The sequence below is a fragment of the Cyrtonyx montezumae genome, unplaced genomic scaffold, assembly GCF_038088225.1.
Source record: "Cyrtonyx montezumae isolate F1298 unplaced genomic scaffold, pur_monq_1.0 scaffold_4, whole genome shotgun sequence".
Classification (NCBI taxonomy): domain Eukaryota; kingdom Metazoa; phylum Chordata; class Aves; order Galliformes; family Odontophoridae; genus Cyrtonyx; species Cyrtonyx montezumae.
The window spans coordinates 9,271,847-9,416,025 of record NW_027072045.1 but is presented as its reverse complement, the minus strand read 5'-3'; the positions used below and the strand labels follow the sequence as shown (position 1 = coordinate 9,416,025).

Below are 144,179 nucleotides of genomic sequence, written 5' to 3'. Positions count from 1 at the left end.
ATTAGTCACACCACTGCACCTCAGACGCAGGGCTGGCTTTGGAGGAAAGTCTGTCAGACCAAAAATGGATGCAGATGGCCAAAGCTGCCAAGACAGGAGCTTGTTCTCCTGCTTCAGCTTGGGAAAAAGCTCCTTATTGGAGGTCTGTTTGTCTGTATTTGGCATCTCCTGGATGCTCCTGCAGCTCTGCGTGTAGCAATCGTGAAAGAAAGGAAATCCTTTGCAAAAAGAAAGGAGAGAATAACACAAAGCATCTTGTTTCCCTATGAAATCTTGATCAGTACCATAAAAAGTCCTCCCCCTCCATCTGGCAGTTTGTGAAGGGCAGCAGAAAGGCAAGAACTTCCTGCAGCATTTTCAATTGCAAAATCTGTATGGGAGCCTCAGGAGGTTTTCGCACAGCCCAAGAACATATCCCTTGGTGCAAAGTGCCCTGTGCAGGGCCATGCCTTCCCAGTGAGCTGAGGAATTCATGCTCCTTTCACATCCAGGAGATGTCTTGCTTTGGAAAAGCTCTGTGCAATCCCAAGTTTAGCCCTGGTAAAGGTGGAAAGCACACAGCAGGTGACTTCATCAAGGTTCCTAATCAACTCGGCTATCCTATTAATATTGCAGCTTTTAGCATAGTGAAATCCAGCAGTTTGCTGGGTTGTAACTACTGTCCTTGAGTTGCTCTCCTTTTTACCAGTTTCTGGTTTGTAACTATTCTCAGAAGACTCGTTTTTTTGTTGTGGTTGGTTGGTTGTTGGTTTTTTTTTTTTTTTTGGAGGAGCAGACATAGCACAGACATCCTTTAACACTGAGCAACCATCACACACAGGTACACATGGTCCCCTGAGAAAAGGTCTCTTTTCTCCAGCCCAAACGCAAAAAAATAATAATGTCTTGATGAACAGGAAGCCACGATTTGTCTTTTCTTTCTTTCTTTTTTTTTTTTCTTTTCTGTTCTCCCTTTTCCACACACACTTGGAAGCAGCTAGCCATCCCCACGCCAAGCCTGCTGTGCCCCCTTTGTGCTGCACTCCCCCCAGGCCGTACTCGGCCGCTCCACGGGGTCCCTCTGGCGGCACTCACTGAGCGAGGTGTGCTGCTGCCAATAGCATCACCTGTCAACGCAGTACTCTAATACAGGTGTCATTTAGCACAGGGTCACGGCTGCTTTTTTACCCTAAAGACACCTTTACAGAAAAGCAATCCGTCAGACGTTCCTATTCAGAACGTTCCCATGTTCTGCTATACGGTCACAGAGAAAAAATGTAGGGCTTTCACTTTAAAGCGTGATGATAAAAGAATACCTGGTAGCCAGTGTGAATCTTCCAGGGGTGAGAGCAGCCCTTCCAACTCCTCCGGGGGTCTGACATTACAGCTCCTCAGGCAGGTAAGCTATTAACTGGCTTCGTTCACTGCTTTGAGTGGGAAGCAAAAGTAAGTGCAAATCCAAGTCCTAACGACTGCATACCTACCTTGGGTCTCAATTTTTCCAGCTCCAGTAAGTATCCATTCCTCATCTTGCAGTTTTCACGTTGCTCTTTTCAGTGGTGCCCAGTGCCAGGATAAGAGGCAAAGGGCACAAACTGGAAAATCAGAGGTTCCCTCTGACCATCACAAGCATTTCTGTGCTGTACAAATAATGCAGTCCTGGCCCAGGGACCTTAAGTGACGCATTTGATCCATATCCCTTTCAGATTTTTCCACACAAATTGAGTGGGAGAATATGCCCAAAAATGAAATTAGGATATAGAAATATGATATGTGGAGCTGAAAGGTTATGACACCCCATGATGTTCCAAAGTCAATATAGCTGGTTTTCCAGGCAGATTCAAAGTAGATGTTGCACTCAGTGATGTGTATTAGCAAGCATGGTGGTGATGGTCAGACTACATGCTATTAGTGGTCTTTCCAACCTCAATGATTCTGTGACCCTACAACTCAATTCTGTTTCATGCCCAGAGGGGTGTTCATACCACTTACCATCAGACATCACTGAGAAACTTCTTTTTCCCCACTGGAAGCGAAGGCAGCCAAAATCTCCCACCTCTCCAGCAGACAGATGAAATGGTGTCCAGCTTTACGCCAGAGCCATCCACACACCGTTTGGATCTGAGAAGTGTGAAAACTGACTCTGCCTAATTTTGGTGGAGCAGTGGTGAGGACACTCATCCTGTCCAGAAAAACAAATAGAGCTATGAGCACACCATGACATCCAAAGCTAAGCACACCCATGGCAGGCAAAATTAGTGGGTGGTGCACAGTATTAATTTTGCTCCTTATCCCTGTGTGCCAGGATGCTGCCTTTAATTAAATTAACATAAGCTCTCTCTTTGACTCTGTGATTTAATGTTATAGGCTTTGAATTTTATCCCAGTAAACGTATAAAACATGAATGCATCTCAGAGTCATTTTTCCATTTGTTGCTCTGTACTCACATTGTTCCTATTGTCCTAATGATCTAGTTTGTCTCTGCCAGCTGAGACACACACATTACAGGGTAAGCCAATGTTCAGTTCTCAAAAGGGGAGAACAAGTCCCCACAATGGTTCCTCTATTGTGGGACTGAGGTGAGATGGAGAGACTGATGGCTATCAGCTTCCCAAAGCTCACCCTGAGCCTGAGGTACTGCGCTAACTGAAGAGCAATTTGTGTTGGGTGTGAGTGCAGGCCCTGCCCCATGCAGCAGGACAGACCTGGTGCAGGTCCCTTCGTCATTCTCTAGCAAGCTGGGAGGGCTGGAAAGGAGAGCTATTCTCCCTGGAATGTTATTTTTTTTACTTTGTGAAACTGTCATGGATAGCTGAGCCTTAGTCAACACACAGTGTGCAGAGGAAGGATAGACTGTGCTGTGTGGCTTGCACAGGAGTTCCCCAAATTTCCTTTGGGTAGGATTTGTCTTACCTAAAGATTTGTCTTACCAAAAAGAAATTTGTCTTGGGTAGGATGTGCCTCTTGCAGTGAAGTCTCCAGATGATATTAAGGTTGGAAAAGACTGCTAAGATCACCAACCCACCCCCACTATGCTCACTAACCACGTCCCTCAGTGCCACTTCCACCCTTTTCTTGAACACCTCTGGGGACAGTGGTTCCCCCCATGGTTCTGCAGCACGTGGTCCATGTGCTTTCATCCAACCATCACATTTGCATGTTTCTGCCTGAATTAATCATTTAAATTAATGCTTGCTGATTTTCTCACATCAATAAATGCACCAAATGTAAAACAATACCATCCTTACAGCGACTATTTCTATCTCTTCAGCTACAGAACAAAACCAGATTTGCTGACGTTTCAAAGCTAGTAAAATCAGGCATCTGCTGTGCAATTTTTAATGCTAAGCAGATAAGTGGTATCTTGTATTAAAAGTACTTTTAAATGCTTGACCATAGCAGCATAAAGCTCACTTGCTTTGCACACTGAAGGTAATGGGAACTTCCTCCACTCCAGGTCCTTATCAGGTTGGTTGCGTTACTGGTGCTTCCCTGGGGCCATCGCCTTCTCTTTGTTCAGCATCTCAATCTTTTTGGGGTTTTTACCTCTCTTCTACCTCACCCTGGGAACCTACCTCAGCAGGGCGAGCCCTGTCCTGGAGCCCACCTTGATCGGCACCACAGGTCCCCCCTGAGTCAGCCACAGAGCACTGTGCTCTGGCAGTATTTTTCCACATCCAATCAGCACAGGGAACAACAGCCAAGTTTCATTAATTTTATACTCCAAAATATTTTAAAACATTTCCAAAAAAAATGTCAGAACGCCTCAATTCAGCAATTTCTAAAGGGAAAAATCTATAATTTTTTTTTCCCTTTAAAAAAATTAATCCAATTGGTTGTTTAACTAGAATTGTCAGTATTTACATATCCTCTGCAAATGAAATGTTTGGTGGATGTTATTTTCTCAGTCCAATAATTTTCCAGGCTTTTGGCTAGCAAAACTTTTCATGGTTTTATCCTAGAAAATAATTACCCTACGAAATACCTCCAAGAGGCAGAAAACAACAAACAATATTTTCTACTTCTCCCTTGTTCTGGCCAACTCTGAGATCACAGTGATTGTGGCAGCATGGTGCTCGCTGCCTCTCGCAGGAGCTCAGGCTCCTGAAGGGAGAAAGGCATTACTAATTCCACGGTTAACTTTGCTTAATTAAATAAAAAGAATATTTGAGTAAATGAAAGGGGGTTCTTCCCAGCCCCTGCCCTGATCATGCTGTGCTCCAAAACATGTGGTTTGATTATCGTTATTTAAGCAAGATGACTGCCAGGCTTTGCGACCCAGCAGGAAGACAGCTATTAACAAGTCAGATATTTATAGTGCAGATGTCAATAATTCGGGTACTTAATCACCACTTCCTTCGATCTGCCCACAATTCAGACAAATGATCCAACTGTGCCAAAAGCAATGGAGGGGCATGGAGCTGGTCCGGGGTCTGGCTCTGGGTTGCTGAAGCAAGCATCTGGGACAAGTTTCCCATATTCATATGTGCCACAACCTCTGTGTTAGCTGATTGAGTCATGTACCTGATATTCCTTCTCATTAGCTAATTACCCAACAGTGAGTTTCAGATGGACGATCCATCCCACAACAGATGTTGGTCTGAAAGTACTTGGAGGAGTACCTTTTCCAGCTAGGAACGACAAAATACCCCCCCAGATGTTTCTGCAGGACCTTCCAGCTGTGGCCTGCTGCTGCAGGAGAGGAGACAACATGCTCAGGCCACAGCTGGATCCTGCACATCTGCCAGTGTTCAGCAGTGTGTGGTCCGAAAGGAGCTGTGGGTGGGGATGGAGAAGGTCTGCTTTCTTTGACTAATGGCATGGCATATATTTTGCCTGCAAAAGGCCTCTCAAATATGAAATTTCACAAATCTTAGAGAAAGGTCTATTCTGAGTGCCCAGAGGCAGCTCACAAGCTAATCCTATAGCACTGGGATGATAAAAGCACACCCCGAAGGAATGAATAATTGATGGTCAGCCTTAAATATTAATGGTATACAAGGGGGAGAGGACACTCTCCTCAACTTTGCACTTACCAAGCTGCCTGTTCAGATTTGAGAGGAGATATTCTCTCAACTGCTCAGAGCTCCTTAAATCCCTCTTGGAAGGCTCTGGCACTCCAAAATGTCACCTTTGCCTGAAATCCCACAGCTCATTCTCCATTCAAAGCTCAAGAGGAACACAGTGGTGTTTATCAGAGGACATGACCCAAATGCAAAGGGACATGGAGAACGCTCACTGAGTTCCATGTCACACACGGAGCAGCATCTGCAGAGGAAAGAGGATGCACAGGGAGCTGGATGGAGTGCAGCAATGGGGGATGTCTGCCCAGGGCTTCCTGACTTGGGGTGATGGAGGGATACTGAAAACTTTGCTGGACCCTTATGACAAGTAACAAAGGGTGGGATTGGATTTCTTTCATTAAATGCCATCTGAGCCATAAAAGTGGCTCCACAGACAGTGGAGACAGCCCCAAGGAACAGAACTCCCATGCATTATTTCACAACCCCAAGCCAGTAAAAAAAAAATAAGCAATGTATTAATTTAAAAAATAAATAAAAAAAATAGAAAGTAAATAAAAAAAATAGAAAGACTGTTTCTCTATGCTTTCATATGACTTAGACTGCTCTCTGCTGGTTCTGTGTGCTCTGCGTGCATTTAAAAGCAGAATTACAGACAGCACTTACTTTCACCCTCAGACCACACCATGGGAGTGGAGACACCTGGGGTCCCACCACTGGCTTGGTAAAGAAATTCAGATCTATGACTGTACAATTTCCTAACCCTGGTTTCGATATCCTCTTCCACATCTCATGCTTTGCTGAGACAAACAGCTGACGGTGAAGTTCCAAATGATTTCCAGGTTATCTCAATAAAATCTAGAAAAAAAAAACGTTCCCAATGTTAAGGAGACAAAATACCCAAATAAAACAAGTTTCCATAATGCTGATTTAAATTAAAGAATGCCTTGGTTGGAGGTCTCCCCCTTTCTGAGGCACTCCTTTGATGTCAAGACTTGCCCCACTGACAGCAGTGAGGAATCTGCAGCATCTCTGCAGAGGAAGCACCAACCTGCAACAAAGCAGATTTGGACAACAGCTGCTGTGGTTTGGTCAGCCCTAGGAAGCTGAAAAACTGTCATTTGCAGCCAAGTCCATATATTGAGGATGATTTTGAACTTTTATTGATGGCAGCGTGCCGGGTGCTGAGAAGCAAAGCTCCAAGGGAGCCTCGTGGGCACTGCAGCCAGTCCAACCCCAGCCAGGTGCAATGAATTCCACTGAACTGTGCCAAAGTGCCCCTCCTCTGCTAATGCTTTGCAGGTGTTTGTTTTCACCAGAGCAGCTTCAATTGTGGAGAGCTCAGCAGGGTTTGTTCAGCCTGTGCTTTCTTGCACAAGTAGACAAAAAGGGCCTCAGCTCCAGAGTAACAATTCAACCCCTGTCCTCAAACCCCTCCACCAGACTCCCATCCCCATGGCTGAGCCCACCCCAAAGGGCTGTGAGTGGAAAGCTGTCACTTCCCCAGCTGAGGTCCCAAGGACATGCCCTCACCACAGCCCCTCTAGCCTCGTGGAAGGCTGCAGGGACTTATCTGCCTTTCTCTCCCCCAAAAATCACCTCAGAAGGGGACCAGATCATGTGGTTTTTGGACAAGGAGAGTCCCATGGCTCCCATCTTCCCTGGGCCCTGTCTCCCCAGGTATTGTGTACCCTTTCTGCTCAGTCTTCTCCTGGGGCATTCAGGAGTTTGATTAGAAGATGAGCCTGGCTTGACTGAATACAAGATATGGTGCATGCGAATGAGAACTAATCGTGACATTGTCAACTCTGGGGTTAAATTTCTATTTCTTCCAAAAGAAAGAAACATGAATGTTAAGAAACATGATGAGTAAAGCCCTTCTGTAAGTGTGGTTTTGCTGATAACTCATCTCACAAGTTCCTCCCATAGGAAGGGTAAGGAGGAGCCTGCATGCAGTGATCAGGGCACAACTGCTCTTCAGCAGCACCTTTGGGATCAAAACCAGGGAGAAGGAGCAATCTGAGCAAGTGAACAAATCAGTCTAAAATAGCCTTAAGTACCTTTTGGCTGTAAATTTGAAGATTCCCAGCTGTCAGAGCAGCAGCTTTCTCAAATCATCTTTCACAAGGCACGTTCAGAGTGGGGAGCCTCCATTCCTGCTGCTTACAACGGAGCTGGGCAAGCTGCTGCAGCACTGCCCCAAACCTCTTCCTCCTCATGAAGCAATGCAGAGAAGTCATAAGGAACTAGTTGTTGTTTTGTTTTGTTTTTTTTTTAAACAGAGTCAGACAGCATTACGTTCCTGTTTCTTCTCTATGTTAATCCTTATCAGGCAGCTGATGCTTCACTGCATCACAGAAGTAACCATGTCCATGGGCATCCGCCACAGCCCAAATTTAGAACGCTTTTTAACAAGCTGGAAGGAACAAAATAAACAGCACTTGATCTGTGAAGCTTCCCATTCTTGACAGTGTCCCCAGAGGTGGTGGGAAGCTGAGGAGATAGCTCCTTGCTTTAATTGGTACATTAAAATTCTTCCAAGCTGCTACACAACTGTTAATAGGCAACTTAATTAAGTACTAACCCAGTTCATATTTCCACCCTCTAGAGGCCCTTGTTTCATTTTTTTTTTCCTCATTACAGCCAAAACCATGGGGACTTTAGTCCTTATCATGTAAAACAAGCTGAGGGCACTGACACCAAGCAGTTTAACTCCTGATCACAAGACACCTCCTCCAGATGTTGGGCCCACAATTTGTTTCCTAAAAAAGAAGACTTAGGGAAAGGATCTGTCCCACTCTGCCACCCTACAGCAAGGAGTCCTGCTGTCCCTGGCCAAACAGTGAAGCTTCAAAGCATTTTAATTACTTCAGGAGGCATAAAAAGGGAGCAGACCTAGGAGACTCTGGGAGCAAGGTGTGAATTGCTGCATGTTAGCAGAAATAAACAGCGAAAATCCTCAGCATCAGCAGTCACTTCACCCCCACTGAGTGCCAAAAGGAGCGACAGATCCTCTCCAGGCAACACATGTGAACACACTGGCATGTTTTAGGCAGACCTGGGGAGCCTCATTCAGCCTCTCACGTTGGTGCACCCCACACACTGCCCAGAAGACACCCCCAAAGCACCACATGACAGAAAAGGAAATATGTCACCTCCTGGTCCCCAGGACAGCTGAGTTTCATAGGTTTGACAGTGAGGTCCTCAACAACTGTGTTCTCAGTTTCACTTTCCCTCCCAAGGCCAGGCTGCAGTAAACCAAATCTTGCATCAAAACTGCTGCATAAAGTGATAGGTTTAACAGCCATGTGAACTAACAGTGGAGTTTCTATTACAGGTGAGTTATAAGCCACCTAAGTTAAAAACAGCAGGGTTCTGCTGCTGCCTGGCACACTTTTGGTAACAACTCCAGTCTGAGAAAGGAGGGGTTATGAGGGATGGAGCAAGAAAAGTAGGAACAAAATAGGTCAAATAGGTGTTTTTTCCCCAGTCTGTTTTAGTTGATGGCATATACTCACTGTGGACTGCTTGATTTGTGAGCAGGGAATCCCACAGACAGCTAATACTTGCAGGTGGTGGTGGGAAACCACTTGGATATTTAAAGGCACGCATGTATCTGTAGAAAGTATAGTGTCAAAACAAACTTTTAAGAGCTTATTGCACTTCTGCTTTTACACTTTCTTGGACAACATAGGCAGGAGGCCAGACAACATTATTTCCTGGAATTCTCTGCCCTAGTTTCCCTTCCAAGTTCTTTTCAGTTTGAATACATGATACTGCTTCCAATTTCCAGAACCCTTGCAGTAAATACCTATTTCATGCCTCTTAACAGAGATTAACATTTCCCTCTCAGAATTTCTTGCAGGAAAAAAAAAAAGAAAGCTACATGAACATTTCCATTTGCAAAGACTGTTCCTTTAAAATCTAAAGAATCTGAAGTTAACCCAATTGTTCCTTTTATATCTAATTTTACCTAATTGTTCCTTTTATATCTATTACTGAGCTTTCTGTTTCATATATTACAAGTTTTACTTTTAGTAAGCATATTCTCACACCACCATTTAGCATTATGGACAATGCTCTGATGAGGCTGCACACAGGGACTTTTCAGAAGACAGACAGATCAGAAGATTGCAGAACAGAACATCCTCCCTCCCTGCTGAAGAAGGGCAGTATGAGTTCGTATCAGGGCTTACCTTGCATTATCTCGCTTAGCCACTAGATGTCTGCATGCACTGCCTATAGCAATCCAGAGTACTGTTGATGGGGCCCGAGGTCAGGGTGGTTTTGAACCAAAGTTGCACAGAAGCCTTCTTTTGTCCACTGTATTTTTTTTTTTAACTTAATAATTGCCCTGTGTCCAGGAAGAGCTATAATTCCATGATACTGCCAACTCATCCTGCACTGCCAAGGGTTATACAAGTACTCAGTACAACATAACAATAGACAGAAGCACTGGCCTGAGTGCTCCACAGGCATAACCCTCTGTGTCACCAAACCCCTTCCACGATCTGTCACAAAGCAGGGACTGAACTGACTGCTCCTGTCAGGCCTTTTCATAACATCTGCCCTGTTCCTAGCACAAGGAAGCTCTATACATATTTCTTCACTGTCTGAGCTGGATACACACGTAAAGGTGGAATTATCTGGCTCTCACCCTTCTTCGGGATGTCAAACCCAATGTATCACTGACTGCAAGAGAAGGCAAAGTGAATAACAGGTTGGAAACTTTTATTCAGTAATCAGTCCCGCTGTGTGGGTAGAATATTAGCAACTGGAACCCAAGTACGTAAAAATACTGAGTTTTCACAGTGGAAAAAAAACAGATCATATAAAATATTCCAGTATTGTCTCTTACAACCAGTATTTCAAGATCCTTCGTTTCAAAGACAACATGCTTGTGTATTTTATTTGCTTTCTATTCTCAGCCTTCCCCTCCCCCTCAAAAAATGTTGAGACAGTAACCCTTCTTTCCCTCCCATTACCCGCACGTGATGGGAAAAACACTGAACAAAATCCCCCTTCTGATTTCCAGAGGTTTACTGCAGAACTTTCTCCCAGTGGTGTCAAGGGCCAAGAAGATGTAGATTACTGTGGCATCAAGCAGTCCTGATGTTCCACGTACCAAAGACAACTGTGGTGCTACTGAACTCTGATCAGAGGCTCTGTCTCCCGGATGAGCCATTGAAGAGCTTCGTGTCGACCTTGCCTCTCCAGCTCTGCTCCAATTACTTCCCGGCACTTTTGATGATAGTCATTCACCCAGTTACACTAGAGAAAAGGAGGCATATGACATTCAGTACGAACACAGAATAGCTGGTGGCTGTACATGACTATAAAGGCAAAGACATTAGTAGGACACTGCTCTTTGGGATTGGGCTATTAGGCTGGAATGGCATCCCATCCCAGAGACAGACCCTTAATACGTTCAAGCAACTTGTAGATTTGACGAGGGTAGGAACTGAAGCAATTAGTCCTGGGTTTTCAGAGGTGCTAAAGTTCAGTTCAAACGACCAGTATTTCAAATCTCTGCAAATCACTGCCTCCAACAACTCAGAATAGCTACCTCAGCACAGACTAATAAAAAGAACAACGCACTGCTGAGATACAAGTCGCCCTATTGATCCCAACAGGTAACCTTAAGGTAAATTTCAGCACTGTTCACAGTCCTCTTCAGATAAAGGAAACGCAAATGGAATCATCATTCAGAATAGCAGTAAGCTGAAGAAAAATGAACAGTATGATAAAAAACAGCATGAAACACACCAAGGTGAAGGTAATGGGAAACCTAAAGAGAAAGCTACAGTATTAAGCTACTTAGGAAATAAATGCTGCTGAGCAAGTATGACTAAAGTCTGCTCAGAGGCCATATGCACTGCAAACGTGGCACTGCTGAATGGGATTGATCATGGGCAGATACAGACAGCAACGTGGGACAGTAATTAGTGTAGTCTCTGGAGAGGCAGCATCATAGTCTGACAGAAGCAAATGAAGGCAGAAGCAAAAAAGACAACACAAGAACAGCAAATATCATATCAAAGGAAATACCAAAACAGCATCACTGGAGGGCCCTTGCTGCCTTCATCACAGAATAATTTAGATGAGAAGAATTCTAGAGAAGTCATCTATCCCACCCACCCACCCACCACCAGATCAAGTTGAAAATTAAGTCAGGTCCTTCAAGATCACTCCCTGAATCTTCCAACTAAAACAGAGGACAACAATTATGTAAATAGAACAAGAAGGTTCTGGTGTACAGAAGACACTGGAAGCCTGCTCTTCTCACTTACCTCTTTTTGTGTCAGCAAACTAACATCAATCATTTTCGTTTGAATTGGAACCATCGTTAAGGGTTCAAAAGTCAGGCTTCCTCTGTTTTTGAAATTGTACTGCAAAGGACAAATGAAGTTGCAAATTCTTTGAAATTGCTCTAGCAATATCATACTCTTCAGTCTGTGTTCATCACTGGCCACTAGGAAAATACGCTCATAACACTCAGATGGGATATCATTTACAAAAAAAATTCACATGTATCAAGCAGAGAATCTCCATATAAATCTCAATCACTTATTTCAGTAGTCACTTTCTGAAGGCCATGTCCCAAGTCACAACTGCACAGGACTTGATGACCATCCAGTAATTTACAGTTTAGCATTTCTAAAAGCACATCTCAAGCAGACCTAAAATTATTATGCCAAAATCTATCTGTAGTTTTGTTTCTACTGTCATGGGGGACTGACCTGCGATCAACTAGCTCTACAGCAACAAATCCAAGGGGCTGCATTAAAAAAGTTCTGGTCTTTGATACCCAGACAGAAAACATTAGAACAACAACATGTTAACCTATGGAAACTCTGCTGAAACAGGGCTGTCTTCTGTGTCTCCATTAATAAAGGAGACTTAGAATCAGTCTTCACCACAGTAGGGTTTTGGTGAGCAGCAGTCTTGAGTAGGATTAACTGTCTGGAGCACAGTCCTGCCTCAGGTTTTATAATACGAAGTCACAATGAAAGGTATATCTTGAGCAGGTCACTCACCTTGGTTTCAGCAGGGATCACAAGGACAACGTTTTCTATTCGGATCCCAAAGGACCCATCCTCATAGTACCCAGGCTCTGCAGAAACAGACAATAATTAAGACACACAGCTACACTGTGGAAGTGCTTATTTCCTATGGCAAAACTTCCCCTTCATAGCTTTAGTTCACTGAGGTTGCTAAACAATCTTGACATCAGGCACCCAGGGAGGCAAACAAATTTCTGACTCTACTTAATCTGCACAGAAGCCCCGAGCAAGGTGACAGCAGAAGTTCTCAAAGAGAGAAGAAACCAGTCAGACAGCCCCCTTCCAAGTCAAGAGAGAGCACCAAGTACTTGTTCCAAGTACCAGAAACTCTGAAAACCTTCATCTCTTTACCAAAAGCCAGTAGGAAACCCCCTGCCCTGAAGTTACTTTAGGGGGTGCTCCCTGACTCCCTACATGGACTTAGCAGTCCTGAAGGAATGCAAGACTTTTAGTAAAACCCAGAAGGTTGTAGATTTATTAATGGAAAAATAAGGCATCTATTAACTATCTCAAATAGCTCACAGCATAGCTCCTGAAGATCTGGTGCCCACCATGTTCTGTAGCCAGCTCTTCCACTGCAGAATGGGAGGCAGCAAGCCAGAACTATTGTGGTCAGCAGCACAGATCTGCTGAAATTTGCACTTTACAAAGAAGGAAGCCGGCCTGCAGAACTCAACTGAAAAGATGCTGTATGGTGACAGAAAGCTTAAGTGACAATGTAACAAACTGAAGAGGCAGGACCAGAGCTTATGATCACATCTCCCTTTCCACCACTCCCCCTGAATCTTAAGAACTTGGTCCTCCCCTCAGTAGCCAGAAAGAACTGTGTTAAATACCATCAGAGACGATCATGCCAGCCTCCAAGGGCTCATCTGCAAAGGTTTTGTAGCTAATGCCACAAGGACCCTCGTGTACATTTAGGAAAGAGCCAACTCCGTGTCCTGTCCCATGCAGGTAGTCCAAACCACAGTCCCACAAGGCAGAACGGGCAAAGGAATCTAGAAGGTGACCTGCAGGCCAAGGGGAAGAGACACATGGAAAGAAAACTGGATCAAGTCAGGCTTCCTCACAGACTGATAATCACACTGGGGGTTCAAACCTGAAAAATGTGCAAAGAAAGCAAAAAAAATTAAAAAGAGAGGGAAAATAAAACAAGGCACTGGTTTGTCAGAAATTACACAACAGATTTGAAAAATCTGTCATTCAAACTCATTCTCACTGAAAGAACCTCTCTCTCACTCGTGTTGCACAGCTCTTCAGAATATGCTCTGCAAAATGTTGCACTGCAGCTTGTTTCACTTGGGTTTTCAGGAAAGAATCTAGTGGTTAAAAGGCCCACAGAGAATTCAGTACCTCCTTTAAAGGTAGCCACACTAAGAGAACTTCATGCAGAAGGCCTGGCAATTCTATTTGGTGAACCTACCAGCCAGACCTCTTGCCTGGATGCCATCACTCCAGGCTGTTTCAATCAGAATGTAGAGGATTTCTTTTGCTTGCATGTGAACACCAATCACATGCAAGTGCTGACACCCTCTAGACTGCTCATTTCAGTTGGGATTTCTCATACCACGAGCCAGATGCTTTTTCCTCACACCCATAAGAATGTGAACTGGAAGCCACCCTACAAAGAGGCATGCTTATGTTAAGTTTCTGACTAGAGAGAAACGAGCTTGCAGCAGTCACCAACAGTGAGTGTATATCACATATTCTCCGTACAAAATCAAACCAGCTCCTCTATGTGTTATTCTCCCACACTGCTCATTGATGAAAAATATACCACATAAATTGGAAGAGAATTTGCCAGTATTTTTGAAACTGGAAAGCAACCTATTGCTTTGGGAGGCCTCAGAATAAAAGCATGAAGACTATCTCAGAGCACAAAAAGGCCACAGATGTGCTAGATGTGCTAGTCACTGAGGAACATTACCATCACCCTGAAACAAAACACTCTGAACACCCTCCAGACTTCTCTCTAAATTTTCAGCACTGATGGCTGTTCAAACAGCAGGAATCAATAATCCAGTATCCAATGTGCTGTGATGGAAACAGACACAGACTATTACACCAAATAGCTAACAACATCAGGGCCTATCAATCATAATGCTGCTTTCACATCAATTAATGGTAGTGCTGAAGTCACCATCATGGTCAAACACTCCAACTCATCAACTTACCTTTGGTTCCATTTGGGAAGATGGCTGCACTCACAGCTATGTGTCCTTTCAGGACATAGGTGAAGCATTCCTGCCAAATAAATGCATACCATAAATAAACAGGGAGAAACAAAACACTGCCCTTTCCCAGAACAGAAAGGAAAACTGCATCAGGTAGCAAACTGCAAAGGATGTGGAAAGACCTGCTCATTTCCTCCTATGGCAATGCAATACTAAAGCAAAGCACGAGCAGAAAAGAGTTTAAATTACTCTGAAGATCTTTCTCAGTAAATACAGACAGTGTAACAAACTCAGACTGCAAGTTTAGCGACAGGATTCACCTGATCTACATGACTGATTTTCTTTGTGGCTACACTTCCTAAGTATATCCCATTTTCATCACTGAGCTAACTACAATAATTGAGTGTTAATTTAAAACAAAATTACACCTCTGAATTTCCAACATGGACCTCCTCAGAGCAGTCTGAGGCTATTTTTTGACACATTATACGAGGCACAAACCACTAACGCAGCTCTACATCAGGCACTGAGCTTTAAGCTAAATTAAACTCCTATAACACCCTATGTTGGGCAAACCAGTAATGCGTATCCTCAGCCCACTGATTTTATTACTTCATAAAGATGTGTCATTTAGTAAATGAGAGGTGTGTATTTTGAGGTAGAAAACAGTGTCACTGTCTAAACAGTTTATATTTGAAAATTTGAAATCTGACAGCCTACTTTTCAGACTTGATCAAAATGCCGCCACTTTCATTAGTTAAGAAATTATACTTGATAGGTCCCTTAGACAGTATAGCAATAAGGCACATCACTGAATTTAAGCCATCATCATGATTAAGTATCTCTAATAACAAGGGTCAAAACACACTGAGATGCCAACCTACCTTCTCATAGGCTGATGGTGTGCCAAAATGCATTGTTCGGGTCACATCTGTTGTACCATCTCTTCCAGAGGCAAAGAAAGATTCAGGAAACAAAGGAATAGGAGGAAAAAGAAAGATCAAAGTGAAAATGCATTAAAAAAAGTCATACTGCAGAAAAACCACCAGTCTAACCACTGTGTAAGGTTATCTGCTCTATGCTACAAAATACTGAACATATAAAAGAGCCTAATCTCAAAAATTCCTGAACACTCACGTTCTCTTTCAAACATAAGGATCCCAAAGTTCTTCTCAAATTAGAATCTAGACTGCTCATAAAAATGAAGTGAATTTGATGTTTAGCAGCTGGTACCTGCCCACTGGGAATAAGACAGAGAAGGCCAAATTTACTCTACTGTAGGAAAAATGATTCATTAGCAGCTTAAAAATGTTTACGTACAAATTACAGCCAACAGCTCAGAAGAAGGGATCTGTAAGCAGGTTTAGTGTCCTTTTCATCCTCAGGATGCTTTGTGCTAAGACTAAAAATTATCCATCATTTGGATAGGATTTAGTCTAAACGTTAAAAAATGGCTCTAAGTTCCTTATGCGAATATTATTTTGAGCTTGCAGTCAAACACAGAGGCTCTTGAAATAATGAGTTCCCTTTGAAACACTCATTCCTGTATCACCACCCATCCCCAGCACATACAGGCCACGGACACGAAGAACTCAGAGTTTAACTTCTCAGCAGTGACAAGCTGAGCATCCCACAATGCTCTGCTGAGCGTCACTGAAGTCAAGCTTACATTCTATTCAAAGACTTGCCTTCCACAGTGGCACCAAGGAAATTGCTAATTAGGCCATCAGAGTGGTGGGGAAAAGATCTCATTGTAAAAACCTTATCAAAGGATGTCTGCATGGTTCATTTTCAAAGCTCTTCCTGACTGACAAAACAAAAAGCCACAGCCCTCAAAGGAGCAGCCAGGTCTATCCCGCTCTGCTCTCTCTGAACAAACCATTTCTCATATATTTACACTGGTTGAAAACACTACTTCCTTCATTTTCCATGGAGTTAGACCTCTACAATACACAGCTGCAGAGAAATGAGGCCACTGTACTTAGCTGTCCAGGCTGCTGCGTAGGCAGCCTAAGGCTAAACCTGGGTTGCCAGACCTCCTCCCAACTCCCCACAGCTCTATCATGACCAAGTAAGTGGAGCTGCAACAAACAGAAACATGTCACGCCAGTTAAAGCACAGCTACCATTACACTGACAACAGGACTCAGGAAAATGCTCATATAAATCTCATCCCCAGGCAAGGCTGGTCAGCAGCCCCAGCCAGCTACCCAGTGCCTTCTGGTAGGGATCAGTCACCCAGTGACTGATGTTCTTGGCTACATCCAGAACCCCAGTCTTCCTTCACAGGGGGATACAATAAGCAGGCTCCTTGTGAAATGGCACTGCAGTCAGAATAACACATTGCCATGCTTGCCAGAGCAACTTTGAGCTGACTCTGCAGGGCAGACACTAGGAGCAGAAAACAGAGTGGTTCAGTCCCATTCACCCCACTCACTTGTACTGTGCTCCTGAGTCCAGGAGGTAGATCTCATTGACAGACAGTGTTCTGTTGGTCTCAGGAACTGGCCTGTTCAGTTGAACACAAAGTTGTTTAGTGTACAGTTTTAAGGTCTCCAGCCCACACCTACAATCTAGAAGCCTTATCAAGTGCATCCTTGGATGCATCAGTTCTGATTTTTTGTGGCAGCGATGGAAATCCAACTCATGGTAAATGAGATCATACTGAGGAATTTATTTTCTACAGTAAATATCACTGAAGTACAGAGAATAGTTTTCTTGCATCCAGCAAAACCCTCAACATCTGTTCCTGGACATACTGCAGAAAAGTTTGCACTTCATATTTGTCCTTCTCAGACTCCTATCCACAAAACAGCCTTTTTATATGGCCCCTGAGCAGATCAGCATCATAATACATGCAAGCTGCCAGCATGGAGAGATCTTTACTTAGTATGCATGGAAGCTCTGGTGGAATAAAATAAGATGGCAAACAGTGACTACATCTCCCTGGAGTACCCTGCTGTGACTCCACAAAGAAGCTAGACAACTCACTCCAACTACGTTTGCTGATGGATAAAAGAAGAAGCAGTGTTTTCTCTTACTTGTAGTGAATGATGGCTCCATTTGGACCTGTGCTTGATATAGTAGCAAAACTCAACTCAACAAAGTCTTTCTGTTGGCTGAAAGAAAAGATGGTGATCACTACAGCACAGGCAAGAAGAATACAAAAGAACTGAAGAGGACAGGGCACTCCATCTCAGTCTTCCTCTTAGACTTGTTAGCTGCCTTGGCAAGAAACAGTTCAGTAGGAAAGCCATAAAGATCAAAATCCTATCCTTCCAACAATGTGGAAACATGTTTTCCATCTCTATCCTCTCACAGATAAAGTTACCACCCATACCACCCAGGGAAGAGATATCCTGAACAATTTCCTCTTTATTATTTACTTACTCATAGGCATCTCTAGAGACCCTGTTAGATATACACTGGAGCATCTCTCAATACAAATCCTCCATCAAGAGAGAATGAAATCGAATGCTTACATGAGCTTTTCTGTGGTAGGAAGCAACAGTCTTATATTCAAGTGTCCTAACCTGCAGCACCCCACATTACTACCTCAGAAAGAAAGCAGGCAGGACCCACTGGGCTGGGACTTGTACCTCCCAAGAAACCCAGTTCATCCCAAACTCTTTCAAGTGTTCAAAAAAAATGCTGGAGTTACAGTTTATCCTCAAGTAAAACAAATCTGCAAGCAAGCTGGATTTTGACTGAATAAAACAGAAACAAAGGATAAAACTGCCAAGAAAATATCACAGCGAATTTACTTTTTACCTGCGAAACTCCTCTGCTTTGTCTGCAGCAATTATTTCTGTCACTGTCCCCTTTGGAACCTAGTGGACAAAGATGCCAGTTGAATTAGTACACTGACAAGAAAAGAAAATACTATATGCTTAAGCAGTCCGCCCCCCCGAGCATTATGAAACCCAATCTTGAAGTGGCTTGTTCCCAGGTTTTCTGTCCTGAGTAATGACAAACACAAACCCAGCAGTACTGTGCATGGCACGTGAGAAGCGGGGAGCTGCTCAGGGCATGACTGCTGAACCCTGCCCAGGAACCACTTAGTGCAGCATTGATTTCACTGAGATACACTCAAACTCAAAACTCACAATGCAATATCTCTTCAAATACAGGTTACAGTAAGTTCGAACAGTTTTATCCATTTCAACAGAACATAGTATTAGCAGAAATTTTATGCCTCTAATCTAGAGATGGAAGCAGTTGCACGGAAAACAAAGGATGTTAACTTCTATACTAAGCATTTGATAAATCAAAACATGCGTCCAATTGTTTCAACTTCCCCTGGACTGAACAGGCAAAGAAGGATAGAAGATAGCTCTCACAGCCCAAGATAGCTCTCACAGCCCTTGAAGCAGATTTCATGAAGTATTTCTGACTCCACCTTGAGACAAACAAGTAATTTCTCTTTATTCCACTTTTACTGTGTATGGGATGGCTGCACCTCTCCATTCATAAACACCAAATCTGTCCATGCTGCCAGCCAATGCTGACAAACATGGGAATACCTGCATAGTGTTGCACCAAAATAGACATTTTATGTTTTGCACTACCAAACCAACACACGATAGTGATCAACACTATATTAAGCATATTCATATCATTCCTCACCTGCTCTGGCTTTGGCCTTTGTAAAAGAAATGGGAATAAGTTTTTTTTAAAAAATCCATTCAGCCTTGGGTAGAAGCATAAATGAAGTACCCCAAACCAAACAGAAGAAATCCCAATTGTATCAAAGGCATTACAAAGAATATTAAAAATATTCTATGCTAATAAAGAATTTTACTTAGCAATAATGTTTCCAACCAAGAAAACAGACGAACAAGACCTAATACACACCTCTTTCTCCAGCCAGTTAAAGAGCTCACACAGAGCAACAGCATCTTTAATCTATTTAAAATAAGCACAAGAAAATGGAATTGAGAAGATTATCAAGCCTCAGTACAAATACTGTTCTTAAAGCAGTTCAACCTGCAAACTTTCGAAGTACAAAGTAAGAGGTAATGTGGTCTTCCCAGCTTCTGCATCCTGTAAGTACTGCAAGCACTGGAAACATATGAGAACTAAATATTAAATGTTAATACAGGTTTTCAGCTGGGATATATCTTACTCTGAAAAATTACCAAATACTCTGCAAACAGTAACTATCTCACGTATGACTTCCAAGTGTCTTTTACACATTTCAGCTCATCGGAGATAACCATGCTACACATCTGGCCATGCAATATGGGAACGTGCCCTTCTCTGCTCAGTAATATTTTTTATCCTTACTAAAACAAACATTGAAATAAGAACTAGCAGATCCCCAAAAAATAACAGCAAGCATGGGAAAAGCCCAGAATTGTCAACTCTGCTTTCACTGGCACGTTTTTCCTGTTGTGAAACCTCCTGCTTTAAAACTATCATAAACATGAGAAAACTTCATCTCCACCGTGAACTTCTTTCACAGGCAGCTTCTTTGCTTGAAAACATGAAACGTCCTGGGAAATCAGACTCACTTCCAGAGTGTCACAATGGTGATGCAAAAACAGAGTGCTCTGAGGACACAAGCTGCTTTTGCAAATCTTGGCCTGTGTTCTGCACTGTGTGTCAGAGAACTGCTCTATGTTTGTTAAGCCATGTTTATTCAAGTGATAATAATTTCAAGATTCCATTGATAGTTCTGTTGCTTGTCTCACTGGAGAGAGAACATCCCTTTGAGGGCTCAGATTCTAAATAACACTTCAAGTCCGCATGGTCTTCCAACCAGGCAGTGTTGGCTCCTCATGCAATTATAATCTTGCTCTTTGCTACAAAGGAATACTAACCAACCCCGCCCCCTCCAAAAAAAAGTTTCCAAGAGCAGTAGGCAACCTTTTTTAACCTGCCATCCAAGTTAGTATTTACTTTTTAATCCAAAATGCTAACATTGAAAGGAAAATGCCATTTTTTTCCCCTGAAGATACAGCAAACCTCCTGGCATGTGCAAGGAGGCCCTCAAGCCTTCACTTACATGTGCTCTTCTCATGCCTTCTGTTTCCAAAGCATTCTTCACAGCTTTTGCAATGCAGATGGGGGTATATGGGGTGAGGTACCGGTAAGCCTGCAGCAGAAGGACAGGATTACTCGTGGATTAGTCAGACTATGTAATCCTACAGGTTTAATAACTCAGCCTGGCCACAATTCATACTTTGGCAGTCTCTCAACCTTCAGCACTGAGAAACTGATTGCATACTGGGGAATAAAGAGCAGGAACATCCCCTGACTAAAGGACAATCAACTACCGGGGTAATCCAGGGAACTGAAGGGTTAACAGCACATCATGAAGCAAGATCAAGACTGGATATGATAAAAATCATATCAGTATCTGAGCTATGGCTTTCCTATTCATGCTGTACCCTAAATAATCAGAGACAGACAGGGAGAAAGATCAATCCCAGGGACTCAAGTGGAATTTAAGCTGTGAAAACAGATCTCAAAAGCCACCTTGACTTGCTACCTTTCTGCTAGCAACAGGGAGCAAAGGGTATCCACCCCAGGTACTGAGTGCTGGAGCTGAACATGGAGAGCCCCTTAAGGATCTGCTGCCTCCAGCAGAGAGCACCACTACTACTAATGATCAGCAGCTCTGACGAATACATCAATAGCCCAAGAAACATGAAAAGACTTTGCAAAGCTGAGCTTTACATGCTGTCCTCTTCTGAAAGAAGTTTACGTCAGTGGTTTGAGAAAGCTTTCCTGTGTATCAAGAACTAGTAACTGATCCCTTTCCACTGTGCACTTCCCGACATCAGCTGTCTGTACGTTTGAATGCTTGACTGGTTCTCTGCGTATCTTCAGAAATTCACTGAAGTTTCTTGTAAAAGCTTTACCACAGTCAGTATCAGAAGATGAAACAAAAGTGAAGTCGTTTGCCCCACAGTCCTACTTTCTGTCCCTACGGGGGGGGGCAAAATGGGATGAGCACCTACACAGGCAAAGCCCAAGCAACACATTGTCTTCAAGTTCTCAGTACACCAGCACACAAATAAACATCACTTGCATTCACAGGAAGGGCCTGGCAGACCCTCAAGCAAAGACCAAATTTCCAATTTCCAAATTCTTAAAATTCCTTCAGCAGGAGAATTATCCCACTTGAGGCAGAAACTGAAATACCAAAGAAGCCATGGCAAATTTCTCTCAGAGTCAGGACAAAACTTTACAACACCTATATTTTCTATTAAATTAGCTTGTGTTTTACAGATATGATCATAAGTTTCTATTAATCTTCTGTGAAAAAGCATATTTACATGTAGTTGTAGGCAAACCTATAAAGGGTTTGCAGATCTGTGTTTAATAACAAACTGGATTGTTGCCAATGTCAATATTTAGCTTTGGTGGAAACAGGCAGCAAAGGGACTTCCAGCACTGAGGTTCTTCAAAGCACCTCATCAGCTGCACAGCTGTTGTGAAGTGGTATCAAGATAGTAAAAAATACCCAGCATGTAGAACTGAGAAATTTCTGCTTCTGCTAGTGCTTTCTGGAGTGTTTTTAAATCAAGATACTTCAGTTCTTCCCCTGCTCAGTTCTGTGGCATAGAGCTCCTCGGGGCAGAGCCTCTCCCCATGTACACAGAGGGCATCCAGCACTGCAATGACTTCCACTGCCAAAGGGATTCATTAAATTCCTTAATCTAGGCCAGACCTACTGTACTTGTCCATAGGGATACCCCATATAAATCCACTACAGGAATCTACCCAAAGCGGGGCTATTCTACAGACACCGACTATAATACAATAAGGAGTTTTCTAATCTGAAGACAAGAGCTTAACAATGTATCCTGGATGCTCCACTGAATCTATGTTTTCTACTACCCTTAACAAAAGGCAGTGGGCAAAACGTCAGTGTCCTGTGTTCAGATGCTACTTGCACCTAGAAATAGATTGATAGTGTCAGAAAATTTAACCCTAAACAGAGGTAAAACACTGCCTGTCTAGCTCACATACATGTCTTAAAGTTTGGGGACATATTTTATTGGTTTTTTTAATAAATTTACAGTTCTCAGGTAGTAAAGTTTGGACCATTTAGTAACTCAACACAAGCACAGATTCTGTTCTGCGGGTCTGGTCTTCCAAGGTAACACCTGGAAAATACCCACTGGTCCCTGACTCCTACCCATATGGCTATATAGTGTGTTTACTCACAGTATTTTCTGGGTACTAAATGCCAATGTAAACTGGATGATGTTCCAGAGAGAACGTGATCTACAGCAAACAAGAGATGAATACAAGACACATGCAATCTGGCTCAACAATCTGTAGTTGCTGCTCTGTCCTAACCTCAGCATCTGCTTTCATGGCTATCAGGTTGAAATGCAGGACTCCCAGACAGTCAGGTTTAACTACGAGGGTGAGATACAGCACACAGAGCTGTACTAAAGTTATTTAGATGGTACAGCTGTCCCTCAACAGGTGTGTTCACTTCATGGACAACCAGCACCTGCAAGTTATCCATGTCTTCACAAGGGTCCTTGGTGCAACAGCTCTTCTCACTCAGCTCCTGCCTCATTTATTTCAGTGTCTTGAGGATATAAGGGGAACCATCTTCAGACACTCAGACCAAACACAGTGCTCCCTTCTCAGAAGATCAGCCCAATTTTTCTGCTTCAAAATCTGTTTCCACCTCATACTGCTGGTCCACATAATGCTGATTTGATGCCAAAACTCCAGCCACGGGCACACTGACCCTAGTTCACCCTGCTCTCTCCCTCTCCCTCCCCTCTCCCACTGTACTTGACTTATCTTAAGCTGACAATTCTTTGGATAAATCGGCTTAGTGAGTTGGAAGGGCAGCTCCATCAAGAGCAACCCCAGGATTAAACAACCCCTCAATACCTCAGTGTGGCTGAATGCCTTCTGCTCCAGCCTGCAGCACTCTTTGCAGAGGGGAAGCTGGGGCCAGATGCCCTCATTAACACCATTTCTGACCACACTGAAAAGAAAGTAGAAAAGCCTTTTCCCTTCGGAGGAGCCACACACCTTAGGAATAGCTTCAGTTAGAGCATAGCTGGCTTTGTCACTGAGCCACACTTTCTCCTTGGGTGAGAGGCCTGCACCAACAGACTGCAGTTCCACCAAGATAGATCCATAGGGCATAACCTGAATTTTAAATTCTGGTTCCAGGGTACTATCAAGCTGTAAATGCTCCCTCACAGCTGGGTCCATCATCCGGTCACCATCGATGAAGAGCCTGAGAAAAGAATCAGAGCAGAGAGATAGGACCACATCTGACAGCAGCTAGATTAAGGTAGGGAAGGAAACCACACTGTTTTGGTGACATTTCAGGAGAAAGGAGTTTGTCAGTTATGCCTTATATTCTGCTCTCTACTATTTTATCCAATGGCCTTCACACAGCTGAAATTCTGCTTTGAAATTACGATGTATCATCCCGCTGAGAAGGAGCTGACACCATTTCTGTTTGTATGACATTCAGAATGGCTGAATGCCATCTCAAGAGACAGAAACAAAGTACAAAGAGGCCATTCCCTCATTTCTAAGGGTAGCATCTCAAAATGGAAAGTCTACTGTTGCTTTAAGTATTGTTTTTTGGGTTTTTTTTGCTTTCACTGAACTGGAAAGTTCAGCTTACCCTTCACACACAGCCTGTACTCAGTCAACAAAGGTTTTACTCCAAATGCATCTATCTAGCAGCTTGGACATGATTCTAAAACACCTGTGCTAGTGGAAGCTCGTTTTATGAAGCAGTCACAGGAAAGAAGCCTTCTGTCATAACCCAGCCCTGAAAGTTTACTATGTGGTCTCAGAAGCACTGAAGCAACTCATCTATGGCATTAGAGAGAAGTTTTCCAATACCCAGGCTAGCATTCACTCTTACTCACTTTTCACCCAGGGCCCCAGGGTGACACAGAGGGATCAGTTGTCCCACCCTAAGACAGCCAAAGTGATAAGGAGCACAGCAGAGCACCTGGCTAACTCTAGCTCTAATCAGTGGAAGAATAATTAATACAGAAGACAAAAGGGCTCAGAAGCAACATTAAAGCATCTGAGCATAGGTGTTTTAAAAAGACAAAAGCTTTGTTGGATCAGATTGCTCAGAGAAAACTACAACTTGGGGAACAGAAGAGGGGAATACAAGCACCTGATTGTGTTCATTCCTATGACGGCGTATGCAAAAAACACAGGATTGTACTCAACATCAGAGCCTCGGAGGTTGAAAAGCCCTGGAAAATAAGAATGCCAAGAATCACAGTCCTGGTTCATCTCTTGCAGCATTAAGAATACCAAAAATAATCTCACCAAAATACAATCAAGTAATGAGTCATCACGAGTGCAGGCCGTGGGTCCAGCTCACACACCCAGCTGTCCCCACATCCTACTGTTTTTCTGGCAATCCTACGGTTTTGCCAGGAGATGGCACCAGAACTGCAGTTTAAACACTAATCCGGCAAGGAAACTAGGTTTTAACTTCTAAAGGAGGACCGGCTTGGAAGAAAACAGGTCCAGGCAAAAAAAAAAAAGTTACAGAAGTGGGAAAAAGAAAACACATTATTCATTCTTTCTTGTCCATGCAGTGTGGAAAGAGTTCACTTCTCAACAGCCAGAAAAGTTCAAAGTCAAAATAAGATGCATTATTTCATTCCAATCCTCCTCTTGATACTAGAGGGAGGAGGGAAAGAACAAACAATATCAAAATATGCCTTTTGGGCCTCTTTCTTGGGCTGTCAATTTCTCAGATTCAGACTGCAGTCTTCATTTCTTTTTCCATAAAGAAAAAATTCCCCACAACTCCGGGGTAAAGTTGGGAGGGGAAGGAGATGTTCAGCATCTCCAAGCTTCTGATTTTAGGCTCAAATAAAAAAGCCAGGATATCCAATTAGCTGAAATAGTTACTCAAGGCAATAAGGCCAGCCAGCAGGACAGCTTGGAAAAAAAATCCCAGCATGTCCTAAATCACAACCCGGACTGTATTCATTGAATTGTGCAAATTCTGCCATGAAAGTAAAAATAGAGTTAGATTCTCCCCAGGGAAGGAGTAGGTCACTTGAAAGCAGGAAAGAGCCACAAAGAACTCTTTACTGCAAGGGTACAAACTTCCTTGCTCAGTCAATTCCCAATGCAGTAAGGAGGCAATAGACTCCTTTGTAGCACTCTCCCTCTGTCCCCAGAAACTTGTCTGCAGTTTAATACAGGAAATTGAATTAAATAAAATTAAAGGGACCTTTCCATTCCTTCCCCAGCTTAGGACAAGAAATCAACCAGGCACGTGGTAGTAAGTTTCTCTCCTGACCTCTTCTGGTCCGTCTTAAAAATCCTTGATTCATAACCAAGCTTGGCTTTACCGAAGTTATTTAATCTGAAACTACCTCAGGGCACCAATTTATCATTAATTTAATTGGAGATGCTCCTGAAAAGGTGAGAAAGACAATTGCTGCTCACATCGGCCTCCCCAGAGAGGAGTCATATTCACCACTCCCATTAAGTACTTCTTTCATGAAACAAGCCCTGTGCTCAGCGTCCCAGATCCCGGACAGCCCGCAGACTCCACAAGCTAGTTCCTCCCAGTGCCAGTGACTTTATGCTTGCAGTACTGGAGCTAGGAACATGCCATTTTCATTTTCACTTTGTCAGATTAGACATAAAGCACACTCATTAGCAGCACACATCCTGCCAGTACTATGTTCCCACTGTATTACTCTGTACACCGGGATGCACAAAGCTAGTAACAAGCATCACAGGGGAATCACTGTTGTTTCTGGACATGCACCCTTCCCTACATATTGGGCTGGGAGAGCCAGGATGCTGAGACTTAGTAAACCTGGGGTCTCAAATACAGAGGGGACCTTCTAACAGGACCCCTGGACCCAGAGTTGAAGTGATATGGAGACAAAGTTTGAGCTCTGATGTATTTGTTTTAACCAAAGCATTCGCTAAACACTGGAGAGATAAGAATTTGATTTAAAAACTTGGGAGAATTAGGAAGATGACTGTGAATGCTGCATATCCTACTCCTGCTTTATGTAAACAAAGCCACATGTTGCACTGCTTTGTCTGTAGCGCAGCCCCCAGAGCAGAAATCAGCCTCCATTTTCCCATAGGATGAGGCAGCATGAACATATTTTACAGCCAGAAAATCTCACAGGTCTTTTTTTTTTTTTTCCTGCAAGCTGCCTCAGGCTTATATTACAACCTTCCCTTTGCTCAGGCTGTTTTTCAAAGTTGGTGATTTGCTGAATTTCCTAGGCCAAAAAAGTACTCAGGAGTCATACTGGTGTAAAAAGGCAATGTGCAGAAGTACAGATTCATCACTTGTGACCTCATTTCTTAGCTACGCTTGATACAAGTTAATTGACCTCTTCCAAACACACTGGCTGTCATGAGTTCCTCTCGCTCTGTCAGGGGTCTTCCTTTCCAAGGCAAGGAGGGAATTTATTTAAAAGGAAGAACCATGAGGGAAATGCAAAGACTTACATGCTACTTCATCCAGAGCCGTTACCACAAACCACAGGACTTTCCTCTCAGCCATTTTTGAACGGAGGGCTACAATTTTCTCTCTCCAGCTGACCCCTGCAAGACATAACATGAAAGGTCACCAACTTTACTGGAGATAAGGATGGAAAAACACAAATGCACTGGATTTTGGAGATATTCAAAGCACGCTGTTCTGCTTGTGCTCTTCAGTCCTGCCTTGTAACCTGATACAAACTATCTCAAACAAGTTACCCTCTCCAGATATCCACAGATTTGTTTAGAAGTTATCCAGCTTACAGCAAATGGTCATGTGAACTTACAAGGACAAAAGGGTCATCAGCCTGACCACTTTCTCAATCTAGCCACAGTGGATCACATTAGATTCCAGCAGAGTTTTTCTCATTATTTTGTAAGACAAAATCAAAGGCAGCAAAAACAGTCCATCCACTGGGAGTAAAGTTTCTCACCTGTGTAACTCAGGTCTAGCACGATGAGAGGCTTGCAGGGCCGCTGAGGACGGTCTGTCCAGATCGTATCTATCAGGTTTTCTTTGATAGGTATAAGATCGTGGCCAGCACTTCTCAAGACTTTGGACATCCTCTTCCACTGGTCTACCAAAGGGAAAAGACTTCAGAGTGGTAGTTTCAAAGAACACAGACCAGTTGAACAACAGCCTCATTCACTGGGGGTGAGCTTGGGAATCTGAGTCTCTTACTTTCTAGGCTCCCCCTTTGTCCCTCTCCCACAGAGCACAAAGGAAAAAAAGAAAAGCTACTGTAATTACAGTTTCACAAACACAACCAGAATCAGACACGGAACCTTGCAGCTCAGGAGTCTCTGCTGAAGAACTGCTAAGCTGGGAGGCAGAAGTCACTGCAAGAAGCCACCTCAGAGAACACCATAACGATCTCATCTACTTCTGTGCAGATCATGTTAGAGGTAAGCTAGATGAGAGGCACTGCCATGAGTTTGATTCTTTTCTCATCCAAACAAAGGAAAGGTCTCTCCAGTGACCTTTCAACTGGGCTGCACGTTCTGAAGCATAAATACACAAATACTTGTTCATCTGATAGAACTGGCACCTCTCCACAAATGTATTTCCTGCAGAAAACTGCTGAGATCACCAAGCACAAGGAGCAGAGTGAGTTCTGCTTTGGTGTTCTGGCTTATATGTTGGCCAAGGCGAGACTCTTTTGCTGAAGTGCTTGTGACAAGCACAGACAAAAGGAAGTGGTCTGGGATGCTGCTTTGCAGAGAAGGTCACTGTAAGTCCATAGTAAATCCAGAGAGTTACCCAGTCAGTGCACTGCTGCAAAGCTCTCAGTACATGCCTAAAACCAAAATCCAACCTATTTTGCATAATTGTTTAACTCACCACCACCCCATTTAGGCTAAAACACAGTAACATTAAACTGTATATCAGCACACAACAGCTTAGCCAGAGAAGCAAGGAAGCAAAACTTAGCTGCCCAGCCCAGTTACGAAATGAAGTAAAACCAACCAGCTGGAATTATGAAAGGGTCCACTCCCACCTTCGAGCCTTCTGGGAGGACACTCACCAGCCAGTCTTCCTGAGTTGGTGTATCTTTCAGACCTCCATGGATTAAAAAAAAAAAAAAAAAAGGAAAAAAAAAGGTTTAAATAAGCTGACACACTACCAAAAAAGTCAAGTCCATCACACATCTCCTAATGCATTTCTAGACCCATGTGTAAGAAGCATCAGGGACAACAGGACCTAAAGCAGGAGCAGGATCTGAGAGTATATCTGAAATGTCTCTAAATCTCATGTGATGGGGTATCCCTACAGCCCATGTTGTACCATGGGCAAAGCATTCAAGCAGCCTGCACTTGTTCTCTGCTCCCCTCCTCCTGCATACCCATTTTCATGAGTGTCCAGTTGTTGTCCATTTGATTTGCCGCCTGCAGGAAGTAGCGCCCATCTGTCCACATGGCTGCATGCTGTTCAGTTACAATGGCAGTACCTAGGCAAAAAGGCAGAAACACGAGAGTATTTAGAGGTCAGAACCACAGTGCAAAGACACAGACAGCAGTGAACTTGCTTGAAAAGCACCTAAATTCCCCCTAAAAGCAACAAGGCTCACTGTTCAGTAGTCCTGTTTCGGAGGAGATATTCACCATTTCCCCTACACTATGACCTTCAAAATTCTACCACGGACATTATGTACAGCTATGCAGCCCAATGAATTCCCTCAGATACATTCAACTCAGGCATACCTCATCCATTGCAACTGGGTAAATGAGGCTTTCCAAACCTTCTGTAACACAGAACATGATCACCTGTCTGTTGTCACACTAACATACACCATGCATCCCAACTCCATCCTATCTTCTTATAGGGAGGAAGCTGTGCTCTGGTAACTCACAAAAAAAAGGTGTTACTAGGCTAACAGAAGTAGGTATCACTTCCAGATGTCAGCTGTTCTGTTACAGCTTTAGCAGAGATGGTCAAACAGGAACAATGAACAGAAATTTCTGCTGGTTTTGGTATTTGTCCTGTTCTACTAACTCCAGATGGAGGGATGCAGACAGACAGACAGGAGCTAAAGCTGAGATTAGCTTCAAGTGCTAATTTTTGTCTTCTTCCAAACCTCTGCCCTCCAAGCCCCATTTTAAGATACTTCAGCCTGAAGATATATGAAACAGAAGCATTTTCCATCAGGTGAGTTTAAAAGGTGAGCTCCTGGGTGACACTTCACTGATTTGCTGCATGCTAGGCTGGGAACACAGACATTCCAAATACATAATAAGGGCCCAAAATAGAGAGAAAGGTTAAGAAGAGGCCATGGGGAAGACATGAAATTAACATAGGATTATTCATTAGCATCAGCCAGCAGCCCTAAATTTACAACCTTCCACACGAGGTCCCTAAGTAGTACACAGAAACTGATAAATGGACCCTCCAAACACAAACACAGCAGTACTAATTAAACTGATTTACAACTGGGGGGAAAAAACGACCTAAATAGATTAAAGTGACTTTTCAACAATCACACTGCAAAAAAAAAGTTGCATAGCTGAGGGTACAGCTAGGGTAAAATCTAGGTCTCTTGACATAGACTTATCTTAGAGCCAAGAAAACATCCTGTCTCAGCAAGATAAGTAAACTTTTCCACAGTGCTCAGTTTCCAAATGCAATGTTTTGGCCCTGTCCTTGTTTAACAGAAGGGATAGCTAAAATTCATCTACTACTCACCAGACCCAAATGGGCAATGCAAAAATCTGTTTGTGCTGATGATGAGAATCTCCAGAAGTACTGAACATAGCTTGCGAGCACCACATTAAAGAGTTAACAGGATTTTACTTTATGAGAGGTTCATTCAGGGGTCAAACATTTTCTGAAAACTTGTTATTGCACTGATATTACATAATTTCAGTGGACAGCCAAGACATAACTCTGCAGATGATGAAATGAGAAGAATCTGTGCAAACAAACTGGATACATTTCCTTTTCCATTGTGCCTCTATACTATGAATGAGACTATTTCTTCTATTTCTTTACAGGGGAATTCTGTAGGTTAGCAAGAACCCAAGTTCTGGAAAACTACCTGCAGAGCCATCAAAACCAGAGATGAATGCCCGTCTGCAGTCACAGGGTGCAATGTACTCACTCTGGAAAACAAAAGAGGCAAAAATTATTTATAGCAGCATGGAAAAAAATAAATCAGCTGATGACAAAATACTCTGATAAGCTTTTTTTTTTCCCCTCCCCTAAAGGGTGCCACAAAAATAAATTAGTTAAAAAAGCCTGGGCTCTATTCCACTGGAACATTTAATCATCTGTGACTATACTGTATTTACACCCAACTGGTTTGGGGGTTTTTGTGTGTTTTTTTGCTTGTTGTTTTTAAGCTGCAGCACTTTTCTCCCATAAATGTCTGTAAACACTAAAGTGCTTCAGAGTTTGCAGATGCTTACTTCACATCAGTCTCCCCTTTAGGCAACAAACAAATGCTGCCTTTGAAGCTGCAGTGTGAAAGGAAGAGAAACCAGAAGCATCCCTTGATCTTGAGGCCATAGCAATCAGCACATAAAATCTGCAGAATTCACCATGTTCAATGAAGTCCCCCTCACTGGAATTCAACAGAATTCCTTTAAGACTTTGTTTTCCGCAACAATGATATTGGAGAAAAAAACACTAAGGTGATAAAACTGTAAAACTTTACGCCTTAGGACCTTCCACAATTAAGATGCTGAACCTCTCGCTTCCTCTCTACCTATTAAACCCCAATTACACCAGAAATTAAGGCTTGCTGGGCGAGCAGGAACCGAAGACAACTAGTCCATCCTCATCCCAAGCCCATCACAAACACTCTTTTGCAGACACTTCTGTTGGCAGCATTACAAAGAGTCTGAGAACACGCAGATACCTGCCAGTCACAGAGGCGTACCTTAAAACGACCCATATCATTTATATGGGATCCCATTTGGGCAAGTTCAGAGGTCAGAACTGCTGAGTAGGCCTGTTCATTAACTAACACAACTCAGCAAATCAGCTTAATCCAGGCTGACAGCACTCATGTTCAAACCGCAAAAACCCCGGATTTGTAACTTACAAATGGACTGAAACGCAAAGTGGGTTCCTGAGCCTGGAAAGCTGCTCTCCCCTGAGCTGTGGGGAAAGAAACTCTTTGAAATGAGCTGAGAAACCACAGCCCAATTCTCAGGAGGTTTTAGTTCCTGCTGTGACAGATACTGCACTTCTTTGTCTCTGGATATGACTATTTTGAAATCATCTACTCATTAGATAATATTCCCTTCAAACCTGCTCCCCTTCACTGTTCTCCTAAAGAAGGGAGAGGGTTCAAAAGCACAGAAGTGAGAGAGAAGCACAAATTGCAGAAGTTCTCAATCACTTGAGATCAGTACTTCACTTCTGTCTCCAATCACCCCAAAAATCAAAACCCCTGCAGAACAGCCCCATCTGGCCTCTTCTAGGAGTTATCACCAGTCTCTAACCCGCTGAAATTAAGTCTCAGAAAAGCAAAACCCACGACCCAAAGAGGGTGTTGCTGAGCAAGTTTTTGTTCTTAACTGCCCAGCAAGAACCCAGGGATTACACCCAATAAATCCCCTAATTTATCTAAACACTAACATCAAGAAACAGGGGCATCAAACCATAGGCACCTGTAGCTCCAAAGCAGTTCTACTCCCTGTGCCTCTTCTTGTCCAGCCCCACAGCCCCTGAGAGGCCACCATAAACCACAGCAGCTGCAGGGGCGAGAGGGACCATGACAACCCTCAGGACAGGATGATGCCCTCCATGCACCTATAGGTGATGAGGTGACCCCTACCTCTGTACCACTAACCATCCTCAAAAGAACAACAGAGACATCAATAGGCAGAGGACAAAGCCATCTGAGGAAGACAATCAAATGCCAGTTCCCACAGGCATCTATCTCCCAGCAGCAGAATGAGGGGTGATGCTGGACTGAAGAATAACCCTTCATTTCAAAATTTCCTAACAACTATTTACCCTGTGGATTGCTACACATCCTCCTCTTCTTAACTTTTCAGCTCACAGTTGGGGTACCATCTCCACAGGGGTCCAACACCTGCAGGAAATGCTGGAAATTTCCCACCGTGGATCATATCACTAAGAACTTCTGAAATCAGACCAGGGAGTTATCTTCCTTTTCTCTTAATCAACACAGCAGAGAGAGATTACAGGCTGGTTTGCTTGTCCATCAGTTTTAGAACTGATAAAAGTGTATAAAACTAAAAAAAAAAAAGACTTCTACTTAACAGGAAATACCGCACACGTTCTCATTCACACACAAACTCCAGAGAGTTTTAAGAGTTTACAACGAAGCTGATGGGGTTTAAAAGGGCTTATGAGGGATCTCGAGGGGAAGAGGGTTCATTCATCTGTCAATCTGAATTCCTGCACACCCACCTGTTCTGTTCCATGCAGCAACCCCCACTGTGCAAAGATGAGCCCATACTTTGCATAAGCTAAAATTACAAGGGGAACACCTGCGTATGCCACACAAAGTACAGGCCACAGCAAGGTATTTCCCTGGGGCTTATCTTGCAGCTCCCATGGCCTTCAACCTGGCACTTCTCAGGCTTTTTGTGGCTGCTCTCCCCCATGCCTGTCAGTCCCAAACATGCAGACAAAATGGGGGCTGCATCAAAGAGGCCCTCAATCAAGCCAGGAAGAACCCAAAGAAATGAGTGCTTCTTATCACCAATCCGCGTGGCTGTTATTAACATCTTAAAACTTAGTCTGCTAAGGGCATTCTAATGTCAACCAAGAACAGCAATGAAAACTGCAGTTCACTGCCCTTAGTGCTACCACACCAGTGCCACTGAAGAATACATGCTGCTGTGCACTTGGAGAGAGCTCAGGATTTACTGCCAAAAACCTAACTGCATTGGTAAGATCTGGAACAGGTCAGTGCAGCCTGTGCAGAAGCTATATCCCTCTTTTGCTCTACAGCTCTGCCGATTCCAGCTAAGAACATGTGTTTTAGAGGAGCCAGACCCAAGCAGAAGACTGCACCACTGCTAAACCAACACAGCGACCTGAGCTGGGCAGGTACTTCTTTGATGTGGAAGATCAGCCAGATGTGACCAAATTTGTTTTCACTGAGTCAAGACCTGAGGTGTGGAAGCCAGACCCAGATTAGCTGTGACTGGCTCCAAACCCAAGCTTCAATACAAACAACATTCTCTCCCATTAAGGACAAAGTTCCTTCAATCTCTGAATATCTTCTCATAGTAGACTCCAGATTCAATGTCTACTGGATAGTGCAACATAAAAATGGATACTGCATTTATGACTGGAACATCCCAAAAGCTTAGACAAACATTCTTAGCAGAGCCACAAAGAAAACAGGTTTCATCCTTTCACATTCCTTTGATAATTCAACCTACAAGATCTACCTAATACTCACAAAAGCAAGCAGGATTCTTTGTATGGACTTCAGCTCACTTCTGGCCCTTCTTTCTCAACAGCCTTTGGACCATCCAAGCTTCCAAGGAAACACTTTCTTCTCACTTAATACCAGCACAAAAATGTCAAAAATCAAAGGAGCCAAGATTAAGTGCTGGCTACAAAAGTCACAAACCAAAGGTATTAGAAGCCTTGGGTAATCCAGAATCAGAGCCAGTTGTGTGCGAGAAGCTCTGCAGGTCCCTCATCTCCTCACACAACTAACCATGGAAATTTGAGGACAGAGCTGGTGGCAAGCCTCCAGGCAGCATTTCCAGCCTAAGCCTTTTGGCATTGTCTGGAAAACCAATATGAAAAGCATCACAAAAGCCCAAAGCTCAAACATTCCCAGTGACATCAGTTACAAAGAAAAGTTAGCCAGTGAGTTGAAGCTTCAGTCCAATTCAGGGGAACGTTTCCCTGGCCTAAAACCACAGGAGGGAAATCCCTCTCTGTTGATGCGTTTGTTGACATGTAGCATCAACAACAGCCGAGAGAGGCAAAGGCACAAATAAGTAACTTGGGCTACAAGAAGGAAACAGCTCGAGCTCAGGTATCATTAAACCACAGCCTTCTGAGTCATGAAGGGAGCTGGCTAAGAACACACTCCTCAGGCCTGTAAAGTTCCTATTTGCATACAGGAAACAAGTCTTGCTTGGAACGCAAGAAAGCTGCAAATCTCAGCTCATCACAAGTTATCTGGAATCAGTAAGGCTGTTCTGGGATTACCAGGTTTCCACCTATGCCTAAGATTACAGTAATTCCCAAACTTCCCAGGCAGACAAAATCCTGCACTAGCCTGTCAAGAGGCACCAAAATCAGCAGCTTTTAGCAATCGTTTCCATTCAGATAGATTCATTCTGCAAAGAAACCTGATCAACTTGCCCAGCAGGAAATAGCAACATGGGGTTCTCTACTTAACTGCATTCTGTCAAGGAAAAAGAGAGCAACAGAAAAACCCAGAAGTCCTGAGGGTCACATTCTTCAACTCACATGACAGCACTTAACATCTAGTGAAATGAAACCAGAGTTATATATGGACAGAGGCAGCTTGAGGCAGGAATGTAGCAGACAATAGCAGCTGCAGAAAGCGCCTTCCCTCTACCTGCCCAAGTTTGGTCTCTGTAATAGGAAACATGATGCTGCACACATGCTCCCAGGGCACAGGCAAGTCTGGACCCAGCACACCTCAGTGCCAAGCCAAGGGCAAAGGTTCTGACTGAGTTGCATTTTGCTCTAGTGCACACTAGGGTAAGAGAGAGCTTTGGATGTGAGCCAGAAAAGCTTCATGTCTTTTGTTTCCTGAAAATGGCTGAGTTGGAAAAAAAGCCTTAGCTGTTCTTAGGCCTCCCAACAGAGCAGACGTGAATAAAACTAGCAAACAAACAGGCTGGAGAGGTAAAAGGCAGGTCAGTAATTTAAAATTAATGTCACGGACTACATGAATCGAGAAAAACAGTGAAAACAGCACACGAAACAGCTACCACCGTGGGTCACCACCTTGAGCTTCTCCTCCTGTCTTTGGCACTCAGAACTGTCGGATGCAGACCAGCCTTCAAGGGAAATGTCACTGTGGCATCCTCCTTTCCTGCCTCTCCAAAGGTCTCTCTGCATAGGATCTGAAGAGCTTTATTGTAAAGCACCAAACTCTAGGAAAAACTGGATCTAGCAGAGGGAAAGCTCTGAAACCACCACACATAAGAGGATGTCTTGGTCAGGAGGTGCTAATGGGGAAACTAAAGCCCAGATAATGCTTTTTCCTTGCCACGTAAATCCATGCTTTCCAACAGTCAGGATGGGGACAGTAAGTGCTCTGGCAAGCTCTCTTTTCTCCCTGGAGACAATATGATGAGAAATTGCTAGTGGAACATCCACCCTGATTTGTTACAAGAACATAAAAGCTTCAGTCTTTTGAACAGATTCCAGAAACTTCTTCCAACACAACGGTTCTCAGGTTACTCAGGTTAGAACCATGGAAGTTAGTGAATGAAGGATTATTTTAGTTACTGGGGACTGCCTTTTTTATTTTTGTTTTTGTTTGTTTGTTAAGTGAAGAAAAAGTATAATCATTCCCATAATTCACATCCATCCATACCTGGTGGGCATCTCCGGAGGGCACTATGTAGGCTTGTACAGGCTCCTGGACATACCTGGGACTCTTCATCACCTGCCGCAATTGCTTCAGCAGTTCTGTTGTAACTTTTGGACTCATCTTCCCACCTGCAACTAAAACAAAGCACAGAATTCAGAGCTTCTTCAGCCATCTCAGGCCACTCACACACATAGGCTGGAAGCAATAACCACTAAAAACACCAGAAACTCCCCTTGAGGACAACTGTGCCAACATCAACCTTCTCAGCCAGAATTTCTGTTGTGTTGTCAACTTCACTCAAAGCCCTTGAAAATGAGATCAGGCAGAGCCCAGTGAGTCAAAACCTGATGTGTGCTGTTAAGACTCTTTACAACCTGATGAAGGACAGGCTGGACAAGCTTAACACATGTGCCACCCCTTCATGACACCAGGAACTCTAGCAGCTCAGATATGCCCAACAGCTTGAGAAGCCCTGTGACAGTCAAGAAATGACCTAGCATATGACGTTGAAGGTCCCAAATCCCCATATATTACAAGTAGCCCCCCCACACAGGACGAAATTTTCAGTCTTTTCACTCTGGGGGCAGAAATATTGTGGCTTATATGCCACAGGAGCATATGCTGCTGGGAGAGTAGGCCATGCAATCAGAAAGGGACCAGTTAAGAATGCCATTGTTAAAATTTTCACTATAGCCCAGGATTTCACACCGGACTGGAGACCAGATGAACACAGGTAGAAGACATCTGTTCCCAAGGACTTACACAAGAATTTCACTGGGTGCATTTACCTCTGGGCTGCAGGCCAGCTTGCACAGCAGAAACACAACTATAATAGGAGGAACAGCACACTGAGCTTCTACAGGTGACTGCAAGAAGACTTAAGGCAGCTTGAAGGAACCTTCTCTAAATACCTTTGATAAAAGCTCCACAGAACTCAGCTGGGATTCAGCAGGCAGGAGTGGGGCACAGGTGGATGGAAGGCAAAACAAGGGCACGGGTCAATCACAATCCCTTGCTGTGGTTCTCAAATAAATGTATCTTTGCTGATGCAAGGAATGTAAACCTCCCAGTTTGCTACCCAAAAACTAACAGCAGCTGAAGCCTGCAGCAAGCACTGTGCAGAGATGCAGGAGGCCATGCTGCTGTGCTGACATGCACAGAGGCTGCAGTGGCAGGCACCTGTTCACTGCAGGGGATCTGCAAGCTGTACAGGGGGCCTGGCCTGAAAGTCTATGAAAATTAAGTAACTTGAACATCTTCAGAGATTTTCTCTATTTTCTTCACTCATGTCCCCTAGCAGTGCCTAAAAACACAGAAATCCCCTTCCCAGTCCTCTACCCATTTCATTCTCATTTTTAAGTACAGACTGGGATCTTGCTACGTTAATGTTACCACATTCCAGGGCAAGGTGGATAAGCTTGGTGTTCCCTGAATGTCATGCTAGGCAGTATTTTATTCTGAACAATTTGTTTAACAACTCATTTCACAGCCACAACCACAAACAGAATATACAAGGCATAAGCAAAGAGTATGCAAGTCTCAAATTCTTTTTACTTCTCCATGCTCTTACTCTATTTACACCTCAGTAGCTACAAAAAGCCGTAAGAAACATTTCAGTCTTGTGCCAAAACACAATAAGGTACAGTCTCTGCCCTGCTTTGTTTTGTCATCTAAACAGGGAGGCTGCCTCCATTCCACAGAACCACAGAAAGGCAGCAACGTGATTTGACAAAGGCCACACAGCAACACTGCAACCAAGCCAAGAACTGAATCAAACTCTGCTGCTTTCAGGTGTAAAGGTCTCAACCTGAGTCTACCATTGACACTTCTCAGCACAACAGCTTTATAGCACACCAGATATGTGTGACTACCCAGCTGCCCACAGGTACTGTGTTTTAAAATCCAGAGCATGAGAAGCAAATAAAGATCATAAGTCACCATTCTCTACACCATCAAATTGGCAACTTGATCACAGTGCTTTCACTGGGATGAGATTACACCTCAGATTTATTTCCAAAACAAATTTTGTATTTTTTTTCCACAGTTTGCAAGCTACACTGAACTTTATTATACTGTGATTGCTTCTGTCTATCCTCTGTAACAAGTTCCTATAACTTTCTACAACATTAGTGCTGATTTATATTCAGAGGGAGAAAGAACACAAAGGTGAAAGAGCAACAAGGACACAGCTTTCTTTCTAAACCTGTGCTTTGTCCCCAGGAGCCAGAAAGTCTCATGTGAATAGGCAAGGAACAACAAGGCTTCATCTTTTAATAAAGCCCCTTGCTGACAAGCCATGACTTTATTATCAAGAGATTCTCTCAATGAGATAAAAGAAAATTAAAAAAGCATTCTTAGTGTTGAAAGCTTCATTTGCAATACTAAAACACAACTAAGCTAGGCTAGCAATGAAAATTATATTAAGGAGATCTATTTTAGATAACACCTACAGCATAAGAAATCACTTTCAAAAAATCCTCTGAGCAATACTATCTTTGACTTCCACAGCAAGGGACGCTATTTCCTCTGAGATCTTTGGTCGTCATTCACTCTGGTCCCCCTATAAATTTTAACAGATGGCTTTTCAGTGATTCTGTGATTCCTTTCATAACCATAACCCTGCATGAAGCTAACGCTCCTTTATCATTATTTAATCATTTCAGAGGTTAAAACCAACCAGAGCCAAAATTAAACATAGCAGTGCACAGCCTCATTCCCTGCCATTCAAAGGTACCAGAGCACCCCGTTACCTGCCCACGCTGCTCCCCAGATCCGGCCTCGTCTTGCCTCCCCTCACACCAAACACCATTCAGCAACTCGCTCGGCCTTACAAATGCGCCTGAGAAAGCAAAGGGCAGAAGTGAAACGCAGCACAACCTTCGCCCCCTATAAAGCACTCTCATCCCCAGCACAGAGCACAAAACGCGCTGGGGCTGCAATCCAGTGACGGCTGCTCTGCGGGCCAGGCCTGCCGGGACTCACGCTTAAACCCTGTGTTTTACACCGATTTGTTCCCGCAACCGTTCCGAGAGCTCACTCGTTTTACGGAAGGGAACGCTAAGGCCCAGCAGCAGCAACTCAGCAGCACGGACCCCAAAGCGCCCGCGGTACGCGAGCTACACGTCACACAGCAGCCGGCCGTCGGGGCACAGCCCGGCTACGGGAAGGGATGCGGCCCCCACAGGCCGCGGCCGACAGACAGGGCCCGGCGACAGCTGCAGGGACGGGGAAGCACCGCGCCCAGCCCCGCCCAGGCCCCTCCCGCCACTCCATCGGGCCGGGCCCGGCCGCCCCCTCCCCCTCGCCCTCACCCTCACCTGCCGCCGGCCCGCCCGCCGGCCCCGCCAAGACGTCAGCACGCACGTGCGCCGCCGCGGGCCGCCGCGGATGACGTCACGGGAGCGCGAGGTCACGTCACGTCACGGCGCGGCGCGGCGGAGTAGGGGACGCGGCTGCGCAGTGCCCTCCGTGCTGCGTTGTGTGCTGCCGTGCGGAGTGCGCGTTGGGTTCAGCTCCGTGTCTCGGGAACGAGCATCAGCCCATCCCCGACGCACGCATCCCTCAGTGCCCCACCGCCCTTTTCCTGAGGGACAGTGACCCCACCACCTCTGCGGGCAGCGCGTGCCCGCGCATCACCGTTTTGGAGAATTGTTCCCTGCACCCAACGTTGCCCTGGTGCAGCTTGAGGCCGTTGTCTCGTCCTCACCGCAGGAGTGGCCTGCCCCGTCCTCACCGCAGCCAGGAGGGCTCAGCAGCCCCAGGGAGAGCAGGGAGCGAAGAGAGAGCGTGCAGGATTGATTTCTCATCGCTTTGGTCCCGGCTCAGGGCAGAAATAGCAAGCACCGCTGCACGCAGAGCGTCAATGTGATATTGATGGCTCTTTGTAGCTTAAAATAAATTAACCCACTGCTAAAAACACCTCGCTGCTTTGTGTCGGTGGCCAAAATGTGGCCACTCTTTCGTCTGGCTTCTGATTAAGATCTTGATTTAATAAGGGGTTAAAAAAGAAATAAAATAGTGCATTATGTGATTCAATGATTCCCATCTCCCCAGGACATGCTAAAGGAAGCAGAAAATAGAAGGTAAATATTGACGTGTGTAAGAGCTACTTAGTTGCCATTAAGCCCCTTTATCAGAGAGATGCTGTGAAAGCTCAGTACCCAAAGGTGACTTCTAAGGGCTTTTGACTCACTGAACATTACAATTCAGACTAATTTCCTTCACCTCCAGGTAAATGATGACAAACTGATAAGTATTCTGTGTAGGAACCTCACTGCAGAAGATGATCATCTTGTAAGAACAGACGTATAGGGGTCACAAAGCATTTTGCAGACATCTGATTAAGCTAGTGACAAGTCCTCTGCAGCAGGCAGCACCCAGCCCATTTGGCAGGTGGAAGATCTACAAAAATAATGTGGTATTACTGCATTTTCTGCCCTACAGTGTGGACCAAGGCAGCAAGATGACCTAAACCCTTGAGTTCCCAATGCCAGGGCCCTTATTTCACCCATCAGACATGCAGAGCTCCAGACTCCTGGGTCCAAGGTCATACTCCAGCTGTACTTCATCCTGGTGAGGAAGAGGCCTTCATCAGGCAGGGGAAAACCTCTGGATGTTCAGCATCCTGGTTCAGCCAGTGGCCTGACGCAGCAGGACCAGTGTCAAGTCCGTCGATAAGCACAGAGGGGACCCAGGGTGCAGTGAGGTCTGGTGCTGACGTACAGCTCCATCGAGTCTGATGGATCCCCAGACTGAAAGAGCCAGCAGAGGACTGCTGCTGAAGGCTTGGCAGCACTGCTTGTTTCACTCGAATAGTACATGACTAGTAAGTTAAATAAGAGAAAGTGGAATGAGCTTTCCTGTTAAGCCCAAACATTTGATGCTTATTTCCTGGGAGTTCCAGGTCTCTGGGAAACTTCTAATGAGCTCTCCAACGTAGATAATGTAAAATATTTTAATAATTCATTTACCAAGCAGTACTGTGGATGATATATAATCTGAAATTATTGAAGAAATGAAACTGGCCTTTCTAAGCAACTGCTGGATCTCAGTTAAATGGTGCAAGTTCTGTTGCAAAGATGATTTATGAAAACTGTTCAAAATACCTTGCTTTTAATTAAATTGTCCTAATTGAGCTATCTTTATGTTATTACGATGCTATATTGCATCAGCTTTCCTATGAGAAGGAGACAGAGGGCAGCCTGGCAAGTAGCAACAAATTGCCTGAGACCAATTGCCATGTGACAAAGACATTAACTCTGTTGTAATCTTGATCCATATCAAGAGATCAAGGCCAGGAAATAAACCTTAAAAGAACTCCCATTATCTTATCAGCCCTCCTATACCCATGATACCTTTATTACAGTTGTAGCTTTCCTTTCCTTCACCTTCTCCTATTGGGCACAGATGAAATTGAGATTCCTGTTTTGCAATCTAATCTTCTGAGATGGCCCATTTCCGACAGCAAGCCCAGAGCTTTTTAATGGCCAGACACCTTTGGCTCCTGGTGCACCTCGGTGGGACTGGAAAGGTGAAAGTGGAACCAGGCAGCTCCCCACAGACTGCTGATCCCATGCAAGGTGTCATGGAGAGACAGCAATAGGAGATTTGTAGCATGAGGTTTTGTCAGCACAAACACTACCAGGGTTTGGTGACCAGCATACCTGTGTTTTGGCCTGGTAATAGGAAGGTTCCTTATCTCCCCAAATAGAAATGCCAGTGAAGCCAGGTTCCTTTACAGCTATGGATCAGCTCTAAAACAGCCATGTCTGGGGGCAGCACCCACCTCCTCTGGCAGCATTGATTTGGCTCTCTCTGCTCTCCCTCCTGCCATCAGTGAGGGCTCCAAAGCCTCTGTGAAGTGGTGATGGGCAGACAGATGGACAGAGCACACAGCCTGTGAAGCCTCATTTCCTTAGGAAACCAGTTACTTACCAGGCATGTGTTTAATCCTGCATTATCAGCACTTCAAGATGCATCTGGCATTGAAAGTGACAAACCAGATGTGGATTTTGTTTGCAGTTAACATGTGCAGTACAGGAGATTCATTCATAAATATATATGAGGACCACATTTTACAAACCTCAGCTTCCACCTGAAGTCACAGCCTCTACAAGTGAGACCCACTCACCTGCAGAAATCCCCCTCAGGCCTGAGTGTGTTAGAATACTATGCTATGCAATGTATTAAATGAATCACAGCCCAAGAAACACATGTTTATTCCAGCGGGTGCAGGAGTCCAGACACAAAGTATTGCATTACCGTCTGTGCCAGATAACAGGACAAAGTGAAAAAGCTGGGATTAAATACGCTGTATGTGCCCCAAGTAGAGACTGTGAAGCTTAACCATGTTGATCCTGTATATCAGTGTTTCACACATAGGCCATAGGTGCTATAGCCATGAAGTCTACCCACAGAGCTGAGCCCCGAGCTTTTCAAACAAGATATTTTTCTTTAAAACACTATGTTTGATTAGTTGTTATAATCAGTGAAACTAAAATTCCAGATGCAGAGTCAGGAAACCTCATCAATTTTTATGTTTCAACTGAAACATGATCCAGAGAAAGTCTGTCTGCTAGGACATCCCCACCAGGCTGCTGCTTAGCCCTCAGCAGCTCATCACAGGCAATTGAGGCTCAAAAGGAAGCAATAGCCTGAAAAAGAAAGAAGAAAAGAAAAAAAGCAATTAAAAGGATGCCTGTGGGGAAATGGGGAAGTGGGAGCAGCCTCAGGCCACAAGGGCTAGGGAAGGGCTCAAGTGGACATTACAAGTGTCCCAAAAAGCCTTGTGAGACACCAAGCCAAGAGAACAGGCATAAGCTCATCTGAAAGCTACGGGGAGGTTTTAGCTCTGCTTATAACACTGGGGGATGGTCTTGGCTTATGGATTCTGCCCCTTTGAAGAAAGATGACCCTTGTTATGGAAAAGTGAGGGTGACAGACAGTCTGCATGAGACACACGCTCCTATGACGTACAGGAAAAGGATGAATGCTTCACACTGTCCTCGTGGGTGGAAGTGCAGGAAGGAGGTGAGTTAGGGCAGCGGGAAACTTCCACCCTGCCTACGGCTGCAGTGCCTTGGTTGCATCTTTGCTGTGTGCTTTCCTAAAGGTTAAAAGAGCTCCTCATACATTAAAGGGCTCCTCTGTCTCCAGAAGCCTCATCCCCACCAAACTAGTGATATTTGTGTTGTAACAACCTGTCACCCCACGCCAGAGTCCATATTCTGTGCTCCTATATATGTTTTGCTGGAAGGAGAGCAGCATACCTCACTCTTCTGGTATCATATGCAAAAAGAAAGATGGAGAAGCAACACAGCCAGGATTCACATAATCTAGCTGCAGCTCTGCCAGGAAACACAGTGTAAAAGTTCCTGTTTTAAGACAAGGGATGAGTTTTATTGTTAGCAGTCGTTATAGCAACGTGAGGTGCCAGTGAGCAGTACGACTCAGCGCGTTGCGGCAGACCCAGACAAGTTCAAGGCTGCTGCCGAATCTTGTTGCCAAGGCAATGCAACATAAGGCAAGAGCTTGGAGAAATGACGGCTGCCGATAGCTTGTGCCAGCAGGATCCCACCGGTTCAAAGGGAACTTTTAAAAGTAGTGGTGACTTCAGCAGCATAGCCACAGAACAAGGGGAAGGGGCACACAGGGATGGGGGGAAGGAGCCCAAGGCAAAGCATCAGCAACAGGAAATGCAAAGTTTTGTGTCTGACAAGGACGTCATAGCCTGCAATGAAAAAAACGTACTGCATTTTTATGGAGTAAGTAAAAATAATCACAAAATGCTATATATATATTTTTTAATGTTTGTTTAACTTGGGCAACAGTACTTGAACTTGAATGGGAACTCGGGCTTTTTCCCAATAGCATTATAGCAAAAATGGTTTTCTCGATATATTTGTTCTGGGACATGGATATTGTTGCTGCAGAAGTAAAAGGCATGAACTAGCTTATTTCAGTTTTACTCTCATTCCCAGACTTCTTAAGCATGCTTCATGGCAAAACATTCACTAGAAAAGACCTGGGCTGCAAGTTGATTATTCTTTCCTGGCTATGATCATATGCTAATGTTAACATAAACATCAGCAATGTGCTCTGATCTGAAGGAAGGCTACTACCGCAACAAATTAAAATCTTAAATTAAAACTATGTTTAAAAAAATGTTAATTAAAATTATCAGTGCAGAAGAAATCAGGTACATGACATTGATTTTAACTACCAAAACAGTAGTTTGACACATGCTGTGGGATACTGGAGAACTGACATGCAAGTGCTACCAAAGTGCCTCAAATAGTTACACAGTACTCTCAGATACATTTGTTGGCTTTCCTGATCACTAAAAGCACAATATTTCTTAAACAACTACTACAGCAGTATTCTGCTCTAATCCCACTTACATACCATGTATTTCACATTTTCATGTACTACCAATGGCTAAAAATAACCTTATCTTTCTCTACTCAAGGATTATTCCAGCATGTGCAACTTGCAGTACAACAGTAATATATCCATAGTATTCCTGAGTCTACCAAATGTCCCATGATGGAATTTGTTCTCCTGGAACCTGCTGTGGGTTGTGGAAAAGTCGTCAGGTCTGCAAGCATTTTGTGCTATCTAAAAAGGGAAAATAAGACAGGGGAAGTGATTTGTCACGTGTGCTGAAAGTTTTCTGTGTGAAACTGTGGGCAGAGCCATCTCCACCAAAGTAAAGATTTTAATTAGCTGTGAACATTTTTCTACTAATTTGCAGTTCTTAGGCCATGAGCCAGGAAGCACAAAGTGGCTGGTCATGTGCTTGTAACCATCGTTTGTTTTTCAGCAGTTAAATTATATACAAAGAAGCTAACAGGGCTTTACTTGCAACCTTTCTGCTATTGCTGGTACTTTTCCACAGTTGCTGTAGCTAGCAGTGAGATACTCTGTGATCAGAAAGAACAGAAAACCTGTTTCATGCAATTGTGAAAAGAAATAAGACATTACCCAAGATAATGTTTTTACTTTATGACTGTCCACTGTATAAAAGAAACATAAGAATCACAAAACTGAACAATAGCATCTTTTTGAACAAGAAGGCAAAAGAAAACTATTTTTAGTCCTAGCTGAATTTCTCTGTTGGTGATTCCACACATGGTGTTACTTCTTAATATATCCAAGAGAATGTTTCAAAGCCATCCAGAAAATCTTCCATTTTTCTGAAGAAATGAGCATGCAGAAGCCTGGCTAATAAAAAGACAAAACCATATGGGCAGGATGCTTAACTCAATCTGCAGGATCCCAGACTGTTTCCAAGAGCTGGCTCTCCTGTCCACAGACCCCATCTGCCCTTGATGCTGGTGACAGTAGGACCCTTCTTGGAAAATGTCTGGTCCATCTTTGCCACCCTGGGTATGCTGTGTGATGTCTCCTCCAGGACAGATGGAATGTGTAGAGGAAATTTGGACTCCCAGAAGAAACCAGGGCTGAACCATGCCGCAGCTAAGAGTGCCTCACAACACTCTCTGAAGCATGGGGGCACAACCAAAGGGCATCCCTTCATCTTTCTTCAGTCTCCTGCCCCTGTCCCTTGCTGTGCATCTATTTAATCACTGAGGAGCCAGCCCCAGATTGCTGGGCCAAAACATGGAGCAAAGGCAGCGTCATCAAGATACCTACAGATAGTGGAGAAAACAGAGCTATTTCCAGAGTGATTAATACTATTAGCACATGCTGAAGCTTAAGACTTAACATAAGCTTTAAAGGAATGGATTTTGATGTAAAAAGTGAATAAATGAGACAACTGTCAGAATAATGAGTGCTGAACCAAATAAAGATCCTTAGTGTAGGAGATGCAAAGCCCTCCCTGCTGGCCTGTTTTCTCTGCTGGTACAATTCCCACTGCCCTTTGGGCTGCAGAAACAGCCTGGCAATGATGTGTGGCACAAAGATACCCAAATCAGCATGCAGCAAGGCTGTCTTCACAGCTAACAGCACTCTGTATTTTAGCATAAGCACAGCCATGGAAATACACCAGTAGCTGAGGACTGCTAGCCCTAGTTCTGCTGCTGGAGCCTGCTGCATCATGTCTGTGCTGCCCTGCTTTGTGCAGACCTGAATACTTGCAAGAGTACCATTCTGAGGCTCGTCCTCTGGCCGAATTAAAAGCAGGTCTCAGAGGGGACATCTCACTGGATCATCCTCTCATAATCCCCACTGCAGAGTTCTCGATGCTGTAATTGAAAACCTGCTGCTCATCTTTTGAATGTCAGGTTTAGCCTACCGTAGGGAAGTCCCAGAAGGGCAGAGTTTTGCATAAACTGTTACATATGGGGATCAGGTTTAGTATTTTTCTGTTTTTCTTCTCTTGACACTCTGGTCTCAACAGAGAGCAGGCAAACAAAATCCAGTAATAACTGTACAATATATCCACTTCCCCAATTCCCTTTTATTATCTCCGGACTTCCACGCTATTTGCTTTGCTAAGTATATCAAATTGTATGGTCAGCATTCAAAAATACGCCCTTTTCTTTCTTACACTATACATTCGGAAAATAGATGCTTCCAATGGATCCACCAACATGCAGTGGGTTTTGTTCCATCAGATGTATCTGTTTCTGTGTAGTAGTTAACTAAGCCTATACAGAGCCACATGATCCCCTTTCCCATCTCGCCTTATGGCCTCCGAGGAATGTTGCATTGGCTGCAAGGGAATTACTAGATCTTGGCAAGACACGCTAATATCCTCGCAAAGACTTGTCAGGGACCAAGACTTCAGCCTCCAACTATTTCCTCTGATAAAGCAGAGTATTCACAGCAGTTCATCAGTCTCGAATCAACAGTTTGACTTTGTCTGAGAGAAATGCAAGATCCACACAGAGCTCTGCAAGCACAGCTGGTGCTGCCTGCCGGGCAGCAGACTTTGCAGCAGAAATACAGTGTCAGATCCCACTGGAGTCATCAATGGCTCAGGACACTTTAGTCTGGGCTTGGGAAAAAGAACACCCAGGTTGTGAATTATGGCAATACCTGCTGCATTCCAATTTGAAAGGAAATTAAGTCTTTCAGTACATCTGAAAGCTTAGACTTATTTGCTTGGCGATGCAAATTCAGTGGAAGCATTTCCTCTTGAAAACTTGCTTGTGTTCATACACAGCAGTTGTAACAGGGACAGAAATGCGATCCCACTTTATGACATCAACTCTTTTTTTTTTTTTTAACACTGTGTTATCTTTCCATCAGCATTAGAAATTTCACTGATAACCCTTGACAGCACAAGCATCATTTCTGTAGCTGGATCTAAGAAGCCAGTTGCACAGCTTGGAAAGTATTTTTGCTATCTTGTTTTGAACTGCTGATAACAGCATCATCAGTGAAGGGCCCACATTGTTCACTCAAAGGACGGGGAGGATACCCCCCCTGGCCCAGCCTGCAGCTGTCCCAGTGCTGTCCCCACAACAGGGAGGCAATGGCCCAGCTGCACGTCCTGTGGATCAGGAGTAGCTTTCTGACAGCATCAGAGGCACAGCTCTGCTGCGAGCAACATAAGATGGATCGTGAAGCAGATTCAACGCCAAATCCGTGTGGGAAAAAATGGCATTTGAACAGTTTCTAAGACGAGCAGAGCAGCTGAAGCTGCCATGAGCTCCACAGCATGGCACAGAGGAAACCAAGACCAAAACCTCTGTGCAAGAGCTGCAACCCCAGCCCCAGGCAGCCAGGAGGCTCCAGGAAGGTGAGGGCATCATCTGGTGCTGAGAAAACCGACAGCCCCATTCTCTTGGTCCCAGACCAGCCTATTCATACCTCTGGTGTTGTAAAAGGAAGTGACACAGATGGTTCTTGTGCATGCCTTCAACAGCTTTCGAAAGGCCCGAGATTGTAGAATGCAGAACAGAGCTTGCAGATCTGGAGCTGGTTTCACACCTGAGCATCAGGCAGGATGCTGGATAGGCCAGCTCCAGCACTACCATCCTCATCTGCTTTAGTGTCAGCTGAATGAAATACCATTTTCCCAACCAGCACATCCAAGCCTATGAAAGACTGAAGTTCTCAGAGCCTTCTGAAGAGCAGTAACTCAAACTGCAGTCTTGTATAGAGCCATTTGGTGTCACCCCATTCATCTTTTTGACCTGAGGATCCAAGTCAGGAAGCCAGTCCAGCAGGTCCATGAAGATGTGCCCATCCCACGGCAGCATCTCTTGGGATGCGTGCATCCCTAGTTAGGCTTGTGTTTAAATAACATTACAGACATGCTCAAATGTAGACAGAAGTATCACAGCACAAGGACAGCAAGCCAGCCCCATCAGCTATGCACAACTGGATGTATTGAAGCCAGCTGATGGGTAATCCTATGTGTACACATCACAAATCCACAGCATAGCTCGCTGTCCTGCTTGGCAGAGGAGTGCTATTGCCTCTTGGGAAACAAGCATTCCTGATCAAAGGCTATCCTCATACAGTAAATAACCAAACAAAATTGATGCATGTTTATGTATATATACACAGTTCTCATGGATTTGTGTGATGTTTTGCATATGCTAATGTCAGTCCAGATGAGGGTGTAGGAGCTGACGGGGAATCTGCAGCTCCAATGAAACAATGGGAATTTTCTGGTGAACTTCAGTATGACAGAGAAACTAATCTCAGAGGTCATTAAAGACTTCTGAAGCCTGCTAATTATACATTAGCCAAATCTTATTACAAATAAGTAATAAGTATAGGCACGTTTGTTGTTTTTACTAATGACATTAATGTCTTTTTTGATGATTTGCAGAACTCTAGGGGACCAGATACTCAATTTGCACTGATGAATCTCCCACCCTGGGGAACTCTGTTGATGTTTGGTGTCTTTTCACCATCTACCTTGAGACAATCCAACGTCTGTTTTTCTGCACAGTGGTTGGAGCTTCCTCTTCTGCTGTACATTTACACAGACTTAGTACCTCTCTTAGATAATGGATTTGTGCTCTCATTTCTACTGTATAAGTGATTGTACATAGAATTATTTATTACTGCTGTTAAGGGAGATTTGTGCTTTTCCTCCCCCACAGTTTCCTTATCTCCCTTAGGGGAATGGCAGTGACATCGAAGCCTGCTGTACAAATCCATTTGTCTTTCCCTGCAGAGTCCCAGAGAGTTCAGGCACCCCGGTCAAAACCCCTGACGTTGCAGTTCACTCTGCGCCAGCAGCAGGGAACGAGCCAGACATGGAGCTGGTTAAAACACGTTCTGCAAAATGATCCGGATTTGCTGGGCAAAGACGAGCACGGGTTTTCCCCTCACAACTATCCACATACCTCTGTGGTGGATTTGTTGGGAGTTTCCACCTCCTGTTTGCACAGACCTGACTGTGGGTCCGTGCTGCCCCGCTCCGCTTCCTGTCTGAGAACAAGCTGAGACGGTCAGCAGAAACAGCCACATGTCCTTGAAGATGAAAACCATGGAACACAATTTGTCCCGCTAGGGAAATCAGTGCTTTAAGTGCATGAGTAATCCACTGACTTCATAGGAATAGCTCCGGATGGATTTTTTCAGCGTGCTCTCAGGGGCTGCAGCACATCACGGGTGAGTGCCAGGATGCTCAACCAGTCTGCTGCTGACCCACGCTGCCCATTGGGGTTTGGGGTGTCCCATGAGCACACCTGGCCTCTGCCCTGCACCCCAGGGTTCCATCACTAACAAGCAGTCTGTTCCTAGCATTAGCATCCCCGGAAACACACTCAAACTATAGATGAGGTCACTCCCCAGAGTCTGCTTAGGTATTTGGGGCCCTTGACGTGAAGAGGAGCTAAAATCATACACTCGGTTAATAGTCCTTAACGTGAAACTAGAGCTATTTTTATAGTACATTGGGAGTTTGTTAATCTGGCACTGGTAAATGATTAACAATTTGTTTATCATTAGAGGTGGTGCTAACATACATTCTTCGCTCGTTCTTGCTTCAAGAGGTACTGGGAGTAACAGCCACCTACGCAGAATCGGAATTGAACATTATTCATGAATAACAATTCTGAGGCTGATTTCATCTCTGTGCTGTCCTTTCAATCCATCAAACAAACTAAGCAACAGCCCACCCCAAAGCCCAACCTGGGTTTGACTTTATGCTCTAAACTTCCAAACCTCACCCCAGGAGATGAGAGCACACACACTCCTGTAGGTCTGTGCTTAGCACAGGACATCCAGTGCAGAAAGACTGAGGGTGTGAGCTTTGTCCTGCATTTGGAGATAACAAAGAAGTGGAAGCCTGGCCTGGAATCCATCACAGAAGCCCCTTGCAGAGCTCACCATGCTTGATCCAGCAGCTGGGCTGAGCTCCCCACCAGCATCCCCTTGGAGGCAGCTTCAAGGCACGGCCAGCATCCCTACAAAGCATTGCTAACCCCCTGTTCAACCAACAGAAACCTGCCTGAGTGTGGATGGTGCCGAGGTGATAAAACTGGGTTTCTGGATGTAGAAGGATGTGCTTTGCTCCACACACATCATCGGAATCACAGATTAGAGATGTCTTTTGAAAAATGTGCTCTGAGCATGATTTTTTTCTTCCAAAAATAACTTGCATTTTGCTCATATTAAAAGAGCAGGATGTTCTTTCCTGTCCTACAGGGATAAGAAGGAAATGAGAACTGTGGGTTTTTTTTAATATGATATGAGCTACTATTCTTCTGGACTAGTGCTGTGAATCTTGACTTTTTCCCTCAGCACTAGCATTTTATTCCCCATGGATCTCATTTTGCTTCATTCATGCCAGTGTTCTCCCTGTGAAGCTCTCTTTGATTTCAGCAGGATCCCTCCATATTTACACCTCTCAAATCCCGAAGCAGTATGGATTGAAGGGAGGCAACCAAGTGATGGCAACCAATGCTGAATGCCTCAAAGTCCCTTTCCAATGAGGCAAAGTCAGTGGAAAGACATGAGTGGGGGCAGAGAGCATCCCTTCCTGTCCTCTGTGTTTGAAGGAAAGAGGCTGCACTTTAGAGGAAATGTGAACGTAATGAACTGGACATTTGTGTCCCATTGTGCTGAGGTCTGACAGGAAACACTTGGGGTTCGATTCAGGAAAAAGTACAGAGTATTCCTTTATAATACTCTCATAACCCCAACTATCCCGCAGCATTTCACCGCCTGTCTGTCTTTAATGTATATATTCTCACAGCCCTCTCCAGAAGACCAGAAGGAAACCTGGCCACTGGGGAGTGGGGGAGGCATGGGAAGAAACTGTAGGGACGTTTCCAGCCAACAGCCATCCTAAGTGACAGCATAAGGCCAGCAGCTCTCTCCCTTTCCAACCAAAGGGACCCCAGAACAGCTGCCCTTGCTGCTGACTGACACAATATGCTATGGGAAGAGGGATACTGCTCCAACTACAGGAGCTACAAACTGCCTTGAGTCTTATGAAAGCTCCCAAACTTTACAGACCATGGAAGAAACCCCAAACTATGCACAACCCAGAAGAAATGGATTGAGGACATAATGCCCTTGACTGAAAAAGGAGGCACCCAGGAAATCTTGTTATATATATATATATATATATATATATATATATATATATATATATATATATATATATATATTTTAACTAGAGCTAAAGTAATTTGGCATGCACATCCCCTGAGCTGCTTCCTAAAGCACAGCTGCAGGGAGAATTATCTAGCTCTTAGCTGAAGTAACTCCTTAAAAAAAGAAAAAGAAGAAAAAAAAATGATGTAGGCCATTAAAGTGCTAATAAAAAATGTTGATGAATCTCTGAGCAGTGCTCTGATTATCTCTCTGTGGGGAACGAAGAACTCATTAACATGAGCTCCGTGCCACTCCTTCCTCCTTTCTCAGAGTTTGGCATAAAGCAAGGAAACAAATGTTTGTGGTTTGGCCAAGTTTCTAATGAGTAGCTCAGCGAGGTCGCCTGATTAGACACATGGCTTTTCAGAGGGCGAGAAGGCTGCAGCACTGTGTAAGTGGCAAAGTGTGTCTGTGGGATCAGGCCCCCAGAAAGGAAGCGCTTTATCTGCTGTGTGTCGTTTGTTGGTTGCTTTTTGGGGGGATTATTTAGCTGAATGCAGGAAATGTGCAGAGAGAGAGAGGGTTTTGTTGACACTGCAAACAGGGAACAACAGCATGAAAGAGAACGAGAGCCCTAGTTCTTCCCAAAGACTCGCTCTTAAAAAATGCAATGCTACTGTAGCTTATTATGAGTTGTGTTTAATTCATTAAGGTCTGACCTAGCAGCAGATCCATCCTGGCTTTTATCACCCTCTTATCTAGCCATTGACTTGCCCTGCAGCATGATGCTTCCTGTAATAGCACCTGGGGCTCGTGGCAACAATCCCCTGCACTGCCTCACCCTGCTGCCACAGCACTGCCCTGCCCGATGGGATGGCCAAGCACCACTCCAACGAGGGAAATGAGCCTCCAGAACTAATGGGAAAAGGCTCTGCCATGCAAAAAAAATCTTCTTGGTCCTGCTTGTGAGCCAATTATGGACTGAATCATGAGGATTTGTCATCTCCATGAGGTTTTCAGGACTGAAGTAATAGTGAAGCACATCCACATGCCCTGGAGAAGAAAACTTGTCCTACAATAAACACACGACATTTTTACATGTCTGAAAGCATTCTGCTGGGATAAGCACCACTGCCTCTGAAATTCAAATTCCCAAGTGTGTGATCAATGTCACGCAGCACCTTAGCATTCAAACCAACCTCCCCAGACACCAGGTCTGTCCCCTGCTGCCACATCCCATAATGACTTAATAAACTTCATCTCGCAAGCAGTGAGATTTGTCCATTCACAGTACTCTCACTGGAGAGGTTGAGCACGATGGCTCTGATGTTGCCAACTCTCCCCTGGTTTCCAGCTGAAATGTGTCAGCAGCCAGTTCCTGTCCCATTGTCCCCATGCCAGCACTGTCCCCTGGCTGTGCAAATGCTGAGAGCGGGAGCCAAGGGAATTCCTGACCCAAAGACTTCCCTGCTCTACTGCCTTCACTTTCCAAACCACAGCTAAATGGTGGTATTTCTTGGCTTTCTCAGGTTGAAAGTTTATCAAAACATGACACAGCTGTATTTTTTTTTTCCTAAAAGGATGTAAAAAAGTGGGGATAAACATGCAAGGAACAGCCCTGCAATTTCCACAGGTGCTACACTGAATAAATATGAATGAGGAAGCCAACTGCTCCATCCTCTCCAGTGCACTGCACCTGCATGTGGAGGTGTGCAAACACATTTGCTCCTCCTATACCCAAGGGTAGCCTTCATTCCCTACAAGCACCAGGTAGTTAGAGGTCCTGCATTAAATAAAGGGACAAGTTGGAACGGCATCTGTTATCACTGGCCAGCACCTACAGGCTCCCAGCACGCTCCAGCCAGGTGGGGCCGTCTGAGCATTGGCTATCAATTTGCAAAGTTAAAGCACCCCAGGATGCATGGTGTGCTGCCTGCAGACGTTTTGCCTCCAAGGGCATCTGCAGAAGGACTGGGATCTCAGGGAAGTGATGCATCACCAACATCAGAAATGGCCCTGAGGAGATGTGTGAATCATGACATCATTAAGGTTGGAAAAGACCACTGAGATCATACAGTCCAACCCCAACCCAACCCCACCATTCCCACTGACCATGTCCCTCAGTATCACATCTCCACGGTTGAACACCTCTGGGAATGGTGACTGCCCCCTCCCTGGGCAGACTATGCCAGTGCTTCACTGCTCTTTTGAAGATTAAACTTTTCCCACTATCCAAACTTTTTCACTATCCAACCTGGGCATCCCTGGCACTACTCGAGGATGTTCCCTCTCATGCTATCGCTACAGAGTCAGCAGATCCCTGAGTTACGAGGTTCGCTCTGAAATATCTCAGAGCTGAGCTGTGCGAATAACCTTACACCTGGTCTCAAAGGGAACTTGCAAACCTTTCAAGCGCGTTTTAGGCGACTTTTGAGCCTTAAATTAAAAACATCATCACAGACTTTTCGCGTGCACAGGCACGGATCACCCAGTAGCACACCCCAACGTCTGCCCAGCACCGCTCGGATGCCGCCCAGCAAACCCCGAACCGGAGAAACCACCAACTTCGGGCGGAGACCAACACGGAGCGCGACCGCAGGAGGCTCTGCGGCCGCACAAACCAGAGGACAGCGTCGGCCAGAAGCGGCCTCTTGGCGTTTTCTGCACACGCACACACGCACGTATTCTGCCTCCTTTCCGCCTGGGAGCCTTCCCCCGCGCTGCTGCAGCCGCTGCTCCCCCCACCACGGATCCCGCTCCGCTCCATCGGCAGCGAGGGCGGCGAGAGCAACAATGGAGGGCGGCGGGCGGGGCGTCAGCACAGCCACCTCCTCCTCTTCGCTTTATTATTTATTTTTTTTCTTTCCTTTCTCTTTCCCTCTCTCCTCCTCCTCTTCGCGGCCCCCCAAACTTGGCCGAGCGGCGCTGGGGGCAGGGCGCGCCCGCGGGCAGATAGCAGCGGAGGGGAGGAGCCCAGGTGTCCCTTCCTGCCACTTCGTTCCTCCCCCTCCTGCCCCCGGCCCTCCCCTCCGCCCCTCCCCGCCCGCCGCGGTGCTGGGCTCCCGCGCCCGCCGCCGCCGGAGGGATGGAGTGAGGCGCGGGGCTCCGAGGTAACGCCGCGCGGCTCCGCCGCTCCTCGGGGCGGGGAGGGGAAAGCGAGAGCCGAGGCACCGGGCTGGGGGCTCGAGAAAATGTCTCCTGGTTCCGCGCGGAGTGGGGGGGGGGGAGGCGGTGCGGGGCTGCCCCAAGATGTCCGCTCCCCCCGCTGCTTCTCGGGGGTGAAGTTTGCGGCCGCGCGGCCCGGCGTGCTGAGCGTGGAAGCGTGTGTGTGAGTGTGAGTGTGTGTGTGTGTGTGTGTGAGCGCGCATCCCGGCTGCGGGCGCACAAAGGCCGTACCGCTGTACCGCCGCGGAGCCGCCCGGCGCGGTCGCTGCGGGTTGCGGCGTTTCCCGTCCGCGCTGCCCGGAGCGCTGCCGGCCGCTCCGTCCCTCCCCGGGCGCGGCGCCCCGCGGTTGTGTTGGGGGTGGATCTCCGGGTGCTGCAATGCTGTCTTTTCACCTCAGCGCCGATCTGAAATAGCGCGCGCCTCCGTGCAGAAATCGCTAACGCAGTGCGATGTTGGAAGTGGTTGTAAGGATGGAGCGGCTCGGGGATATCACGAGACGCGAGGTGCGGAGAACGACTTAAAAATTCAGCTCCACCTCTGCCGTTTGCCGGGGATCCCATTCCCAAGCGCACGTTTTCTGGGTGCTGCTCAGAGGCAGCGCCCCAACAGCTGTGGCCAACATCTGGCCCCGTGCCGCTCTGCACTCTGCTCCCGGTGCCGTGCAGCTTCAGGAACCGCTCTGTGTCCTGCGTTCGTTGTGTGTTGCTATATGTTTGCGTACGTGAGGGGAAAATTCGGTATTTATGCCTTTGACTTCAGTGAGAAGGGTTGCGAGGGGCCTTGGGGAGTTTGCTCCCTATTGAGTTTGCGGACTGGTCTCTAATATTAAACTCACTCTGCGTTTTTATAAGTGTGTCTGTAAATTGGTGCTCAACTCAATCCAGCAAATTGACAGCATCTGTGTTACCGGCCGGTGTGACTGCAGTTCGTTACAGGTGGGTTGAGCCCCAATCTGCTGCTTTGTGTCCACCAGCAGCCCCAGAGCACGTTGAGGGTGGTGATGTGGTCCTAAGCAGAGGGAACAGCGTAGGGCTATGCCTCAGCTGGGTGGAGCTCATTGATTGGGGAGCTGAGTTTTAAAATTGATAGATAAAATGAATAGCAAAAAATGATTGCCAGATGGTTATAAAAGACTCCATGTTTGGATTTGCTGGATGACTCTCGGGCAGGATGAGCTGTAACTGCAGTCAGCTTTGGTACCAGAGGAGTGAAGTTGATAAATGTTACCCCAGACTTCGGGCTTTGCTGTGGTTGGAGAGACTTTGGGTTGTGTGGATGCCTCCTGAGCTGGGCATGATGTATGGGGTGGGCATGGGGTCTGGGAGCGGCCCTATTCCTCTGTAGGGATGGCGGGCGCTCTTTGAGTAAGGAGAGTGTGAGCTCCTGAGCTCTGTGCATGCTCACTACTAGCTGATACCAGTTTTAGCTTTACAAGTCTGCGTGTTCTCAGCTTTACAGGATTGCATATCATTTTGTAGAATAAGACATAGCTGATACTTAGTTTTCACTGGGGGAATGCGAAACCCGAAGCAGGGAGGGACTCAGGGTTCTCAGTGTAGGGCTCAGTGCATGCAGCAATGGCTGAGCAGCCCGTCGTCCTTGGCCAATAGATGGAGTGCTGCTGTGCTCCAGGACCTTCGGGGGTGCAGCGCTGCCTTGGCTAAATCACTCATTATTCTCCACTCTTGCCTGAGGACCAACGCAGCTGGCCTTTTATTTAAGGAAACGATTTTGGGGGTGATACGTCTCTAGTGCTTCTGGCGTGGCTGGGATCCAGTGGGGCCAGGCAAATGGTAGGGACTCATTGACAGGGTGGGATGGAATGGGCTGGATCCTGACTCTGCTGGGCTCACCCCCACTGCACATGGTGCTGGAGGTGAGCGTGGGGTAGTCTTATTACAATTCTTGCTGCAGGTCAGACCTGCAGCTAGGCTTCCTCCCAGACTGCTTTGCAGGGATGGCATTGGTATTAGAGTGCTTAAAAAAAAAAAAAAAGAAAAGCATAGAAAATAACCTGTGTGACCTTCAGCTGATACACAAAGTTGCCTTTGCTAGCTTGAACAGGAGAAACAAACATTTCTTTAAGAAATATCCTGTAACTAGTGGCCATAGCAAATTCAGGCTGTTATTTCTCTTGTAAGTCAATTTTGCAATCTCTTAATGCTGTTATTTCAAAAATGGAGTAGGTCATCGTTTTGGTATTGACTCAGAATGCAATCTATATTATTTGGTAGCATTAACTTTCTGTTACATCACAGGCTTCTCTGCAAGGTTTGCTCTGGAATGCTGGTTGCTGTATTGGGAAGGAACTGGTAGTGTTGCTTTGGTGGTGGTTCTCAGTGGGCAGTGTCTTTCATGAAGCATTTTCTTGGTACATGAAGATGAATTAAAAACAACTTGACTCTTAGGGAACACGCAGTCACTTATTCATTGTGCGTTCATGTTAAACTTGGTGTCAAGCAGATCTGTTTCCTTTATTCACTTTGGGGCCACTGGCGTGGGGAAGCACTTTTGTGCAAGATAACAGAATTCACTGTATACATCACAAATCAGAATTCGAGATCTTTCTTTTCAAGTTGTCCTGGCATGAATGTAGTTGCATGATGGATAGTTCTTGGTCTGGATTAGTATTAAGACAAACCAATGTTGAACTGCATTAATAAATTTGGTCAGGTATGAAAGTATCTGGGTTGAAAGAAAGTTATAATTGACTACATTGGGGAGGTTTGTCACTTCAAAATAATCAGTAAACTGGAAAAATATTTTGTATTAAGAAGTTGAGATTTTCTTGGGATTCCTTGCAAAGCTTCTGAAAGAAGGACCCTTAATTTGATTGTGATGTTGGTTTTTTTTACCCTGCGTCTTCACAGTTCAGTCTGTGATGTAGGTAACTGCTTTGTCAAGGCTGGGAGTATAAAATTCATTATTATATTTAAAGTCGTTCAAATGGTAGTAATGTAAACTGTTTTGCAGGGATGCAATCAGCTGGTACAAAGTGCTAATTAAGGCACCATAATAGCCTCATTCACTGTTCTAGTCTTCACCTGCTATCTTGGCTGGGAAGAAACTCTTTTGTTGCCTTATATTGTTTAACGTGTTAAATTCCTAGGGGCTTCAGAGCAGCAGGGAGCTTCTGGGTGAGCTAGCAGGCTGAGGGCAAGGTCAGTAAATGGGCAAGCAGCTCCATAGCTCCTCACCTTGTTCGCTTGACCTGCAGCAGTGAGCACCTGGTGGAATGCCCTTCCCCTCATGCAGTTGGCATGCACTGAAAGTATTCTCCAGCTGAGGAACTGCAGTTAAGGTACTATCAGGTTGCTACTTGCTGCTCCTCTTCTTGTCGCAGTGCTGCCTTGCAGGAATCCTTAGCACAGTATGGTGGTTGCAGTGGCGGGAGCTTCAGCTGTGAGCTGTGTTGGACAAAGCAAGAGGATGCTGTTGAATTACAGCGAAAACTTGTGTTTGTTATTTTAATCTACAGACACAATGACTCGTTTTAAGACTCTTTATTGTTGCAATATTTAATTGTATTATCACAAAGTCATAGGATGGTTTAGGTTAGAAGGGACCTCTAGAGGTCATCTGCTCAAGCGTGGCCACTGGGAGCAGGTTCCCTAGGAAAGCAACACATTTTTATTATTATTTTTGAAGAGAATAATCTTTGTTATGCATGTCACCTGTAGCAATTACACTGAGTGTGACGTTCTCAAAGGAGCATCAGATCTCCATTTTCTTATGTATGCAGGCGTGTGGTCAGTGTCAGGTCTGGCTGCAAGGTGCATGGCAGCAGCAAAACCTTCCTGTGCTGGATGATAAATACAGAGCAAAGCAGAGAGCCTTGCTTTTTGGATAAAGATCATCTTACTTGTGCAATGCATTAAAAACAATAATGACAAAATACAACTCAAAATATTTATATTTTCCCCTCCAAACATAGACTCACCTGGGGTGAAGAAAGGCACTATTTTTTGTCAGTTCTTGATCTAACTCTGTGGAAAACATTTGGTGCTGAGGTTCACTGTGTGACCCAAATAAATTAATTTTAGGTCAATGGAAATTACAGCTTGGCTCCTGTTAAGATTTGTCTGCTGGGGGTTTTCACCTCCTCCAGTTCTTCTCCTGCCACTGGGATTGGTCTTAGCTCCATGTCCCAGCTCTTCCCCCGTTCCCCATCAGACCCCAGGCAAAGGACAACCACAGGCAGGATGGTCTGAGTCTTTGGGTGAAGTCTGTTGGCCAACCTCCTGCTCTGTTCTCCAAATGTGGGCTGGGTGAGGACAGCCTGCAGGACGCCTTTGAGGCCACGCGTTGATGCCTCGGCCTTTCAGAAAGTGCCCAGTTCAGGTGTGCAGCTCAGGAGCTAACAGCAACATCTCACCCATGTTTTAGTCTTTATAAATTTATAAACAAAAAGCTCTATGCTTAAAGATTCATTAAGGTCACAGAGTCAAGTATTCGAAAGCTAGATATTGCTTTCCAAAGAAAATATCTTGGATTTAAACATGAAAATTAAGCTATAGCATTGGAAAGCATACTCATGAGTCCTCTTGTCAGGAAGAGTAGGAGTATTTTGGCTCAGATGCTGCACATCTAGCAGATACTTAGCAGAGGCAACCTTCAGCCTGGAAGATGAAAATACGGAAAAATAAGCCAAAATATGAAATTGAAAATAGACTTTAGAGGTGGAAACAGTGGATGATACCTGGAGGAGCATCTAGCTCTGTGTGGAGCTCACCGGTGACACGCCATTGGTGATATGGCAAAAACCTGTGGTTTTTCCAACACAAATAAACAGTCATTTCCCTGAGTGCTTATGAATTGCATGGTCACTTCTCCTGGATCCTGGACAACGCTGAAATGGGAGTGAAACATGATTTAAGCCAGTTTTTTCTCTGGTGTACCTTCAATACACCAACCATTGCTATGTGTAGGACTACCTACTGTATTTGCTGTGCACCCTAAAATCTCCTAACTCATTGCTAGAATGCTCAAATTTCATTTTGAGATTTCATGGCGTAATAACCTGAGGAGGAAAAGATTATGTATTCTTTTGTGGCTTTTTTTTTCCAGATGTGTTTATTTTCAATTTTCATGGTGTTTATGAAATTTAGAGTGCAAGAAGCTTTTTTGTATATCAGATAAACAGCTGTCACTCCTTTGTTAACTGAATACAATGTTAGCCCTTGTGATTTAGTATTGCTCCCATAATAAATGAATAACTAGTCAACTATTTCTCTTATTGTGATAAAATTGTGGCAGTGCCCACAGGCCCGTCGTCATGTTTCAGGTGTTGATTGCATATGAGGATGGATATTAATTAGAGGTGTCTTAAGTCTTTGTAATGTTCATGGTTAACCTATGGAATTTAGGCTTTGAATGACAGCTTGCTTTAAATTCATCCTTGTCTAAAAGTATATACAAAGTCAAAACTCTTCTTGAGATTCAAAACAGTTAATTTATTTTCTGGCCCAGCTGTTGGGCAAGAAGGCAGAAAGCTGAGATATTTATGGTCTTCAACTCATTCACTAAATGGAAGTTAGCTCCTAGGGCAAATTGTGTATTTTCATTCCAAGGGCTTCGTAATTTACTTCTTCCTAAAATTCTCAGTGTTACAAAAGGATCTGAGTATACACGATTGGTTTTTTGGTTTTTTTTCCGTTCACATGAATGGACATAATACTGAATACAAATTAGATTTCTTGTTGGCATGCTGATTGTTATAGGTTGAATATTCAGAGCTGTGTAGCTGGCTTGGCATTCAGGGACACGTGCTCTGTGCTAAGTGGCTGAGGACTGCAGGGACACAGCTGGGGCACCTGGCAGACACTACTCACTGTGTGTGCATGGCTTGGAATTGAGCACTCATCTGCTAAGATGAAGTGTCCGAGCTGGATCTTTCAATAAAATTTTCATAAATATTTTCATTGCAAAGGCTTAGTCCTGAGTGGCTGGGGAAGAGGAAGGAAGTTGTGAGACACGTTTCAGTGGTAGGTGGTGCAATGATTTCTGAAGTAAAGTAAGTGCAACCAGCACAGCTCATTTTATAGGGTTGGCTTGTTCATTATCAAAATCATGTACCTAGTATTGCACAAAAAAGATCTTTAATTAAAAAAGTGAACAGTAACCCAGCACAAGGAAACCCAACAGTCCCAGTGGTCTGGCAGTCGGGTTTTCCCCCTCCTTTTCTTCTCCCTTTCAAACTTTGTTTAAATAATCTTGTGCTAAGAGATTGAATACATCTGTACAGCGAAAGAATGAGTGAGCTCTGTGCCCAAAACCAGGTTAGTTTATAAAAAAAATTTATATGCCTTGAAATGAATCCAGGGAGCTTCCAAGTTGAAGCACGTGAACTCTAGACAATGCGCTTTAACTTTATAAAACATTTAAGCTGGAAAAGAGCAGAGGTGCATGGAGAAGTCACCCTTTGGTGACAGAGGGGCAGTGGGTTCCCTGTTTGTGTCAAATGTTTCCCTGTGAGCCAAGGGCTTGGGGGAAATTTGCAATGCTGCTTCCACACCAGGTGCTAGTGTGTGTGCTTGCTGTCCCCTTGGTGCAAGTTTGTTCAACTTTGCTGTTTCTAAACAACAGTGTAACTTTTCATGCCCTAAGGCAACTCCTCCATAAGGCTAACTGGCTAAGGCTGCTCAGTTCTTCTCAGCTGTGCCTTAAGCATGAGAATCTCTGAGTGCCTGGATCAAGATGCCATCTCCACCTTCAGCAGCCACATGGAGTGTGCGGTGTGCTGTGATGTTGTCTGCCAGAACTGTGTCCTCCAGCAAGGGCAGTCAGCCCCTCAGTCCTACGCCTTGTGAAATCTTTGAGCTGCAAAGGATGCCAGATCTTCCCTCAGTTGGCAGGCACATGCGATGTGATCTGAGCCAAGGGAAGGGAGCGCTCAGAGAGCTTGCTCAGTGCTTGGGGGCAGAGGTGGGAGCTGCTCCAGCCCCATAGGCTCTGCTCATCCAGACCCAGGTGAGCTCCCACAGCTGGAAATGAGACTGCCTGTACATACCTGTGGTGTGCATGTGGGCAGAAACCTTTCCAGAGGAAAGGACTCTGTGGGTGCCCAGAAGACAATGAAGCGTAGTGGTCTCATTGTTTCCAGTTTTGAATTTGGAGATCCTATCTCTCTGATGGAATAATTCACCATGTTTCCTTGTTGAAATGGTCTCTTTTAGTGTTTAAAAAAATAATAATTCAGATATATTGCTTCCTTTCATAAGGTTGGATAATACTCTGCATAAGACTCTCTACTGTCTGTGAAATTATGACTAAAATGACCTAGCTCAAGTTGGGAGGAAAAATAACAGTCTTATTTATAACCTGGGCTAGTCTTTAACAAGAAAAAATAGCATGAGGTATGCCATGTAATGGGAGAGCCTGCCTGCTATCAAACATGCTGCAAATGTATAGTAACAGGTATTGTAGGCAGTAAATTTATCTTTGTATGAGAAACCTGATGTTGCTGCTGTTCCCAGGGGGTGAGTTGAGTTGGGCTGTTAGCGAGACCCAGCTAACAGAGCTTTGCTTGTAACGTGCATGCAGATGGGATGGTTCTGCACAGAAGGGTGACCTTTGCTGTATTTTGGTTTCAGATTTCACAGGGACCCATTTCAAAGTTTTTAGCTTCAATCCACACCCTGCTGGTGGTGAGCTATAAAACTCCCTTTGAAGGAAGTTTCTTAAAAAAAAAAAAAAAAGATTTAAAAAAAACCCCTGCCCTTTATTGCCTTAATAAAGTTAGATAAAGGTCATTTGTTTATTCCATGTGTAATAATATGCTGCTGCTGCTGTTATTTGTCAGTATAACTGATGGTTCAAAGATGAAATGAAAGCTGCAGAATTACCAGCTATAATGTGTAAATGTGTAATGTAAGTAATTCTTTTTTATGACTCTTTAGTTTATTAGTTAACTTGAACAATGTGTACTGGCATACGCTTATGCTGCGGAGACTGTTGTGGGTGATGTGGTGTAATGAAATGTCCTCCCTACAAGGTTATTTCACCTTCTTTCTAAACTTTTCTTGGTTATTCTCACAGCCTCTCTAAAAACAATTTAAGGAAATAAATAAAGCCATGTAAATGTTGTTTGTAGATAGCTCAGAATGAAAGAAGCCTTCAGGCTTTGGGATAAGAGGTGGCAGCTCCAGTACTTCCATAATCTGTAGGGAAAAGGCCTTGTTTGAAGGGATGCTCTTTGGGTTGAAGGCAACGTTTTGGAGAAACTACACAGACTTCAAAATTATTTTAATTAAAACCTCCTTGTCCACTGTTTATTTTGGCATTTCTTAAGAGGCTCAAAAATGTGTCAGAACCTTCCAAGTTTTGAAAAGCCATTCCTGTTATTTGATATTTTGGAGAGTTTTCTATCCTGGATGCTGGATTTGAAGAATGAAGGTGTCATGTAGGGGAGGAAAAGAAGAAAAATGGGGATAACCGAAGTGGGACTTGCCAATGTAACTAGTTCACAGAATGTGGAGGAGTGAAAAAGCTGACAGAGGTGCAGGAATAAGTGTTGAAGCATGTCTACTTGTTTTATTATCCTTAGACTATATCATGCAGTTATGTCTATTAGGCATATATCAGTGCTCACCTAACTTAATAACTGCAAGGAGGGGGCTGTACAGAGTGTGTGTGTGTGCAGACAGATGAAAGGTGTCCCTGCAAGTTCAGGTATTTCCCATTCTGCATTAAGTCCTTGAATTCAGCTTGCTGTTGGAGTCGGACCAACTGACTGCCCTGGTCTGCAGGTGTTAGTGTAGAGGAGGGACCTGGGCTCAGTGCTTGGGATGGTGTGCTTTCTGTTAACAACTTTGTCTTGTCTGCAGCCTTTCTGTACAGCACAAAATGTCATAGCTAATTTTTCTGTTGTAAATTAAAAAGGTTTCCCTATTGAGCAGTGTGTAACAGAGCCAAAAAATAAGATGTGCAATATTTCATGGTTATTAACGAGAAGCTGAGGCTAAACATTGCCACAGTAAGACTTCACTGCATCAGGTAGACCAAGATGTCTTGGTCTCTTATGTTAATGATCTAGAATTTGTAGACTGAAGTGCTTTTTGGAGAGAAAGGATGGGGTTGGGCTTGGTTCTGGTAATGAACTTGTGGCTGTAAGACAACTTTATACCTGAAGAAGTAACCATTGCATTGAGGGGAACTACAAATAGGCAGGTTTAGCACCAACCAGTTGCTTCCCAAAGCACCCCACTATCAAAACTTGTGGTCTCCTTACATGATTTGAAAACAGCGTTGGTTGTCTTCTCCTTCCATCCAGGTTTTCAGCAGTTAAATGATGTGTAAGAAAACCTAGTGTTACTACTAACAAATTTGGCACTAAAATTGTTTTAATAAATTTAATGCTGACTTTCCAAAGGCAGAAAGCTGTTTGCTGTGAAGTTGACTGAAACTGTTCCAGTTCATCTCTGCAGGTGGTGAATGATAGGCATTCACACTGTGCATAGCCATCCTGTAGATAGCTCCATGTCCTTCAGTGGGGTGTCCTTGCTTTTTCCTGTGCCTTTTTTTCCTATTTATTTTCTTTTCCCTCTCCTAACTGCAACATAGTGTTATCTTCAGAAGTTTGTGCTTTTTTTGGTTGGTGTGATGCACAGGCTTCAGTGCAGATACTTAAGAAGTCTTATCAAAGTAATACTGGCTCAGTCAGACTAAAGATGCTTTAGCTAAATAGACTATGGCTGTGTTTAAAAATAACAGCCCTGGCTGTGTCAGCGTGCTGGCCGACCTGGTTTCGATGTGGGGTGAATCAGAAGAGTGAGGCTGAATTTTCCTGAATTTTCGCTGTGATTTGCCTGAAGACTCAGCATTACACTGAACACCATTTAAATGCACAGATCCTGAGTTTAGTACCTCTGCCTCTCACTTACATCAGAGCTGCAGTGCCTGCATGCCCGAGTTCAGGCACAGTCCTCTGGGTTTGGGTTCTTGGCCCTTTTCTGGAGAGGGAAAGTGGTGCGAGCACCCCCCTGAACCACGTCACTGCATCCCATGTAAGCTCATGCAAAAAAAAAAACAACACATTTTTTGAAAATACAGCATGTATCTGATGTTTATTTCATCTTCTTGTGGTCCTGTGGGGGTTTTATTTATTTATTTTTCCCTTCTTGGCAAGGAAGACAGCATTACATTCCCGTACCAAGAGGAAGGATATTAAGCTAACTCATAAAGAGATTTATTATCAAATGTAGTTTTTCATTTTGTCCTCCGGAATACATATATATATATATATATAGAGAGAGAGAGAGAGAGAGAGAGTAAACCATACCCAGATTACCAGCTTCATTCATGCAGCTTTTGTATCAAGTTCGGATGCTGTCTTTGTTAAGTTATGGCTCCTTAGGGTTTTCTGCTACAGAGATTTCTTCAGTCAGGGGAAATGAGGGTATAATAAAGAGGATCCAAGGACCGGACGTAATGATTCTATATAATTGAAACAAACAATGCCAGATTTGGCTGATGCTGGTTTTCCATCTTTTTTTTTTTTTTATTCTCAGTTGCTCATTTTGCTTTTAGTAGAGTTTAAAACTGAAGGAGCTTGAATGTTTGAAGTAACTGAAAGAACAAGAGCAGACAATTCGGGCAGTGTGTGCCATCACTGTATCCTGTCTGTATGCATTTACCATGAATTTTGGCTTACTCAGGAAGCCCCTTTGATTCAAATGCCACTGGAGCTGTAAATTCAGCAGGAGGCAGTCAGAGTTTTGGAAGGGCTGTGACTGCAGCCACTGTGACTGACCTGGGTGCGTAGCATTGCTCCAGTGCTGCCTGGCGAGGAGCAGTGCTGCTCCCAACAGAGAGTACCCAGTGCTGCTAATGCTGGCCTTCACCTGTTCTCTCTGTTGTAAATTGATTTTACTTGTAATCGGATTAAATGGGGATAGAATGGTCACAGCATAATTTGGGAAGAAATTTAAGTATTGGCATTGACACAAACTAATAAATAATGATGGTAATGCTGCTGAAGTCAGAGCTGTAGGTATCTCTAATGTCCTCTTTGATTTGTTTCTTTTAAAGTGTCATGATGGTATTTCTCCCCATTTTTATTCTCCGTAACCTGTTGTGTCTTTGCATGTTGCATTCAGGTACAACTTTCTTATATTCAACACAAAAATGTTTCTTTTCGCCTTCTATTTCTGCACACGCTTTCAAGTTCCTTATTAATTTCTTGATTCATAGAAATCCAGAACAGCCTCTCCTAATGCTTTTCTTAGGATCATGGAATCATTGAAGTTTGAAAAGAGCTCCAAGAGCCCTAAGTCCAACTTCACCATAGCTGACCATGTCCTTCAGTGCCACACACCCACTGTTCTTGAACACCCCTGGGAGTGGTGACTTCCCTCTCCCTGAGTAGCATGTGCCCATGCATCACCACTGTTTCAGATAAATTGTTGCTAATATCCAACCTTTTCCTCACACTCTGTTTCAGCTACACAACTGAACTCCTTTTCTAAGCTTATTTCCTTACTGCCTATGTTAGAAGCAGCTTTCTGCTAAAGCAAAAGCCTTTACAGTGTGCAATAATATTGTGCTTTGGAAGATGCAAACTGGACACAGCAAAATGCTGTGTGTGATTTGAGATGAGCACTTGCAGTACACTACTGCAATGGATTATAGTTCTGTGCAGTGAATGCAGCGTTTTTAGCAGTTCCTCTTTTCTTTCCCCTTGTACCATATATATGTACAACACAAAGAGATTCTTGATGAAAAAAGAAGCTGACAGAAAGGTTAAAACTGCACATCGCTTCAAGGATAAACTTCTGGAAATATTTCTGTGGACTGCAGCAATGGGTGTTACATAAGAGAGAAGAAAAGCTTGCCCTGAAGTGCCTAAACTGTCAAAGCATTTGTAAAAGTAGGGTCTGTCTGTCTGTACTAGTTACTAGAACATCCAGATCAGTACTTCAGGATGAGTATGGGTGCATGAAAAGTCCTGGTCACCTGCAGGTAGCTGTGGGGTACCCCTGCTGTGCAACTCAGTGAAAGGGGGAATGTTACAGCTGACATGCTCACATTACTCAGTTACATAGCAACTCAGCTTCCTGGGCAGTCTGAGTGTGTATTTAGCACTTGAGGTTCTGATATCTCATTTGTTTTTGTTTTGTTTTTTCAGCATAGTAGCACAGACCTGCTGAAGTGTGCAGTTGTTCAACTTACAAAGTTCTGTCTTTGCACGTCTCACATCAAATATGCCAGGGTTGTGTTATAGCACCTCATGATGCTTGTGGGCTTTGCACTGGGTACAGCTCCTCTGCTGGAGCTGTGGCATCCCCCCGGCTTCCTTTCCGAAGGCAGAGGAAGGCAGGAACTGTTTGGCTTCCTCCTCAGTCACGTCCCTTGTTTGAGCTGCCTTCTGGAGAGCTCCGTTGATGGTGGAAGCCCTAAAATGAGGCAAGGCAAACCCAGGCTTAGCTGGCTAATTGGGGTGCCCCATTAGGGCAGTGTGACACCCTCATGTTGCTTTGCCTACACACACCCCAGTGGGATCCCAACTCTGGGTCCTCCCAGCTCTACGTGAACAGCACAAGTCTGCGTAGTTCTCAGCTTGTGATTTAGATTGCTCTAATATTTAATTAATCCATCTGCATATTGGCTTAACCTATGGAAAGACTCAGGCTGTGAGGTTTTTTTTTTAATTAACTTCTTAATATAAGCTGTGCAAATGCTGCAGTGTTATCCTTTGCTATTTAGGATGTTTGAAGCCCTCAGTGATGTGACAGCTGCTGGCTGGGAACAGCCCATAGTGTGAAACTGATGGCATCCAGTAAACGAAAGGGATTTTGCTGTTGACTTCAGTGTGGCCAGAATCCACCTGGAGGTGTTGGGTTCCTAAATGGTTCAGTTTATTTGTGTTTCCTCTTAAGAAAATAAATCCTTATGTGTTTCTCCTAGCCCCCATCCATAGGTCAATTTCAGAACTGGGTACAAATATTCTGTTTTTCCTTTTATGTTTGAAGAAGAAGCTTTGTTAGCAAGGCTTCTGCTACCAGTGGTGATTAAGTTACGATACCTGGGTGGGCTTCTGTTTTTCAGTGAGGAGGTAGCATTGAAGTTTGCTGGAAGTAGTCTTCTGTGCTGCCCACCTGCATACCCACCCCAGTCCCCTTGGAAGAGCTCAGAGGCAAATAACAGTGATATTTTTGTGTTTCCAAATTATCTGATTGAGAGGGCTTTCAAACTGAAGCTCCATCCATATTACCTTGCATTGTGTTTCCTTGGTCAAAAATCCAACTTATCCCCACTTTAATTTTGTTTTTCAACTGTTTTTGTCATTTCATGTGACTTCTTAAATACACTTACTGAAAAAAATGGTTTAGGTTGATCAAATACTTTAATGAGGAATGCAGATGCTAAGAAATGGCAGTGTTTTCTGAAAGAGTTACAGCTATATTTTTCAGATATTCAACCAAGAGGTAATATGGGGACGGGGACTATTTTCTTTTCAGTTGTTAATTTAAGTGATGCCAGTGGTGGTTACTTAACCTTATTTCAAGTTCTGTAATTCCTATGGTAAATACATCACCAACACAATAACCTCAGTAACTATGAACCACTTTGGCGTTTTTACTAATTTAATTTTGTATGAAAATGAATGTAGAGTGAGAATAAAATGATTATATAGGGAGATTTCTCTTCAGCATTGTATTCAATACTCATATGAATTTGTTTGATCCAGCTCAGCAGTGCACTTGTAACAGTGCTGTTCTTAAATACTTCAAAACCAGTGCAAACCTTCTGGTTTTACATGGGGGATGATAGTCAGGCTTCCTGTGCTGCTTCTGTCCTGTTTTGAGGAGAGAATGAGTTGGAATAAAACTTCTGTGAGCTAAGGTAAGAGTATTTTATCAGTACACTTGGAAGATCCAAGTTCTTCTGTGGAACTTATTGATTTTCAACTTAAAAATTACTTACTATTCCTATTATTTTTGTTGATTGTATTCTTATCAGCATAAAAAGTTATTTTCTGCACAGTGCTTGAACACACTGATTTTTGCCATATAATTTGAGTTAGCTTGCCAAGAGCTATTGAGAGATTTTAAATGTCATTACTGATCTAAAACTTAGGTATGAATCAGAAAAATTCCTGTTTAACTCGAAGTGGTACAAATATTTGATTGAAGCCTCTTTGTTTCTCCACTTATGTAAGTGGAGTTACAGTAACCATTTATGTACCTCTGAAAATAAGCTCGTGAGTTGGGGCGGTGCTAGGGAAGTAGTTAGTGAAGAAGCTCAGTCCAAACTTAGTTTTTGTCTGGCAGGTTTTTCTTTTCTCAGCTGATGCAGGAAGGGACTGCTGCAAAGCAGTGTTTCCTAAGCAACGTGTTCAGTTTTTGCATAGGTAAGGGTACACTTGAATTGCTTTAGTGATGTAATTGTGAAAAGGTGGGGGTGTTTTAACGTTCTAGTTCTAGAAAACTTTGTGTAAGAAGAGAGTTGGAGAAAAGATAGAAGACAAGTTAAATGATTACATATAGAGAGAATTTTCCCTTAAACACTGGGTTCAGCATGTAGGCCACATCTGTAATCGTGTTTTTAGAAATGAGTCCATATTAAATGGACTCATTGCCAACAGCATCTGGTTGCACTTTATGTACGTGTTTTCTTTTATAAAGAAAGCAAACCATATGACATAACCCCAGTCAGATAAAAATGATTGTTTATAATACTTTGCTTATTTATATAGCACCACAAGATGAAATATGTCTTCATCATAAAAACTTCACAACACACTACAGAGGTGGGCAGATGACATCTGCATTCCCAGATGAATGGTTTGGTGTAATGTGGATAACAAGCTCTGCTTAAAGGAACATAAATTTAGGAGCTGAATTGATAATTGAATGTGAGCTTTATAATTTCAGAAGCCTTCGCAGGACATCCCTTAGGTGCTGTAGTGGTGCTGCAGTACTGATGATGTGTCTCTGAAACATTGCGTGGAGTCTATGCAACGACAAAATCTTGAAGGCTGTGCCTTTGTGGATAAGTAGCAACCCTCAATGCAGATTGAAGCTAAGAGTTGAGTTTGAAGGCAGAGATAATGCTTTAATAGAATAGACTGCACAGCAATTGTTGGCATGAGTTGCTCAAACTAATTCAGCAGGTTGGTCTTTAATGATAATCAGTAAATGGCTTCTTCAGAGAAACACCATATCTCTGTGGGACTTGTGAAGAGCCCATTTAGGCTTGGTTTAGAGAGCAGCAGAAAGAAAATAACTGGAAATTCAGTAACAAAAATGACAATGAGCTGCAAGCACCCCCAAAGCAGGAGGAAGATATGGTGTGGGATTTCTCTCACTGTAGTATGCTACAGCATATCTCAACAACGCGTGGATGAAGGAGTTTTTAGCTGGGTATGGATGATTGCAATACCAGAACAGAATAGGAATGTAAATATTGTGGTTATTAGAGCCATTAAAATAAACAATCCTAATTAACAGAGCTAAATATGACTTAATTTACTTAATGTGATTAACAAAATACATATTACTTTTTTTTTTATTTTTTTAGTTGCTAGGCTGGAAGGTTTTAGCCAAGCACAAGCTTTTGCTGTGCATGATGACCCTGTAAAAACTTTTGGGACTCTCTCCAGCTGGCAGCGTGGCACTGCTGAACAGATGTGGCTGGTCTCTGGAGAGCTGCTCTGTACTGCTGGCTTTATTAATTCCTGATGTTCATATTGATTTGTGGGTCCAAACAAATGTAAATAGTCTCTCATGGAAGTGGCATAATGTGTGAGTTCCTGCTGGTCTCTTCCTGATATGTCAAGGATACGTTCTGGTTGGTCTAAAATAGGTCTTCCCAGGTCTCAGTTGTTGTTTGTACATGTGCGTGCTTCACAGTTTTTTGGCTTCGTGTTCTATTCTTGGTGATTCATAGAGCATCAAAATACACAGAAACTGTTCTCAACACTTTTCAGGCTTATCATCTGGAGAAGTCTACAATACTGCTTTTTTTACGGGAAGCAAGTGGGAGAGCTGGAGGAGCATTTGAGTTTTCTGAAAGTGCCCGTGGTTACTGAGGGACAGTTATCTTCTCAGAAGAGAGTTCTTCAAAATATTTAGTAACTAAAAACTTGAGTTTAAAAGGGAGTGAATTTTCCTGCGATAAGAGCAGATGGTGTTGAAAAAGCAATTGAAAATTTGTGCTGATGGACTTGAGTTTGATTTCTCCTCCAATATAATTTTAATCCATGGAAGATAGGCGGTAGGATGTTAGGGTTAGTATGGACAATGGAACTCAAATCACAAGGGACACCTTTTTTGTTCGGCTGGGGAAGAGTACAGTTGGGTGACCCACAAAGGTGTCCTATACAGAACACCCATTAATGTATTGTTGTCAAAGTACTGAAGTAAAATTTTCTTACACTCATCAAATTTAAGAGGAAAATTAAAATGCTTTAGGAGTACTTTGGAGAGATTGATCACATGCAGTTTCAGACAATGTTCTGATTCCTGCTGGAGGATGAGATGGATTATGGATTCCCTTCTTCATCCACTTGTTACTGTAACCAAAGCCTTGCATTAATGCACATTACTGACCTCATCCCAAGAAATGTGCAATGCAAGCCAAGTTCTGATATAATTCAGGGAAAACATTGATTTAAATACTTAGTGGAAACAGATGTTTGAGAGGTTCTTGCGGGTATGTTAAACTTAAGAATAAATAAATAAATAAAAACGAAAATCTTTTAATCTTGAGCTGTAATTATGTCAGTTGGCTGTTTATACCTTTCCAGTCCTTGATCTCTGAGGCTGTGCTTTACTGATGCTGGCTTTGGTAATTCCTCCAAGGGAAACTCTTGTTGGTCAGATACTCAATTGAGATTGAGACCACCCAACAGTCATTGAATTGCCATCATGGAAATATGTATGTTTTCATTTAGCATAAACATAATGCCTTCCTGTATCTAAGAATGAGAATAATCTTATTTAAAAAAAAAAGTTGGAGGGGGAATGTTATAATAGGAAACTTAAGCACATGACAACACTTTGGGAAGCCTATAGGTTGATGCTTAACAAAGAGCTAACTCAAAGATGCTATGATATTACAGCATGCAATTCATAACTTTGTCAACAGTTCTGATTGTTTCTGTAAAATGATCCAATCCTGTGCATTCTTTAGAATAGAAATAGGAAAAATGGAAAGACGAAAGCTGTGGAAAGAGTGGATGTCCAGGAAGACTATAAGGGAAGGATCTAGAGGGTGTGTTAAGTCGCATGTTGACTTAATGCAATGTTACAGTGGATGGGTTTTCTGTTTAACTAGGTAACAAGCCTCTGTTTGCATTTCCCAGCCCAATCTGAATAGGCAAATACTGCTATTAATTGAAGAAAGAAAAATGTAGATAAAACCTTAGGATTAGACCAGAATCAGTAAAAAAAATATTCAGCAGTCAGAGTCAAGTCAGAATAGTAAATTAATTCTACTGTACTGTTGCTCCTTCAAGTAACTGAATTTGATGTACAAGTTTTTAAAACACTGCCATATTAATAGTAACAACTGTTTTGTTTCTGTGGTACATCAGTTTCAGGAGTGGAAGCGAGCGATTTGCAAAGATAAGTAAAGGACTTGTGTAAATTCACTGAGATGCAGATAGTCAGGAAATGTTATGCTTCTGAAGAGCTATTTTATTTTAGACCCAAACTCGATCAGTCATGTTGACCTCTGACATACATCTTGTGCAGCTTTACATCACCGCTTCATGTCATGCTCTGTTGGATCAGTGCGTGTTTTCCTTCTTCAATAATTTCTGTTGAAGGGATCGAAGTGTGTACAATAAATTCTGGTAGGTGAAGTTCAGGATCCTTTTAGAAGATGACCTCTGAGAGTTGGGGAGGACTGTATGACTTAACTAGATTTTGGAGGTGGGAGGGGATCTTGAAAGCAAATACCACCTTTCTTCAGGGAAGAATGTATAAAATTAAATAGCATCCTTTTCAAGCAGCAATAATGTGTATTTATATTATTCTTACTCTACACTTGAATGCCATTTTGACTTACAGTTTTGAAGGAGGAAAAATAATTCCTTCCCAAATGGGCTTTGTGAAAATTATTCTGGAGGAGCCTGGGGAAGTGAGTCAGCTTAAATAAGCTGCAAATAATGTTCTGTCTCATAACTGAATGAGAAAAAAAAACAAAACAAAAAAAAAAACCTTTATTTCTGATGGGGAAGGAAAGGTTAACTGATCACGTTCTTTTACCCTAATAACTTAACATATGTGTAATATTCTTGAAAATTTATACTGCAGTGTTCCAACCAATTTGGAGTTGGGATTAAGGGATTTGGACAATAATGTGTGTATTGTGAAATGCAGTCTCTTCCTGAGTCAAAACATAAGAATTTCCTTTAGCTTTTGGTGGCAAAATAAATTGAACTAGTTGAGTAATTTTCTGAAGCTTCGTGCTGTCCAGGCATTCATCAAAATAGGGATTTGTCTTCTGAATGTAAGTAAATTTGGGTATTAATCTTGTTTACTTTTTCTATAAATTGATTGTACCTCTTATGCAGTTTCAGAGGTTCTGTTTTTGTTTTTTTTTTTCCTTCTCTTTTGGAAAACTGGAATCTCTATGGTGAATGACAAACAAGAATTGCATCAGCTAGACTTTATAATTGCTTTTGCAGCAGCATTTGACAGGATCTGTCTTTTTTCTCAGCTTGGTGATATCAACCAGACAAAACTGTATAGCAGTATTTTCATTGACTGACCCTAGATCTATTACAATTATCTATCACTTAAATTGTGCATTTACTTTCCTGTATTATATTTATTAGCATTTCCTCAAAACTTAAATTTAGCATAATTTCAATGTGAAATTTAGTTATCTTTTGTACTTCTTACATGTGGCAGTTCATAGAAACTGAACCTTGAGAATGGACAGGAAAAAAGACTTCTGTTCCAGACAGCAGATAGACAATCTTGTTACTATTATAGTTGCGATTAACTACTGGCATCTTATAGACACTGAAGTTCTTTGTGTTCTTTCCCAGCCAGTACCTGGAATTTCTTCAGTTGTAGATTGGTCTTATTAAAAAGCATAATAACACTGTCTTGAAACATGTTTTGATGTGCGCAGAAATTTGTTTTGTACCATAGGTAATAGTGGGATTTTTCAGTGCCAGGTACTGAGGGCAGCTGTCGTTCCTTCTGCCTCTTTGCATTTGCCATCCTGGGTGCTCTGATCTGCTGGTATCTCCCCTTCCTTTCATCTCTCAGTAGCTGCCTGTAAAGTAGTTGTTGTGTAAGGCATGATATGAAACAAAGAAAATCCTTCCTGCTAAACATGCCTGCATTGGATGCTAGGTCTCCTCCACAAGGCAAAAGTGAGGAAGTTAGCTGCTCATTGTGAGTGTTCCTTCCATACTCCAAAGCAACAAGTGCTCCTCATCAGGGGAATTTTTGTGTGGTCTTCCTTTATGGATGTGTTCAATATGGAAAACATTTGCTGTTTTCTTGAACAACAGTTCAAGCTTCTAGTATTTTTTATCAAGGCAATGAATGACACTGTTATTCTGCTTGAGGAAATTTAATCATTCACACCTACTGGAACATCGAGTAGGGTACGTTTAAAGGAAAGACTTCGAAACTTAGCAGGGAAAAATGCTAAATATGTATGCCTGTGTATCTCTCTATATAGTAATCTACTACTGAGTACAGAGATGTCCTTAAAGAAATGTTCTTTCCAGTGACAGGTTCAAAGTTATTTGACCTTCTCACATTGTGTTTACAGCTAAAACCATCATTCTACTTAAGATTCAGAATGATGCATGTGACAGGTCATTCTTTGAATTATTCATTGTATGTAATTAAGCATTTACTTTCCTTCCCTTTCAGAGTATCTGTTTTGGGGTTTATTTGAAGTAATAGTGATCTGTGCACTTTAATACAGCATTTGCGTAATTAATTTGAAAGGTTGCTTGAAAGGATTTATTTTGAGGATTTTGTGCCTCAAACACGTTCCACTGACTTTCAGATAAAGATAGGCAATGAAATACAGTCTGCATTGGGATTGAGTAAGAAAATATCCTGGCCTATGATAACATAGCCAGGATTTCAGGAGCTGTAAATCCCTGGGCTGCTGGAACCCCTCCTGCTGGCCAGAACCCTCCCCCTGCCCCCTTGAGTTCTTCAGAAGAAATATTTTCTGCCTCGCTCGTGAAAAATGTGCTGTCCCTCTGTGAAAGTGGAACTGTGAGGCTGGGCCTATGGACAGGCTCCCCATTCTTTTTGCCTTGCCTTGATCGCATGGGTGTGCCCACGACACTGATGGTCCAACACCTTGTCTGCTGCCAGTCTGCTTCTGCGGGATGCTCAGCATTCAATACCTTCATCACTTTGGAGGGATTTTGCTTCATGTGGTTTCGGCAGCCAGTGTGGCTCAAAAGCAAAATTCCCTCAGATTCTATCAGATTTCCATAGAAGCTAATTTCATGCCGTAGCTGCAGACTGGTAGTAAAGTGTTTTGCATCCTTTCTGTTAGAAACGCATATAAGCAAGGTGATGCACAGAGTGCAATTATATTAACCCCTGTTTCCTTGCAGACACGGCACTGAATCCTCTCTTACTGATCATTTTCCAACTCAGATCCTTTAAAGAACAGAGTGAGCTATGCTGTGATTGCCTTTCATTTGATAAAGCTGTGAGAAGTTGTCATTGCTTGCAATAAAGCATTTTTAATAGGTTGCATGGAATGTCCAGCTCATTTCTCAAGAAAAGGCAATTCACTCATTTAATGGATGAAAGCCTGTGTCTTCACTTCAAAAGGAAAAAAAATACTACATATTCTAGAGAAAATTTAAACAGCTTGAAAACAAACAAGGGGGAGAGAAAGTCCTTGTTAGTGGAAATATTGCTCAACTGGTAACAGATCTCCTGGGGTTTTGTTTCTGATAAATAATATGACAGTGCTTCCCAAAAGTAGAGCTGAGTTGCATCTTCGCTGTCTTTCAGATGATTTTAATGACAAAACATGTTTATTCATGCTGATGATCCTTTGTGGGTTTTGGAGATGGGGAAGGAAAAACTAGGAAGGGATAAAGTCGAATCAGTTGAGAAATTGGAAAGAGCAACGGAAAGGAGGCAGAATATTTAGGTATTTCTTTAATGGGGCATTAAGGCCTATCTCCATAGACAGGGTTTCTTCCTCTGCTCTGTTCCTTTAATTCTGGTTCAAGCATTTGTGGGATGCAAAATTACTTTCTCCTTTGCCTTATTTTATTTATAGTGGTATTTTGGTGAATTGTTTCAGTAGTTATGTTTGACATGGACGTGCTGAGTTACATTTTTCATTCATTGTTATCTTGAGGCTGTGCATTTCCTACTCTAATGAATTTATTGTGGTGTGCAGCCTCCTGCATGTTTGCAATTGAACACCTACTCCCTGGTATTCCAGAAGAGCCATTGAAGAGATGAGGAAATACTTGACCTGGTCATTAACAATCATTATGCCTCGGAAGGCTCACTTCTTTGAATTATGTTTGGAGGTTCAATTAGAAAATAAACAACAGCAAATTGTTCTCTTTATGTAGTCATCTCTGGAGAAGCTGTTTCCTTTTAAGTATGTATTCCCTCATGTATGTTATGGTAGAGTTCTACATGAGCGCTTTTCCCTTGTCACAGCTATTAAATTAGCTCAGTGCATTAAATTTTCAGATGAATCAGATGTTTGGGTAAGGCATCACAAAGCATCGAGAACCTTCAGTTCCCAATTAAAATCTATCTGCCCATCACATGTTGCTGATGGCATTCAGGAATTTTGTCTGTAACAAAGGCACCAATCTGGCTTTCATTGAAACCTCCTGCAGATTTCTGGTCCGTGTCAGGAGGGGTAGAGGAAAGTGGCAGGATAGATTTTACTGACAGTGGGCTACTTTTGGTAGAAAAAGGTAATGTCCTTTGAAAAATAGGCTTATAAAACAAGAATTATACAGCAGCACAGCACCAGATAAAAGTCAGTGTCCATCAGATGTTGGTGTCCCTGGCTGCCTGGTGGTTGGGACAAAAGCGTGACAGCAGGCACAGGAGCTGTGCTCTGCAGAAAGAACAGTTACAGAGGGGGCCCTCACAATAAGTAGGATTATAAACACACGTGTTGTTCCATGTTCCTTTTAAAACTCGTTTCTGATCTTATTTTGGCAGTGGCTGGTTTCATTTGTGAAACTGTCACTTTCACTAAATAAATGCTTTGGTACAAGTGTCACAGTTCTGCTCTGTTACATGGGAGATTTAGTGCTGTTCGTATGGGCTGCTGTGAATTGGGGGTGAACGCCAAAGGGAAAAGAAGCAAATTTCTCCTCTCACAAAAACAGCAGCAATGGGAAATGGTGAATGAAGAACTTGTGTGACCCTGGTAGAGCTCACAAGAAAGATTGTGAGAGCTCCCCAGAGGGCATAATAACTTTCTGAGAAAATAAGAATTTAGAAAATAACCATGCAGACATGACAGGAAGATAGTAAGGAGTTGTCTTTGTTCATGAGCAAATTTAACTTCTTAGTAAAGTAAATACAGTCCAGATGGCTGGAAAGTACACGATGCTCCCAGGGGTTAGGGTGGAGGTTGGATGAATTAAGCTCTGTGGAAGTCAGAGGTGAATAAGTGAGAGATGAAAACGCAGATAAAGAAGGTTTCTTCTTCTTTATTTATTTATCTTCCATTTCTTTTCTTTTCAAAGTGAAGTACAGTTGATTTCTATTCTTCCCAAGGTTTGGGGCTGGACTGAGCTTTTCATAATAGTGATTGAATGAGTGTATAAAGAGGAAAAGTTTCTGTTGATAAGTAAGAATAAAGAAAATTGATAGAACTTGGTATGGTTTTGTGTTTTTAGCGATGGAGGTGGTCAGTTATGAACAAATAACTTCACCTTCCAAGTACAGCTTGTTTAAACAAAATATGGGGTTCTGTACTTCACAGCTGAGGACGAAGATCTGATAGTTATTATCTTTGTAACAGCACTGTTGTTATGAATCTAGCTATGACTTTATCCAGAAATTATTACTGGAAGTATGTAGCACCAAACATTGTAAGTTTATATTGTGAGATTTGTTCCGATTGTCGGTCACCAGGCACGCAGGCTGTGCTGCACACTACTTGGAGTGTAGGAAAAGAACTCCTTCCAGCCTTTAGCTGCAGGGCTTCCTTTTTCCTTCCACTTCTCTCTTTTTGTTTGGGGTGTGGTAGGAGGCAAGTTTTGACAGCCTCTGAAGATGTGAAATCACAGTAACCTTGCTGGAATTGCTCAGTAATAATGTTGCCTAAGTACAATGAGAGTCAACTTCCACATCAGAGCTAGAGGAGAAATGTGCATGCTGGAGCAGGTGTGGAGTTGCTGTAGATGTGATGATTTAGAAATAAAGACAGACGTAGTGTGGAAGGAAAAAGGTGAGATTAGAGAGGAATCAGTGGCTGCCTAGGTGGTCCAAGTATCTAGCTAGCAAGGATGGCTTCTAGGTAAGAACATTCTGAGTGGGCATTTCTTGAAGTAGAATGACTAAGTTTGCAAAAACAATGACAGGAAACCTAGAGTGATAACGTGCTGAATCTTACTGATACCTTTTAGTTTACTCTAGGAAACAGTATATTTACAATTCCCAGGCCTATCAGATCATAATCAAAGTAACGTTCATAGGCAATTCTCATACCAAGAGCATGCATGGCAATGACAGGAGAGGGCTGATGAAGTTGTGAGTGCAGGGGACTGCGTTCAAAGCAGCAAAGGAGCTGTGAAGGGTGGAGGGCAGGATTTCTCAATGCCTCTAGCACTCTTACATTTTTGAATGCCTGTGTATTGCTGAGAGTAGGGTCTTGGAAACCACTCAGTGGGAGTGGTTGGCTTCTGGTGAGAAGCCAAGAATGATTTTTAAAATGTGGAGCACAGCGTATTAGTAGATGAAATCTTATGGTGGTAATGAAATTTTAGCAAAAGGTAATGAGTTGGAGTTGTCAACAAAAGACTGGTAGAAGATGAGGCTCAGTCTCAAGGGCAAGAAGAAAGCAGGAAACCTGTAACAGCAGAAGATGAGGAGTCATGCCAGGATTTCACATTACTGTTTCTTTTGTAAAAAAGAGTCTAAGGTAGAGAGAATTATTTTTCCAATAGAGATTTAAAAATCTGAAGAATCTGAATACCACAGTATGCATAGCTTGCGGCAAAGAAAGCAGGGAAAATTCACGTTAGCATGCAAGGTAGGTAGGCAAAAGCATTAGATAGCAGTTGGAAAATGCCAAGTGGCTTTTTGGTGATGATTACACAAACCTTGGGCATAACTGGAAACCTACTTTGTATTGCGTGTAGCCTTGATGCTTGCTTTTTATTTTTTCATGATTAAGGATGACAGAACACAGTCCAGTCCACGTCTCCTTGACAAACTTTTCAAAGCTGGACTTAGCACTTGTCTGTCTTGAAATGCCCATCACCAAAAGAGATGCAGTATACTTATGAATATGAATGAGAACAACTTGACAAACTCCAGTCTTAGTCACAAGTTCTCCTCGTTTCAAGGGAATCAAGAGGCAGAGAAATGCAATACTCAAGTGATTTTTCCCAAGTCCGGGTAGGGCTGCAGAGCTTTGCCTGATGTCCAGACTCCTAAGCCCATTCAGATAACTTCTGAAACTTCAATTTTCAACTACTTGGATTGCTTTTATGTGAAATAAATTTAATTTAAGTAATAATGCTGCTCTTAAAATATCCTATCTGAAAAGATTTTTATGTACTTGCTTAAGAACTGCTGATAATTGAAATGTATTCCAGACTGATGCTGTATTCTCCACATCACTGAATTGTTGAGCATTGAGCCAGATGACCAAGGGTAATGAAGTAACAAGTAAGCTATAAACAATAAGGTAAATCTGAATTAGCATCTTATTTTCATATGTATTTAGTTCAGCCAGTATTCATAATTAGAGCCTTTTAAAAATTCTTGAATAGCTTTGATTTGTTGCATTTATCTAAAATCAAGCCCTGCTTCCTCATTAATACCAAAGCTGCAACTGATGGCAGTGAAATTTCAGCCTGAGCAGCAATGTTACATAGGCTCTGCTCTATAGCTTCTTGTTTTTCCAAACATGCATTTATGTGCAGCAATGGTAGAAAAAAGCCCAAACCAAACAGCAAACTGTGCATTTTAATCAAAACCAGCAAATCGTTTCTGGCATAAATTGATAATGCTCTGTTCCAATTGTGGAAATATATTGCATATCCTAAATACTGCCCTGCCTTACAAACTGCATAGTTTGGGTAGTCAAAGCACAGGGTATTTCTCTGTATAGCATCATTGGTAAGGTTAAATTGAAAAGCTTTTAGTGTTTGTTTTCCTCTAGGATGCTGACGGTAATTAAACTAAAAAAAGAATAGCTTTTGAGTCCTCTTATAAATCTCAGCACAGACTTTGGCATATCAACTATTCTTTTATTTTGCTATCTAGCAATAACTAGAAAAATATTTTTTTGCTACACTATTTTGTCATTATGCCAAGCTGCTTCTTTGTATTCTTTATGTTTTGATCTTCAGCAACATCTAAAAAGGATTTGTTTGTAACTTTAGAAAAGATGAATTATCCAAGAGCAGGGGCCTTTTTGGTAGCTTAGGGTAGCACACACTTAGTCTCAGTAATATCTTTGAAGTTCATTTCTGTAGAGTATTTGGATCGTGTGAGCAGTGAAATGCCTGGCGGAAGCTGAGAGCAGCCTGCTGGCCATGAGGGCTTTATGTAATCCCAGTATGTTCACCTCTTACGCTCCTGGCAGAGGACTGGATTTAGTGTTTTTATTCCTTCCCTGAAGACCAAAGGTGATTCCATAAAAGAAGCACTCCCTTTCCCCAGCTGTAATTCCTACAGAAGGCCACGTTTGGTGTTGTCACATGGAGATGTCTTCCCTGGCCCTGTAGGCTGCGTGGGAGGTCAGAACCATATCCCAGCCTCCTTTCTGAGGAGCATGGAGCATTTTTTCCATGTTCTGTTCACTCCAAAATGGAACATCCCAAAATTTCCAATCTTGCAATTCAAAGAGTGGTTTCCTTGACTACCGGTGCATTAATCCCTCTGCCATAGATTGTCAACAGCCTCCCACACAAGGAAATTCTTCTAGCGTCTCTGTAGTCAAGTCATTTCTCTGTCTTCTTACCATCCCAAGTTCTTGACTTTGTCTGACACGCTAAACGTGTAAAGTTTTCTGACTTTCATGGGTTTTGTTTGTTTTGTTTTGTTGTGCATTTTTTCCTTCTGATATTAATGCGGTCTCTTCGAAGCACGTTTTGGTTTTGTTCTGTATTTATGATTTGTTCCACTTGCTTTCCTTCAGCTGCAGTGGAAAGAATCAAGTTCAATTGTAGCCCTGATTAAAATCTCGAGTTAATTGAGTTGCAAATTTGTGATGACAGAAATTCATCAGTGTGTTGATGACGTACACCTCCTTGTATTCCTGGTACCTTCCTGAATCCTGATGATGCTGTATGGCTTTACCATTCGTTATGTTCATTTCTTTTTTGATTTCTTCACTGCATGAAGCTCAGCACAGGGTGTAAATTGCTTTTTCCATGATAGAGTGACTTGCTAATTAGCTGTCAAGAAAATTCAGTCCCTCTGTGAGTCCTGTCTTGCCATTCCCTTGGGGTGTCTCTGGTGCATATTCTCCTCATGCCAGAGTCTGAATGCTGGTGGGTTTCCAGTACTAGGAGGGCCATTGCCCATTCCTAGATGTTTTTTATTGGAGCTTCCTTCAGGGACAATTGAGAAAGTTGATAGGCACTGCCAAAATAACTGCAAACTATGAAGCTGGAGAGGAAATCTATTAATTAGACTAACAGGGGGTGTTTTATGGGGTGCAAGGGTTATATGATTAGTAGTAGGGCTTTTTTCCTCCAGTGTTCAAGGTATTTTCATGGCAGTGCTCCTCACTGGCATTGCCAGGGAAAGCTGTGGGATTTAGTCTTTTAACTAATTATACTGAGTTTTGGTTGAGCTTTGGTGTTTCTGGCTAATAGAGGTGTTAATAGTACTCTGGGAAAATCCAACAAAGGAGTAGAAATTGCAGTAAAAATAATAATTGATTAGACAAACACGCTCAATAATTTTCTCTAACCCTTCAGAAGTGTATTCTTATAAAGCCTCTCTGGTGCTGTGTTTTAGTGAAGAAATCTCGTGGCCCTGATGGTGACTGTATGACATTTCTGTATCCTATTATATCATCTATTTTGTATGCTGAGAGCTCAGAGTGGAAAAGATGGAAACACAGTTAGATTGTCACTTGTTTCCAATGAAAAAAATCTGTTTGGTGGAACTGTTTGCATTCCTGTGGTCAGTGGTATAAGGAAATACAATGTTATGAAAAATTCACAATTGTTTCCTTAAGGGCTTTTCTGGAATTGCACAATCTCTTGATGGTTTTGTTTGTGATTTAACAACAACAACAAAAAAAAAAAAGGGGGGGGGGCTCTCCAGTTCAGAACTCAGAATACCCTTAAATATTTACCAGGACTTTGCTTTTTATACTTAAGGTTTGGATTCAAACCAGAAGTGTGTTTTCTTAACATACGCAGATCGGTCATTATGAGCAGCTGAAGATCATTTTTGTTCCAGAGGGTGTTTCTATGGGATATCCCATCAGTTCCTTTACTATCCATCATAGTGATTACTCATGGTTTCTGGAGGCAGCTCTAAAACAATACTTCTGAGTGACTGAGGAAAACTCTCAAATAACCAAGTGGCTTTCACTTAATTTTCAAGAAGTGAAATGGTATCTGACAAACAAATCCCTTTGTCCTGCAGGCTGAAGGCTTATAACATTTAAGTTGTAGTTGTACTTTCTGTATCTTGTCAGGATTTCTGTAATATGCTTCATTTCTGACATATGCATTAATTCATACATATTCCAATTTTTCAAAGCTGCTCAGATTCAATATTTGTCTTATTGCTGCCACATCTTGAGTTAAAGTCAATTTCTCTTCCTAGTTTATTCGTCCAAGAATGTCTTTACATTATTTTCCCTGAGCTGAGAGCTAGTTTTGAGCTGGATATTTACTACGTGACTATTAGTCCTTTTCAGATCTTTTTCACATTCTTGATAACGTCCTTTATCCTTGGTTATTAGATATATGGTTTCATTTAGGCCATAGAGGCATGTAATTAATATTACTGAATAGTGAATGAAGGCTATGTGCAGTACTAAGCTCGTTGAAATCAAGTTTTCTCACCCTGCTGGAGGGTAGAAGGAGAGATCTCAGATCAGTTAAGCTGAATTAGGACATGGCACCAAATGTTGAGGTAACTTCTTCATTGTTTAGTGTTTTTTTTGTTATTGGGCCCTGAGTTCTACAGCACTGGGGAGAGTGTTAAATTTTTATATTGAAGAGTGGTCACCCAGAGCCCTCTAGAAACAGTAACTGCCAACCTGCAAAGCCTACTCTTGGCAATGCTTAAAATAACTGATCAAGGACTTGCATAGAAATAGCGTTCCCTTATCACAGGCAGTGTGAAGTAGGTGAAAAATAAACTATACTCACACTGAGAATAAACAGTCACTTTTAAAGTGTTTAAACTCCTGATGCTGCAGAGTGCTCCAACGCAACATGGCGTGTTGGTGCCAGTGGACATCCTGTTCCCTCCCAACCACTGCTTTCTGAGCTCTGCCATATACGAACGTGCCCCAGCCCTGCAGGGAGCTATTGGCCTGAGGTTATGTTCTTGTTGTGTCTGAAGAGAGGGGAATCATGCTGTGGCTGTGCACCTGTACTGGTGATGCTGAATATAAAGCATCCTTCACCCTGAAGTACATGCTTCTGGAAAATGATGCTGTATTTACTGCAACATTCAATTTTCAACTGAGCAAGGACTTTAACACAATACCTCAGGGAAAATAGACAATTTGAGCACACATGCAATAATATTTGGATTCTCATGGAGAACTTTTGTTTTTTATTTTGGAATATCTTATGAAAATGGTGTTACACGTTAGTTTTGTGTAACTCTATTTACTTTGTGCACATTGATTTTTAAGTCAGTTCTTTGCAGCTGCAACTCAGGCAACATTGAATAATAAAGGTTTTAGTGGTGAAGAATGGGAAACCAGGGTTAGGGTCTATTAAAACATTGAACCTTTAAAGTATTTGTATATGCTGAGAAGACCACAGCAGTATGCTTGAGGATAGTGTATATAAGTTCATGAAAGAGTAACAACAGAGTGCTCATGGTGGTTGAAGTAGCATTAAAACCCAGTGAATACAAAAGGCCACAGTTTGGAAAGAAGCAGCATGAGTCCCTGATGGGTGGATGGAGCTCAGCATTTTCACAATGCATAAAATGTCTACTTTGCAGTGTCTTAAAAAACATATGCCACATGCATTTATTTATTTATTTTTTAATGCATGGATCCATGAATCTGGCCCCTGTCCACCAGGAAATAATTACTTTTCCTCAGAGGAATGGGTGAGGTGATGGAAATGGATTTTCTTGGGTTTGACTGAAGGTGATTTATGCTCAAAGACTGAGAAGACAAAAGATGATAGAAGTGAACAATTGCTGTTTTATTTACACATTTTACTTTCATGTTAAAAGTTGAAGGTGAGAGAGTGTGGTGGGAAGGAGTCAGTGAAAGGCAGTTGTTGCCTTATGAAGTTGTCAGTCTTCAAAGAGAGGTACTCTGTTCCCATTTTTTTTTGCTCCCACTCTGGTCAGTCAGCCCAGCAGTGCAGCAGGAGTCGGACTGCTCTGATGTTCAGCTTCTGCCAGGTGAGGAGAGGAGCTGCAACGGCTGTGCCCTATTGCAAGCATTAAACGGGCAGTTGGATTTTGTTTCTGTTTGCGACCTGGTGTGTGCAAGGCAAAGTGTCTGGATTCCCACCCAGGCACTCCTTGAGGCTTCCTTGTGCTGTGATTTATTTTAATATGAAGAATACATTGTATAGTATCAAAGTAATTCAATGAAATATTCCGAAAAAGGGTTCAAGAAACCTAATGTGTGAATGCTGTCTTAAGTTTTAAGCATATAGCATATTCCAGTAATACGGAAGAGCCTTCCAGAAGTCAGTAATCTCTTTCTTCTGCTTTACAGGTCAACTACGTTAATAGAGCGAGGAGAACTGTGGAAAAAATCAAGGTACCTAAAGCACTTTATTACCTGAATTCTTGGCTGTGTTCTTCCTGGTCCTTCAGTGTAATGATTTTAACTGCGGGTCTGGGAGTTGACTGAGCTTGCAGACTGCCACTTTAAGGTAGCCTTATTAAAGTAGTTGTGGTTTCAGTCTGCACATTTTGTTGTCACTAAGATTGTGTAAAAGAATTCTGTGGGGAAGAAATGGTATAGGTACAGGAGCTTGAGCTGGTGATGTCCACCTGGCAGCTGTGGTGCTCACAGCTGGTGGTAAGCCCAGATGAGCCAAAGCACTGCTTGCAGCTTGGACATTTTTATTTATTTGTCATTTTATTTTGATAAATTGGAAAAGGTTTATCTCCTTTGTGTACCATGCTGTTGTTTTTGTGGGTGTGGATTTTTTTTATTTTTATTTTTTGCGAGGGAAGGGGCATGTAGGAGGGATGGACAGAGCTGTAGCAGATGTTAGTCACTGAACTCCATCTCCCTAAATAAGATCATATGCATGAAGGAGAGATCGCTTTAATAGGAGCGGGTAGAGTACAGCAAAGTTATCTATACCTGTTGATTGTATGTTGAGTTGGAATGTAAGTTTCTACGCACCTTGCAAATGCCACAGTCTGATACAGGCAAGAGTAAGGTTCATGCAGAAGTAATACAGGCAAGAGTAAGGTTCATGCAGAAGTAGTCCCTCAAGCTTTTAACGCAGCTCTTAGAGAATGTTAATATCAAGCATTTGTTTTGGCTTTGTGAAGAGAAAAACAATGGGTGTTTTCGTTTCAATGGTGTCTGCAGATGGTGGGAAGGTGAAAGAAGGGCACAGCAGCCTTCAGCACCCCTAAAAATGGAGGGTGTCTGGCTCCTGCCTGCCAGAAGGCAATTACACTGACATGGCAGGCAGTGCAGTACTTCTCTGCTTAGTTGCTTGCCCAGAACTAGCAATATAGGAAAGAGATCTTGTCCCAGAGTGAAGCAATGGTGTTGGCCATGATGTGTTCAACAGTGCCTTTGTTATCAAGGAGCAGAGTGATTCCTTGTCCATTCAGCTTTGGTTTAGATGCTCTCTTCCCCCTTTAAAGCTGTGTCTTCTACAGTGCCTAGGGCGCTCACTGTGCCAACAGTTCCCTGGGGCTCAGCAGGCCGTGCATCCGTCTGTCTGCTCAGGCTGCACGCAAGGTACTTACTCCCTGCAAGACAGCTGGCAGAAAGTTGGGGAAGGAATTTGTGTGCAACTGGAAAAGTGATAGAAGTGAGTCTCAGACGTTTTTATCTGGCATCTCGTTGCTGAAGGAGAGGTTTCTATCTCTTTGCCCAATTTAGACAGGAGATTTTACTCCAGACATTGTCTTGCTCCCGCCTGTGCAAAACCTGTCATATCCTTTTCCTGACACTTTCTTCCCCGTCAGTTGCTCAAAAAGACTTCAAAAGAGATTTTTCCCTATTGGAAAAGGAACCAGACGTGGCCTTTCTTACTTGCCCTGCATCTGAAACATTGATAAGTAACATGTGGCTGGCTCCAGGCTGCAGACTTTCCCAGCCGTTTAAGAAAACACCGCTAATCGCTCCGTTTTAAAGGAAACCATAGGATCCTTCTCCCTCCTTTGCCATTGCTCATTTGTGTAGTGTATCCCAGGAGCTTTGGTTCCCTTCTGTCCGAAGCTGTCAGGATTCACTAATGTCTTTCTCTGATTCACACATGCCGAAAAGAATTTTTTTATTTTTTTTCATTTTCCAGTGTTGGGAGAGATTCTCTATTCATACATGGTACACGCATGGTACACTGTGCAAGCTTTGACTTTTTTTTCCACAATGCCTTTTGGATTGTCACTGTTTGGAGCATATACTTCAGGAGTGCCCTCACAGAAAGAAAAATATTATTTTTAAAGCTGGAGACTGAGCAAGAGGAGCCTGGAATCCAAATCCACTGTCTTGCATAATTGTTTAAACCTGCTGTGCTGTTTGGCAAAGGCCTGCACTGAAAGGGCTTTTCCATTAACGGAGCTGAGGGTTCATCTTCAAAGAGGAGGGCTGCCTGAGGATGGCCTCTGATCCGTTAAATAAGAACAAGGCTTGCATGAAAGGCAAGGTGGTAGATGCAGAAGAATGTAACCTGAGGGCTCAGGAGTTTGCTCACTCACTCCAGGCCTCTGTATTGCATTATAAAATGGGAGAATGTGGCAGAACTGCAGCCTCTTCTTATTTCCTGTCTTGTTTGAGGATCAGACTGAAAGCAAACGGTTCAAAAATACAATCAGGTGGAAGATTAATGCAAATCTGCGTCCAAATTTCTTGCCTAAATTGATTTACCAAGGAGGGGTGGGGGGGGGGGGAAGTTCAGCCCTGCCCTGAAGTGCAGGAAGGCATTACCCAGAAGCACTGAGCCTGGTTAGATAAAATTCTGCCAACTGTGTTCACCTCACTTCAGCCTGCACTGCTGTTGTCAGGAGGTGCTTGTGAAGCTGTGCGTGTTTATGCTTCTTGAGAACAACAAGTGTTGTCTCCCTTGGATGATGTGTGCTTCTAAGCTCCAGCTGACATTACTAACTTTGCTAGAAATTGAAGTTTTAAACACCTTTCTTGTAGTGCTGAGGAAGAGGTAACAGTAGGGCAGACTGGGGCAGCAACCAAAGTATTTTTTTATCTTACTGATGTGTGAGCTGACCAAGTTTATTGTCTCTGCCCTGCTCAGTGTCAATGGCCTACTCTGCTTACACTCGTGTGCTTCAGGCTCAGTTGCAGGGTGACCGTGTGGCTGCAGGTGAAGGTCGTGCCTCTTGCCTGGCTGCTGTGGTCTTTGTGCTGTGGTGCCCTGGGCCTTTGGAGCCCACATGGGGACGAGGTGGTGCTTGTAGGGCTATTTTAAGTATGCACTTGTGTGCTTTTTTTTCACCCAACACATCTTTCAACACGTCTGTCTCTTACACAAAGTGTAGATCTCTATTTTCCTACCAGCCCTCACCCTTCTAGGCCAGCAATTGCAATGGCCATTGACTCAAAAAACCATTTAAGCTCACTCCTTCCCAGGCTCTAAGGATAGGAAATAAGTATTTACTCCTGGTTATATGCCATTTCAGGCAAGCACAAAAAGCTTGTCCTTCCCCTTGCATCAGTTACCAGCACTGACTGTTTTTTAAGATCTCAGAGGCCTGGGATCCTGCTGAACGTGACTTCCTTAATCCCGTGGAGCTCTGAGCATCATGCACAGCTTTCTTGTTTCAGTCAGCTTTTTAATCTGGACCATTTTAGCTGCCCAGGTACGACTCTTCAAACATCAGAGACTCAGTAGTAACATCTACATGAATAACAAAGCAGGATATGGGATTCAAATGTCTTTCGGCCTCAGATGACCGTTCCCAGTAAATATTCGTGAAAATAAATTGGACTCACAGTCCACTAACAAAAACAAAATTAAGCACGCAGCTCAGCTTCATGCACATTACATGAAATAATGGTGTAATCTGATGCTGTTTTCTGCTGTGAATCAGTTTGAAGTTTTTTTTTTCACTAGCATGAGAAGTTTCAGGTCAAAAAGGTCTCTGAGTCTTCAATTAACCTTCTCACTAAACACTTGTATTGGTGGACAGTAATGTTTGTTCATGCTCCATCTGCACACAGCGTTCTTTCGCACTTCGATTGGAAAAGAATTGTATGCATCATGAAAACAATTGTATTTTTCTGTACTTCTCTGGAACTAGCATTCCTCATTCGTTGGCACGCTTGCCTGTTCAGGTGAAGAAACTTTCTGGAGCTCTTGCTGGGCTGGCTGCAGCCACGAGCTGTGCTGGTGGCTGTGCTGAACCCGGCTGTGTGCTGTGACCGGTTGCATCAAAGCACTGGAGCACTGCCCAGATACTCATAAACAAATGAAATGCAATGTGAGATGTATATTGCGCAAGCATAAAGTAATCAAAGAGAATATAAAAAAGACAAAAGGAGATCCTGTTTGTTTCTACAGTTGTTGCCTTTCTCCTGAAAAAGCACTTCTTTGTACGTACCTCCTGTTGCTTTATTACACGTATGAAAGCGTTGTGTGGTTTAGGTTTGTGAGAAACATTTTTGACATGGGTTGCCATAAAAAAATAGGACCTGGCTCTTTGTGTCTTCAGCACCAAGCCAGTGATTGGCTCAAGTACTTGGTACTTGATTGGTACTTGGATTTGGCTCAAGAGAACCAAAACCAAAGCTGCTCTGGCAGGACTGGACTAAATTTGATCCCTAGCACCATTTTTCTTATCACCATGGAAAACTGGAAGAGGAGAGCTTGGTGGAGGATGAGGAGGCTTTCAAAGTGAAGGAGAAGACACCATCCTGGGATACTGCTAGAATTGCTGCTCTTTCTGTGCTCCATTGTCACAAGGAAGGCTTAACCAAATTCATGCAGCTTTATAAAGTAGCTGATCCCAGGGTTTGTGCAGAATTTCTGTAGGTATTCTGTTCCTGTTATGAATTTAGGAAAAAAGACAACACATCTTTCCATGGCATTTTTTTTTTCATGAAGTTAAAATCCTGAATCATGGGTGCCCTATTTTTCCAGAAGTGCCTGGAAGGTGCTGAAGAGCACCGGATGACTCACCACACTTTTCCCCCTTCCCTTTCCTATGCCACTGTCGTGGAAGCTGTTGTCTGGCAACAGGCAAGTTTCTATACTTCATTCTCTGTCACATTCCTTGGGCTGTGCGATAAAGCAGTGTCATGCTAAGCAGGAGGAGGAAGAGAACAGAATGAATGGAAAGTCTCTGATTGCGGTGGGGTTGGAGGAGCTTGACTGTCATTTCCAAAGGGAATTTTGGGGAGGGAATGCAGCCGAGCAGTGGGAGGGAAGCAGTGGAGCTCTGGATTGCACCAAGCAAAAAAAAATTTGTCTGTTTTCAGCTTTCTCAGTTGACATGAACAGACTGTTAGAAGTTAGTAGTACAGATTGTGTTATCTCATTCCATTAATTATGAATTAACGAAGACCAGCTCTGGAAAAATGAGGTGATGTAATTATTCACTAGCTTACGATATGCTCACTGGATTTTCAGCCATTACTTTAAGATGTTGGAGTTGAAGCTGGAAATGCTCATTTAAAATTTCAGACTGCCATATATTAAATCAATCAAGCTCATAACTAAAAAAAAAAACAGATCTAGTTTAGAATTAAATACTGTTTCCAAAAGGCAAAAATCATTCCATTTTGCCAGCATGAATGAAATTTAAATTTCATTTAAATTTAAATATGTCACCCCACCAGACAGTTTATTTTTTTACTTTGCTCCTTAGTTTAAGGAGTAAGCCCGTGTTTGGTGACTTAAAAATAATGTATCTTTATGAGCATAAAAAGTGTAGCTAGATATGCATCAGTTCATCACTGTGACTTACAGTGGAGATTGTTAGGTTGTTTTTTTCCAGCCCACTCTGGTTTGGCTTTATTCATAAAAGCTGAGTGGAGTGAATGAAAAATGAATGTTTAAAAGTTGAACTTTTTCCAAAACAACTATAAGCCTCAGAACTCCCATCCACTCAATACTCATTTAATAATTTCAACAACATCCTGTCTTTTTAGGATTATTCTTTTCCCTTCACGCATTGGGTTGTATTTAGTAATGGTGATCTCCTTAGAATATGTTGATATTTAGAAAGTCAGTTTAATAAATATAAAGCTTTTTGTTTCCCCTCTGCTGAAGCTGAGCTTATTTCCTCACATTTCAGCTGTAGTAACACAATGACTTTGTCATTCTGCTAATAGAGCAGTGATTCTTCACAGAGATGATAGTGTGTTTAACTTTGTTAAACAACAAACTAGTTTTAAGATTTGGTTCAGTTGTGTATCTTGATATGTCAGGTTAAAACAGTCAAGTGGTTTGCAGCTCTTAATTCTGCTCCTAAAGGGCCTGTGCTGTCAGCTGAGTTTTGCCACAGTTGTAGTCTCTGCTTGTTATCAGCATGAGGTGCTAGGAAGTGGGATTTGTGTCCTATCATTTTTAAGCTGGTGAGAGTCTTGGTGAAGGGGGGAGGAAGGAGGGGAAAAAATGCCTCTACTGTAAAGTAAGGGTGAGTCCAATTTCTTTACATCCTGTCTGCAATGGAGAGTCATTTTCAGTGGTCAAGATTTGCTGCTGTTGCCTGGTGTCAGCACCTCAACATAGAGAGGCACACACAGGGTTCCATGGCAAACTGTTCAGTGTGAAGTTTATCTGTACAGGTATTGGGAGTTAACTGGAAGTAGATGCATTGATTTTGAAGTGTAATTTATCCATGTATCTAAATTAATGTTAGCACAACCACACAAATTGGCAAATGATGATTGCTGAATCAAATCTATTTATCATCAGCTTAGTCCTTCTTTAACTGTAAAGATATGGAGAGAATCCTTATACTTGGTATAGGGTGTAAATTTAGGATGAATTAATTCAAAGCAGGAGTTTGAGTTAGGGTTGAGTTTGCATGGCTGAACTGAAAGTTCACTGGTAACATCTGAAGCAGGGAACTGAACACTGCAGCTCCCGTGGCAGCCTCCTTCCTTTGCTAATGTCAGAAAGTATTTTTCATTGGTTTGCTCAAACTACTTGAAACCTTTTAAAGGCACTTCCATACCTGATGCATGCATTTCTCTGCCCTCATAGGTCTTTCAGATTAAAACTCAAGAGTGAGAGTTGATAAGAGGTACAGATTCTTTGGTTAGTTATGTGTGGTGTTGAGATTTTCACATAATGAATACAAGACACTGTAGCTACTTAAATGGTGCAGGCACTTTGTGGATGGACCTATCAGTGCAAAGAGGTGAATCCAGTGCTGATAATATTAGTAGATGGAAGTGCTTCAGCTGATTGGTGTTATTTTGAATTTTATTTTATTAACTTGTCATTTTCAGTAAGCTGTTAAAGTCAATACAGTCTTCTTTTGGGTTTTCTTAGAATTAAAGACTGTGCATTAAGGTATTTTCATGAATTTATTTCATCGAGATCTTGGTAGTTCTAGTAAAAGTGACCTCAGCACCTTTAAAATGAACACAACAGCAATTGTTCCTACAAAGCAGAAATACACAGGAAAGCATTTAGTATGTCCTTTTTGTCAGTGGCAGTTTCATCCTTCAGTGACCATAGCTAAATTTCACATCTTATGATTAGCATGCTTATCCATAAACACTTGGATCATTGCAAAAACTCTCTGGTAAGGGTATCTCACTTAGTCCCTAGCCATTGAGCTTGAGCTCATAATTTACAGAAATGCAGCTGGAATCATGTAATGATAATGACTTTAAATTAGTATTTACATTAATTGTGGCAAGGGTAAAGAGGTTCTGGACTAAACTGGGGCTTTGAAAATTGGATGTTTCCACTAGTAGACAGATTTATTGCAAAAACAACTCAACCTATGGCTGAAGTGGCTCCCTGCAGCTTTTTGCCACTTACACCCCAGTGCTTCTCTTTTGCATGGCAGTTACAATTAACATATGTAAATGGGACAAAAAACTTAGGCAGAAGCAGAGTAACTGGCAAATCACATCCCATTTAAGGACAGGTCAGACTGCAGTGGGTGAGCTGGTTATCAGATGTACTTGGAAAAAGTACTGTGGCTGCCATGATCGTAGGCCTGAGATCTTCTGCTTAGATGCTTTGCTTTTCAAGTTCTGGGAAGGAGCCAGGGACAAGCAGTGCAGGACAGAGTTCCAAAGGCAGAATGTTAATGACAGGAGGTAGGAGACTTTGGTGAAGTGATCTGAGATGTTGGGAGTAGGAGGAAAAAGTTTTGCAATGAACAGATTGAAGAGGAAGGATGACCTTGCACTAAACCAACAGGGAACCAGCAAAAGGCAGTTGACAATACAAAGGCTTGCAGACAAATTTTCAAGTTCCAGGGAGAGGGGAAGGCAGCTGTTGAGTTTGGTGTGTCCTGTCTTCTAAGAGTGAAGTCATAAATAATACTTCAACAGAAAAGATCCAAATTATCAAAAATCAGCAGGGACAGGACAAATAATAGGCCTGACAAAGGGAATGGAAGAGTCTGCAGGTACACCAAATACATGCTTGCTTCTACCTGAAGTTTTATAAAATGCCAGTGGGAAGAAAAAAATGGTGATGTGTGTCTTTCAGTGAGGTCATACATTTGTTAGAACTTGGTGGTCAGAAGAAATGTCATAACTTCAAGGCAGAGGTGATGGTGTTGATAAGTTGTGGACACTGAAGAAAACTGAGATGGAAGAGAAGGATATATTTCATTTCAGTCATCACTTAAATTTCTTATTCTGTACAATGAAAAATACCAGTATTGCAATACCTATCGCTCACTGAGAACAAAGAGAAAAACGTTTTGGACCAAAGAGGTGCTCTAGGGTGCAGCCAGTAAAAGAACCCACAGGATGGGGAGCAGCTTGAGCTGATCCTGACCTGTATGCAGAGTACGGTTTGAAACCTTAGTACACCATTGTATCTGTAGCCATAATATATTGAAATTTGAGATCTTTTCAGAAATAGCCAGAAAGTTCTCTATAGTAGAGTTTTGAAAAGAAGTGCTATGTGAAAATGAGGAAGCTTGTTGTAAGGAAAATGAACCTTGCAGCTCTTTAAAGACCTCACATGAAAAGCTGGATAAAATATATACCATATATCAAATACAACATATTCATTTCTCTTGCTCTTAAGAGGCAAGGAAGTTTTTATAGCAGAGTTAAGGAATTTATTAGAAACAAGGAGATGTTTTTCAAAAGTTGAAGTTGCATCCAAACAAAGAAAATAGGCAGGGAAAAAAAAACATCTTACAAATTAAATTTTAAAGTATAATGAGTCTGGACAAAATATATTCTGAGGAAAAAAAATCACTAAAGACACGAGAGCCTATGATAAATCATTTATATTGAATCATTTTGAATGCATCAGAAATAGAAATCCTGCCAGACAGACTGGAGAGCTGATAGATGGCCCAAGTGTGAAAGCCTTGGAGAAGATAAGGCATAGAATGAAAGCTGCATGATTTATATCCAAGTTGACTTTCCTGAGAGGTCTTCGTGCAGAAACTTCACGGGTGAATCTTGAGAACGAGTTTCATTCTGAAATGCTGATAAATGCATATGAAAATGGTACTGTATCAACTGTGATCTGTTCCTTAAAATTAGGATCAGAGGCATGAAAATAGGCAAACACAATGTCAGTATCTTAAAAGCATTCCAGAAATAGTCAGGGTATACAGGCAAGTTGCTGTGTCATTAAAGACAAATAGAGATTACAGAATTGGTAAATCCATGGGCTTACATCACTTACAGTTTGGGAAAAGGGAATAGATGGATACTCTTTAAGCTTACAGGAGACGTGCTGGTTGCTGGGTCTCTTCCACTCCTTCAGCTTGTAGAATTGAAGTCATCAGTATCGTAAATGCAAAAAAGCAATTATTTGTTCTGCAATCACGTATCTCTGTGAAGATTGTATGAACTCGATGACCAGAGATGATACACCATACTGCAGCGTACTTTTTTGTAGAATGTGTGGATGTCAATAAACAATTAGATCATAAGAAATAGTGGACTGAAATGAGCTGTGTTATATTGGGCGCATTAAGTCCTGTATGTGGTTGAAATCTGTGACTGCTGACCTATATTTAGATGTTAATGTTGAATTTTGGTCAAGTCCCAACCACAAGATGTAGGTAAAACTTGCTTTTGTGGCAAGTGGTGGATGTGGTGTGGTCAGTAGAGAAATATTCCAAGGCTTTCTGCTGTCTTCAGATGTGATTGGCATGAGTCAGGCAGGGTGTTTTTTGTTTTGTTTTAATTGCTGATGCTTGCTTCTTGGTAAGGGGATACAAACCAAAGAAGGGATAGTGTCTTCTTTGTGTCTAGTGCAAAGGTTCAAGAAAAAGGACTAATTCTGGGTATGTACTGGATCTTCCATGGATGCAGCCTCTCTAATATGTCTAACCTTTCATATAGACTGAATGCATTTAAATTTTTTTCCATGTAAAAAGTTTGTACCAGATAGTTCTCTGATAGTTCAGAATATGTATATGAATTCATAAACAGAAAGAAAAAATCCTCATTTAATGAGCTTTACATTTTCTGTAAAAGAGAAAAATACCTGATTAAACTGAAGAGACGTTTTGATAGGATTGTTCCAATGACATCTCCTTTGAAAGAGTAAACAGTTGCACAAAGCATCAAGGCTGTCTCCTGTGGGGATTTTTTTTCAGTTATTTACCACCTAAGCAGGAAGGATTTGCATTTCACTGACTGTAGATAAAGTGCTGATGACCTGTGGATATTTAAAAAATTATTAACTGAAAAAGGCTCTCACTGATCTATATTGATCTATATAAAATGGCAATACCATAATGATGGCAAGGTGGCTTTGAAGTAAAACAGGTTGCTAAAACAGAAGAAATGCTCTCTCCTCCATTGCTTGGCTATGTACTATTTTTGTACCAAGGAATTGTAAAATGGGGAAAAATCACAGAAGAGATCATGTTCCTCCCACTGAAGCATTTTCTTTGACCAAATCTGGTTTTCAGGATGTGGGAGAAGTACTGTAGATACGTTTCTGCTGCCCTTTAAAACCATAAATCATCAAGTTTGAGCCATTGTTTTCCTTCACACATTGTGTCATATGGAAGAAAGCATATGTTTGTAGGTGGGCACTGATAAACTTCCATGCTTCAGAGAAGTATTCAGAAATCCTTTCATCTTCACTATAATTTATAACGTTCCATGCTTGCCATTAATCATACCAATTCAGCCCAATATATCTAAGCTGTGGTCTAAGGGCTTGGGTTTAAGTTAGCTTTTACCAAACAGTGTATCAGGATGTTTGTAATGGGTTGATGGATGTTTGGGTTTGTTGTTGCTTTAACTTGGCTTTCACCATTACCTTTCAAAGGATTTCTGGTACAGACAAGCACTTTGCTTATTTACGTGCCATACTAACAGTGAAATGCAAAGATTTTAACACCATGTTGAGGTCCAGTGGTGCAAGCTGTGTAATGCATTTGCTAACTTTTTGGCTCATTTATTCTCTCATGAGAGTAATACTATAATAAAGAAAACTCAGTCTTAAGGATGTACGCTAGCTTCAAACATTTATGGGGAAAGAGAAGAAAAGTCTTACAATTGCTTTAAAAATCTTTTTGGAACTCGTTAGGCATCATTTCCTCCTAAGCTTACTTGCTCTACAGTATTCTTCATGGAAATATATGTTTATTTTACTAGGAAAATTTATTTTAACCGCAAAAACAATACAGCTTCAATTATTGTTTCCCTATCCTTCCTCCTCTTACCTTTCTTCCTGCTCTCTTCCCTGCTTGTTGACATCATTTGTGACTTCTTAAGCTTCTTAAGGAGTCAGATGTATTTTCATTTAGTGCCTGTTATGTTAGCAGCTCCTGCACTTGATATTCTGAAAGCCTGTTTCTGCTGGTGACATTTTCTCACAGCATATTTTAGTTGTACGTCTACATTCACACCACCATTGCTGATCTCGGTATTCACTTGGTAGCTGCTGTGCACTTGTTTTATATTGCTTTGTGTCGCAGTGCAGAGAATCAGTAAGTAATGGGGCTCCTTGAGTGGATCAATACCCCCTGAACTTAGTGAGAAGCATGAAAAAACACATGCCAAAATGTACTGCCTGTGCTGCTGTGTGAATTGCAAGAATTTAATGAGTAAGTTCTTGTTTTAAAATCCACCATTTGTAGTTGCAGTCTTTTTTTTTTTTTTTTTTCCTGGTATTTAACTAAGCAATCTCTTCTTGCTACATATTTCCTGTCTTGCATGTACCCTGCTGGTGTGTTAGAGCAGACTCATCTTGCATAACTTGGGATGGCAGCAATATGGATGTCAACTTGTGAGTTCCGTGCTTCTGTTATAATTTGTGTCTAGTCAGTACAGCCAGCAAAGTCTAGAAAATGATTCACTGCAGCCTGAAGGAAGGCTTAGACAAGTAATTCAAGTGTTTGTAAACATCTAAACTTAAGCAGAAAGAATCCCTCTCTAGGACTTTGTGAATTTGTGAACACGACAGTGTTAGGTTTCTGTAGTTCGTGCATCATGTGAATGATGAATGAGAACTCGATTACTTCAGGATCTGGGAATTTTCCTTTCAGACCAGGAACTTTTAGTCACTGGGCAACTTTGTTTCTGATTTTAATTCAGAAGAGAGGTAAAAATTAAATCATCGCCAGTGACTCTTGAGTTGTTACTGATAAATGTGAGGTGAGGTAATTCACCTGGCAAAGTCAGTCCTCATCCTCGGCCCCTATGTGGTGTAGATATTTCTAGGCACCATTGAGCACATCCTATACTTGAGTAATGTACAAGGCACACATCTGGTTCATATGAGTGCATTCGCAGCATGAGTAGCTGTAGCTTCCTCATGCTGCGACTGACTGGGAAAGCCATGGATTTTCTAAACACCTTTCACATTCTTTCCCTGTGAAATCCTTGGTGTGCAGCACATCTGGGCGTTGTGCACCACTTTAGACCCCACAGCTACAGGCACCCTTGGGTATCTTTTGGGATATGAGTTGTGTGCAGGCTTGGAGCCTGCACTGCATCTAAATTTCAGCCTTAGTCACTCTAGTCTGAAACATCACACTTCATTTCAACTAAATTTTTATTTCTGAGAGACATCTTACATGCTTTTTAGCAATGTGCGTGTAGGTCCTGTCTGAGAATAGAGCAGGCAGTGAGCGGTCACACTGGGTTGGCCCCTGTGTCTGTGCCCTCCTCCAGCCCCATGCCAAAGCACTCAGGTTCCTAACGCTGGACTGACAGTGGGGAGAGGAAGCGACTCAATTCCTCCCTGTGCACACAGCTGGGCAGCAGCGGATGGAATTATTGCTGATATATGCTGCCTGCGTTGTCCTTCCTGTGTCACTTCCTTTGCAGCTGTGAAAGGCCGGTTCTGTAGACTTTGAAAACAACACAGACCTTGGTGGTAGTGATGTGAAGGTGTTGAAATGTGTGTTCTTATTTGGGTTCGGTTGTGAAATACCATCAGTATCCAAATTCTGACTGCACCTTCCAAAAATCATTTCTGAACGTGGACTTCCAGCTTGAAACTTCTCTTCAGAGAGTTTTGGCTTTTTGAGCACAAGATGTAGTGCTGTCTGAAATGAAGCAACCGAGGAGTTTTCAGTTGAGTGCTGAAACTAATCAGTTCTTAAAATGCCTGTCTTCCACCTAGAGTCCTAGAGCTAATACATCAAATGGACTGACGCTGCTGTGTCTGAATGTGAGACAGTCAAAACTGCTGAAAGTCATGTTGCAGGCCAGCAGCTATGGGAAATTTATCACGGGGCTGGAAAATACACATGTTATCAGCAGTGCTGCACATCTGCCTGAAGGCTTCACCCAGCCTGTAACAATTCAAAAACAAACCACCCATCACAAATCAAAGAACACTGTGAGAAGGAATTTTCTGAACACCAGCATGCCAGAAGCTGCAGCATGTTGGTTTTAGTTCTAACGCAAGTGGAAAAACGTGTAGTATCTATTGTTGAAGATAACATTTTGGTAGCTGCCATGCTGTAAATCCCAGAGATAATTTTCCTCTTGTTTTTTTTTAAACTTTTCTAAATGCACTTGTGCTTTATGGAAATGTTTAGGCCTCCCTTATTAGCAAACTTATTTTTTGGTATGCAATTTACCCAAGAGAACATCAATAAGCTCCAATAACAAAAGCACTTTTGCCTAAATAACTGGGATTTTACTGAGATATGATAATCACGTCATAAATTTATAGAGCATGATATAAAAAATGAACTATTTGTTTAAACAAATGCTAGAGAAACGTGTTCTTTTTCACTTTAGACCTGATAAAAAAAAAAAGAAACCTAAATAAATGAAGCTGAGTATGCAGAAAATATCCTTAAAAAGCTTGTGCTATGCAATTACTCATGCCACAAGATGAGTATTTCAAAGGTCCCACTGAAACCAGGGCTGTTATTTGTGGAAACAAGATGTTGTGTGGTGTGAGGAAGGGTTGACAGACCAAGATCTTAAAATTAAAAGAATAAAAATACAATTTAAGAAGTTGCACAACTCTTGCAAGGAGCCAGGCGCCCAGTCATGGTACCCACATCAGCCAAACTCGCAGAGGCTGTCAGGAGATCTGTGGGACTGCACTTCACTTGCAACAAACATTGTGGTGTGTGTCTTAGTTTAGCCTCTCATGCTATTGCTAATTATGACCTGTCATGACTAATGCTGTGCAAGGAGGCAGCACACCAAGCCGAGCTCATGCAGGAGGCGGGAAGTTGAGCTGTAGTAACTTGACTGTAAATCTGAGTCCAAGAGTGCTCAAGCCATGGTTGCTACTTTAGAGTGTAAGGCTGGGTCTTACAAAGTTTTCTGGCCTTTACAGCTAAGCAGAAGTTAACTGCTATGTAAGTCATATTCATATATATATAAATGTGTGTGTGTATATATACGCATGCATGCTTATATTGTAAATATATATATGCAGCAGAGGCACCCTGTCCAATCTCTGTCATACTAGGCACTTTTTTGGCAGGTGATAGGAGTTATGGAAACAATTAAAATTCCTGAGCAAGGTTGGATTACTTAACTTGTTTGGAAGAGTGGGTGGGTGGAGGGGGAAGGGAAGACGGATCTGTACTTCAAAACAAAAGTGTGAAAGGGTTTAGAAGTGTTTTCACCAGGAGATCTTATGTCAATACGTGTTTTGACAGAAAGGTCCGAGCATCAGGAACACAGCTCTGAGTTTTACACTGTGTTATATCTGAATAGTAAATATTTAAGAAATTAAAGCACTGCACTTGTTTTTATGGCCAGTAACACATCTGTGTCCAGTTCCAGGCACTATGCAATGTGTGAAACAGCGCTTTTAGTTTCCCCTCCAGTGTGAGGGCTGCTGAAACAAGGGCTGGAGATCCTTTGGTTGGTTTCTGCTCTGGCTTTGTGCCCTGTCTTTCCAAATGCACTTTAATCTTGTGCTTTTCTGTCTGAGAGATTAGAAGTGTCAAAAAAAAAAGAGTTTTAAGAACAGATAGAGTAGATGGGCAATGTAAGTTTATCTTACAGAGAATATCTTGATCTGGAGAGTCTGCGGCAAATACTTCGCCTGTGGGTTACGTGACAGGTTGGCGGCATGATGCAAACTGTGAAGGAGTTCATGTTTGTGAATGGCTTTTTTTCCCATCCACGAGTAAACTTGAACACTCTGTAGGGGAGGATTTCTCTGGAAGTGCCTCATCTGATAGTATCTTTTAAAATGATGGGGAGGTGTGGCATGGCATGTGGTACCTCCTGCAGGGAGGAGCAGTATCAGCAACAAGTCATGGCTCTAGGACAAGGACAAACTACACCAAACCCAGCACTTGTTGGGAGGAGTCTGTGTGTTTGGGTCTGAACATCGGTTGGGTTGGGTTGGGTTTGGTTTGGGGGCTTTTTTGCTAGTGACTGTGAGCTGGGAAGTGTTCTGTCAGTTGTGGTGAAACACTCACTGACCATTTTTTAACCTTAATGATGACTGCATGTCTCAGAATGTTGCAACTTCAGTATTTTGATCAACTACCTGACTTGCCACATTACATGAAATTAATACACGTTTCAGATTGTTCTGTGTGTAACCTGCATGCTGTAGCTGACTAATCAAATACATGATTTGTCAGTGCTAGTGCTCAAGCCATCATTGCATGAGCTATGTGTAAGAGTGCGTTCATTCAATAAAAAATAAAAGGAGCATTTAAAGAGTCTTTTATTCCTGCCATAAAGATGCTTTGTGCTATTGCTGTTGTGCGTTTGACAGAACAGTCGGGGATGGAAGCTGCAGAAAATTGTCTTGTATTTTCATTGTCTTCTATTTCATGTTTTCATGATCTTTATTTCTAGAGCAGCGACATGGCTGGTGAGTTATGATTTCATTTTGAGTTGTGTTTTTCAGTGAAGCTGGTATCTGTGTGTAAATCAGCAGTTCTCTTTGACTCAGTTGTTCTGCATGTTAATTCTTGAGTAATACAGAGTCTGGTTTTGCTTTCATTTAAGCAGACCAGATCACCAGCCTCCGGAGGACTGGGTGCTGGATTTCAAGCGTGTGCCAGAGCTGCACAGGGTTGCTTGTGCTATGCCATAGTACTGTGGTTTACTCTACTGGCCTTACAGATTTTAATTTTAACAAATAGGTTCCTTTACAGCTGAGCATAAATAGGTAGCTAATTTTGATTTCATTTGCAAGATGCATTTTTGATATGTGGCTCTAAAATATAGCATTGTACCAGTCACACAGCTATAGCAGCTGCTGCACTGCAGTTCACTATCTTGGTTTATTATATCAAAGCAGTTCAGATTCTGTGAGTATATATGCCAACGGACTTTTATTACATGTTTTTAAGTAGTAGCAAGCTATATATTCTGCCGATTAGCTGCTGCACAAAGAGATAGTAGAAGAGTCTGTTCTCCTGTAACGTTACAGGACAGTGCATGAAGCAGCCTTCACTGATGTATACTATAATTGCACTGAATGTCTTAGATTACATCAAATAGGTCTCTTATGGAAAACACGTGTTGAAATACTTTTTATGTTGCTTATCAAATTGAATTTTCTGGTGTCAGGGGAGGAAAGGAAAAGAAATGCACTCAAGCATTTTTGAACTCCTACATTTGAACTGGAGGAAAAAGACCCAAAAGCAAACGTTATGCTGTTAGAAGGTTAAATGTATTTCCAATGTCTGAAATTAAGGCTTTTTTAATGCAGTTTTGAGATGCAGAGTACTAATCTCAAAGTCTTATGAGAGCACACAGAGCATAGTCAAAGCATCAGGTGCTCAGTGCTGGCATTAGTTTTTTGCATTGTTTCCACATTCTGGCATTCCTCTCTGTTTCCTAGCCTCACTGAGCACAGAGAGGGACACAAATTGACATAACTAGATTTCTCTGACTGGTGCAAGGGAAGCAGCCTGAAAGATAAACTTTAACCTACCATCCTGTCAACAAATTTGCATTGTTACAGGAGTAAGATTTAATGTATCATAGAGTCAAAAATAGTATACATGGACAATGCATTAAGATTAGAGTAAATAAGAAGTGCATGTTTTAAGTTATATTCTGTTCAGTCTAAAAATGAACTAAGCATTCCACTATCTGATTTGTTTTTCCATGATTTTGGCATAAGAAAAATCCATAATATTTTCTCTGGCCTAAAGTGAAAAACACTTAACAAAAGCTAAATAAATTCATGGGAAAATTATGAAAGTATTTGGTCTGTCAGTATGGTTTTGTGACAGACAGCTTCTCTTAGCCGTCTCTCCTGTGTCTCAGTCCTGCCACAATTTGGTTGTGCAGTCCTGGGAAATTACTCTCTCATTGAATGCAGCCTTCCTTTATTAAGGCTAATGGGAGTCATGTGTTTGTGTCAGTGGGAAAGCAGACCCTTAAAACTCTTTCTGGTAGATTTGGTGGAAACAGAGCTCATGTTCATTATTGCTCTGTTCTGGGCGATCGGATGTCTCATTAGTGGGATTTTAACTATGTTCATTGTGCTTCTTTATTGGACATGAGGATATGAGGAAAATATTAAATGAGTGACTTCTCGGTTTTTATCATTTCCTGTATGGCTGGATTAATTTCTCTGGCCATTGTGTATTTCCTCCTACGGTTAAATATTCTCTGTGATCACCTCCTGTACTTCAGCCACCATTACCCATAGCCTGGTGCCAACATAGGTGACAGCACAAGGCAGGGTGATGGTGTGCTCATCAGTCCCCATCCAGCCTACACTGAGGAGTTAATAGGGAGCAGTTTTGGCTTTAAACCTGTTAGAAGTGGCCTGAGCTGCTGGGCCAGGCAGATGTTTGTGCAAAGGACTCCTTCGTGGGGCTGCCCCCATGGAGCCCAGCCCTGGGCTTGCACCGTGTGACATGTGTGGGACAGCGCTTCCCCTCTGGAGATGCCCTTGGTTTTCTATGAGGCGACCACAGGCAAACAATGGGTTATTAAAGCAGGGGAAGGGACAGAGCTAGGGCTGAGCCAGTGTTTACTCGGTTCTGCAGGTGGTGCTGAAGGGAGGAGCGGGCTGGGTGGGAGGAAGGCGGTGGCCGTGCGTGTAGACCCGGGCGTGGGGCGGGTGGGTGGTGGCTGCCTGAACTCTGGGAGCTTCCTGCCAGAGCTTCCTGTTGTAAGGGGACAAAAATAAACGTGCAAATCGAGGGTGGAGGCAAAGCAAGAGTGTGGTTTTCTTCAGGGTGCAAAATGTGTCTTCATTCTGTGGAACTCACTGTAAAACTGTTACTGATTTCTGGCACTGGCACTTGGGTAGCGTCTGAAAGTGGCTTAATCACAACGAGACTTGACTACAGGCAGAAAGGTGTTGGCCGTCCCCGTCTCACCCAGGTCCAGGCAGTGAGGCTGTCATCTCCCTGTGCTGCCTGCAGGCTTATGTTCTGAATGCAGCCCTCAGAAACGTTGTCCTGCCACAGACTGGGCACATCTGTATGCAATTTTTTAAATGACACTGCTGATATCTCGGAAATTAGAGCCAAACTTGCTCTGTTGTCCGTTTGCTCGGTTTCAGAGAAATAAGAACACAGAATTCAGTCTGGAATCAAGGTGTTGTCCATCTGGGTGCACCTCTTGAAGGTGCACTCTTAATTCACTTTAGCAGATGCCCTTTTTGCCTTGGCGTTGGTTGCAGTATTTATAACAGCAGAAGAGGAGTGCATTTTAAGGAAGTGCAGGAGGGGCACATTTAGATGTTTAGCTGCAGCTCCTCCTATGTGAAACAGAAACAAGTGCTCTTGGTCCCTCAGCTTTCTCTCAAGCATGCACCCTTAACCACCGAAAGAGGAGGCTTGTCCTGTTGAAATTTCTGCTTTCTTGGATGGAGTTTCTCTGCCTCCATGGCAGGAGTCCATCCAGTACATGAGCTGTTCATGCATGGACCTGCACAATGTGTTTAAATGCCCCTGCTTAAGCAGGGGTTGGATCGCACAGACCCAGTGGTCCCTGCTGACCTCAGCCGTCCTGTGACTGCAAGTGATGAGGAATAACATGACGAAACTAGTTTTCACTTCTGGACTGTTATACCCATTGCATCCTGAGAATATCCTGTCTCCGTGTTGTTGTTTTGTTTGTTGTTTTTTAATTTGCTTTTCTCAAGATATTTAATAATGAGGAATTGTGGTGTTCGCTTTGGCAGTTGCCTACTCATTATGTAAATATATTCCTCAGTGCCCTGACTCGGAGCCTGCTGCAAGGCTCTCAGCCAGTGCCCTGGTTTTACAGCTCTTGGATTGCATCCGAGGGTCCAGTCCTGGGGACTTGGCCATCAGCTTGGCAGAGGTGAAGCATGCTCTCAGTGCAGGAAGAAATATTTAAAAGTTACAATATACATCTCTTTTTTTCAGATGGGGAAAAACAAGCTGTGGCAGCAGCTGTACCATGTGAGTGAGTGTGTCATGAGCCTGCTGGGCAAGGCATAGTGAGGGGCATTATTTCACTAGGAGGTTGGCACTGGCCATGGCCCTCCGGAATGGTCACAAAGGATTTTCTGTTCAGCATCTAACGCAACCAGAACATTCATATATTTGCAGAGAGTTTCCATGGAAACTGTGTAAACTGTGATGCTAGCACCCAGAGGCAAAGGTTATACTATTGTAGAGGCCCTTTTGTATTCTCCTTTAATGTTTCACAGCAGTTATATTTCTTAACTGATACTTTGAGCGCACATTTTCTTCAGATTTTTTTTCTTTCACTGAATGTCATGATTGTACTGAGGTCTGATGAGCTTCAAGAATAATGGCAAATTGTTTACTTTTTTAAACATGAAATCGCTTGAATGATTTGAATTGATTTATCTTTTTGTTAGTGATAATGATACAATTGTAAATGGAACAACAGGGTTTGGGAAAAAACAAAAACAAAACAAAACAAAAAAACACAACTCTTCAAGCTGTTCTACTCTTAGAGTTGCCCACTCTGTTCAGTGCTTTAGTTGTTCAGGTAGAACCAACTGTCTGAGGTCATCATTCACTAGCACTTGTTGAGGAATTTTGAATGCTTGTCTCCTCTCTGAAGTGTGAACCTCTGCTATTTATAGGCACCAGTTTTAACACTATTCAGTATGCTTTGATGGTTCATGCTCTCTTTATTCTGCAAATCTCAATTTCCAAACACATCTATTGCAATGTTTGCTCACATTTCAGGAAACACTACCACCGAGTGCGCAAATGCTATTAATTATGAAAGGAAGCATGAATATTGTCTCATTAATATGATTCTCCAGGTTCCCGCTGGGCAGTCCCTGCTTGCAAAATTGTATTCAGTATCCTCATTCATATGTTAAGCTTAACTGCATTGGGAGTTGCTGAATTTTTTTGCCTGAACTGAGTTCTGTCCTGATGTCTGGGTTCATGTCACGTGTCAGCGAGAAATCCACATACCTGTGTGATGCTCATCTCGTGGTCTAAGAAAAACAGGTCTTCTGTGATAACAGTATCTGTGTTCATATTTACTCCTGCCACATAGCTTCTGAACCTGTTGGCTGCTTAAAGCCACGCCTGGTACAAAACCATTGTCTTAACACATGACATAAGTTGATGTCTGGTTAGAAGATATGGGGTTTTATGCTGAGGTTACAGACAGGTGTAAAGTTGTTCGTTCCATCTGTTCATAGAGCAATGAGAAAAGGTCAGTCAATTGAAGGTGGATGTAGTCAAACTAAAATTAGCAGAGAAAATTCCATTTCTCAATTTTGAAGTGTTTCATATTTTACTGCAAAATGTACAAAATCTCTTAGGAATACATATAATGCAAACAAGTAACCTAAAGGCATTGATTGCATTTCCAAACAACATAGTTTTCAGGGAAAAAAATAGCATTTGTGTTGTCATAATAAATGAGGCAGCACTTGCTAATTACTTTTCCTTGTGTGTGTCCTATATGTGGATGAAAATAATACTTTGTCAGCTGTCTTAGAGTAGTTAGTGCAGTGGGCAGTAGTTCCTGATACAGAATGAAGGGGTGAGATGCACTGTTAGCTCAGAGAGCTGCTGACATACCTCTGGGTGGTGGGGCATGCTGTATTACTTGCTTCTCTACAGAAGGAGGGACCAGGCAAAGGTGGATTTGTTTCTTAACATTCACTCTTGCATGTTCTGTCAATTTAGGTATCATATATATATAATTATTGAAAGCAAAGCTTTGTATCTGATGCCTCATTAGTGTGACAGTAGAGAATAACTTCAAAAAGAAATAAAGAAAAAAAATAGACCAGTTGGAGTAGTTCCACCCATTGTAGTTTGAGGAACCACTGGCCTTGTAGTTTAAATCACCTGATACAAAAAGCACTTCCAGTGTAACATGAGAATGGACGTTGGATACACATAATGAAAACCTATCTTCAAGTTTCATCTTGTGTAATTGCTCTGAAGGAGGGCTGTGCACCAGGTAGGAGTGTTTTTCATTATGAATCTCAACTTTCTGAGCTCGAAGCCAGAAGTCACAGGAAAAAGTCTGTTCATTCGGCACAGTACTTTGCATACTTTCCTTCACCTCTTTCTGACTTGTGCAGTGCTGTGAGCCATTTTGGTCAGTTATCACAGAGACAGAAGGTAATAGTGATGAGGCAGGCAGAAACCAAAATCCCATAGCTATGTGCTAGAGAATAAAAAAAGAACCTACAATAACCAGCAGTGGCACTGCAGACACTTACTGCGGAGTACACTGAAAGTGCCACCCGGTTATTAGGATAACAAACAGAAATCCTGCTGTCTCACTACCCAAAATAATGCAACAATTTAGCAAGCTAGAAGTGTGCATCTTAATTAAAGCAAAAGCGTCTAAACACAGTCTGGCTCCAAAAGAAGCATCCTCTGTTACCCCTCGAGAAACCTTTCAGACCAGAATCCAGAGACCACATCCCTCCTGCACACGGCTCTTCCTTTTGGAGCAGATGAGTTCCAGCACGGGTGCAGTGCTTGATGCAGCATTCCAGCACGTCTGTGAGTGCTGTCGTGAATGCAGCCTTTGGCAGGCATCTAATCACCTATTATTGTTCAGTTCTTGATTAAACAACCTTTGTGGTATTTTCTGGCATGTTCCTACATTGCTACGGAGGCTTCTAATTCCTTGATGAAAACAAAAACAGTGTCAGGTTTTTACAGATATTGAAAACAGCCTGAGACATAAGTGAACGAGATAGCTGAAAGCCATAGAATATGATTTCTTTCACTTTTCAAGCAGGTGTAATCTGTGTAGTTTCTGTCATTTTTGTATCATCATTAATTTTCTTAGAGTGTGAAGTAAAATACCATATTTACCTGGGTTGATTTCTGCGTGTTTCTCATTCAACAACAAGCACTGCCAGAGGTAAGATTTACAGTGTCATTTTTACAGTGATTGTTGACTGAATTTCAAGTTGTTTGCTTTTGATTCATAGCAATATAACTGAGAGAATAATTTGCCCCTACATCTCTGCACTCACAGATTCTGAAGTCCCCGCCCAGGGGTTACACGCCTGATCCTGGCTTTCAGCATAGATGTAAGCAGGTTTAATTGCAAACAGACAAATATTGTTTTCAGGTTAGGTACACAAATGAGGCTAGAAAATTCAAATAAAACAACTTTTAAGTTATTTTATGAGGTTTTTCATAATACCTTATCTTGAAGTCATTGGATCTAAGAGACAGATCCGTCTAATATATTTGTTTGCTTAAGAATGTTCTTGAAATTATAAACCAAAAAGTAGGGGAAGTCAGGAAAGGAAGAATTGCATGGACACTGCATGTCCAAGTTGCTGGTGCTGTGGCTCATCTGAAGAGCCTGGCTTCTTTGTCTTACAGAAACCAAGAAGAAACTTTTCTTCCCTTGCATGATGATGTTTTAGTAGGAAGTAAGCATCTTGAGAAGCTGTTTGCTGGAGCCACCTTGGCTGTTAGGAAATTCTGTCACTGGTTTGTTGGTCTGACTCCTCATTAGACCTGAAAATCTGCCAGTTTTCTTCAGGGTTCATGCAACTACTTACGTGAAAGAGACAATGGTGTAAATTTCCAGCTTTTGCTGTCAGGCTGCTTCTGCATTCAAGAAACAACTGCTGCAGATATTTGCTTGTCTCCAGGTCTGTGTACAGTATGCATGGCCACTCCATGCTGCGATATTGGAGTACTTTGTGCACTGTCTTCTATTTTATCCAGACTTTCAGTACTCACAAGTGATAATGGAGAAGGGGAACTATGGCACTATAGTTCCCCTTATATATTATATTTTTATTATACTGTAAAATAGTAGTAACCTAATTATGAAGTATTTATGCATTCTGCTTTTGACGTCCTAGAAGGTACTGTGCTGAGCACCGACTCCCGTCACCCCCCACTGTCCTACCAAAGTCTTGGTAATAAATCTTCAGCACTCAGTAGGTGTGTGCTGGCTGCTGCTCTGGGCACATCTGTTCCTCTGTTCAGTGCTGTGGCTAAGTTCAAAATGACCATTTGACTTCAGTCTGGCTGCCTTGAAATTCAGCTGAGTAATTTTCCATTCCTGAAGGTATATAAGACCTTTGCCTCTCTAAATTCAATTTGCTCTTCTAGTGCTGTTAGCAGAAGGTGCCAAAGACAAGAAGCAGGTCAAATGTGGGCCAAGTCAATTGAGATTAATGTGCATATTTATGTAGGTAAAACTTTGACTGCAATGAAAAGTCATTGGATTTACTAGTCAAGTATTGTTTAATTATTTTGAAGGCAGCTGAAGACAGTATTAGAAATGTGAGTAAAAGCAGAAGTGTCCCTGCACCACGATAAATCATACGGATTTCCCAGAGAAAGATAATTAAAGCAAGATGCTTTGAATCAGCTAATTAAGTATAGCTGTCATTCAGACTTTCCTAAAGGAGGTCCTGGCTGCCCTCTCAACCTTCATGTGGCCCTTTTCTGCTCCATACTTTCCCTTGCCATCCTCTCCCAGATTATTTTTAACTTTGGTCTGTTTTGGTATCCAGTTCAGAGCATAACTTCATGGACTGATGTGCTGGCATAGCTGGGGTGGCATTTGGAGAGCTGAAATGGGAGTTGGGATGGGTGAGATCACCTCAAGGCACACTAGAAAGCATGAAAAATTGTATCATAAGGTGTGCTTATCAAGTTAAGTCCTCTAAAGATGAGATTTTTGTATGTATTTGACAACCTCAATTAAATGCTTCATGTTTGTTAACTTTCTTCTGGTTATATTTTAACATGGATTAACATTTAATTTGTGGTTGCAAATGGACCAAGAAGGGGAAAATTTGTACCATAAGTTGAGACAAAACTCTTTCCAGTAATGAAAAGCAAGAATCCTTTGGAGACTGAATGGGGCAAGAAAAGACAATGCCGGCATGATCTGGGAGTTGTGTATTACAAGTTTTGTTTATTTCTTTGTTTTTCCCCTGTGCTGTCCAATGGATAATATGAGCTGTTAAACTCATTTGGACAGTGTCTTTTCTCATCAATCTCTAGCTCTCTTTTCTAGAGCATTTACTAGGGTAAATCTCTACCTTTATTGTAGAGAAATGCCTAGGTGTTTTTCCATGTTTTTCTTAGTGACAGCATGCCTGCAGCATAGTCCAGCCTGAGGCTGGATGCTATCACTTGTTCCAGACTTTCATTGATCTCTAAAATTACAATTTTTAAAATACAGTTTATATATATACACACACATACACACACACACACGTATATTTATGATAATTCCCTCTCTGCTTATTCTTGATATGTGAAATAAGTATATGCTGTTATTTAAAATATTCTTAATTTTTTTTACTATACCATAAGTTTTTTTTTTTAAGTGTTGTTGTTTTCTGTTTAACATGGAAATACATGTACAAATCAACGACCAGCAACTTTTTTTTGGAGAAGTTAGCCAATTTACATAATTAAGATGGGATCGGTCTAATAATATGGCTTCCCTATTTCTCTTGTTGCTCCCTATTTAGAATTTATAGTGGAGCGATTCAGAGATCCTGAGATGAACTGGAGGAATCATCTAGGGTGTGGTGCATAACATAAATAAAGATACAATTTGTCTTGAAGACTTCATGATCGAAGGCCTGGCAGTTTCATCTTGTCTCCAATTACAAATGTCCCTGCTGAGATCAGCTGTTGGCCCGGTTTCCCTCTCCTCACTGTACGGTCAGTGCATGTCCATCAGGTCCTTGCCGAGCTGCCGCTCATGCATCGGTGATGGGAAAGGTCAGGGCTTGTTGTGAAGAGGAGGAACTCCAGAGGTTTGGGCTATAAAAAGGTTTGGCTACATGCTGCCGTCCCCAAGATCATTTGTGAAATCCAGCAGTTGCCTCGTGTCCATCATTGGGGTTGCCCATCGTCACAGCCTCTGACCCCCATCCACACCCTGAAGGCAGCTGCTTTGGCCATGACATTTCTCAGAATTGTCAAACTGTTGTAAATCAAGAAGACTTTTGATGTGCCCTGGGGTCAGTAAGGCTTTTCTTTACTATCTAATGTCACATGTTGTACCAGTGAATGAGGAGGGCTGTCACAGATTGCCAAGCAACCTCCATTGCTCCAAATGCTGCTTTCCAGGCTGGTGTCAACCAGTGGGATTTAAAAAAACATATTTCCATAACTAACTTAATTTTTCAATCTGCAACACTGTAGATCTGCCTAAAGAGTGATGAATTCCTTTTTATTCCTGCACTGGTATCATTCAGAGGAAGCTGCAGTAAAGAGTTACCAGGGAAATGCTGCAGGAGAGGGAGGAGAGGAGTGTTGCAACATGTGAAAGGCTTTGACTGCAATCAGCTTTCCCAACTAAATATGTTGTCTTTTTCTCATAAGTTATTAGTTTATACTGATAAGTTTTTAGTTTAAATTGCAGAGGAACCTAGGTTTCATCTTTTCCAAGGAAATTAAGGAGAATTTTCAGCCTCTGCTTGTGTATGTGTGTGGGTTATGTGTTTGTGTACTTTCACAGCTTAATACGGATAAGTGCTACCAGAACATAATCTTTTAATTTAGCTCTCTGTTGTCTACTGACTCGTGAAATATTTTTAGGTAACTTAGCCACAAGTGATTATGTAGATAAGCAGAGATAAATCTTTTAGAATATATATATATATATATATCTCTTCTTACTGTGTTTTAATGTGTTGGAAAATACTACTTCATTTTTTCATTACCAGACTCCCATATATCTTTGAAACAATATCTGTTTTAAAATATGGCCTTTTTTTTCTCTTCTCCACCTGTGATATACTGTGTTCTATGCTGATGGTTGTTTTCTAAACCTCCTTTGGTTTGCAGCATGAATGTGAGCCAGATCTTAAGAACCAGAAATTGAAGCTGCTTTGGTGCTGCAGCGTTTGTGTTGCCAAGGTTTCATCAGAATCCTTAAAACCAAAAAAGGAAAAGCAATTTTTCTTATTGAAAACAGATAATGATGTCTTTTCTGCGTATATAAAAATACTCCTTTGGGGTTAAAGCTCCCTGACAGTATACTGAGGGTTTTTTGTCCCCTGACTTAAGTAAGGTCTAACACAAGTAATCTGGTTTTTGCACTGCAAGTTGACTTGTATCCTTTGCTGATACCAATACTCTAAGTAGTTGCTAGTAAGTGTTGGGAGTGCATAAAGACCTCAATACCCAATTGCTAAGTACTGAAATCACCAACAGATTATTTGTAGCATGTAAATATTTGCTAATAATAATTTATGACTTTTGTTCCAAGCATCCAAACGGGTTTGACGTGGGTGGGTAAATGCTGTCACCCATAGAAAAACAGGGTCAGTGACAACTGAAGGGCTGCCAAGGCTCGCCCTTGCCTTTGGCCATGCTTGGAAGCACACAAGAGGCTGGAGCCCTGCATTGGTCCTATGGGGCTGCACCTCTGTGCCCACACACTGGTGTTACGTCTGTGTTCATGTGCTTTCATCAACCAGAACTACACTTTAGAGGTGATAGTAGTAGGTTTGTTCTTAATATACTTTTAGAAGTGGATAAATGTGGTTTAAGAGTTCGTTCTTCATTATACGTTTGTTCTTCATTATACATAAGCTCCTAGGTGACACTGAGAAAGGATGCTCTCTTCATCTGGACCCAGTGCTGCTGCTGCTTTGTGAGGGAATCTCTGCATGGAGATCCTTCTCCTTTGCAGAAGCCCTCATTGCTGCAAGGGAATGTTACTAAAGAAAGTATGCAGCTTAATGAACCAAAGCTCTTCAGCAGTTCTGCAGCTGTGGTTCTCCCTGGTGGTGCATAGGAGAGTGCTTCCTGAAAGGGCCCAATTTACCTTTGAGTAAAGAACAGAAAAATGTAAAAGTGAGAGAAAAAAAAATCAATTTCAGATCCCTTACTGCCATTCAGTGAGGCTGTGAGGGTGGTTGTTTGCACATCTTAGGAACAGTTCTTGGCAGCTCTGCAGGGCTCCATCCCTGTGCTGCAGAAGGCCGCTGCTTCAGCACAGCCTCTTTGCCATGGCATAGAAACAGGTGAGGTGGTTCAAGCCTGGCGATCAGGTGCTTTGAGCACATCCCTTATCCATGTTTGGAATTCTAATTTAATGCTGCTGCTGAAAAACAGCTTAAACCAAGAGAGGCTCAAGTCTGGTTTTACTGTGTTTGTTTGTGAACTTTGTAGTATTGAAGATGGAAGAAAAACAGAGGAAGAGTGGGTGTGAGGTAGCACTGACACGCTTTTCAAGTCTAGTAAGTACAGAAGCTAACTAATTACAGCTTAACAAATGATTTAATTTATTAGCTGGTCTGGCGCTTTTACTCAGTTTAAGGAGATGATTTTCTAAATTGCCTCAGAAAAGGTTTGCATGCAGTGGCTCCACACCGTTTGGCATAGCAGTCACCCTGTGTCCCCAGGAAGAGGTGGCAACCACAAGTGCAGTTCAGTGGCTATTTAAAATATATGTATGCATTTATATATGTAAGTCAATCTTGCATACAAGCAAAATGTTACTCACTTTTACATTAAAATTGGTAAGCTGCAGTGTGTCAGGTACTTATTCACAGAATCACAGAGCTTGGAAGGGAACTCTAGAGATCAAGTCCAACCCCCCTGCTAACACAGGTACTTTACAATAGGTTGCAACTAGAAATAAGCAAATAAATAAAGGGAGGAAATAGAGGAAGATCTGCTTTCAAAGGAACAATTACAAGTGCAGGGAAACAACAAACCAATGAGATATCTGTGGATGACTGACCTCATTCTCTTAAAGTGAGATTTACACTTTTTTTAATTTAAATTTTTTGGGTGAAGTGTGAGTTGAGCTGTTTGAATATTCATGTTGACTTTAATAACTTCAGTATCGTACAGTGTAATGGTGCAAAAACAATGCTTTAGATTTAATGCAGAAATGCAGAACCCAGGTTCAGATACACTCAAGTTAGTAGTTCTTTGAAAAACACTTGCCACCTCCAAGTCTCCTTAATGTGGTGTCCAGGAGACCATGACTATTTCAGTACCTCACTCTGTTTAAAAGCAGAAGAACTTAAATATGTGGTGATGGATCAAATATTCAATATTCAGTCAGTGTGGGCTGTGGTGTGACCATCACCTGTGCCTGCACAGCACTGGCAGCCAAAGTAGCACAAGTGCAAGAAGAATGTGTCCTACCCATCTCACTGCAGCCTTACACACATCGGCTGGCACAAATGGGAGGAGGTGGCAGAGACAGAAGGACGGGATGACAGCAAGGCTTGGAAGGCAGGAGGTGTGACTGCTCTTTTTTGATTTTAAATGCAAATCCTGCCTTGCGTCAGTTTAAGAGTGTAATTTGACAGTTTGAACTTCCTTGAGAGCTAGTACACCAAATTATTATACATTACTGAAATCTAGCTACATAATGCTAACTACTGAAGGGGAACGGCTTCAAACTATAGGAGGAGAAATTCAGGTTAGATGCTGGAAAAAAATTTTTACTTGGAGGTGAGGCCCTGGCACAGGCTGCCCAAAGAGGTTGTGGGTGCCCCATCCTTGGAAGTGCTCAAGGACAGGTTGGATGATGCCCCGGGCCCTGATCTGGGAGGTGGCACTCAGCCCAGGGCATGGGTCAGAGCATGATGATCTTTAAGATCCCTTCTGGGCCATTCTGTGATTGCCTAGTATTGCTGATTCCACCAATGGCCTTAAGCAAATGCTCATCTATGAACATACAGTTTATTCTTCTTACCAGTGCGTAAAGCGAGACTGATAAATAAAATCTAAGCTTCATAGAGGCAATGCAGCCTGCCAACTCATTGTCAGATGTTCTGATCAAAAAGTTTGCAAAAAAAAAAAAAAAAGAGAGGGAGAAGAAAATAAATGGGCTTTGAGGTATTATCCAAGTATTTTTATTTTTTCTTTGTCCTAGAACAGATGTGTTTACTCAATAATATATTGTTGCTAAAATTTATTAGAGAGAGGATTACAAGCTGACTTCCTAATGTCACATGGTGATGATGGTGGCCTTCATCTCAATCCACACTCCCCCTCCTATTTTTTTGTTCCTCTTAACCATTTTTCTGTATTCCTCAAGTCTGTTCCCTTCTGCCAGCTCACTTGCATATCTGACCATACTGGTTCAAGCCAAATCTTTGATTCAGACTGGAACCCGCCTGATTCGCAAGAAGGCTGGAGCTGAGATCAAGAGACACCCAGCTCTCTTCCAACAAGTCTCCTGGCAGACAAGATACTGGAGAGGGGAAGAAAGAGCAGACTGTTCCTTAAAAACAAGCAGGCGAGAAGTATTGAGAGCAGAATAACACAGTGTGCTCCTTAAAAGAAGTGCTCAGATGTGGTCCCGTCTAAACCGAGTGCTCAGGCCTGAAATCAGTCATAGCAGTTAGTTATGGGGTGCACATGCTGTTGGTTTGCAGTGCTGGAAACTCTACCAGATGCACTGCACTGCATAGAGAAAATGGGGATGGCTGAATCCAGCCTTAAAAAGTCAGGCTATAAGGCAGGTTAATGATTCGTTGCTAGGCAGTTTAATGATTTACTCATTTCTTCTGTTGCCGTAATTCTGTTAAGGTAATATTTATTCTTTAATGTGTTCTGTATGTTATGAAGAATATATTAAGTCAGTGCTTTCTGGGGTGTTCTTTGGCAAGAAATCTTTCTTGCATTTTGTCTTTTGCTCTCTTTTTTTTTTTCTTAAGTACTCCGTGTTTCTCTGACCTCATTATTATTTTTGAGCTGCTTCTGTGATTTGACATTGAAAAAAGTTATTCCAACAAAAGCAGCACAGCATGTTACTCAGACTTTACAAAGTGTCAGATGGGCACGATCAGGACTTAATCTTGCAGCCTACGAGGCACAGTTCCAAGTTATTTCAATTAATTGGCAGCTTTTGTTAAGTAAAACTTACTTCTAAGGAGAAAGATGCACATCCTCCTGACAAAGGTGTAGTGCTCTACTTTCTGCAGCCTAGTCACAGGAAGCAATACAGAAATTGGGGCTGCTGTATAAGGTATATGAGGTATATATGAGCTATATGAGGGTATCAAAGGATGTAACCATTTTTCTTTGAATACCTTGTCTGTTCTGTGATGAGAAGGAGGTACAGACCTTTAGATCCCCAGAAGCACAGCGTGTTTTAACAAATGACCTTCTTTTGTGGGAGGGGGGGGGAATAAAAAAAAAATCAGTGCAAGATACAAGTAAATAATAAAAGAATGGCTGATTTGTTTGAAAGTTTTCCAGCCAAACAGTAGGGGTTATACGAGAGTCAGCCTGGACCCAACAGAGAAGGCATTGAACCAGGTCTAATAGGAACAACTGGACCCAATACCCATATTATGTTCAGTAATGGAGTTTTTTGTAGTACAAGGACTTTAATGTTGAAATCTTAACGTCCAGACTTGAGGGAAAGAGGAAAAAAATGAAGTCCAACACAATTAGACAATCTCTTTTGTGGATTTTAAGTATTGCCAGCCACATTTGTGTCTTTTCACAGATGAATGGGCTTTTCTGTCACTGTAAGGCTGCTTTGTAAAGTAACGGACTTGAACTAATTGTGTCCTGTAAACCTATTTAGAATAATCATAATAATAATAAAAGTTCTTTGAAGCTCAGACATGCGTGTAAGTTGTTCCTGCCAACTGAAGGGGTTGGTAGTTGGGCAGCACATTGCCACGCAGAGTTAACAGGAGTCAGGAGTGTTTTAGGAAAGGCAGTTGGATAACAACTCCTGGTAAGAGAAAAGTAACTACAGAGAAGTCACAGATGGTCGCCAGTTCAAGTGAGGGGCTCACCTTCTGTGTTTCTGGTTTTTGAGCTTACCAGGAGGTGTTGGAAGACACAGATATCTCCATGACGATGGAGAACAGGTCTGACCTTTGGCTCTTTATACCTTGTGGCATTTGGAGACATCATGAGAATCTACATTTTCTCATGATAGGGCCTTTCTTCTATCTCTTAAACCCCAGCATTTTTCTGGGGGAAAAGGTATAATTCATTGTTGTTGAGCTGTGATGGCATCTCTGAATGCCCAAGAGTTTTATCCTTCTGCTTCAGTGCTCTTAGCTGGAAAAGACAATGGTTCATTCTTTAGCAAACCTTAGCTCCTTTTGTACCTCCACTTATAGCACGTTGCCCTAAGCAGAAAACAAATGGGAAGGAATTAAATAATTACAGTCTGTGGTAGGAAAAGATTGTACACGATTATTTTTCCCAACCCCAGGGTTGCCTTCTCCCCAGCATCCTTGTCTTGCTGGCAGACCCTGCTGATGAGCCAGGAAGTGAATGGGCTTAGGCTGCAGGAGAGCAGCAAACTCAAAAACATATCTGTTATGAGGCTATCTCAGTTCATTCCCAGGGCTTTTCACAGGCAGGAGGGCTTGAGCTTCTGGAGCTGCTTTAATGGGATTCTCCCAGATCTTTTCATCTTGAAGAAGTGGGAGGTTTTAGCTGACCCACTTCAGATGTCCCACGTTTGTTGCTCACACAATATCCCAAAGAGCAGCTTCAGTGACCCGAAGGAAGGATGCTTTGAGCCACTAACAGTAGAGTATCACGTTGAACCACAGCAGTTAATGTTGCTCAGCAGGCAGCATTCCTTTCCATTTGGCTATTTTGTAAATTGCTTACATACTAAATAGTTTTGCATGCAAATATTCTTATATTAAATGCATTATTGAATTGTAGGTATTTGCATGTTAAAATGTATTTTCATAATATGCTATCTCTTCCTACAAATCTTGCTTCTCTTTGTTCTTCAAACCTGAGAAAACCTTCCTCTTGGTACCTGTTTGAGAAATGGTGTTTCTGAGCGTGATTCTTTGTGTGAAAATGTGAGTGTCTGATTTTCTGCTTTTGATCCACATTCTGTCTTTGCTTATCAGTTAGTTGGTTTTTGTGTTGGGTTATTTTTTTTTTCTTTTCTTTTTAAAGGTGCTTAAGATCTGTCTTTCTACCAAGTCATGGAAAGCGTGGGTCTTTGTTGTTGTTGTTACTAATGTAATGAGCTTTGGTGAGAATGCTTGCTTACAAGCGCACACATTTCTCCAAGCTGAAGCTATGGGATGCTTTGGAAATGCTGTCATTGAGGAATGCCTTTGCTGGGATGTTGAGGGGAGGCCCTGCTTTCTGCATGTATTGTGTTGAAGCTACAAGTGTCAAGGAGAGCTGTAGAAAGAAACACGGGTGGCGGTGGAAGTGGTGTAAAGTGAGATTTATAAAATACCTAATGCACCTTTTGGATGTCATTATTTTAAATGTTCTGCTTTTTTTTTCATCTTACAGGTGAGGACTCCCATCCGAAGAGCTGAAGCATGAGTACCGATGCCAGTCAGATGGTGATCACTTCTCCCCCTGCTGCCACAATGCCCCACAAGGAGAGGTACTTCGACCGCATCAACGAGAATGACCCCGAGTACCTCCGGGAGAGAAACATGTCTCCAGACCTGCGACAGGACTTCAACATGATGGAGCAGAGGAAGAGGGTCACTCAGATACTGCAGAGCCCTGTGAGTGGGATTAAGGGGGGATGGCAGCTACACAATTCTATTTTCTGAGATTCCCCTTTCATTTCTTGTGGTTTAAGAAAAGAAAGCTATGTCACAGTTAGCTGGAATAATTCTGGACTGTCTTATAAGAAGAGTCACTAAGCAGATTATCCAACATTTTGTTTGCTTAGCTTTTTGTCTGTGAATAAACAGTGGTGGTTGTTTTTCTCCTGATGCTTTTATGGTCTTATGCTTCATTACAGTATTACAAAAAGATCTGGCTGGCTGAAGGGTACTTCATTAAAACTTAGGCTCAAGGAAGAGAGTAAAGGAGTCACTGGTCAAATAGGAACAAATTAGGGTGTTAGATGGAGTTCTGCATTCTGGATTTGAATATGAACTTATCATTTGCATCAGGAATGCTTTAATTATGTTTTTAATGTTGGCTAAGATCATTTAAAGCTAGAATACATTGTCTTCTTGTGTACTTGAGGGCGATCATACCCATATAAGGCCTTAATGATTCTATGATTCTATGTTAGCGCTTACCTACTGGTTGCATAAGTTCAGTGCTTGTGTAGGCTACATGTAGCACTTTAATCTAGGGGTGGTTCAATAGTTTTAATTTATATTTTAATGTATATATTGTGTGAATTTAACCTAATGAATGCTTTGGAAAGCAAAACTGGCGCCTGAATGGTCTGAAGCTATAGAGAGGATACAAGGATGAGCCTTGGGGAGGGGACTATAAGGTGAGCAACAGGGACAGTGGGACTTGGAAGCAGCTTTGCAGATCCTTTTCTGTTCAGTTCTGCTGTAGGTTGGGGTGTTTCTCATGTCATTTTTCTGAAGCTTTTCCATATGTAATGAGATTGCAAACAGCTGTTAGTAATCATCCTATTCTAGTCATCCATGAATAACAGGATTGTTTGCTAAAGTGTTGTCGTGGAGTGCCTCTTGGATCTGTGTGTTGCTCTGGGTATAATGTGAACCTGTTGACGAAGGAATTGATGACTTTCAAGCTGATTTGTGCAAGTTTAGTTCTGCAGCCAACCCCTTTATTATAAAGAAAACACTCCAAGGCCGTATTGCATAATGCTTTAATCGCGATAAAACTATGTTAAACACACAATTGTAAAATGTGATCAGTCTGCTCCTGCCTGTTAAAATACATTATAAGTAGCCAGGGCTCGCAGCAAAGACTGGATCTCTATCCTGTTTAAATAGGACAAGACAAAAATAAGTTATAGAGGTCATGTTTAAGTTTGTGTTTTGTGGTGTTCTTTGGTTCTTCTGACGGAAGCATTGAATCTGGGGGGCATAACTACTTGCTCAGCATTTTGGGGGACCTTTTGCCACGTCTGCCAAATGTAATCAGTGTCACTTTGCCTCAGTCTCTGGTATTATGGAAGTGCAATGTCAGCATGCAGGTTTTAGGAAGGGACGAAGAGGTGCCACCTCTCAGTGTGGGTAAGTGCTTTAACAGGAAGCAGAAGGATGAAGCCAGGCAGTTCTGAGTGTCCTGCTGCAGGACAAGCTGAGCCCAGCACTGTTTGGAGATGCCAGTAAGTTGCAAGTTGTTCAAGGGAATGGTTGTCCAAACAAGCCAGAGGCCTGCTGGCTGTGTGGCCGTTCTCATCTGACTGCGAGAGGACAAGGACATGGAACCCAAGGTTTGAGAAGATGTGTACAGAAGAAGCCTGCCCTCCCAGCTTCTCTCTACTTTTTCTGTCTCTTTTTGAAACAGAAAATGTGGAATAACCCTGCTACAATTCCTCATGTGAGAAAATAAAAGCATTTTTAATACATCTGGGACTGAATGTCCATCAAGCAAATTTCATAATGAATTTGGGGGTAGAAACTGCATTACTACTTCCAGCTGCTGGCTGCAATGTGGCATAGTGCTCCCGAGTCAGGACTGAAAATGATTATCAGATGAAAAATGATTATCTTCCCTCTTAAGAATACATTTTTTTCACAAAAGTATCAAAAAGCATTTCTCTTGTTACTGGCCCGCATAACAAGCCCAGGATTGTACTGTGTGCGGTGTTTTTGTTCTATGGGTGCAGAATTGCATAGCACTAGAAGTTTGCATAAAGATTTAGTAGGAACTAGTTTGATGCTGTTTTGGAAGAGCAGGAAGAGAGGTCATCAGAAGCATTTTTGTGAAGAGCTTTCCCACTGGTGACAATTCATCCCATCTTTCATGTGCATATATGTCCTCAGATTGGAGGGATAGTTCTTGACTCATCATAATTACATATCAGTGACTGTGAAGTGTATGTAGCAAGGATAATCACTTTCTGTCCTCAACATACACAAGTGAGCATGGGCTCAAGACGAACTTGTGTGAACACGTACTTTCTCCAAGCAAAGAATTAACCTACAAAGCTAAAGAGTTAATCACTGCCATCTAGGAGGAAGCTTAGGTACTCATATGTTATTAACGAGCTTTTTTTTCCTTTCTGTCAAGTAGGAAAATCTACATCCCTTAGCAGGAAAATACATTAGAGAATATATTTCAGGAACCACTCTGTATTCTGTGTGATGCGTGTCATTGTAAGGGCCACAGCCCTGACCAGACACCCTGAGACATCAAACTGTTGCATCTCTCTGATGTGCCGTTTGATGCACACATTGATGTGCAGCCTGGCTACTCCCCTCTGATGTGCCATTTCCCTTTCCTAAATTAAATAATTTAAAAGCTACACTCACTGCCTCTGATGTTTGCTAATACTTGTAATAAGTCCTAAACAAATCAGTAACGCTGATTTGTTCTGTTAATGCTGCCCATGAAGAATCTGCTGACATTATCAGCCATTTCTCAGACATGTTTGCTTGATGAGCCCTGTAACGTGTGCACTTCAAGGCCTGGACAGCCTGACAGCACCTGCATGTCTGTGGTTCTGTGTTAAGTAAAAAGCAGCGACACTGAGATAGGTTGGAGGAGCCTGACAGCACCCAGAAGTACTGCTGGATGGTCTTGAACATAAAGTTGCATGATTTTATTTTGTTGATGTCTGCAGGTTCAGAACACTTGGTGTTGCACCATTCTTTTCAAAAGAAAAAAATATATATTTTTTGCAATAGACCAATTTCTTTGCTTTCCGTGGTTCTAATACACTTCAGCTGTAATATATCCAGAACAGGAAAAGCTTTTTTTTTTTTTTTAATTTTCTATCTTACATCTAGAATTAAAAACAGTTTAGTCTTTATATGCTAAACAACTGTATATTGCTTGTTATACAGAGGAACTAACTTCTTAATGAGTAAACATCTGTATTTGCAGTATCATCAGAATGCCAGTTTAAGCTTTGGTATGCAAGTCTGGCCTTCCTTTCCTTCTGGTACTTCTCGGGTGCACTCACCATGGTGACTGAAAGCTTCAGAAGCCATGGTTGCACAGTTATTCCATGTGAGGACCTGAGTGGTCCCTTCATTATCTGGGAGTTGCATGCGAAGATGCAGCCACATGAACATGGCAGGGAAGGTGCTGAGTGCTGGGGGTCAGCAGTGCTTTGCTGGTGGGCAGTATAGGTTAGTTTACTGAACATATGCATAAGATATAGGAGTGTGATATATGTATTTTTGTTTTACAGGTGTAAGGAAAGGAAGTCAAATTATGTACAAAGTGATGAATTGAGTGGTTGGAGTACATCAATACAAAAATTGATTATTGGCATGCTTGGTTTACATTTTCATAGGATCATAGAATTGTTTGAATTGGAAGGGGCCCTTAAACACCACCTGGTCCAACCTCCTGCACTGAACAGGGACACCTACAGCTCCATCAGGTGTCCAAGTGTCCCATCCATCCTGACCTGGGGATGGGGCACTACCACCTCTCTGGGCGACTTGCTCCAGTGTCTCACTGCCCTTATTGTAAAAAATTTCTTCCTTACATCCAAACTAAATCTCTCCTCCATTTGTTTGAAAAGTTTCCTGTGGCTTGTCAAGCTGCATTGAGTGTGCTCTGTGTCTTTGCCTGTGAAACACACAGGTGTTAGGAGCCTGTTTGATTTTAGCCTGAGTGGAAGCTGGCCTGCAGGGTCTCCCAGTGCTTTGCTTTAATTCTGTGCTGGCTGTGACAGTGCTGATTGGTTCTCTGCAGCACTGGAGGGCAATTGGGATAATAATGCTTCAACACTGCCATTACGTAATGGCAATAATTCAGTTGTACCCATTGGTGTTGCAAAATTGTTTTTCTCATGCTTAGGTCGAATGTCCTCCTGTCCTGCTCCTGTCCTTCTTGCCCACATGAGCATTGCCTGTTGCTAGCATCCCATTCTATCCCTTTGGTCCCATCCTTCTGCTGGAGCAGCCTCTCGTTCTGCAGCTCCCCCAGCTGGCTTCAGGCTCCCCTGACATTTGTATAACTTTCTGCTGGTGAATCACACAGTCGTTTGCTGCCCTACTCTCATCAAAATGGCTCTTTCAATCTTTGCTCTTCTGTTCTCTGCTCTGTTACACTAGAAATGAAAACTACCATTGACTTCTGCCTGATTTCCATATTGCAGCTTTCCATTTGGTTTGAACTTGGGTTTTCAAATGCCACTGGTTTCCAGATTGAACATGTATATTTTTCCCCATGCATATTTCTGATCTTCGTGTTGTTGACTTGCTTGAGTTTCTTTCTGCCTCTTTAGGAGGGGGTTGTCTGCAGATCCTGCCGTGATTTTGGCCCCATATCCTGTACATCATTAAGCAGTTGAGTCCGTCCTCCTTTTGCTTGATGAATTTGCATAGAATCATTACAGTTTGAAAAGACCTCTGAGATCGTCTAATCCAAGCCCAATACATGCCTACCAATATTGCTCACTAACCATGCCCCTCAGTGCCACATTTCCACGGTTTGTGAACACTTTCAGGGATGGCAGGTCCACCACCTCCCTGGGCAGCCTGTGCCAGTGCCTTACTGCTCTTTCTGAGAAAAAGTTTTTCCAAATAGCCAACCTGAACCTCCACTGGCACAGCCATAGGCTGTCATCTCTTTTCCTATCACTGTTATCTGGGGGAAGAATACAACCCCACGTCAGCACAACCTCCTTTCAGGGAGTTGTAGAGAGCAATGAGGTCTCCCCTGAGCCTTCTCCAGGCTGAACAGTCCCAGTTCCCTCAGCCATTCCCGAAAGGATTTGTGCTCCAGACCCTTCACAGCTTTGGTGTCATTCTCAGGACATGCTCCAGGGCCTGTGAGCCTTCTCTATGGCTCTATCTGTTTTTCAAGTAATAACACTCGATCAGCTTTAATTCTGTAGGTGAGTGATATGGAGTTGTAAAATAAAGTGCACTGTAATGAAGTCCACCATTTTTCTTTCATTCACTGGCTGCATGAATTCTGCCCAGTGAAAGACATCAAGTCACTGTGGTGAGTGAGAAGGAAGGGGGGCCATTGCAGTGCAGAAAATGAGTAACAGTTAAAAGGACCTCCTTAGCTACGTTCATTTCTAAGTCCTTTTTTGTCTTTTTTTTTTTACTTTTCTCTCTCTCTGTGTTGTTGTTTTTTTTTTATTTGTGGGTTGGGTTTTTTTTTGTGTGTGTGTGTGTGTGTATGTGCCACATTCTTTTTGGAGATGGGTTGTTTAATTGCCCCACGGCTCAGCATGGTTCAGAACAGTGCCTGGAAGCTGCTGGGGAACGGTGGCTGCTGGTGGCAGGAGGAGCCCCAGGGCTGTGCCCAGGTCATGGAGCATCTCTGGGTTGCTCCATCTAGCCCTGTACTCACACACTTTGTTGCAAGTGAAAAGATCACTGCAACTCTACCGAATTCCCCATGCTCATTAAGCAGCCCATCTCTTAGCAGAACGCCAAAGCCATTTTTTTTCCTCGTTTTGTTTTTTTATTTGTTCCCCCCTCCTCACAGAGCTAACAAACACTCCTGTTGCGCTTATCTTCTCCTTGCCAGCCGCAGCTCTCTGGCGGTTTTTTGTGGGCAGCTCCACCCTCTCCCATCGGGGCACCTGCTGCTGGCGTGGGGCCGTGCAGCCCTTCCTCCCAGGGCAACTGTGTGCACAGCACTTGGTTCTCTTCGCGTCCGCTCGCTCTCTGGAACAGAACACCAGTTAAGTTTTACAGCTTTTTACCGTGGTAGTGATTGGGCTCAGAGGTTGTGTGCGTGTGGGTGTGTTTGTATGCAGGGAAGTTGAATTATGGCCTTTGAAAAAATGTAGTTCAAGTGGCTTCAAGTGGATCAGAAATGGGCAAAAGAGGCTAAAGGGGTTGTGGTGTTCTGCTGTTTTTAGGCACGTAGCATTGCTGTTATTGAGTAGGGACCTCACATATCTCTTCTAGCTCTGTAGGCTGAGGTATCAAACAGTTTGAACACTTACTATCCTTGATAGGAACACGGGCTTTCTCCTCTTACAAGTTTGGTGTGGGCTGTTTGTAGGTGGCCCCCAGCCATCCTCTTCTCCATTTACAGGGGAGCTCTTTTTCTCTACATTTTGTTTAGTAGTATCATCATATACATATGGAAATGGTAAACAAAAAGAAAGATACTACTTATAGACTTACACTGTACTTATGAGCCCATCTACCTCATAACATCCTCAGAGAACAGTCTACCAAAAAGACAGAAATTAATTCAGAGATTTTCTAGTAAAAATACATATATATAGCAGAGAAATAGCAGTGCTATGGGTTATTCTGGTTATCTGCTTCTGTTGACTGAAGAGAAACAGTTGTCAACCAGTACATAGAAATGTTGCTTCGATTCTTAGAAGCCCCCATTTACACTGTCAGTTTATACTTAATGCTAAATGGAATTAAATGAGTCAGAACTGAAGCTTGCAACCTCACCGAGTTTCAGAGAGCCTTTGCATTTGTAAGGCAGGAGATTTTTGCATCTAAGCTGCTTGAGTTTGTGATGTGAGTTTGGAAAATGACTGCATATATTTCTAGAGAATTAATGTTATGGTATTAGAAACAGGTTGAGCTAATTGTGTGATTAATGGCTTTGTGAAAGAAAGCTGTGCCTGGTCTGTAGGCTGCGTGCCTGCCTAACCTGGCCCAAAGGAGTGGCTGAAGTGTTAGAAATGGTGAAATTCCTGCAGTAGCACATCAGCTGAGCGTGTGGCCCTTCCAGAACCATGATATGCCCATTGAGCTGCCATGTCTGTACATCTCACAGCTCGTGCAGTGAGACAGAGTTGCCTCATGTTTCATTCATGAGTCTTGGGGACATTCATGCTGTGGTGTGCAGTGGCTCTGAGGAGATAGGTGACTCTTTCCCAGCAGCTGTCCCCATCCAGCTTTCACACCAGGAGCTGTTCTGCGTGCAAACTGGGTGCTGTTCTAGCACAGAGATAGAAATCCCAGAGCTGAAACTCTACTGAGCTATGCTGAGCATTCATGGCTGGGTAGCATAGTTTTTCATTCATCTGACAGTACAGTTTTTACTTTGTCAGCATTTCCTTGTCAACTACTACATCTGAATTTGCTAGTGACCTTTCTGCTTGAAAACTAGCTGCTTTGTTCTGGAGCAAAGTATTTGTCTGCTATTGGAAAACCTCTCCCTGCAATATGCTTCTTGGTCACTGGTGGGCAGTGGTAGTTACAGTCCTATGAATTACAGCTGAGCCAGACCTCTGGGGCTGCAGCTGTACTTCCAGAAGTAGATTCTTGCTTCTCAGCAGGTTGGATCCTAAAATCAGAGCCCTTCTCTGTAGCAGTTTTGCAACAGGTGCCATACAGTGAAGGCCCCAGTAAATGCCATTCATTTGATGTGTGATAGTTGGGGTGAGTTGTCCTTCAGAAGAAGGAATGCCAGCCAGGAGTTATCAGAAGCCAAGGAAGGCTGTGTTAGCATGGGGGATGGCTACCTACAGATATACAACAGGGTACCCAGATCCTTCTTTGGAGAGCTCCTTTCCATCACATCAGCCCCTAACCTATACTGATAGTTGCAGTTGTTCCTCCCCAGATGTAGGACTCTGCACTTGTCCTTGTTGAACCTCATCATGTTCCTTTCCACCCAACTCTTCAACCTGCCTGGGTCTTGCTCAATGGCAGCACAGCCATAATAAAAAATAAAATAAAATAAAATAAATCTTTCCATCAAAAGCTGTCCAAAATGCATTACACTAGCTTTTTTTCCTGCAATAGACATTCCTCAGACAAGTTAAAAAGAAGAAAAAAAAAGTCTGGATACCAGTACTAGGAATTTACTGTGAATGTTTTTGCAGATCCTTTCTATAGTCCTTGTTGAATTGAGAGTAATTTAATGTAACACAGATAACTGTTTTTCTCCATCTCCTACCAAGCAAATACTGACATAAATTTCATGAATTCTGTCTTCTGCATGGCCCCTGTGAGACTACAAATGCGCCATTTCCTTATATACAGATTATAAACAAGAGTAAAAGAGTATTTCAGCTTTCCCGAGTGGGAGATGGCTGAGCTTTTGTACAGGGGCCTCTTTCGGGAACATTTGAGGAGTAATTGAATGTCTTGGAATGGCAGAGTCTGTATAGTAGTTAGTGATACTTGTGGATGAAATACACTGTCCAGTCATTGTCTCTGCTATCTTAATAGATCACAGTAATAGAAGGAGAAAGTGCCATGGAACTGCAGCCATCGGTGAACCCCTAAGAGAAAAGAGCACTGGGGCTGGAATGGCTGGTTCTGGCAGGTCTCTGAGCAGTTGTGTTGCAAAGCTTAGGAACAGTGTGAAGTAAGCTGCCACAAAACCTCTTGTTGGTGAGGTTGTTTTGTTGTTTTAAAGCTTTCTGTAAGGTCAGAAATAGGATATGCAAAGGCTAAGAAGTACTTCTGGTTATTCTACTCTTCCAAGCAGGTTGGTCAAACATGCAGGTTGGACTTTGGCTCCTTTCTGCGTGCAGCTGTGAGCTGTACAAGCTCCAAAATCCTTTCTTCTGGTCACATGAGAAATCCCTATATCTTACCCAGAGATCACAGAGATGACGTGTCTGAATGTCAGAGAGTCATGGAATGGCTTGGGTTGGAAGGGGCCTCAAGGATCTTCTAGTTACAGCCCCTGCTGTGGGCAGGTTTGCCAAGCACTGGATCAGGCACTACATCAGGTTACCCATGCCCCATCCAGTGTTGAAAGGCACTTTGGTTGCAGCAGGAAGTTCCCAGGTTCCTGCCTGGCCTCAGCACCTCATCCCATCTGACCCTAGCAATGCTGCATGGCATCCTGGGTTTGGGGCTCATGTCTCCAGCTTGTTCTCCTGACATTGTAGGTGTCAGACACTCAGAGCTGTGCTCCAGTCTTCACTGAGAATTGGACTTTGAGTATGTGAAAAGCTGCTTGCTGCTGAGTGCTCTGCACATCAGGCCTTGGGCATCTCACCATGAGTATCCCACATCAGTGGGACTGTTGGACCTCAGCAGCCTTGCCGTTCTGTGAAAGCAATGACAGTGCCCTGCTTCACCTTAAAGGCATGTTTTGGGGATTAGTAAGTTAATGCTTGTGAAGCATTTAGATTTATGGTAATTATCTGCCCCAGAAAAAATCTTGTCAGATAAATATTAGTTGTCATCACGACAGGGTATGAACAGCATGCAGATAAAGCACAGGACTATGTGCTGAGCTATGAGAAGATGAAAAATACTGAATTTATTTTCTATTATGGACCTACTACTGTGTGTTAAATGAGGCATGGGGACAAGACAAGTGTGGTTCAGTTAGACATAATGTGCAGGGTGGTAAGAACCGTGGCTGCATGTCTGACCTCCAGCACCACAGGCTTTGCAGCCATGTTCAGGCTGCAGGCTGAAGAAGGTGCTCATTATGCTGAGAAAAAGGGTGGCTGCTGCTTGAACACCCTGAGTTGCCAGTAACAAGGACCATCCTTGGAGCTGAATTGGGTGAGTGGGAGAGGCCTTCACAGTTACCTGCACATAGACAGAGGGGTAGGGATGGGAGGCACCAAGTGATGCTCACAGTGCTGAAGGAGCAATGCTGGGCTGTGCCGTAACTGAGATTTTTCTTACCTTGTTCTATTAACCTTTCTTGAACGTTGTCACTGTGTTCCAGTCTTTGCTTTGCATTCCATCCCCTCCATTTGCATTGTTCACCTGTTTCTCACCCTTGTGCCTGGCTCTCTGGCCTCTGAGCCCCCTCCATCACATTCCTTCCCACAGGGAGTCCTTCTGTCTGGAGGTCTTCCTTCCTCCTGCTGAGCTGTTTTATTCCCAGCTCTTTGCCAAACCTCTTGCTATTCTTTCCTCCTTTCCCACTGCTGCTAGTGCTGGTTATTTTCTCCAACCATTTGCTGTTTTTCACAAATGCTTGTTTGCCTTGCTAGCAATTATGCCTGTGTAATTACCTCCATTATTTACCCTTACAGGCTCCTAGTGCTAACCCACCCCTTTTCTCCCAGTTCCCATTAGGTTCCTTTTCTCACTCTGTTTCCCCTTTCTTCTCCTTTTTCCCCCACGGTTCCCTACTCTTTCTGGATAGATCTCACCTGCAGCAGATGAAGAGAACAATCTGCTTTTGACCATGTGTCTTCAGACCAGCAAGGGGCTGTGAGCTATTTGCTGGGGATTCTGTGTGCACCTGATCTGCACCAAGAAATCCATACAGCATGTTACTGCGCAGTCACTCCAATTCAGTGTAGCTGTGGATGCCTGAGTGAAAGGCCAAGTGAAGCAGAGTCCTGCAAATACTTCAGGGTGGTTCATCAGCAGTCATGTGTGTGCGGGAGTGTCATGGAACTGATGGGTTTTACCCAACCAAGAGAACTGGATTAACATTCAGTGAAGAAATTACATCAGCCTTGCAGAACTCTTTTCCTTTTTAATTGAGACTAAATAATTACTAAGGCAGGCAAACTGTAAGAAGCAATTACATAAAGGGAGTAGCCTGGAGTTATAATAGGAGTCAGTTGCATTGTACAGATGCCAAGTGTCTTTCTGGAATGAGCCAGGAAGAGCATTCACCATACACCTTAGCTGGTGGTATGTGTAGCTCTGCGTCCTGCGTGTTCAGACAAAAGCTAGAGGAATACTGCCAGAAAATAATGAGAGGGTTAAGAAACAAAGCCACTAAGAAAAGTTTTGAAAGAAGGGAATTTATTTAGTCCAGAAACGTCAGTACTGAAGTAGTCCTAAGATAGGCATTTTTTTACTAACAATGGTTCATCTGCCTTCTGGAAGGAACAGGCTTTGTCCACAGTGTTAAGTATATTAAATTTGATACTGTGAAAACCCTTCTTATAATGTATTTGGCAGGACTTTATCTTGTTGGGTTATGGACACTTTATACTGGGGGAAGAGGGAAGGGCTCCTCCCTCAAGGAGAAAGAAAGAAGTAGAGAGGTGACCTCTTGACTTTCCTTCTAGATTTTGCATGTCTGCAATCCTACTTGAGCATGGATAAACTCCAGTTTTCCATGTGTTTATAACTTTATCAAATTTGGATGGATTTTCAGAGGGATTACTGAATTTAAAAGAATAAGTACCCAGCACTAAAAGCAACATATCCTAGGCAGATTTGAAGTACATCTTCCAAAATATGGAGATGTATTTTAATTGTTGATACAGACATTTGCAGAAATAAATTTTACCTTGTCTTCTTCTTGGAAATGGTTAACCCACTGTGACCAAACTTTTTTCCCCTCTAGCCCATAAATTGCCAGCATTTAACATACAAAGTTTAGATCAGATGATTAAAGTTTGGCAAAGTTATAAGCAGCTAAAAACAAGGTCTAAGGGGAAGTGTCGTGTAACATTAATAAGAGGCAAATCTACCAGCCCCACCTATAACAATCTTACTTCTATCAAATCCAGGTTTCCTTGATGATTCTCAAATGTTTTCACAGGCTTTTAGAGAAGATCTGGAATGCCTTATTCAAGAACAGATGAAGAAGGGCAATAACCCAACTGGGCTGCTTGCTTTACAGCAGATTGCTGATTACATTACAGCAAGCTCTTTTGCAGGCTTTTCCTCATCTTCACTCAGTAAGTGAAATATGCCTTTGACTGCCCCTTTTTCTCTTTGTTTTCATTATTACCAGTGATAATTTAACATGAGCACAAACTAAGGCAAGACATTATTTTTCTACTTTTGCATATAAGTTGTAAAGAGGGGGAATAGCCTGCCAAGCTGAATCATTACCCGGATATCTCCCAGAGTTGAAAACAATGTTTAGAATGTGCTGTAGTTACAAAAACATTGCTGGGATGATCCAGTCTTCCCAAGTCCTGCATTACTGAAGTGCTGAAGATGGCCTAAGCACTGTGGGTGGATGTCATAATAATGGGAGCTTACAAGCCTGAGGTACAATGGCAGTTGTTGGCATTCAGCGTCTTTTGAACCCAAAATGGCTCCTTACCATTCATACAACAGAAGAAGTGGAAGAGAACAACAGAGAGCTCAGAGAGCCTTGTCTCCACATCTCTAGCCAGTCCTGTAGGTCCGACTGTCCCCTGCAATGTTAGCCTGAGGATTTGGACAGGATGATTAATCTCACAGTGTGCACTCTTTCTGTTGAAAACCCAGACCTTTTCTCTCTCCTGGTAGTAACTTCCCCTGTAAACTTCTGGAAGATCACAACATAGCTGGAAGGTATTTAATTGATTGGCTGGTGTCTTTTTCTATTTTTCAGGCCATGGAATGATTACCCCCATTAATGATCTACCTGGGGTAGATACCTCTTCGTTTGTTAAGGGAGAAAAACTTACTCGTTGCAAATTGGCCAGCTTATACAGACTGGCTGACTTGTTTGGGTGGGCACATCTGCCAAATGCCTATATCACTGTAAGTATTTCAGAGAATAAGAATTCTGATTACGGATCTTGTCTAGTCATTAATTTCTTCCGAATCATATAAACTCAGAAATAAGTCAGTAATTTATTTGGTTGTTTTTTTTTCCTTCTGTTGCAGGTCAGAGTAAGCAAAGAACAGGACCATATTCTAATCATTCCAAGAGGTCTGTCCTTTTCTGAAGCTTCAGCTTCCAATTTGGTATGTAATTTACCTGCAGTAATAACCACCAAGGCTCAACCTGTTTTCTAGAATACTTTTGTGGCTACTAAAATGGACTGTAATCATACTGCTTGATTGTAGTTGTTTTTAATGTTTACCCTCCCTATGCAAAGCTGATTAATTATTTAGATTGTAGCACCCTTTGTTCTGAGCATTTATTTTTGGATATAGCTTTGCTTTCTGTTGCTCTGTCTCCAACCTCAGTGTGGCAGCAAAGTTGTGTTCTCCTGTCTCCTGAAGCTCAATAAATAGCCTCAGTATAGCAGCAACTTTTTAGAACCTGACAATCTGGTAATTCTTATGAAATCACTCTGGAGGAGAGGTGTCAGTAGAATCAGCTCTTATCTTTATAAACAGGGAAGTAAAACTGAATAATCTTCCCTAGTCCTTACAAAGGAACTGGGTAAAATTACAGGTTGATATTTAGGATCTTGTAGCAGTAAAATCACATATCTTTTGATATGGAAGCTGCTCTATGTTCTTCATGTCAGCTCCTATCTGTGAGGAAACTATCTCCAGTTGGAAGAGGTTGGCAGAAGTATTAGTTGGAAGACTGATAGCCTTGCAGAACATGGAAAACCAAAGTAAAAACATGGAACACTGCCTAATGTGCTCCTGTTGTTCTATGTTGATCCTGGAATTATTAACTTTCCTACAAATTTGTATGCTGTCTAAATATTTAATTTTCTTAGTGGAAATGTATTGGCTGAATTTTCTTCACACTCAAAATGCAGAAAGTGTCAATAAAACTATTTTTAAAATGCCAAGAATTAGACTGCCTCCCTCACAAAAGGCTATCAGTAGTGGTCTATACTTGTATGCAATTCACAAATATCAAAGGTGTCTTTTTTTCGTTCTTGCATGGTTGGAAGAGTCTTACATAAACACACTGAATATCTTTACAGATCAAACCAGATCTTTTCTCATAGTTGGTTTCCATTCCTATTGTGATTCTGGCTTGCAAATTGCTGAGGCTTTCTTATAAATGAAAGGTCAGCTAGACCAAGGAGGAATGTGTGGTATACCTGGGCGTTGTCTTTACTTCTTCCATGGTAGGGCTTCCAGATGCTACCAGTGTCTGTCAGACACACAGGTGGCTCTCCTCTTTTCGTGCTCAAACCCTGAAGAGCATGAGGAAAACTGGGCATCAAATAAGAAGGGGAGGGCAGTTCTCAAATGTTGTTGCAGACTTCTTGAATGTTGTCCATTTGTTTGACTTTTCCAGATTAAGGTAAACATCCTGGGAGATGTAGTTGACCAGGGAAGTACCACTCTAAGTATCGACAATGCAGGATTCAGTCCACATGTGGCTATCTACTCTACGCGCCCCGATGTCAGATGTATAATACACATACATACCCCTGCAACAGCAGCTGTAAGTCTTCTTCCTCCTAGCTTGAAAAGTAAAAGAAAACAGGTTAATCTTATGAAGCTGAATCTGAAGCTGAATCATTGCTCGTGGCAGTTGTAGTTTTGTTTGTAACATAGCTCCACACTGCTGTTCTCTTTAAACTAAAACTCTGCTGTGAAATCAGGGAAGTAAGAGGGCAGGGCTACAGCAATGAAATGTGTGGTAATAAACTGATGCTTAGGTATGATTGTGCTCAGGATAAGGAGGCTAAAGCTATAGTTTCCCCAGGCTTCATTTGTAGTATCTCTGATCACATAACGTGCTGTATACATCATCATTTATATTGCACAATTCCATTTTATCTGGCTTAATTAGTTGTTGTGTTCAGTTTGGATTTACTCCACTACTGAAAAATCAAAGTTAAAATATAATTATATATAAAATACAAGTTAATATGTAAAAATATAAGTTAAAATGGTTCATACAGCAATTATAAAAATGTAAGAAGACTTGAAATCACTGGTTTGAGATAAATAGATAAATACATATGTAAACATTCCTTGACAACAGACAAAAAAAAGGAATGGCTAACTTCTTTCACACGAGTTCTTTGAAATTATAAGGAAAAACTGTTTAGTCTGCTTGCATTGAAAATTAAACATGGATAGCATTTTCAGAAACTTAATTTGGGATGATTTGTCTTTTCCTATACTCAACCTGTCCCTAAGGTTGTGTAGCAGCAGTTCTGTCACCCTCACGTAACTTAGAGTAGTAGAAGCCTAAAGATATTATTTCTCAGCTCTCTCACTATACAATGTCTCTTTTTTTTTTGGCAAAGTTAGAGTTTGCTAAGACTTACATGTTTTGTTGTGTGTTTGAAGAGTTCAGTTTTTTCCCCTAATTATCACTGTATCATTTTCTTGAAATAGGTTTCATCTATGAAATGTGGCATCCTCCCAATATCGCAGGAGGCTCTGATTCTGGGAGATGTTGCTTATTACAACTACCAGGGTTCTCTTGATGATCAGGAAGAGAGAATTCAGCTTCAGAAAGTTCTTGGACCCAGTTGCAAGGTATTCAGCCTCATTCAAGCTTCCCAAAGGCCATTTTCATGTCTTGTGACAGTTTCTACCATTTAACATTAGTGTCTTCATTTACCAGGTATTAGTCTTGAGAAACCATGGTGTGGTAGCACTAGGAGAAACACTGGAAGAAGCATTCCACTATATTTTCAACGTGCAACTGGCCTGTGAAACACAGGTGAGCAAGAATACATCACTATCCTCATCTTCCATAACTCTTAAGCCCATCCCCAGAAACTTCATCACTTTGCTCTTACATGTTTGCTGTCACTTTCCCAAGTATGTTAGGAAGGGAGGAGAGAACAGCACTGTTCCCTCATCCAGACATTCATTTTGAGTCCAAATGCTGTTTCATTTTGAAATGCGTGTAAAAATGAAAGATGTTTAATTCTGCAATAAATAAAGACCATTTTAGGGTACTCTGAGAGGTTGTGTTTGAGTTCACTCCTTTTAGAGTGCACTGATAAGCATGCGTTATCATCCTTCCTGTAGGAATCACCTGCTATATATTGTAATATATGTTCACACAGAAGGAAATTAGCCTAAGAAATACTGCAACAGGCATTTGTGTTTCTCTTCTTTACGAAAGCAAAGAATCCAAAAGCGTTTCCACAAGTGAAATAACACTCATTGATGTCTTCAAGGTTCATGCATTAGCTGGAGCAGGTGGGATAGACAATCTCCTACTACTGGATCTGCAAAAGTTCAAGCCTTTCACGCATGGTGTGGCAGCAGGAGGAGGAGTTAATATGGCTTCACAGCAGAAGTGGAAAGTAGGGGAGCAGGAGTTTGAAGCACTCATGCGGATGCTGGACAACCTGGTAGGAGCACACTCGTGGCAGTCTGTGCAGCCTTTTAAGCTTCTTGAGTGTAGGATCAGCTGCTATATGGCAAATGATTCTTTCTGGTTTCTTTGTGAGTTTTAAAATGAAGGTAGAATGGCTTCTCAACCCATTCAAGGCATTTAGGGCAGCACAAAAAAGCTAACTACTTCTTCAGTTACTTCTTCCAATTTTTTAAATTTTGTTCCTTAAATTATTATTATTTTCTTTTGCCTTCTCCGTAGGGATACAGAACTGGCTATGCCTACAGGCAACCCTTAGTCAGGGAAAAGCCCAGGCACAAGAGTGACGTGGAGATCCCAGCCACTGTGACTGCCTTTTCCTTTGAAGATGACACAGTCCCGCTCTCCCCGCTGAAATTCCTGGCACAGAGGCAGCAGAGGGAAAAGACAAGATGGCTGAACTCCCCAAACACATACTTGAAAGTCAATGTGCCTGAGGAGTCCTGGAATGGGGAAGCGAGTCCCAGGACCAAGATCACGGTGGGCCAATACTTTGGGGCAGTTTTTCTGGTTTTATACTGCACAGGGGAAAGCAGACTGCGCTCAGCTCTTTTCAAGACCTCTTTAACAGGGTTAGCAAATCAGTTAATGAAGCAGGAGCAAATAGGTTTGTTGGAGGTTTAGTGGTGTCAGTATTAAGGGTCCTCAGTAATTTGGGCATTGCCATTTTTTGGAAGAGCAACAGTTTATGTTAAAAATTAAACGGTTATTTTCCCGTTGCACCTAGTTCCTCCAATTCCTAAGATAGAAAATAATTTTTCTGCTGTATGTTTTTATGTTTTAAATTATCCACCAAGTATAGGAAGGTTTTAAATCACCTGTAGGTTGCTCTCATCCCAACAAGCCCTAATTTGCCACTAACTATCCTTTTCCTGTTTGTGAGCCTGCTAGAAACAGGCTCTGAAGAGTGTGCTCTTGTCACTGCTCTTGATGATCGAGCCTTTTCCTCCTGCTTCTGCTGTTTCCCTCCTGGAGGGCAGTGCCTATCTTGCAGGGCTGAGGAGCACATTATTTGTTGTCCTGCTCCCAGTTTGCACGACACAACCATAAAGGCATCAGCTCCTCCTGCTGGCAGGCTAGCGAGCTTCTGCACTTGTGCTTGGGAGAAATATCCTCAGCAGCAGATTTAAAACCCTGCTCCAGAGGAATAAAGTTCCAAACTGTGTGAGTAGCAGAGGTGGAAGTTGATTGAGGAAGTGAAAGAGGATGGACAAGCTCTGGAACCAGCAGATCAGTGTGCTTGTGGATAGGAAGCATGGTGCCTCCTGAACGTAGCTTTGCTAGGAGGCAGTTAGCCCTGCATTTTACAGGAGTGTGTTTTGGTGTTTACTGAAAATAATCTAGGTTGCTCAAGGCGACTTGGATCCCCTTGGGCAAGCATTCAGACTTGTGAGGATTTGGGGGTATTCTGTGGGCGTTGTGTGGAACTCAGAGTAAAGTCAGGAAGGAATTTCTTTACTTCTCTTTAGCCATAGAACAGTGCTGAGAATTGTCCCCCCCAAACATGCTGTGCAATTGTTTTTTCTCCTTTAAGTGGATGAAAGCTGACGACTCTTCCAAGAGTAGTGGAGGAACACCAATCAAAATTGAAGATCCCAACCAGTTCGTTCCTTTAAACACAAACCCCAGTGAAGTGCTGGAAAAGAGAAATAAGGTGAAAGATGCAAAATGAATAAAACTGTACCATTTCTAAATATATTTGTGTGATAAATAATAATGTGAGATGGTAACCTAACATTTTCAAGTGTTCTGTTTTTAGTAGGAAGTTTCTGATGTGATTTCGGCACTAAAAAACACGTATTTATTTTAACATGTGATATAGATGAACTCTGTGTGTGTACATGCTGTGTCCGTATAAGTTTGGAATGGTGAATGATGACCATAAACTCTGGAAATGATAGATTGGAAATGGTAGTCCCCATCATTTAACATTATATTTAGTAGGTAGATAGGTGCCAACTTGAACCAAATTGCTGCGAATCGGGTGCAGCATAATTCAATCTCACATGGGCTCTGCTCTGAGCTAATTCTTCTAGCATGTATTAAACTGGAGTGTCTCTGGCCCAGTTCACTCTCTTGGCAATAGAAAGGGGGGAAAAAAAAAAAAGAAAGATTGTTGGAGCTCTCTGTAATAACAAGTATCTCACTGCTTTTCCCTTCCAGCACATAAGGTGCTAACTGTCAGACTGACCAAATGCTCCACCCTGGGCTTTACTGTACTAACAGATAATCGGGACGCTTTCCATTTGATTACAGAATCTTTTATTTCTTGGAAAGCACCATATCAGGATCCGTGGGGATTGAACTGGAGTCAGAAGGAGCAACTCCCTTCCTTAGGGCTGGCGAGGCATCTTCTAGTCATCCAGAGATTCATGCTGCGAGTCCCAGATAATGATTTTAGGATTCTCTCAAATCCCTGTCTCATTAGTTAGTTGACTCCGATTTTTTTCTGCTGTATAATGTTTTTATCCAATCTATTTTTCTGTTTATATTTACATTTGATCTGTCTCTGTATAGATTCGGGAGCAAAATCGATATGACCTGAAGACAGCAGGACCACAGTCTCAGCTGCTCGCTGGGATTGTTGTGGATAAAAAGCCAAGTCCAGTGAGTAGGACATAATTCACTGATTTACATGTATTTGGGTTATTTTGCCTTGCTTCCTTTGAAGCTTCACTTTGGGCCATTTTCTTTCTCAATTCTTTGCTAGAACTGGTAATTTTAATGCCGAGTTTTGAATGTGTAATGTATTTTATTCATGTAGATGCATGTTTTTTATCTCAGAGGTTTAAAATGTTAGTTTCAGACAGAGATATGCATGGTAGGCATGTCTGTCTTTAATATTAATGAAGTGGGAGCCTTCCCTAAGACCATTTAAGCTGAAGAATGATGGACTTTGCAGTGCGCAGTGCCAAAAATAACCTTTTCATTGTTTCTGTAACTGAAGAAAATCATTTCAGGCCCAGAAATAATGTGAATTTAAAAGGTGGGATGGGACCATGCAGGCAGCTGTCATTGGAAACAGGCTTCTAATGGAGTGAGGGTTTCCAGTTCTTACCTGTCTGCACCAGTCTTGTCTTGAATAGAGTATAGTTTCTTCTGGTTAATATGGATTACCCTGATAAGGTATGTAACAAGCCATGTTGAACTAGAGCTGGCAGACAATAATTTTAAGTTTCTCAGCATCCATGAGTTACTGCATAGAATCATAGAATTGTTCGAGTTGGAAGGGACCTAAAAGGTCCTTTGAAGCTGTTTCCCTACGTTTAAAAACAAACAAGAAACAACCAACACTGAAATAGTGATGGTGCTGCTGTAAATGAGTTGTGATTTATAGTTACGGGGGTTAGTGTTGGTTACCATGTGAATGTCCATTAAACAGGGTAACTTTGGCCTGGCTGTTCTTGGGGGATTTTTTTCTTCTGTACTCCCTCTCTTTAGGTCTGGTGTCATCATTCTGTTTGCCATGTGGATGTTGCTTGCTTCTATTTTTAATTATTAAATTTTTTTTTTATTTTCTTTTTCCTAGCCAATGCAATTTGAAGATGATGAGCATGCTCCACCAGCACCACCCAACCCATTCAGCCACCTCACAGAAAAGGAACTCGAAGAGTACAAGAAAACAATTGAGCGCAAACAACTAGGGCTGGAAGGTCAGTGCTTGGGTGTTACATTTTAGTCATCAGTTCATTTCTATTTCATATCTGCTGTTAAAACATAACAATCGTTCCCTGAGGAAGTAGAATTATTTTTTTTCTTGATTTGGTTCATGCTGAAATTGAAGCAGTGAAAGGCACAAACATGCTTGAACATAATGACCTTTTCCATAGAACTGTGCTTAAGTTAGGATGGAAGAGCCCATGGTTTACTCCACCCTCCTCCAAGTTAGTTTCAAGGTGGGACTGCATTGCTCAGGACCCTGTCCAGCTGAGCTGTGACCGCCTGTAACGATAACGACTGTAAACCAATCTGTAACCTCCTGCACTGTGGAAGTTCTGTTATCTAAATGATACGTGATGAGTAGCTGACTCTCTGAAAAGAAATTTTTGCCACTTAATTATGAAGAATGTGACAAGGTAGAAGAAAATCTTTGTTATCTCGAGGTTTATTTTATGCCTGTTTGAGTGTCAGAATTCACAGGAAAAACCTGCTGGGCTCTCACTGGGAACATGAATATGCTGTGATGCTTCACATTTGGTGCAGCCCTGTCAATAGATTCTCTGTTTTTTGGCCCCCAAATTCCAGTGCTTTCTGAGCTCTCATTTGTCACTTATTACCTCCAAAAGTTTTGCAAGGTGTTTGATCTTTGCTTCTTTAATCTTTCCTTTTATTCTCCCAATGCACAAGACTCATCTGCTTTCACTTTTTCCATCTTTTATCCAGTGCTACTATTATGTAGAAAATTACTAATTCATCTTCATTTATTGATTGATTGACAGTATCACTTAGCTATGCATTTTTCTTAGTACTGTGTAGTGAACCAACATTGGGGTACAGTGTGGCAGCCTGTATTATCAGCAGCACGTGTGACTTATGTGACCATGGGGCATACCATGTGAAATGCAACAGAATGCAACCCCTCCCCATTGTTGTGCTTTCTACTAATGAACTAATATAATAAGATTGTTAGCAGATGAAACATATACATCTATCATTCTACGTAATTTAAACTGTGTATTGTAACTTCTTAACATTGTCAGCATAAAGAGCACAATGCTAGCAGAGCTGTAAATCTTGTACCACCAGTACTGACGTGCTTGCTTTGTTTTTACTTTTGCATGGCTACTAATCAAAATCTTGTCCTGCAGATGCTGAACAGGAATTATTCTCAGATGACGGTTCATCTGTGTCACAAATTCAGTCACAAACTCAGTCCCCGCAAAATGTCCCAGAAAAATTAGAAGGTATTCCGTGTAGTTTCTCTAAATGCTGATGGCTCTTATAACCTGAGTCATCTGCTTTTTTGCTGAGTTCTTTATGCTTCTATGTCGTTGAATGAGTAAAAAAGAGCCCTGTTTGCCCAACATCTGTGGGGGGACTCTATCCAGCGAATTGCCTTTCCCAGGATTTCCTAATTCATAATTCTCACAAATGGAGAACAACACCGGGCATACTGAACCTCAGTTACTAATGAGGAAGAGGAAATAGATAAATCTGGGGTTTGGCTGTGAGCCTCTAACACAGGAAAGATGTGCAGCTTTTGGAGAGGGTCCAGAGGAGGGACGTGAAGGCGATCTAAGGGCTGGAGCACCTCTCCTGTGAAGACAGGCTGAAAGAACTGGACGTGTTCAGCCTGGAAAAGAGAAGGCTATGGGGAGGCCTCATTGCAGCCTTCCAATATCTAAAGGGAGTTTATAAACACAAGGAAAATCAATGTTTTATGCAAGTAGATTGTGATAGGACAAGGGAGAATGGTTTTAAACTAAAGGAGGGAGATTTAGATTAGATGTCAGAGGGAAGTTTTTTTTACTGAGAGTGGGGAGGTGCTGGAACAGGCTGCCCAAAGCAGTTGCGGATGCTCTGTCCCTGAAGGTGTTTTAGGCCAGGATGGATGGGGTCCTGGGGAATCTGATCTAGAACTTGATCTTGCAGCTGGCAGCCCTGCCTGTGGCATAGGGGTGAAACCTGGCGATCCATGGAGTCTGGTCCAACCCAAGCCATTCTGTGATTCTATAATTAAGATTAGATGTTTGGCCTAAGGCTTTTCCAGAAAGGTCTAAGAAGGCACTTGGGAAAGGGCAGTGTTCCAAAGATTGCTATGTGGAATGGGGGTGCTTTTGTAAACCTGTTTCTGGAATAAAATGCAATTCCAAGTATGCTTGAGACTGTATATCTGTGTATTGTTTGTGTAATATACTGTATACGGATGGCTTCAGCTGCATATTTACCTGGTAGAGGTGAGTTTAGCTTCCTCAGTCCAGTATCTTGCAGTAACATTTTAGGTCTGTTTACAACAAGTAGATAAAGGAGAAAAGCTGACATTTTAGCATTCTGGATTTCATTCTTTGGGTTACAATCCAGGCTCACATCTTCGTTTCAAGCTTGGGGTTGGCTTGTTTGTTTGTCTTGTTTTACATGATATTGCACCCCAGTAACAGAAAAATTGTCTGTTCTATTAGAAAACGACGAGGATCTCTATACCCAGAGTGCCAACCTAATATCTGCAGAGCTACCTGTGGTGGTGGTGAACGGCAAGGAAGACGTGCACGATGTGGAAGAAGACCTCACCAAGAGGGTCAGTCAGTTAACCACCAGTACTGTGGAGAGTGTAGAGATTACCATTAAAAGCTCTGAAAAGATAGAAGAGGCCCTGTCCCCCGAAGGGTCGCCTTCCAAATCCCCGTCGAAGAAGAAAAAGAAATTCCGCACCCCATCTTTCCTGAAAAAGAATAAAAAGAAAGAGAAAGTGGAAGTGTAAGTGCAGCTCTGTTGGGAGGAGATGGTGCACATTTTAAACCTTTAAGTTGACCATTAACAGAGTAGTGCTAGGGGTGTGCAGTAACTGGACTTTTAACCTAAACAAAGAAGAACTGGAAAAGGTTTTGCTTTAAACAAAACAGAAACAAACAAACAGAAAACAATAAGAGGAGACTTTTGTATTAAGTGCAAATTAATTCACCTCTCACTTAGCTAGTCTGAAACTGCTATGAGGGTTTGAAACATTCATTAGTTTCATGTAGAACTACACTGGCAGGTGCTCAAATACCGTCGTAGTGAGATGAAATACCATCACAGTATGCAGCAACAACTTCTGCCCGGAGTATTTTGCAGACCTCGAAATTTTCAGTACAGTGAAATCTTTATTAAGGTTATTGTTGGGTGATCATATAACCTTTTTTTTTTTTTATTTCCTTTTTCAAACTGCTGTCTGAATTGGTAACCGGATCATACCTTTTTGTATTGTGATTTTTCACCATCTGTTTTTCTTTCCTGTACCCCTGTTTGAGCGGGTGCGTGTTAACGGCACACCTTTAAAGCTTTTTTAAGATTAGGTCCTATAGAAATATTATACACTGGCACATAATATTAGGGGGAAAACTGTGAGAGGAAGTTTATTTGGAGTTACACAACATGTCTGAGAGTTCCGCTCATCGACGACTTCTTTGCCAAATATTTCATTTTAGTGAAATATAATTTTTGAAGACTTCTTTTTTATTCTGTCTGTCGGGGGGAGGGGGAGACCCTTATTTTTCAAGAAGGGGGGTTTTATACACGTAACATTGATGATTTAGTTTAACTGCAAAACAAAAAGAAGATTTTATATGTTCAAATGTTTGTATACCATTCAATATAAAATTATTATAGGCATGTGAACCAGGCATTAAATAGTAGAGTGTATTTAAGAACGCTTGGTTTAGAGTATACCTAAATATAATTCAGGAATCCAGGGACTTAGAAACCAGAAGACAAAAACGTGTAACGTTGAGCTGGATTCAAGTTTAAAACTTACTGTGTTGGTTTTTTTTCCTCATGGTATTGCTAATGAATGAAGAAAAATAATCTCTTAACATAACCAAATGAAGGAAACAAAACTGTTGAAAGGGAAGTGGAACAGTGAGAAATAGGAGGGGACAAAGAAAGCAAAAGTTTGGTGATTATTTTTTTTAAATATATGATATGGATTGTGGGGTATTTTTATTAAATCAGCAAAGCGACATTTCCATGTTAGAAGTTTTAAATAGTTTGTATGGATTCATGCAGAGTGCAGCACGTGCTGTCTTTCCCTCACTTTTGTTTGAATTGTAAAAGGGTCTCATGAATGTGTGTTGTCCTTTGGATGAACCCAGAACAAACCAGAGCCTCGTGCCATGGGTAGGGTGGCACGGCCACTTGCTCATTTTTACTGATAGTGTCATTTTGTTACTTTTACTGTATTGTAAATACAAACTAAACATAGAAATTAACATAGGTTCTTCTTCGCTGTGTCCAATCGTCTGTAAATCAGTCATCGCAATAGGACGTACGTTTTAAAGATCCATGTGATTCCCAACTACCAGTTGAAATATTATACAGTATGTAATTGTTAATTATGGCTGGAGAGTGGTTTGGCATGCACAAATGTTGATATAGCATGTTCGGGGGCTGGTTAGCTTTGACCGTGTCAGTGTGATAATGCAGTGTTGGAATGGATCCTGGAAACAATTTTCTAGCTATCACTAAATACTGGAATCAGTGTTTTGAATCATAGTAGAAACTTTCAGTTGCTTACTTTGTCTTTTTATGTTCTACATTATTTGTGTTGTATTACAACATATGTAGAAACAGTAACCTGTGAACTACGCTTTTCATAACTTTTTTAAGAATATATCTAAATGAATGCAATGTGCATAAATATTTTTTAAGATGCAACCGTGAACTATTTGCACCTTTTGCTAATGCCTCTATTTACTTGCTTTGGCATAAAGAATGAGCCAGCCAACTCTTGTGTCCTGTGGAAAATATATAAATGTTATCTGAAATTGCTCATAGATGTAATGCTAATTAATGTTAAATCACAAATAAACAGTATTTTAAATAGATGTGTTTTGCATTGCAGCCTTTTGTTTATACAGTGCTCTTGCATCTCTTGCTTGTAGAAAAGTGCCTTGGTTACGTACATTACTTCTAGAGAATTTGTTTTGAAGATGGCTGTACTGGGACTTATCCTGAAAGCCATGGAGAAAAGTTATCTAGAGGTCTGACTAGAGAGCTGTTGGTTTTTGTGTCTTGGATCCTGGAGATGAAGGAGAACTTGTGCTTGTGGTAAACAGCATTGTCAGGCAGGGATCTGAACCCCAGGCGTGCTGCTGCTGCCCTTCTCCCCATGCCTCATCCGTCTGGCTTCTCCTTAAGCGTGGGCTTAAGCTCGACAGCCTCAGACACGGGGCTCAGCTAGTTTAAGTGGTGTGTCAGGGAAAAACCTTGTGGAAGTTACTGTTTCCTTCATGTTAGCAAAGGAAACAAAATGTTCCTTTCAAAATCTTTTCTTTCAATACTGCTCAAAGGCATCTGTGAGCCCGGCCACCACATGGCGTACCTCCAAGGCAGCAGAATTTGAAGTGTCGTGTATTTACATTTATATGAACTATGTGAAACACCTTTGAGGACCTCAACTAATTTTTGTTCTCATTGTCTGTCCACAAATCAGCCTTTTGTTTGCTTGCAAGAGAGCCAAAGTGGAGTCCTCTGCGTCCGGTGACAGTTGTGTGAACTCAGTCTTCCCACAGGGGAGGATAGTTCTGGTTCAGCATTTAAAATAAATCTGAACTAAGAGCTGAGTGACTTTTTTTTTTTTTTTTTACTACTGTCTGTGTCCAGGAGTATCTGCAATCTGCTTAATGCTGTATTTACATGGAGATAAATGCAGTTCCAACACAGAGCAGCTTCCACTGCAGACCCAGCGTGTCTGAAATCTCTGAGCCTTCATAGTTCCCAAGAATCTACAAGCCACAACTCTCCTTTGCACTGAGAAGGTACAAAGCATTATTCACTTTAGAGCTGTCTCTAGATGCTGCAAGGAGACAGGACAAGTCACGGTGAGGGCCATTCTGACCAACATTTTTCTGCCTTGCTAGTTGGGCTTTTGTAGTGTTGCGCACACAGCATAAGTTGCTGCTTTCTCTGGGTGTTCAGTCTGCAAAAGTTGAATTTGTCCATGTTTTGGCCATTGCAAGCTTCTGAAATACTCTGCTGCTCAGTGGCACAGGTCACCTGGAAAACACAAGAGCTCCTTAGCACCAGTGGTTCCCAGCATATGTAACCTTCATCTTCTGGTGACTCACAGAGCGGCCAAATTTGCGCGGCGAAAGAAAAAAGCACTTTGCTGATATAAAAGCTGCAGAGTCCTTTGCCAAAACTTTCCTATCTCCGTTGCAAAGCCTGGCAGCAAGTGGGAGACTGCAAGAACACAGAGTGGAGAAACCTGGATTTTCGCGCAGCCTTGTCCTGTGGCGGTGCTTGAGCGCATTACCTTCGGATGTCGGTGAGCTGTCCAAGCCCCTTTGCAATTAATCGCTCCTTTCGTCTTTGCGTCCGCCGGAGCAGCGCGCGTGGAAGGGCCATCCCGCCGCCAAGCGCAGCGCTCGGGGCGGCCGCTGGGGGGCAGCAGAGCTGCATCCACTCCCCGCGGTTGGAGAGCTGTTAACAAAAGAGCTGAAAGAGCTTACGCTTCTCTGCGAGTGTTTTGCTTACGTCTCTGTGGGAAACAGGGTCCTGGGTGTGACAGACTTCTGTGCTGATTTGTTACAGTTGTGCTCCATGTTGGCCACCCTTGGGAAGGGAAAGGCTCTTAATGTCCTTGCTGTCGTGCAGGGAAAATCAGACGGGGGTAGGTAGAGAGGCAGTGGTCAAAGAGGCAGATGTCTCTGTGTTGACTCCAGAAGAGAAGAAAATACGTTAAACTTTTTTTAAAAGTGCATTGTCAGATGTTTTATACTCGAGGTTTGCCTGTAAATGAAGTCACAAAAACCAGAAATGGTGTCTGCAAGGGGTTTTTTCCACATGTGCTTAGCAGAACTTCCTTTCCAGTCTGTCTGGCCTGGTTCCTCCAGCTTCTCCTTCCTGTCCTTGATCAACGTTTGCACAGGGTCAAACTCGGGGAGAGAAAACCAACGGCTCAAGCTCGTGTGAGGCAGATGAAGATCTTTTT

The 144,179-nt window shown here is 42.5% G+C and overlaps 2 protein-coding genes across 5 annotated transcripts; one reads left to right on the top strand and one right to left on the bottom strand.

Annotated features, from left to right (window-relative positions):
• Positions 1-9,714: 9,714 nt before the first annotated feature.
• Positions 9,715-39,085, bottom strand: XPNPEP1 (X-prolyl aminopeptidase 1). The gene is made up of 21 exons (XM_065746918.1): positions 39,064-39,085; positions 38,497-38,585; positions 35,750-35,880; positions 30,266-30,329; positions 28,577-28,681; positions 28,201-28,293; positions 27,167-27,310; positions 26,700-26,795; positions 24,370-24,451; positions 23,250-23,460; positions 20,245-20,334; positions 19,092-19,142; positions 18,009-18,067; positions 17,279-17,356; positions 16,675-16,746; positions 15,123-15,183; positions 14,239-14,308; positions 12,901-13,074; positions 12,038-12,114; positions 11,291-11,389; positions 9,715-10,271 (listed from the first exon to the last, which is right to left on the bottom strand). Exons 3-21 carry the CDS (start codon positions 35,864-35,866, stop codon positions 10,143-10,145), a joined length of 1,872 nt encoding a protein of 623 aa, XP_065602990.1. The 5' UTR covers positions 35,867-35,880; positions 38,497-38,585; positions 39,064-39,085; the 3' UTR covers positions 9,715-10,142.
• A 15,168-nt stretch (positions 39,086-54,253) lies between these two features.
• ADD3 (adducin 3) lies at positions 54,254-142,071 on the top strand. Of its 4 annotated transcripts, XM_065746747.1 has the most exons (16): positions 54,254-54,330; positions 84,444-84,488; positions 117,119-117,342; positions 129,110-129,248; positions 129,896-130,047; positions 130,174-130,254; positions 131,501-131,650; positions 132,556-132,699; positions 132,788-132,886; positions 133,353-133,529; positions 133,775-134,032; positions 135,087-135,206; positions 136,070-136,159; positions 137,082-137,205; positions 138,361-138,456; positions 139,672-142,071. In XM_065746747.1, the coding sequence occupies exons 3-16, from the start codon at positions 117,148-117,150 to the stop codon at positions 139,968-139,970; spliced, it is 2,124 nt and encodes a 707-aa protein (XP_065602819.1). In that variant the 5' UTR covers positions 54,254-54,330; positions 84,444-84,488; positions 117,119-117,147; the 3' UTR covers positions 139,971-142,071. The 4 variants fall into 4 exon arrangements, with proteins under 4 accessions (XP_065602819.1, XP_065602822.1, XP_065602820.1 ...); XM_065746750.1 differs by lacking the exon at positions 138,361-138,456 and having other exon boundaries at positions 54,255-54,330; XM_065746748.1 differs by lacking the exon at positions 84,444-84,488 and having other exon boundaries at positions 54,276-54,330.
• The last annotated feature ends 2,108 nt before the right edge of the window (positions 142,072-144,179 follow it).

Coding starts and splice junctions, on each gene's coding strand:
- XPNPEP1 (XM_065746918.1), bottom strand. CDS start 35,866: ATGAGTCCAAAAGTTACAACAGAACTGCTGAAGCAATTGCGGCAGGTG. Junction 19,143..20,244: donor AAGGCATGAGAAGAGCACAT/GTAAGTGAAGGC, acceptor TATTTTAAATAG/ATTAAAGATGCTGTTGCTCT. Junction 13,075..14,238: donor CTTCCCAAATGGAACCAAAG/GTAAGTTGATGA, acceptor CTTGGCCTGCAG/GTCACCTTCTAGATTCCTTT.
- ADD3 (XM_065746747.1), top strand. CDS start 117,148: ATGAGTACCGATGCCAGTCAGATGGTGATCACTTCTCCCCCTGCTGCC. Junction 129,249..129,895: donor CTTTTCCTCATCTTCACTCA/GTAAGTGAAATA, acceptor TCTATTTTTCAG/GCCATGGAATGATTACCCCC. Junction 137,206..138,360: donor CAAACAACTAGGGCTGGAAG/GTCAGTGCTTGG, acceptor CTTGTCCTGCAG/ATGCTGAACAGGAATTATTC.